Source organism: Haliotis asinina, chromosome 1, assembly GCF_037392515.1.
Source record: "Haliotis asinina isolate JCU_RB_2024 chromosome 1, JCU_Hal_asi_v2, whole genome shotgun sequence".
Lineage (NCBI taxonomy): Eukaryota > Metazoa > Mollusca > Gastropoda > Lepetellida > Haliotidae > Haliotis > Haliotis asinina.
In genome coordinates, this window is record NC_090280.1 from 73,751,226 (window position 1) to 73,893,747 (window position 142,522).

General features: G+C 39.8%; 6 protein-coding genes across 6 annotated transcripts; 1 reads left to right on the plus strand and 5 right to left on the minus strand.

Moving 5' to 3' along the window:
• The first annotated feature begins 6,185 nt into the window (after positions 1-6,185).
• Positions 6,186-46,585, plus strand: LOC137296984 (Fanconi anemia group J protein homolog). Its single transcript, XM_067828920.1, has 32 exons — positions 6,186-6,325; positions 6,898-7,017; positions 7,542-7,653; positions 8,306-8,350; positions 9,042-9,185; positions 10,004-10,092; positions 12,782-12,981; positions 16,793-16,882; positions 17,330-17,423; positions 18,232-18,354; positions 19,032-19,127; positions 19,863-19,998; positions 20,166-20,212; positions 20,795-20,944; positions 21,707-21,867; positions 22,627-22,672; positions 23,276-23,312; positions 23,558-23,619; positions 24,177-24,314; positions 25,702-25,821; positions 26,277-26,348; positions 28,021-28,144; positions 28,894-28,991; positions 29,394-29,429; positions 30,110-30,237; positions 30,710-30,777; positions 32,106-32,217; positions 32,771-33,986; positions 34,614-34,677; positions 35,390-35,521; positions 42,542-42,690; positions 43,683-46,585. Exons 2-32 carry the CDS (start codon positions 6,916-6,918, stop codon positions 43,716-43,718), a joined length of 4,227 nt encoding a protein of 1,408 aa, XP_067685021.1. The 5' UTR covers positions 6,186-6,325; positions 6,898-6,915; the 3' UTR covers positions 43,719-46,585.
• Positions 46,586-50,727: 4,142 nt separating this feature from the next.
• On the minus strand, positions 50,728-53,254 carry LOC137282335 (uncharacterized). The gene is made up of 3 exons (XM_067814085.1): positions 53,236-53,254; positions 51,186-51,244; positions 50,728-50,955 (listed from the first exon to the last, which is right to left on the minus strand). The coding sequence occupies exons 1-3, from the start codon at positions 53,252-53,254 to the stop codon at positions 50,728-50,730; spliced, it is 306 nt and encodes a 101-aa protein (XP_067670186.1).
• Positions 53,255-58,344: 5,090 nt separating this feature from the next.
• On the minus strand, positions 58,345-60,767 carry LOC137282346 (uncharacterized). The gene is made up of 3 exons (XM_067814094.1): positions 60,749-60,767; positions 58,854-58,912; positions 58,345-58,572 (listed from the first exon to the last, which is right to left on the minus strand). The coding sequence occupies exons 1-3, from the start codon at positions 60,765-60,767 to the stop codon at positions 58,345-58,347; spliced, it is 306 nt and encodes a 101-aa protein (XP_067670195.1).
• A 6,922-nt stretch (positions 60,768-67,689) lies between these two features.
• LOC137282357 (uncharacterized) lies at positions 67,690-71,428 on the minus strand. Its single transcript, XM_067814104.1, has 3 exons — positions 71,410-71,428; positions 68,198-68,256; positions 67,690-67,917 (listed from the first exon to the last, which is right to left on the minus strand). The coding sequence occupies exons 1-3, from the start codon at positions 71,426-71,428 to the stop codon at positions 67,690-67,692; spliced, it is 306 nt and encodes a 101-aa protein (XP_067670205.1).
• A 6,921-nt stretch (positions 71,429-78,349) lies between these two features.
• Positions 78,350-82,091, minus strand: LOC137282368 (uncharacterized). The gene is made up of 3 exons (XM_067814114.1): positions 82,073-82,091; positions 78,858-78,916; positions 78,350-78,577 (listed from the first exon to the last, which is right to left on the minus strand). The coding sequence occupies exons 1-3, from the start codon at positions 82,089-82,091 to the stop codon at positions 78,350-78,352; spliced, it is 306 nt and encodes a 101-aa protein (XP_067670215.1).
• Positions 82,092-122,966: 40,875 nt separating this feature from the next.
• Positions 122,967-125,186, minus strand: LOC137282378 (uncharacterized). The gene is made up of 3 exons (XM_067814125.1): positions 125,168-125,186; positions 123,485-123,543; positions 122,967-123,203 (listed from the first exon to the last, which is right to left on the minus strand). Exons 1-3 carry the CDS (start codon positions 125,184-125,186, stop codon positions 122,967-122,969), a joined length of 315 nt encoding a protein of 104 aa, XP_067670226.1.
• Positions 125,187-142,522: the final 17,336 nt, after the last annotated feature.

A 142,522-nucleotide genomic window follows, 5' to 3' on the forward strand; every position in this document is an offset into this window, starting at 1 on the left:
CGTAGTCAGATACACATAAGAAATATGTCGACATGTCATTTAAGGAGTGTAGGTGGCTTTGTAAATTTGGACAATAGGATAAAAGTACTGGGATGAAGCTGTCAAAAGTGTGATAGCCAACATTGGCGTTCTCCAGGGTGACATCATATGACCATTTCTTTTGACGGAATTGCATTACTTTTTACATTTTACATCCTATTTTCAAGGCACAATGTATCATATCACTATGTGATTTACAGTTTTACATCCTCTAATGCAAACCCAGCTAAATTCTATGTTTTGGGGTCATGGTGATGATGATGATGATGATGATGGTGGTGATGATGATGGTGGTGATGGTGGTGGTGGTGGTGGTGGTGTTTGTATGATGATAATGTTCATGATGCTTGTATGATGATGATGATGATTTTCTGTACAAAGAAATATGACAAAACGTATGTACATTTGGGGCATAAAAATGCATAAAAATATTGTTGTCGAGTCAGTGTCCAATTTTAGACAATTTCCACTGAATTACCTTTCAGTACTGACTCCACCTAGACCACATGTTCGTTCTTCACGACCGGGGCCCTTCAGTATGCCATTATAATCTGTGACCCCCGTCAATCAAATTAACGCTGTCCATTTCTACTTATCGCTACCATCACGAATAGTGGCGAATGTGCCAGTGGAATCTGTGAAGACTGTACCTATGTGTACATGAAAACGTCACCCTGCGTCTGCCGTCGGCACCAGAGAGGGATGAAGGGGGAACGAAGAGTGCTTGAGGAACGCTCACGAGCTCCTCTACCCCTCTTTGTCCTTAAGTAGAGGGGCTTGGACGAGCGGCGTTCTGAGTGTAGACTACTCTGTTATAAACGAGAAAATTGTCTGACAAGATACTTGAAAATTGCAGCCAAAATTTACAACCGCTAAGGACACTTCGCTTGTAAAAACTACCAAATACCGATGGCTGTTTATGCGGGACATGTTTTTGTTGGGGGTGGCGAAGACATTGTCACCGTCACTGTAAACGTTAGGTATAAATTGCATATGTCCAAAAGTCTTTTCTTTCTAAATCAAGAGTGTCACACATTGGAAAAGAAACCAGGTCATTATTTTCTAAGATAGAATATTTGCTTTTGACTTTTAGGACTCGTATTATGTTGTAACACGATATGCCCTTTACAAATCAAGGGAGGCCATGCTCTACTTTTGAATCTCTCACTTGTCCAAACATTATATCACATATTGCAAATGATCGCAAGAAACATCGATACCAACATAATCATTGCCGGACATTTTCCTTGTTTTCTTCAAGCGTTAGGGTGGCGTGTGGTCATGTACATAGTACAGGTCGCTGACAAATCAGATGGAGTTAGCCAACGATGGGCGCGGAGAGTCTTTGAATGGGTCACCATGTGTGACGTCTTGACTCCTGAGAGTTTCTAAGTCTTCAGTCATGTGATACATGTGGTCTCACTTGAGGCAAGTGAATCTGTACACAATTGTCTCTGTTCACCTTGAAGAAAATGGCTGCCGGGTGAAATAAGTCGTGAGACTATTAGCCCTCCAGCGCCTGACAGGCAGCTTGGGTTGTCTGTGGTAACAGTGATCAGATTGTGCACTATGAGCAGGATATCTACCCTGGGAAAGGCGCGTTATACATATTCTCATTATTATTAGGGGTTATTACGAAAGTCCCATTCGGCGGTCGGTGGGTTGTAGCAATCGTACTTCGACGCGTGAATCGATGGGCGACGTGACATGACAGATATATTACATCTTTAACAACAGAATTCAAAGGCACACATGCACGCGAGCACACGCAACGGACTATCTTCTCGTTTCCTACTCAAACAGCGTCCTGCACATTCCGCCATCACTTTTTCAAGTCGTTTGTTTCGGAACGGGTAGGAGTGCGGGTCTCGCTTTTGTGACCAAAGGAACATCTCGGCATGTTTACAATGTATTTATTTTGTGGGGAAAAAACACACTTGAGGTGAAATGGGGAGGTGGCAACGACTGGCGTCTCTCTGGGGGAGTGTTTCCCCACCCAGACAGATATCGTCGTGGGGTGTTGAGATTTGCATTTTCCGAAGTGCTCAGGGTCTGCCGTCGGCTGGTGCTGTGTCGCTACGTGGAGATAGAACGTGGTTTAGAGCAAAGGTTCGGACATATGCGAGGATGTGCCTGTCATCCTAAACACGTGGCTCTTGTAAGGTGTTGAGGTCTAAATTCACTGTAGTGTTTAAAACCAAGCAACACTTATCTGTCTTGTGTGGGTGTTCTGGGTATTTCTGAGGAGGTCTTCGCTCCTATATTTCGGATGCACTCGTGCCGTTCCGGTATATGAAAAAGCGTTTACGGAAAGGAGCGAATGCAGACGACTGATTCTGTGCGAAATGGCGTGTGAGTGCATCGATGTATTTTACAACACATGCAGCCAAACGCAATGGCGCAGATCGATGTTCATGATGCCGATCACTGGATTCTCTGGTCTAGACTCAATTACTTACAGACCGCCATGATACAGCTGGAATATTGGTGATGACGGCATTAAACAAGAATGGAGCGTTGCAGAATGGAGCTCAAAGCTACGTTTAAAATGCGAAAACAACGCGCAGAGCTACCTTCATGACTCAAAGGTGATGAACACAAACCCAAAACTCCCCAGGTTCTCATTTAAAATATTAAACAACATGCAGCTAACTGACAAACAAATCTACATGTAAATTTACCGCAGGCCATTAAACACCCACACCAGTTTGTAACTACGGGCCCGGAGGGGTAGCTCGGGAGTTCGTATGGAGACAATATATTGTCCAATTAATAATTTGATAATAATAATTCAATTAAATAGCGCCTGATATCCATCTGAATAGTTGCTCACTGGACGCTGTAAACAGTATCTGGTTATTTTTACCCCTGATAACCCAAGTCATAGCAACTCACGGGGTTTAGACTGCCAAACACGTCCATCTATTCAAGAACTCTCCGAGCTCTGTGCTCCTTATCTCCAGCTGATCCGTGACCAGAGCTCTACGCACAAGACCACACACACAGCCACAGTTACAGATATACGTCTCATGTTTTAAAAATTTAGGCTATGAACCTTACGAAAACAACTTGCGACATCTTGCACTGTTTTTTTTCCATTCCATGGACACAGGCAAAGCACGAATTTCATTTGGAATGCATTCTCGTGTGAAGTGCATGTTTAAACTGTTGTAGTGTCGTGCTCTATTGTAGAGGCGGCAGGGAATCAAGTAAACAAATTGTTTTGTAAAGACGGGCATTACCAGTGGCTAGTGAAAATCCAGTCGGGCCAGTAAATCACTAGAGTCACTGATCCGACTGGCTAGTGAATGTTCTTGGGGTCGTTTAGTAAATGTATCTCTCCTGCTTTTAAATGATGCAAGATGATGGCCTGATAAATATGACATCTTAATGTTAGCTTAATGACGATATCCATGTCATGCCAACAACGTGTTATTCTCGTCTATTTTTGTAATCCTTTGCTTAGTTTCCATATTCAGATTTCGGGCTAGTGAATTATCTTATAACTATGGGCTAGTAAGTTTCAAAATACATTTTGTTGTTTCACGTGTATGTGTTTCTTCAAAAAAACCAAAAACAAAAAAAACGCACCGTTCAGTCCGCTCAGCTATACAATGTTTTCTTGGGGTGAACGGCGGTATTTATTTATGACCCAAAACATTACTTTTATTATGATTTTATATGATAATATCCAGAATCCGCTCTTTCATTTGAGACAAACTTGTCCCATACACGTCAATTCCGGTAATCCCCTGTCAGTCATCACCATTCCAACTTTTTGTAGAAACCATGTATCATTTTAACGGAAACGCGTCTCGAGTTCTTTGATGACGGCGATACTGATGACATGTGTCGAGTGCGAAGAAATTCATTATCTCTTTGTATTTCCTTCTTTATGAATCGTGCTAATTAATCCCATGTACCACGTGGCCTTCGGTCAAACCAGCCATAAAATGTCAGTTGCTGCGTTTACGAGAAAAAGCAACAGATTAAATATGAACTTAAGTGAATTATTTCCGTTGACCATACCCAAATACCCCGTCTTGGTCATGGTGATCATGAAAAATTTTCAGTTATCGAGTCTGTACAGTGAAAGGCAGACATTTTATCCACCCAATCTCCCCATAGTCTTTACTGTAGAGCTTGAAGCGTGGAGCTTTCTTCTGTTTCGGAATCCACTGGAAGTTCCCACATCTCATATTTTAATTTTATTGTTAGTTTGTTGTTTGTATTGTCTTTGTGGTTGTTTTGTCATTTTCATGCTAATTTGGTTGGTTTTCTTTTTTATTTTATTTTAATTAGTCAGTCAATCAGTCAGTCAGTCAGTCAGTCAGTTAGTTAGTTTAGTTAGTTAGTTTAGTTAGTTAGTTAGTTAGTTAGTTAGTTAGTTAGTTTTTAGGGGTGGGGGAGTTAGTTATATGACCCTAAACATGTTACATCATGGTAAATATTCAAATATTTGGTTTGTGACATTACATCGACTGGTGCAGCTGATTCTGTTCTTTTCTTAAAATCGCTGCTCTCCTACAAGTTGGGTTCCATATTTTTCTACTCTTTTTGATATTGCTTGAATATGTAGAATTATTTACATGTTAGACAATGTCTGTCACATAATGAACATTAGAACATTTTCTAACCACATCGTTACATTTACTTAAATAAATAAACTACATATATGTGAAAAAATATTGTTTGGATTTTATAAGTCAGGGACTTTTTTTACCTTTGAATGTGATATTTCACTTTGGTTTTAGATACTATCAAAATCTCCTCCACTCTGTTCAGCGCTTTAAAAACACAGTTTTAAGCAATACTCACTTTCCTCTTTCATCTGGCCTACGTCGCAATCAGGGTACCCGGTAGGTTTCATAAAAAAATACTCACTTTCTTCTTTCATCTGGCCTGCATCGCATTCAGGGTACCCGGAAGGTTTCATTCGTCTCTCAGCAGCCAGGATCCGCTTGTCGTGGTTCAAACGGTACGAGAACTGACAGACTGTTTGAAAGGTCAAACGAGTCGTGAAGATTCGGGTTAGAACTGGACTCCAGCAGCTCATGCCTGTCGTAAGAGGTGGCCAACAGGATAGGGTGGTCAGGCTCGCTCAATCGGTTATCTCAGCTGCGTAGATAGATACGCGTTGTTGGTCACTGGACTGACTGGCCAAGTTTCGATTATTTACAGACGGCCGCTGTATTCACAAACAAACAAACGGAACTGACTTATTTACCTTCATCCTCTCACATCTAACATAGTCCATGTTCACTGACTGTCATCACAACACCCACCACTTTTACCCAACGCATACAGTGTGGTGATACCCTTGAAATATTAATCGTAACGCCAGAGATAGACTCCAATTTAACATTCTTATATGTTACACATGGTCACTTTGTAAATGACACTGTGTATTCTCGGCTTGATCACACAAGCTCATGTATGAAATGAAACAATTTTGATGTGGGGAAAAATAACACTTTAAATAAACACTTTAGCCTCGTTTTTCATACAAAATGTAACATATTGAACATTGTTTCTAAACGAATTACTTTTATTAAATTATTTTTGTAAGTAACACAGTATACATACATGACATTTACAAAACGCCGGCGTTCTAAATGTGTGAATCAGTGCGGCATATTTGATAGCGTTTATGTATGCTGCCATATTTACTGCCGTAAATTTCAAGGCCTTTCAGTATTTTCGCGCAGTACAATCAGTCTGTGCGGTCTAAGGGAGGTAATTCTCGAGCGGTTATAATGGTCTGTCTTTATGTCAGAAACGTGAGTTCGATTCCATGTTCGCACACTTTCAACGAATTGCGGTTGATTGTGTGTATAAACATTCTGTTGTTGTTTAGACCGAATCAGTTAAAACTAGAACTAATCTCTTGCACACGGTGGTGTTGTATATGAAATTATTACGTACGAGCCTTTACTCATGTTTATTATTTATTTTGAAATTGCCGATATATTTGTTTACGGCCCCCACAGAAACGGTGGTTTTGTAATATATTAAATCACGGTATGTAATTTAGTTGGAAGAATCTTTGTTTCGATCTTTGAGCCTCCGCTTTTCATTCTTGCCAAAATGCTTATCTACCTTGTTTCGTTTTAACCGAAATTCATTTTGTATCGACCGGACCCGGAAGTTACATTTGAGTAAATGGCGCTAAATGTATCTGATCGGGCATCTGAACTGTCACACGGAAATATTGCTGTAAATGTACGCCTGATCATGGCATTTTGAAACAAAACGATGCAGCAAAGCTATACGTTCATAACGTGATGTAAGTCATTAAATCTAAATTTGTTGCTGATGCAACATGTCAGTGTGATATTCTTGCTATGCATATATATATATATATATATATATATATATATATATATATATATATATACGTCATTCGTATCTTAATCTTAAAATAAACAGATCTTACTTAAAGCGTAAGTTACACGGACACGCCATTGGTATGTATAACTTATATCTGTTTATCAGTAACCTTTTACAGCATTATTATATTTTCTCCTAACAGTTTTATTTGCATTATACTGTAGTATTTATCTGAAGTATTCCTGTGTTGACGTTTGAGTAATGCCATGTCAGCATTATCTGGGGCCTCCATTATTTGCATAATGTACCCTTGTGGTGAATCTAAGGGCAATTCCACATATTGTTTTGATAATGTTGACCTCAGTGGATGTTGAAGACACAAGTTAACACTTGCAAGATCTACATCATGAAATAGTTGTTCACTTGTAGTGATGATTTGTACTCCAAATTTTGTTTATTAAGAACAAGTTGTTACAACATATACACATATCAATCATCAATGCCAGAACAATGTCATCATGGTTTCAGTTATAGCATTCCAGCACAATGGCTGCTCTAGCACCAGGCCATCAGCAGTACAAGATTGGGGGCGTGTCTGTACAGTTCCCCTGCAAGCCTTACCCCTCCCAGTTCAGTATGATGGACAAGGTAACTACTTCACTGCCTAATGTAATTACAATGCAAGGAAAGTACTAGAATCTGTATTTTACTAAGAAAGTGTAATCCCAAATATAATATATATCATGTTTAACCACTTTATAAATGGCATTCCATAATCATAGCTTTCGGCTGTGGGAGCCATGCCAATTTTCACTTATAAGATGGGTACATAAAGTCCACAGCGTAGACTACAAGTTGTCCAGTTTCCAGTAGCTGAGTGACTGACTTTGTGTGCAGGCGATTAGGTGCCAGACTCTGAGGGTGCAGGTTCAGATCACAGATGGGATAGTACTAGAATCTGTACTAAGAAGGTGTAAATTTTAACTGTAATCCCAAATATGACATATTACATCTGACCGCTTTCTACATGGCATTGTGTCATCGTGGTATCATTACAATCGAAATAAAACTGTAGTTTCTCATGGGCCTATGCATTCACCATTTTAACATGGTTAAACCACTGCCTCCATTTTTGTGTGAGGGTCACATTCTCTCTGTGTTCGTGTCATCAGATAATCAAGGGTCTTGAGAGGCAACAAAACTGCTTGCTGGAAAGTCCAACTGGAAGTGGGAAGAGTCTTGCCTTGCTGTGTTCAGCTCTAGCCTGGCAGAGGGCTGAGATGGGTGAGTAGACAGAGAAGTAGACAACTGATGAGTAGTGAAGGAGAATAGTTTAACACCTCTTTTAGCAATGTTCACACAAAATCAATACAGGGACACCAGAAACCTTCTATCCATGTGTGTAGTCATACCTGTGATTTCAGTGTAACAAGCAAACACTTTAACCTCTGGTTACCAGACTATCCTTCTGTCACTGACTGATAAGTAGACAGTAAGATTCTGGTCTCTTGTCTCAGAGAGAGCAGATGCGTCAGGTGATAGACTTGTTTGACGGGTGAGCTTGTTTCTTTGAAATTGTGAATTACGCAATAATATTTCAAGAAAATAAATAAAACTTTTCAGTGTTTTTATATGAGCCTTCGCATGGAACCATCAGTAATCAAGTGAAAGTTCATTCAGTGTCACCGTGAAGATCCGGGTTAGAAATTATCTTCAGTAACCCATGTTGGTCTTAAGAGGTGACAAACAGGATCGGATGGTCAGTCTTTCTGACTTGGTTGACATGTCATCGTATCCCAATTGTGCGGAATGATGTTCATGTTATTGATCACTGGCTTGTCGGGTCCAGATTTGATTATTTACAGCCACTGTCATATAGCTGGAATATTTCTCAATGCATTGTGAACTTAAACTATGTCATGTCCATATTTTACAGCGAAGAAAGACCAGGAAGAAGCAAGAAAGCAGAAAATTCTAGAAGGTGAGTAGACTAGAGGCTCAGTCTCTGAATATATGTTATTTTGATACTAACAAATAGACCCATTTGAATAGAAAAGGTGCCCAAGTCAGATTGGAAATTCAGAACCTGAAGGAATCTACACTTGCTTCATGTAAATCATTAGCACTGCAAGGAGGTCTAGGCAGTCGGTAAAATACTGTGGTTCAAGGACTGTGAGACGAACTAGAAAGTAAGGTGTCCTCTTCTGTTGCAAATACCGAAAACAATGCAGATTTTGTGGGTCCAGCATCTGAAAGTGGTATTCGTATTTATTAGTTATGTAGGCCTTTAGATGTAATAATTTTGGTCATTCACTCTATGGCCTGTCAAGATCTGTGATAGAATATGTCTTTAGTAACCCATGCTTGTCATAAGAGGTAACTAATTGGATCAGGTGGTCAGACTTGCTGACTTGGTTTCCACATGTCATTGTATCCCAATTATGCAGATCAGTGCTCATACTGTTGATCACTGGAATGTCTGGTGCAGACTCAAATATTTACAGACAGCGGCCATATAACTGGAAGTGGAATATTGCTGGATGCAGTGTGAAACTAAACTCAGTCGCTCATTCACTGTACATGGGTGTGAAATTCAATTGGATTTATCTGAGAGGAAATGTATTGTACCTTTTCTCGTCATATTTCTTCATTTGAATATTTGTACTTTGTAGATGCAGAAAATGGAGTGTGTGGATGTTTGTGCAACTGTCATACAGATGCTGCCAAACAAAAGGCCTCTGAAGAGGAGTCGACGTCTGCCTACTTTCCCCCACCAGGAGGGGCCACAGCAACGCCTTGTTCTAAGGGGAACTATGGTAATACATGGAACCTTCACAGTATATTTCCAACAATATAGATTACATAGAATAGTAATTTCTTGTTACAATTTCTTCTTTGACAATCTCTCGTCACACTCATTCTGTTTTTCGCCATCACAGTAAGACCAATGCCGACTTGGAAATTTAAATATATTGTACAAATGAAACATGGAGTAACTGACTGTAAATGTTTACCCTCTTTTTGAAGTAGGCTGGTACTCTGTGGCTTGATCAGGAGTTTTGTCCCTTTGATGACTCCATTTCTGATCTGGCAGATTCCACCTCTCCAATCACTTGTATTCGCTTCACTGCCTTCAGACAAAAACTCCCAGCTAAGTCAGTCTGACAAATAATTGTGATCTTTTTTGTGATAAGTCAAGTCTTACCTTTTGAAGTGCATCAGATCACTTCAGCACCTGAAGTAAATACCTGAGAAGATGTTGGGGAAATACCTGTCAACACCTTTTTGACAATACACACATTCTGCAAAGTCTACTGTAATGTTTAGTACATTTGCTGTGTTCTTATGAAGCAGATTGTTAATTTCAGTACATGATTTTGACTGGACCATAAAAAGACTACAACATATTACACTAGGTAGTAGGTATACAAGCTTAGGTCTGCAAAGGCAAAAACTTAAATGGTCAGTTTATTCGCTTGACTTGAATAGAGTTAAATAATGTGTTTATATACAAATAAGGAACTGTACTGATTTTATAACATCTTATTTTTTCAAAGAGTTTTAAATCAGTTGCCTTTTTTTTTCTTCTTTAAACATATATATTTTATATGTGTTTGTTGACTTATGTTTTCAGAGAAACATGTTGCTTGTGTTGATGATGATGGTGATGATGATGATTTCAAAGCAGACTCCAAGACTTTCAGGACTCCTGGCACCCACCAGGTTTGGTCTTAACAACTCTCTTTTCTGTCAGAAATATGAATAACCCTTTGGTCTTATGTGTTTTTCACCTGTGTAGAGTTGTTTCCCTTCACATTGACAGGATCTCTTACTTGTCAAATCTCACATCATGTTTGGACACCTGGTGCATCAACAAAATACTGTGTATTTTTAAACTTAACTTATCTCACGGTATGCACTTTTTTCTCTTGATTTGACACTGAGTTGAACAATATAAAATTTATCTCTCTAGGCCTCTCTTGTCCATCCGCCCAAACACTCTGCATCCTACCCTCATTATAAGACAGCATCCCAACTCACACAAAGCATGCAACAAGCTTCACCAACTACCCACATGTCTATCTTCGAATCATCATTGTATTTCTTGTCACACACAAGCGTTGATGTGTGTCTACTCTCCACAAAATGGGGAAGGTCGATCAGATTAAGGGGAAGAAATGTACTAACTGTAACAAAGTCTTTTCAGCTAATGATTCTCATTTGTTGTGTGTGGATTGTGTTGGTCAATGCAAGTGAGATTCTCAGTGCAAAAAACATCTCACCTTTGAAGAGTTTGGCAAATATACCAAGGCTTGTTCAGGTCGGTTTGATGATAGGGCTGGTCATACTGTGATGCTTGAAGGACAAAGTCCTTCAGAAAAAGGAAAATTTACACTTTCATATGCTCGGTGGTCTCAGTTACCTCAATCAAATGACGATGATTTTATGCATTGTCTGATTCCTATCTTTCTGAATATTTGCGGAATTTACTTGGTTCATAGTCCGAGTCTGTCGTCTTCAACTACTTTCTGGGTGATGATGGCTTCAAATCCTCCATTACCTTGGAATGTTTCTGTTCAACAGGCCTTCAGCAACCCATGCTTGCCATAAAAGGCGACTAAGCTTGTCGTAAGAGGCGACTAATGGGATCGGGTTGTCAGACTCGCTGACTTGGTTGACGTATGTCATCGGTTCCCAATTGCGCAGATCAATGCTCATTTTGTTGATCACTGGATTGTTTGGTCCAGACTCGATTATTTACAGAGCGCCGCCATATAGCTGGAATATTGCTGAGTGCGGCGTAAAACTAAACTAAACTCACTCACTCACTCACTCTGTTGAACAAGATCTTTATTCTTCACTCACAGTTTCTCACTGACCGGATGTTATGTTGGACAACTCAGAGTGCATGCATCGTAGTCAGTCTCGTTCTCGTTATTCAGTCAGCGGTGACATCAATCTGTCTCCCTCGTCTGGCGCCATGTAACTGCTACTTCACCAGCTGGTTCTTCAACGCATTCAGTCATACCTTTGGTGAATCTTAGTTTTGCTGGAGCACGATTCTTCTGCCCATACCTCTCCACATCATGAGTCGCCAAATTGACACCATTCATCGAACCAACACCATTCATTGAACCGACACCATTTTGCCAAATCGACCCCTTTCACTAAATCAAAACCATTAACCTTATTGAGACCATTTGCTGAACTGGACCCATTCACCGAATCAGAAACTGAAACGACACCCTTCATTGAATCAACATGGGATGAACTGCCATTCACCTAAACAAGTGTCTGCTAAGCAACATTCAGTGGAATATTTTTCTTCTGGTTCTTTCCTTAGTTCCTTCGGATCTTACAGTCATGTTTCTCCAGTACAGACACTTTCTGAACCAAGTCGTGTGAAGCAGCCTCCAATTATTTTGCAGATTTGCTCACTGGGTAGGTCTGCTGGATCTGCTTCAACACTGAGATGACCATGATGACAATCACATTCTACTAAGCATGTTTCTTCATTCAAGTCAGTTGGTTTTTCAAAGTCCCCTACTTGTGCTTCATCTTCACGTCAGCATGGGACGTCATATTCAGCTCACTCAACCCATCAACCTAGATCTCAGTTGTCTGCTGCTGATCGCTCTAGATCCAAGGATCAGCACTCACGTGTCGATACTTCTCCTCCACACCAGGTTTCCTTTGGTAAATCTTCCGATTCATCCCCATCCAGACATCGTTCTACTGATAGAACATCTGACCAATGGACTTCTGATTAAAGAGCTCAGCGTTCTTCGAGTTCTAAGCAGATTTGTTGATGAACCTCAAGTTTTAGCCAGAATTGTGGAGAAGCTCCACCTTCCAATGTCAAAGGGTAGTACGGAGTGTTTGGGCAGATTGACAAGAGAAACCTAGAGAGAAAAAGTTTACATCGTTTCACTCAGTGTTGAATCAAGAGATAGAAGTGCTGTGAGATAGGATAAGTATATAAATGTACAATTTTGTATTAAAATTTTCAATTTCGTCAGTCTCCTTGATGGTGGCAGTAAATCTTTCTGATATCCTTGAAAAGCTCTGCCACTAAAATATACTCTGAGATTTAATCTATCAAGATTTCAGGCTTTGCCAGATATATTAGGATAAATAGACCATTTCTCTGTATTTCCTACAGATATTGATTTAGTAAATCCATATGAAAGTATGAATTTATTTAAACATTATAAACCAATTTATTAACTTGGAAATAAATATTACTACTGATCTTGAACAAAATTCAATGTATTTCTCTTTATAAATTTATGCAATCTGTTACCAATATATAATAAATTCATAACTCAAATTCTTAATTTACTTAGTTAGTGGTAGTTTCTTTAGTTTCAGAAGAAAGGATACATCAATGTCTAGATTCTTTCTCTTTCAGCCAAGTTTATCGAAAAAGCTCCGAAGACATGTGACAATTGAATATGACAACTCGCCATCGAAACCAAACAGCATGGACACACCAAAGGTTGAGAGCGTGGAAGTCAGCAAGAAGATAGAGACAGTCAATATGGTATCTCCCCCCAGTGAAGACTGCCTGGAATGTGACTGTGCCAGTCTCAGCGCCAGCAAGAAAAAGAAGTAAGACTGAATGTTTTCTTATGGTGTTTACTGGCATGTGTAACATGTCGTGTTTAACCAGTGTCAGGCATTTACTGTCTGTAGTGAATAAGTTTTCCAAGACTTTTGCACCAATGAAGGTAAACCTTTCACATGGTTGTTCCTCCCTGGATGACTCCCTAATTAATTCAAGGGTTTTGAATCTGATTTTCTTCGTCAGTGATTCGTCTGTCCATCTGTCCGTCCGTCAGTCCATCTGTAATCATTTTGTTTTCAGAGCACAACTTGAAAACGGTTCAATAATTTTCAGCTAAAATGGGTAATTATATCCTACCAAGCAGTATCTTTGGATACATCCCAAAGTGGTGCCTTCTGCTGTTGGCAGATTTTGGCATTTTCATATTTCCCGGCTTATGAGGAAACGATTCACAAAAGGGAGGGGTGGTTCCGTTTCAAATCAAAGACCTTTCAATATCTTGACTTTGATCAAACCGATCTTAAAGGGGTGTCTTTTGATATTTACAGATTGTGGCCATATGTGTTTTTCATGAGTTCCATGGAAACAGTTTGGACTTAGTCTAAAATAATTACTTTTTTCCTTATCCTGACTCCTGATATTGTTTTCGTATGCTGACTCATGCTTTTTATGCTTATCTCCTCCCTCTACGAGAAGATAGTGGAACACTTGAAATCCCATAAAGTTCCCTTCTATTTGAAGCTGACAAACAATACACTCACCCACTGGAAACCTCCCTTTCCCGCCAATATAGTCACATGACAAGCCATGCATGTCAATCTCTCCTTTATCGCCCGACGAGGATGGTTAGAGGCACTTTGTGTCCCGATGTGGCGGATAAGTTTTCCTTATTTTTCGGTCCTTTAAACTAAATTGTGTTTTATTCAGTTTTTGGATTGTATTTATCATCATGATCATTGTCATGATATGTAATTATTGTTTAAAAATATATATTTTGCATGTGGTTTGAGCATGTTTTCTTCAACTCAGACTTGATTTTAGTTGATGAAATCGTGCTCCCAATGTAAGTTACATCTGTCGGCGGTTGATCTGCATATATTATGTGCTTTATGCAAATGTATTTGTTCTCTGTGAACTTTGAAAGAATTTACCTGATACAGATTTTGCTTTATATTGATATACTGTTCAGAGGCATGCCAACGACACACAGCGAAGGCTGTCTCAAGTCATGTCTAATAAATCTGTTGATTCTGCATCTAGTAACCGTGTGTTGGCCACTGATGACAATCATGTTTTTAGTGACCTGCCAGATGGGCATGGTCGTGACACCAATGAGACTTTGTCTAGATCTCAGAAGAGGATGTCGTCAGAATCGGAACCATCTCAACCTGGGAAGTTGAAGCCATCGTTGTTGTCTAAGACCATGTCTTCAACTACAAGATCGTCGCTGAAACAACATCATCTGTGAAGTCCTTCAGCGATAGTATCTTCTCACTTGACAAACGTCACATCAACGACAAAACTACACTACTAGTCCCTGAGGTACAGGTTGTCAGCACTCCTGATCAACATTCAGCATCTACTAGTTCTTCATCAATTAGGTCTGCAACATTGCAGCAACCTTCAGAGAGTCTACTTTCTATGTAGATGTCTACAACATCTACACTCAACAAGTCATTACCGTAGGCTGTATCGTCTTGATGCAGTTTAGATGAATCCCCTTCCATTGACTTGCCAAGTGCCCACACTCTTGATCCCGCTAAAGCCACATGCATTCGTTGTCTGCATCCCCTGTTCATCGGCGACGCCGTCATCGTCCTTTCTCTTCATTGGGTGCAGATACACGTCGGATGTATCTTCTGCAAATCTACAGTTGTCTTGTGTTCCGGTTCAGTGGCTACTATGGTTCTATTGGACGAAGAGAATGCATTGTGTGAGCGTTCTCGTTTATGAAGATCATCACCATCAGCTGTATCATTGCAGCGCATTTTGAACAATGGAACTTGCATTGACTCGTTGGGTGCATGCATGCATGTATCCTGCTACATCAGCAAGGATTCATCTGACATTTGGATCACTGCAAATAGACCTTTTGCCACCCAGTTCAACAAATACCAACATTTGTATCTCCACTATGTGATCCATTTGCATAGACCACAGTCATTCTCAGCATAGCATGGGAAGGAATGACTGCTTACATGCTCACACCTCCAGTCATACTATCAAAGGTCTTCAGTAATATGAAATAGACAATGATGCTGCAACTGACTTTCGTCACGGCTACTGGCCAGGGAGAGAATGGTCTCCAGTACTCATCAAGGAAGTAGGATAACCGTCACTGAGACTCCCAGAATGGAAGAACCTATTCGTCCATCACCAAACAAGCGTTCAGACAGTGTTCCAACTACATGTATGGATCGTATCAAAGCCTGCGTGAAGCATCGAGGACAATTCCACTAGCGCGAAGAAGGCAGTCACCTTGTCTCTATGTAGATCTACTCACTACTTATACCAGACATACACTGAGCAGAAGGGCTTCACTGCAACAAAAGCCACACATCCTCAAGTAGCGAGTGACTTATGTCACGCTAGAGGACTTTAAGTTTCTACACAATTGACCCACTTAGTAGTACTCAATCCTGCAGCACTATCTCAGCATGGATGAGAACCGTTATACTTGGGGCCAAAAAGGCAGCAAGACTTGAACCTCCACGAGCTTCTAATCCCCACGAAGTAAGAGCCTTGCCGTCAAAACTTGCTGTACATGGAAACTGCTCGCTAACATCTATAATGGAGGGCTGTTTTTGGAAATCAAATACAGTATTTGCCAACCACTACCTACTGGACATTGCACGGAGGACATCACTGGTGTTCACCAATTTGGGCCACTTGTCACACAACAACTAATGGTTCCACAAAGGCACCGAGTTTCACACACCCTTTTATCACATGACTTATTGAGAACAAGACTAATAAGTGGTCTTGATGGAAATCCTGACGTACAGTTGCATTAGACACTAGCAGGACACCAGCTGGTCTATATGTATCATCACATTCCAGTCAACAAATGCATTAAGTTCAACTGGATGTGATTCCCCCATCTCGCAGATGAACAGTGGAAGAACAGGACCAAACTATGTCAGTCAACAGAATCCAGCCTGACCCACTGCTGTTTCTGTTGGATTCTGTAAGCATAATAAGCATGAGTCTGGATAAGGAAAAATATGTATTTTTCTGAATAGGATTAATATTTCATACTTATCCAGACTCATGGTGTCAAGCCCTCTCAATGGCCACTCTCAGGCACTCAGAATTCACAGTAATTCTCATGTCAGGCTTATGAGATTTCAGAGAGAGTTACAAGCATGGCTGCTTATGTTTCCATACTGGTGGGAAAGGGAGGCTTCTGGTGGATGAGTGTGTTGTACGTCTGCTTCAAAAACAAGGGAACTTCAAGGGATTTCAAGTGTTCCACTATTTTCGCATAGAGGGAGGAGATAAGAATAATAAGCTTGAATCAGCATACAAAAACAATATCAATTTTATTCAGAAATTTACATGTTGGACTTATGTAACTGTCAGAAATATAGGGGGCTGGGAGATTTGTCATCTTCTGATGACTCTTGTTCTACATGACTGTCAAAACAATTAATGTTAAAGTACCTCTAAATTTGTTATGGATGGAATAAGAATATGCCTGCCACCAGCTTCTTAAAGTTAAACATATCCCATGACAGGTGTATGTGTCACATTTTACTGTTCATATATTCATATAAAAATCAATATAAATCTTTTCAGACTCACCTCATTCCACATCACCAACACTGTTTTTCAGGATGTACATCTTTTTTCCAGAATTCCTCGAATCTACTTTGGCACACGCACCCACAAGCAGGTGGCACAGATAGTTAGGGAACTGAAGAGAACAGCCTACCATGATGTCAAGTAATGAGGTTTTCTTAATGCTCACAGTTTCCCAGACGATCCTTCACAAATGTTAGAAGTTAAGACATAGGTGATGATCCATCATAGGAGACGTCAAGCTCCTTAAGATCTCTAGGATTCCCATAAACACTGAACTTTCAATGGAAGAGTGACATGAATGCATTGAAGATGACAAAAGAAGAATTACTTCTAAGTGACACCTTTGACAATCTAACCTGTTCTTATCATGTTTGTCTAAGTATGTCTTGGCTTTAGCATAGTCCATCATGAACAGTTGTGTAGTAAATCCGTTGCAAGTGCAAAACTGTTCTTATAAATACCCAAAACCTGACAGTGTTTCTGAAACCCAATATGAGTCTTGCAGTAGCCCAGGCCATGTTCCTTATACAAATTAAATCATGTGATCTGCAGTGGTCTCTAGTCTAAACTTGGTGTTTGTGTGGACAGTATGACGATACTTGGGAGCAGGGAGCACACCTGTGTACATCCAGTGGTCTCCAAGATGGCCAACAAGAATGACGGCTGTAAGGAACTATTGAAGGTGTGTCTTTGCCAAGTGTTGTTATAGAAAATATAAAAGTTCATTTTCTCACTGGTCATGTAAATGGAGCATGCTGTTTATTTTAATGATACCCTTATTTTTGGTGTTTGTACAGGAAGTATGTGGGTCTAGTTGAGGTCCTCACATTCCCCCTGCTGTTCCTTCTGCTGTTCCTATAACTCTTCCTCCAGCTTTCCCCGTAACTGTTCCTCCAGCTCTACCTATAGATGTTGCTGTAACTATTCCTGCAGCTCTTTCTGTAACCATTCCTGCAGCTGTTGCTGTATCTGTTTCTCCAGCTCTTCTTGTAGCTGTTCCTATAACTTTTCTTGTAACCATTCCTCCAGCTGTTGCTGTCACTGTTCCTGTAACTCTTCCTTCAGCTCTTCCTGTAACTGTTCCTGCAGCTGTTGCTGGATCTGTTCCTTCAGCTTTTCCTGGCGCTGTTCCTGCATCTCTTCCTGTAACCGTTCCTCCAGTTGTTGCTGTGGCTGTTCCTGTAACTGTTCCGGCAGCTACTCCTGTAACTTTCCCTCCAGCTCTTCCTGTAACTGGTCTTCCTGCTCTTCCTGTAACTGTGCCTCCAGCTCCTCCTCTAACAGCTCCTTCTGGTCTTCCTGTAACTGTTCCTTCAGCTATTCCTGTAGCTGTTAGTCTTGCTGTTCCTGTAATTGTTAGTCCAGCTGTTCCTGTAACTGTTTCTCCTGTTACTGTCGCTGTTCCTCCATCCCTTCCTGTACCTGTTTTTCTATATTTTCCTTTATCTTCCCCCTGGTGCTCTTGTTCCTCTAACTGTGTCTCTGTGCAGGGTCCTGGTTGCCGGATGAAGGACCGTGCCAAGTCCATCTCCAGCCAGGAAGGGATCCACCGCATGGGGCTGACAACAGCCTGGGACCTCGAGGACATGGTGAACATGTGCAAGAAACAAAAGGTAGAACTCATGACCAGTCTGTTCCAACTCCAGTCCTTAACCTTTGATTTATGATCATACTGCAGAGATTGCTCTCATAAATTGTTGAATCAATTCGTTTACTTTCTGACCCGTGAACACCCAGGGTAGGTCTCCAGCAAACCCATGCTTGCCACAAAAGGTGACTTTGGTTGTTGCGAGAAGTGGTTAAGGGGATCAGGTGGCCAGACTCACTTACTTGGTTCACACATGTTATTGTTTCCCATTGGGGCAGATCAAAGCTCATGCTAATAATCACTGGATTGTCTGGTCCAGACTCCATTATTTACAGAATGTGACTATATAACTGGAATATTGCTGATTGCAGTGTAACAACTAAACTCACTCACATTCTCACTTGCTGGCTCATTAACTTTTTTTTTTCATAATTATTTACTTTCTTCACACTTCCTGTATTCAGTTCCAATTCACATAAATTTTTATTTGTCATTCAGTTACTTACTCAATATACCTACCTATCCGGCACATGAACTCAACAAAACCAACTCCCTGACAACTTAGTCAATACCTCTATAGGTGACTCCCTAGCCTGACAAGCCCAAGGGTCTGGTCAACCTGTTTCTGTCACTTCCGTGATCCTGTCACAGACCTGTTTTTCACATTTGGTGTTTGACAACGTTGACTTCATTTTCCTGTAGGCATGTCCTTACTTCCTGACGAGAGCTCTGAAGGAGCAAAGTGAGATCATCATCTGCCCCTACAACTACCTAGTGGACCCTATCATCAGAGATACCGTAAGTACATCGTCTTCATAGAGAGACTAAGTACATCATCATCACAGAGAGCCAAAGTACTATCTCATCATAGAGAGCCCAAGCACATTGTCATCATAGAGAGCCTAAGTACTTTCTCATCATAGAGATACATTGTCATCATAGAGAGCCTAAGTACTTTCTCATCATAGAGATACATTGTCATCATAGAGAGCCTAAGTACTTTCTCATCATAAAGATACATTGTCATCATAGAGAGCGTAAGTACTTTCTCATCATAAAGATACATTGTCATCATAGAGAGCGTAAGTACATTGTCATCATAGAGAGCGTAAGTACTTCATCATCATAGAGAAAGTACATTGTCATCATAGAGAGCCTAAGTACATTGTCATCATAGAGAACATAAGTACATCGTCATCACAGAGAACATAAGTACAGCAGTAATGCAGAAATTTTCATGAGAATGAAAACCCGAAGAGGCAAACTTTTATAGGTCATTAACAAATTACCCTCCAAGGGAGGTGACTGAAGATTTATCAGTGAGCTGAGCTCCTCATTGTCAAGCTGCATGGATCATGCTGCAGCCCCTTTGTTACAGCATTGTTCACATGTTAACATGTAGTTGCAAGTGAGATTACCAACAAACTGATTGAGGACATTGGAATATCCAGTAAATGGACTGTCAGCACCAGAAACACTACTTGTATTGTTTTAAGAATTCTAGTATCTTTGAATTTCTCCCATTATTTCCAGATGGAGATAAACTTGAAGGACCAGATTATCATTCTAGATGAGGCTCATAACATTGAGGATTCCTCCCGGGAAGCAGGCAGTCAGAGCTTGAAACAGGAGCTGATACAGAAGGCCATCACAGAACTGAGAGCTATGGGTAGGTGAAGTAGGGGCGTTGTACATCCCATGCATGCTCCGAGATGTATTATTGACTAGTAATTGTTGTTTAATGCTGCGCTATTAGAATATTGCTAAAAGCGATATAAAACCAACCTCTCACTGCTTTGAGTACTCTCCACTTAACATTGGTCTTTCTTCCTTCAGCGAATGCAGGGGTAGACACGGCGGATTCATTGTTGCTGGAAAAGGTGGTAAGTTGGATTGAAAACAATCTTCAATTACCCAGAAATAATGGCACCTTATTTCTCTCTGTGTTGTAGAAAGCTACTATGTGCTAAGAATACTGCAGTGAATAGGTGCATGATACGTAAACAACAAAGGCTGTTGATCATAATATTGAGTAAAGAGGTAGGTTTTCAGTTTTGATGTAAAAGAGTCTGGAAATTCACAGTGTTTGAGGTCAAAGGGGATAGAGCTCCACAAGATGGGGGAAGTGTAGGAGAAAGTTCTGCATCCAAAGCTTTTAAGCTTGTAGTTTTGCACTCTCAGTTTGGCACTGTCAGAAGGTTTTCCTGTTGTGAGCGAAGTTTGCAAGATGGACTGTTGGGGTTCAGATCTGCAATGTAGGATGGAGACTGGCTCGTGAAGAGACTTTAATGTGATGCAGTGTCTTGAATTGAATCTTGGATGTCACAGGTAACTTGGGCAGCTGCTTTAGAACTGGGGTAATGTGACTGTTTGGAACTGGAGAGTACAGCTGACAATGGTTGGAACATAGCTGGATGTATGCCCATACAAAATCTTTGTATTGTATTGTCTTGGTATTATTTCAGATGTCTGGATTGGACCAGTTTATACACCTACATTCTGACAAACTGGAACAGAAGGACTTTGATCAGTCGTACAAAATCTGGTCAGGCTTCGACATTGTGGCACAATTAGATTGCATTGGTCTTGGACCAGTCAAGTATACCGAGGCCATGGTGAGTCTTAGAAGTCAGAAATCGGAGGAATATTTATGCTCTTCATAGACTTGTAAAAAGACAAATCATTGAAAATTCCATCAACGTATGCGCAACAATCCCCACCACAAGTAATTGCATTATCATAAGTGCAAGTTTTTCTCTGTTGAAATTGGTTGAAAACTTTGAAGAATATGGTTTCTTTGTATACAGTTGTCATTATTACCAATGATGGTAACAGTGTGCAAATTAGCCACAAGCCCAATAGTCTGTGGCTAGTAAAAATCGAAACGGGACAGTAAATCTCCATAGTAACATTTCATTGGCTCACTTTGTAAATATAACACTCTCCCCAACTTAAGTTAAAATACACTTTGAAATCATGCAAGATTATGGCCTTAAAAAATATTCATCAAGTGAACAACTAATTTTTGTGCAATCTTTTGCATAGTTTCTGCATTCAAAATTTGGGCTGGTGAATTATTCTGTGGGCGAACAACTTTCAGGCATAGCTAGACCAACTGGAAAGCCGAATTTGGATGCTATTATGCACAATTGCCAACAAGTCATTTTTTCTAAGTGTTTAAGCGTACTAAGTTTGTGTATAAGGATGGATCTACATGTATAGTGTCTGTTAGGTCAAGTATGATGTAATTTTAGCCAGTTGCCTTATCGAATCTGTTTTGTGACATCAGGCTTGCTATATATCAATTAAAACCTTATAAGACCCCAAAATGACCTATACCGAAAATCAATATGAAAGGTGCATATTTTGTGGTACAGAAATCGATAGGGGTGGTTTGTCAAGAGAAAGACGAGATGGTTCGGAACGCCCAAGGCGAGGAAGTCAAACTGAGTCCACCTGTGATGACTGTGCTTGAGCAACTTGCATCGGCCATGGGCTACCTTTACAGGGATGACATGAAGTTTGTGGAGGATTACAGGTAAGGGAGGCCTTCTGACCCACTCCAGAGGGGCCAGTAAATATGTCAGGCCAGCAAAACAATTGGAAGAATCATCCTTGACAGGCAATGCTACATACACAACCAATTACCTTTGTCAGTACCAGATTAGAAGGTGCTGTGTCATTGAAGACATAGTCTACATGGATTCCTCAGCTTGTCTGCTTTCAGTTGACATTGCTGAAAAAAAACACATTGAAATTCATGTTTACGCTCTTGATTAGAATCATTTTCTAATCATTAAATAAATATGCACTTATTTCACTTCTGATGATCTACAGATTATTATAAGAATTACAAAACAGTGTGAAAAGGTGTAAATAAATTATTATCATCATTGGGGAGTAATAGTTTCAGAAAATTACAAATTACAAACCTATTACGTCCCTGATGTTCTATACTCTTCAGTTTAGTATTGACTTCTCGGAATCAAGCTGCCATGCAATTAGCAATTACTCCCCTGTGTACAGCAATTTGCTGTATAAGGTCAATTCTTGTTCATGTGTTGTTGCAGTGTGTGAGTGTTCTCCCGATAACATTGATAACATTGTTGCTTACTACAGCTTCACACATTCTAACCTAACTGACTGCAAAAATAGCCCATATTTTGTTTGTTTGTTCTCCCTGTCTGTTACGGATTTCTGTACTGTCGACTTTTGCAGATTTGTGAAGTTGAAAAAGATTTCAGTTCATAAAATTATTGAATATATCTATGTTTAATAGGCATTCACTCTCTTGCAGGGTCTCCATAGTCAAGACAACAGCGTTTGTTTCTAATCAGCCAACGGTTTGTATTGCTGATATAACATCAACAGATGGGTTAAAGGATATTGTCGTGTTATTTCTAAACAAGTAATAGTAAACAGAGGTCAAATTTAGCTTCTGCTTCCAGACGTAAGATGACTTTGAAAATACTAGAATTTGCACGTTACTAAGAAAGTGAATTCCCAAATATGACATATGTTACATTTGATCACTTTCAGAATGGCATTGTGTAATCATTACACTGAATTAATTCTGATAAGGCGTTTTTCATGAGCACCATATTGTTGTTTAATGACAGAAATGCTTGTATTCAAGCAATATTTTTCATATGTATCATTGTGAACAAATAGGGTGATTTGAGTCATAGCGTTTTGTTGGTTAAATCAAAACTGCATTCCATGACCTTTTCTTTGGGTCACAGCATGTGGATCTGCAAAAATGAATTATTCTAGTCCTGTTAATTTGTTTACCAGTCTAGATTTGAAAATGGTAACTTGAGCATAGTAAGTAGAAAACATTTACCTTTACAACCTACTCTTACTATAACTTAAACATAAATTTGATTCTGTCAGCTGTCATTAAACGACATTCAGCCTTTCACTCATACTAAAATAAATTCTTTCAGAATGGTGCATGGTTGAATCCAAGGCAAAGACATGGAGGTAAGATCCTGGGTAATTTGGAAACATGCTACATGTGAACGTGATTTTGAAAAATTTGGGAATGGTGTCAGTTTGGCCAGGAGATTACGTTTTGAAGGGGGCTGGACCATAGGGATCTTTACACTTCATGCTGTTATATGATCTTTTGATCAGTGTTTTGTTCACATTGTACTACCAAGGCAAATGTGCTAATCAAAGAAGTGTGTGACTTCATAACTTGAATTAAGTCCAGGTATTTGTTTCAGGACAGAGGAGAGTTCCTGTGGTGACTTGTACACTCAACTTCTGGTGCATGAACCCTGCTGTGGTAGGTTGCTGGTCCCCTTCTTCTGCATCAGAAGCCAATGATCTGGTGTCTTCCGCTTTGTTTTTGCTGGAATATTGCTTAAAGTCGCATAAAGCCACTCACTCACTCACTCACTCACTCACTCACTCACTCACTCACTCACTCACTCACTCACTCACTCACTCACTCACTCACTCACTCACTCACTCACTCACTCACTCAGTACAACAGAATTCATAGTGACGCCTGGATGGATAAGGCTTGAAACAAATGAGGCAGTGTTTCCATTCAGTGATGTAAAGAATACAAAAAATGCTGAGAGATGATATCATTTATCAGTGTACAAGACAAAATTTTTCAATCTTTGATGGGAATGTGTGTTAAATAAGTTATGAAATTTTCAAAGATGGACAAACATTGAATATTTTGTTCAAATGACCTTCTAAATCTTATGCCTTAAGACAGGCTTTAGTCAAGTTCTTTACAGAAAGTACCACTGAATGTACACTCATAGGATCTTTTGAGAACAGTCTTTGCTGAATGACAGCCAAGTAGCAATACCTCTTTCTGTATCACAGGCTTTCTCAGACCTCCAGAACTGTCGCAGTATCGTGTTGAGCAGCGGCACGCTGTCACCAATGTCGTCTTTTTCCTCAGAGCTTGGAATGAACTTTAGCATACAGCTGGAAGCCAACCACGTGATCAAGGATGATCAGGTAGGGAGCAGTCCAAGTAAACCTAGTCTCAGGACTATTTGTTACACTCCTCTACTGAGTCCAACAAACCTTATATAGGAGGTCGCATCAGGTAACCTCTGAGATTGACCAAATGGTTTGTACCCAAATGATTCCGATGCTCCGAATACAATCACCTCCAGGTAATTGTGCGTAGAGAACGCTGCAACACTGTCAGCACTGCAGGTCAAATATCTGTGTTTTATGTAGATTTTCTTTTATTGAGGGGTCAGTGTCAATGACTGAGGAATTTTGTCCCACCAAACCTTAAACATTAAATTGTCTGATTGGTTAAATCTGTTGGGCCTTTTCACGTCTGACTGGACTGAAAATCGTATGATTTGCTTGCTTAAGTTGACATCATGTTAATAAGTTTCCTTTGTTCCGGAGGAATGGACTGCCATTCTGTGATGTTAGTTGTGAGTGTTTTAGACCTTTAGTATGGTAAATTGTAACCTGACTCACTTAAGGAGTTGTCAAGAAGTGGTGGATGGCTGATGTAAGGGAGATAACTCCTGTGTTTAGGCACAGACATTCTGAATTGTTGGGAATCAACCTCTAAAACCATAATTGATTATCGAGGTCATCTCATCAATTTTTTATAAATGATTGATTACAAGTATGGATTTATGAACACAAAACCAGTTGGATCGCTAGTAGTAAAGATTTCATAAGTAACTTTATAATGCTCCAAGCCACTAGCTGCAGCAGAAGAAAATGACCACTTGCTCAGGAAGTTATAAATCTACTTGACTTCCTGTATTACGGTAGTTTAAGGATGCTGCGATTGCGAGCCTACCTGGAGGAAAAAGTCTTGCATATACAACAATTGTTTATGTTATTTTTAAGCTAGTATAAAGCATTTTAAATTGGGATTTTCTGAAAATTGATTATTTATCAATAAACTGATTATTGGATGGATAGATGCACCTGTAGTTATATCTGTCCTTTGACGTCATGTGAATCATGTTCAAATCTGAACTGTTGTTTAAACAGCTGTGAGCACACTGGTGTGGAATTACAGAATTCAGATTAAAGAAGTTATTTGTAAACCTGCTGGTACTGGTGCAGTGTTTTCCCAGCAGCTGTAGTTAATGGAGGTCACCAAATTATTGTTTCCAGCATCTGTTGTTACTACAATGTTGAAAGTTGTTGCGTAAATTTTATCAAGGTGATGCCATGATTGTCCTGTTGTAGACCCTGCTGAAATATGTCCCAAGGAGCATGCTTGCAGAATTCCAGTAGTTACAGTTATGTTGACCAGAGATAAGCATCTGTTGTCTTATGTCATAAGGACCATGCTTGCAGAATTCCAGTAGTTAAGAGTTGGTGTTGACCAGAGATAAGCATCTGTTGTCTTTTATTCCAGGTATGGGTTGGTGCTGTTGGTCAAGGTCCTAATGGGACGTCTCTCCAGGCAGTGTACAGGAATGTAGAGACCTATAATTTCCAGGATGAGCTTGGACAGTTGGTGTTCCGAGTCTGTAAGGTAAGTACAGCTTTTTCCTGTTTCAAAATCTCAAAAACAGTTCCTCAAATGTATGACTAGTGCTATTTATATACACAACAGCATATCTTTTGGAATCTGCTAAATCATAAAATCATGTTATTATGATTACATAAGCAAGTGTACATATTTCCTGAAACAGTATTGTGTTGTACTTGTGTTCCAGGACCAGTTAAGATAGAATAGGTCTACAACACCCCAAGTTTGCAATAAAAGGCGACTATGCGTGTCATATGAAATGACTAATGGGATCAGGTGGTCAGGATATTGCTGACTAGGTTGACACGTCATCGGTTCCGAATTTTGCAGGTCGATGCTCATGCTGTTGATCATTGGATTGTCAGGCCAGACTCCATTATTTATGGACGGACACCATATAGCTGGAATATTACTGAATGTGGCATAAAACTAAACTCACTCGTCCACTTTTGTTTCAGACTGTGCCTCATGGTGTTCTGTGTTTCTTCCCCTCCTATAAGTGCCTGGAAAAACTCACCAACAGATGGAAGGTAATATGGACAGGGTTTAATAGTATAGTTTAATAGTTCTTCAGTGTCTGGGCAGTGAGGTAGCCCTGCAGTTAAAGTGTTCACTCATCATGCTGAAGACCCAGGTTCGATTCCCATGTGGTTGTATGAGTGAAGCTCATTTTTGGTGTCCTGCCAGGATATTGTTGGAAATATTGCTAAAAGCGCTGTAAACAATACTCTCTCGCTCTTCCCCTTGATGGCCTGATGCTATGGCATAGTGTTGACAGCTCCAGACATTTATCACATGTGGTCTCATGATTCACCAGGGCTGGCAGTAAAATAAAACCAATTACATGATAACTGTAACAAGGCTGGAGAGATGTGATCAGAATATATCCTCAACAAGCTCACGTGATGGATTTCCAAGGTTCTGGCAGTTTTGTGCTATGCTTAAATTTTAATCATGATTTCCAAGGTTCTGGCAGTTTTGGGCTATGCTTAAAATTTTAATCATGATTCCAAGGTTCTGGCAGTTTTGGGCTATGCTTAAATTTTGATCATGATTTCCAAGGTTCTGGCAGTTTTGTGCTATGCTTAAATTTTAATTATGATTTCCATGGTCCTGAAAAGGTTTCTGAGATGATGCCCTTTGATTAGACATGTTCCGTTGGTCATGAGTTTATACTCCATGTTTCATGCCGATTCTAATGCTTGGCCTCATCGCCATCGGTACATACACATAGGAGTCCTTCCCACTGGCTTCACTTAGCAACAGAGGAGGAATTAACCATTGCCCAATGTCCGAGTCTTGTGTTTTCTTCTGAAGGGCTGGCAGATTTGTATATCATGCTGTACCAGTGTCCAGTTGATTTCTAGTCTTAATTATCTTGTTCATTTAAAAATCAACAAGAAAATCAACCGTTTATTGGAAAAATTATCAGGGCAACTAATTTTACATGTGCCACTGTCCCAGAGTACACTAGCAATTTTAAAATTTATTTCCACCCCTGTTGATGTTAACATTTTGTGATGTGTTGAATTTGATTTGATGCTACTAATTTCTCTCTCACCCACCCACCATGCTTTCTCTATGGTTTACCAGCTTGATTCTATTCCTTTGTCTGTCTCTCACTGTCAGGTCGATGGGGTAAGTTAGTAGTTAAAATCAGCTTAATTTGAAATCTTGCTCTTGGAAAAAAGCTTCCTACAACTATGTGACACAGTTTGTCATCACTGTTGTCAAAAGTCTCATATTTATCATACAGTCAAATGCCAGTGAATTGAATCGCTGGGCATCAGGTGATAAATTCAACTTATCGATGAGATAGAGATAGATATGTCCATGGTGCTAGGAAAAATAGTCAGGACTGACAGGTACTTCGAGTTATGCATAATATTTGAGACACCAGCTTTTGATGCATCAGGATTTGACTGTATTTTCTTAATATATCAATGCAAACCTTTCCTAATCCTATGTCTTGGAAAAGTAGTGGGGTAGCCTTGTGGTTAAAGCATTCACTCGTCACTCTGAAGGCCCGGGTTCGATTCCCCACATGGGTACCATGTGTGAAGCCCATTTCTGGTGTCCCTAGCAGTGAGATTGCTGGAATGCTAGACTCATTCATTGACTCTCTCTCAATCTCTGTTTCTCTGACCTAATAGCCTCCATGTCTGACATTTGTCATTGACTAATCCCATGTTGTGATTTCAGACAACTGGTCTGTGGGACAAGATGTTTGAGCAAAAGAAGATTGTTGCAGAACCTCGGGGATCTGACAAGATGAACTTTGAGGAGCTGATGAATCTCTTCTATGAGGCTGTGGAAACCAGGGGAGGTAATCCCCAGAATCTGCTCAGTGTACAGAAATCTTTGTGTTTGTTGATGAATATTCTTGAAACATATCAAAATGTAGGTTTCAAGCAAACATTAGTTTTGGAGGGGTATTGAGATTTTCCAGAGCAGGACTTTATAAACCATACAATATTTCTTCACCAAACTTAGCATATAGATAGATCTGGTGGTGTACTGGTTCCTTTTGATGGTTTTGGATTTCTGAATAAACTATTCTTTTGCGTTTCCATGACAACAAGTTCGACTTCAACTGAAAATGGTGGTAGTGCTCTTTTCCAGAGTAGAACTATAAATGTTCGCTGTTACCAAACATGGCATAAAGATAGGTTTTGCGGTGCACTCGTGCCTTTTGGAAGCTTTGGATTTCTGAAGAAAAAACATGTTTTTTGCTTCCATGGCAACAGGTTTGAGTTCAACTGAAACTGGTGGTTGTGCTCTTTTCTGCTGCAGATCTTAAAAACCTTTCAATACTCTCTTTCCGCTTTGCTGTATACACTCCAAAACATTTAATATACAGTAATCATGTCCAGCAGACATATTCAGAGTATTTTGCCACTGTATTTTGAAGACTCCACTTCTTGTTGAATATTTATCTGTAACAATATGTATTATAATCACATTTCAGTTTAATCTACAGTAGGTATGCTCATCAAACAACAGGACCTTGCCATCATAATGATGATCAGGGTGATAATGGGTACCTGTAGTGTAATGTTCAGATCTCTATGTCAGATGAAGACAAAGATGGAGCCCTGTTTCTGGCAGTGTGTCGAGGAAAAGTTAGTGAAGGTCTTGACTTTGCTGACAACTTTGCTCGAGCAGTGATAACCGTGAGTAGATTACACTTTGCCATATGTTCTGTCTCTCAGGATCTGTCATGTGAAAAGCTTGAAAAGGTTGCAACAGGATTATTTATGAGCTGATGTAAATTTAAGATATTCCTTTTGTAAAAAAAAACTGATTTCATTACCTTAACTGGGCACCAAATGTTTTAGAATGTTTTAGAATAGTTATAGTGTATTAAATGAAGTAAACTGAAAGTGAAACAGGTAATCAGTTTAGAAGTTGGTTTCATAAAGTCAGTCTATAAACAGATATGGCAGAGGCGAAACAAGTCGATCATTCTGTTTATTGTAAGCTAACATTTTGTGGTTTTTTGTTAACAATTCCAACAGTCCAAACAATGTCCAAAGTAGTAAGCTTTCACTAAATTGTTTGACATTGTTTTGCAGGTGGGCATACCTTACCCAAACTTCAAAGACATACAGGTAAATCTGATCATTAAACCACTAGACATTTTTAGACAGGCATATAGGTCTCCTACACTGGCCTGGCATGGCATGGCTGACAATCTGATCAGATGTGAAAAAAATGTTGGCAGCTTAAAGTATATTTTTAATCAGCTATCAGCAGATAATTAATGTTTTGTTGGTTTCATTGTAATTACTGCACTTGCTGAACTGGTCACAAAATTTCTGGTAGCCTAGTGGTTAAAGCATTTGCTTGTCTTGCCGGAGACCTGGGTTTGATTCCACACATTGGTACAATGTCTGAATCCCATTTTTGGTGTCCCTCGTCATGATATTCCAGGAATATTACTATGAAAGACGCTTCACTCACCTAACCATCTGGAATGTTTGTGATTCATGTAATTGTCTTTGGTCATATTATTGTTTTTGTTGTCATATATAATTATCAGTGTCAACTCTATGTATTTATTGGTATGAATAAAAACAATTATGTGCTAACTGCACACATTTTTAATAGGTTATGAGCTTGTTGACTGGAGGAAGTAATGAAACTGTTGCCTGTTATTTTTCCTTTTGTATATTTTTGTGCATATCTATAGTGAGCATGTAATAATTCTTTGTAAAGATCTAATAATCTCTACACCAGATTGAAAATTTTGTAGTTGCCTTGTTTGATGTTGTGTTTTACAATGTGTCAGGTGGAACTGAAGCGGAAGTATAATGACATGCATAAAGCAGCTCGAGGTCTTCTGTCTGGGAGTGACTGGTACGAGATCCAGGCCTTCCGGGCACTCAACCAGGCACTTGGCAGGTGTATCAGACACAGGTTGGTACTGATGGGTGTATCAGACACATGCAGACACTGGCAGGTATATCAGACACAGGTAGATACTGACAGGTTTATCAGACACAGGTTGGTACTGATGGGTGTATCAGACACAGGTAAATACTGACAGGTGTATCATACACAGGTTGGTACTGACGGGTGTATCAGACACAGGTAAACACTGACAGGTGTATCAGACACCAGTAGGTACTGATGGGAGTATCAGACACAGGTAGACACTGGTAGGTGTATCAGACACAGGAGTCACTGACAGGTGCATCGGACACACAGGTAGTTACTGGCGTGTGTATCGGACACAGATGCTGACAGGTGTATCGGACACAGGTAGACACTGACAGGTATATCAGACATGGGTAGACACTGGCAGGTGTATCAGACACAGGTATGCAATATTTATGAATTTATCTTTGTGTGCATCTGAAAAATCTCCAGTGTCTGTTTATTATTCCAGACGAGATTGGGGAGCTCTGATTATTGTTGATGAGAGATTTGTGAAGAACCCACAGAAATACCTTAAAGGTTGGTTTACAGAGTCTTCTGGTAATTTGTCATCAGTTTGTACACAGGTAATGCCACAGATATACCACACAGGTACTTTACAAAATCTTCTGGTAATATAGCATCAATATTCAGAAAATTTCAGAATAAACACATGTAATGCCTCAGTATGTTTACTATATTCTTCATATTGTTCATGGGAGTTAAAATTGTTAGTAACTCAAGCATGCCACAAGAGGTGAATGGGTGGTCAGGTTCACCGACTTGATTGATACATGTCATAGTACCCCCAACTGCATAGATCAAAGCTCATGATGTTGATCACTGCATTGTCTAGTCCAGCCTTGATTGTTTACAGACCGCTACTGCATAACTTGAACATTACTGGTTGCGGTGTAAAACTAAACTTACTCACTCACCCACAATTCATGGGAGAGCACAATGATGTAAAATTCCACTACCTTCACACAGCGACAGTGGAAGTGCTATGATCACTGCTATGGTCACTATGGAAGTGCTAATTTTCAGCGTCTTTTCCTTTTGTATGTCTTGACACAGTTGTGAACAAACGTTTCCTTTTACCTTGTTGCGGTTAAGAATTTACCGTGACAAACGATGTAAGAAATCCCCCTGTGAACCAGCAAAACAGAACAACGACAAGTCATAAATGTTCAAATTGTATTATTATGCAACGAGAGCAAGGTATACAAAGTCACAAGTCAATAGTCACAATGCAGATTACAAATACAATTCAAGAGAGACAAAATCTAAGGCAATGGGTCACAAGATATGATATAGCAAACTCACCAAAGTCTTGGTGTGAGAGAGAACAGCCATGCAGAATGTAAACACAGCAATCAGTGTGACAGCAGATAATGTAGATTCCGGCGTTGTCGGATGCAGATGATATAATTATAAACTCCAGAAATGTCCATGTCGCAACACGGCAACTAGCCTATATATATATTTAGCCATTTCCCAAAAGTTCGGGCATAAACGAACATCGTCAACACTGTAGAATGCCCTAGAATAAGTCTCCCGGAAGTAAGCACATCGAAAACTAGGAGCAGATAAATTCCAGAAAATCAGAATCCTAAAAGTGTTGACCATCTATCAAAACGAAATGTGACCCATCATAATTATAATTCAAAACACTAAATGTTGTGAGCCTGACCCAATAATAATTATTACTGAATTAATAACAAAAATATACAGAAAATACACACTCGTATTACATGTTTGATTAGCTTTTGTCACTGTTTGGAATATGGGGAGATTAATGTTTGTGTGACAGCAGCAATATGTCAGATGAGGTTTAGTATCTGTGACATTTTGTGTGTTTTGTCCAGGTTTGTCAAAGTGGGTGAGGAACAAGGCTGTGTCTTATAACACATTCAGCTCTGCCATGGACTCTCTGTCTCGTTTCACCAAACACAGGATTGAGAGCATGGAGGTCGAAGAGTAAGTCACATTTTAATATCATTGATGCCCAGTGCTACCGCTTATTAGACTGTGTTCATACTGCAGAAATAGCCGTCCTAACTACAACGTAAAAACATTTGAACATAAGTAAAGTACATTTAAATGATTTTGTACAGAGGTGATGAAGGAAAATAGTATGTGGTTTGTTTATGGTTGACAGATGTCATCTTGTGAAATGGAGATTTTGGATGAGAATAAAGGGGGCCAGTAGCTTGTGTTTCAGATTAAAGTGGATTGAGACTCAGTGGATTGAGAATCCTTCTTAGGTGACCTCATAGATAGCAGATCATTGTAACCCAAAGGAGTTGATCGTTGCGCGTTATATTAATCACTAGATCTGGCCCAGACTTGTTTACAGGTTGCTGTCACAGGGGAGGAATCCTGTTCTGTGTTCAACAACACCCAACCAAACAAGCATTCTAAATCTAAAAGTTTTAGACAAATTATTTAACATATTTGTGTTTATTTTAAGATATTGCACTAATTGTGTGATATCCATCAGAAGTTATTGTAATCAATTATTCTGTTTCAGAGCTGAAGCATCCTTTATTTCAAGCACACCTTGTACCCAACCATTCAATGAGTCAATGATCCGTACCCCACTTCAAGACAAGGCCAACATTACATGTCATTCTATGTCTGTGCACAAGGGAGACAACTCTGTATATGATTCTATGACTTCTCACTCACCATTACATCTCACCCCTGACCTTGGCTTCAAAACTGGAGGCAGAATGTCCTTAACCGAAGCAGACATAAACATTTTCGGACATTCTGGGAAAATGTTTGTGGAGGAGAATGTTAGTGTGACTTCACAGAAGGGGAATCAATGTGTTGACAGCAATGTTTCTCGTCAGGAGGTTGTGACATTGAATGAAACGACAAACTATGAGTCGTCTTCGAAAAATGGTGGCTATGTTCAGTCAGTGGCTGAGAGCCCTAGTAACCCTAAATTAGTTAAAACTGAGGGAAAGGCACAATCTGTTTTGAAAAATGGAGATCATCTAGGGCCTCAACTGCGTGATCATGGGAAAAATATGATAGCGTCCTCACCTAACCCAAAGTCCGGACAGAAAAACAAACAAACAAAACTTGTCTTCAAGTTTGAATACAATGATATGGATGGCCAAATTAACAAAAGAAATGATAAAACTTTGAACAAGAATGTTTCAGAAAGTGATTCAACTGAATCAGGAAACATTATTGAAAAACAGAGCTTGGTGACTGGTTTGAGAACAAACATGCTTAAACCAGATCTGGAGGAAGAAGTGAAATCGAACCGCTTCTTCAAATTCTGTCGTGTTCCAAGGAGAGACAGTCTAGGTTGTGAACGTCTTAACCAGTCAGTAGATGATGTTCGCGAGAGTCGCAACAACCCACCTACAACTGAACCTATGGACAGTGACACTGCTAGAAGCACAAGTCCTCTTTTGTTTGATGGAAGTTCCGACCCACCCAGCATTTTAGAACATCAGACTGCAACCAAGAAACCACTTTTTAAACAAAAGAGTCGATCAGATAGTGTAGAACAGAGCACAGTTGACTCTAAAGAGACTCACGAGGACCATGTTCAGGAGGAACATGGCAGTAAGGGAGATGCTTGTGATATTGATGAACTTGAAGGGTTGATGGTCAAGCGACGGAGTAGCAGACAGAAGAAACGTAAATCTGATAGTACTGCCAAGGCAGGGTCAAAACGGCCAAGGGGAATAGACTTTCTAGATGATGTTCAGGAAGATCAGGATCAGGTATATTTCCATGTAACTGTGATAAGAGTATCATTATTGTTGTTCTATAAGGTATAAGACAGCGGATAGTACACTGTATGTGTTTGGGGTGTTACAGGCTAGGTTAACTTAACTGAAGACACAGCCTTCAAGAAATGGTCAAGAATTGGTTTAGTTCATGTGTTTTCAGCAGGATTCCCTGAACATGGAAAGTACATATATCCATGGTATATCATGCATCCAGCCCTCCTAGATGATTTCACCTGATTATACACAAAATTGCACACTTTTCATAAAATAAAAATAATAATATGTGCATTTGAATGCTGATGGTGCTAACAGTCAAAGTGGGCATGTTGTTACCCAAGCTACCTGTTAAGCGCTAGAAGGTTATGGTCACATGACTTATCCCACCAGGTACCCATTTTCCGCTGTGTGAACAGAGGCAATATTGCACAAACTCACTTGCTTAAGGTGAGACCACGTGTCATGTGTGCTTCATTGTGAGGCAGGACTGAAGTCCTTGAAACTCTCAGGAGTCAAGCTGACAAACACTGTCACCCATCCAAGAACTGTCCAAGCTCAACGTTGCTTCACTTCAACTGATTTGTGACCTGAGCTCATGGTGTATATACCTTTTTGTTGCAGAAAGCAGATTTTAAACAGATAACTTGCAGTATGTGTGGCCATGTTCTTCTCAATGGGGTCAAAAGTAAGTATCTGTGTTACACTAACTGACACACTCACATTGGTGAGAGAGTGTGTTTAGGTTTTTCCCTGCTTTTACAATATGCCAGCAATATCACTGGGGGCGACACCAGAAATGGGCTTTACACACTGATTTATAAATAGTCTTTATAGTCACTGGTACTTAAGTATGTTCAGGGTCAATTTTTAATTGGTCAAGATATCATATAGGATTTGTTTTATTTGATTGAGTAAACTTTAATGCTTATGTTCAGAATTCATGCACTGACACACTTATTTACAGCAACTTTGACCTAATGCTTACTAACAGTTAGTTACACCCAGTAAATGCAATAAGCACTGGGCCTCTAAGAAGGGCCCAAACTGGAAGTTTCTTGAAAAAAATAATCGCCTGGGTGGTTATTACAGGAAATACAGTATGTTAATCTCTAGGATCTAAAGATGGGTGAGCACTGTAGAACCAGCTCACTCTCTCACACTTTCTCTCTCTCACACACTTAATGTACCTTGAACCTCATTTTACAAGAGCATATGTTGACACAACCATCTACGGTCACCATCGTTCATTCTGTAACATAAATTTAAGGTACTGCAAGCTCCCCATTGACTGCTGTTGGATGTGTCTTCAGGCCAATACACGACATGGTGCTACAGTCTGAAAATATTCCAAGAAATGTGTCATTAGTACCAGTATTTTAAATTTGGTCTTGTTCCAGATTTTGAAAAGCGGAAAAGGTTGCCCTTCTTCGTGAAGTTGCCAGGGGTGACAGGTGTCCCTGATATAGTGTACCTATCGAATCAGCCTCTTGGGAATTCGCTGCAGGGGTTTTCCACTGTGCTTGGAAATGGTGAGGAGGATAACTCTTTTCAGATAACTCTGGATATGGAGAAGTTCTAGGAATGTAGTTGGTGATGCATAAAACAAGTTTCACTTTAGAAAGTTAGCTTTTTTTGTATTGAGATTAGTTACATTCCTGTAACCTAAACCCTCAACTTATTGAGGAATTCATCCCCATCTGTCCTGTTCTGAAGGGTTTGTGATTGTGTTCACGGGCGTTGTGGTTTGATGGCATAAACGCAGCCGTTTCGGAGCATGTCATGGACTTTTTCGTGCTGCACGGGATTTTGTGCACCGTTCATCTGGGCATCTTGAACATGTGGCAGATTTTGAGTGTTGAGCGCTGGAGACAGAATAGACGAGTAGCTCTCCAGTAGTTTGTGACACAAAACAGTAAAATAGAAATAGGAGAGATAGATAGATAGATAGAGTAGGATTAACTAAATAGATAGGTTTGCATATTTAGTTTAATTTTTCATTGCATATATTTTACATTTCATTACATTACAAGGGAATTTCACTTTTAGTTGATTACAAGGGGATTTCACGTTTAGTTGTTTAAAGGGGAGTTCATGTTTAGTTAGTTAAAAGATTTGGTTTGAAAGGTAAGTCGAAATTTATATTTTAGTTTAATTTCCACTGCGTTACATTGGTAGCAGAGCGTGGTTGCTCTGACTCTGCACTAGCTACACTTAGGGATAGTAATAGTTTTTTTATAGGTTTCATAGACACATGCTTTTATTTTGGTAGTTGTTTCATTACATTGGTTGATAAATCAACAAACATGTCTGATATAGACAAATCAGAAGATAAAGTGAAGAAGTCTGTAAAGGTTACTTGTGATGTTAACAAGCTGGAGTTAAGAATTGCCCAGCTTAAAAAACAAAAGACAGCAGCTAAGTCTGCACTGACAAAAGCTCAGAACACGATGCTGAGTTTAATTGATGGAGAGCATCTTCCCACAAAGAAAGCAGTTAGGGATGAGATAGATAAGGTGAGTTCACTGCAGGATAAGGTTGTTAGCTTATTGTATGAACTCTCCAAGGCATACGACCAAGGTAATGATTGTGATCAAGCTAAGAAAACCAGTAAAGAAATAGATGATGTACTGGAAGTTAGTGATGAGACTATACAAACCGCAAGAATTCATTTGAGCGGCAGGTCAGATGAAAGTTCATCTACTAGTTTAAGATCAGGGATGTCAAGACTGTTTCGCACAAATGACACAAAGAAACACATCACTGTTACACATGAAGCTACAGGTGTTAATGAACCTAATAAACAAGGTGTTCCATATGTATATCAGAGAGATGATGCTTGGAAGGGAATTAATACAGCATCACAAGATGACAGAATAGGTGATGATATGCGGACTAAACTCAAACGCGTTTCAATTCCTGTGTTTCATGGCAACATCAAAGAATATGAAAGCTGGAAGGCTGCCTTCATTGCATGTGTGGACAAAGCCAATGCTACTAATGAATACAAGTTGTTACAGCTAAAACAATACTTAGCTGGAGAGGCTTCTGAGGTCATTTCAAGGTTAGGGCACACTGCAGCAGCTTATGATGTAGCTTTAGAACGACTGGAGAGAAAATATGGAGGTAAGAGAAGGCAAATCTCTTTGAAAATGGAAGAAGTTTATAACTTCAGACCAATTCGTCCAGGTAACGCCAAAGATCTAGAGAACTTCGCAGACCTTTTAGACATCACTGTTGTCAGTCTCAGAGAAGCTGATAAAATAGAAGAACTGGGTGACGGTTGTCTGTATTCCCAGCTGATGCGAAAAATGACAGGATCAATGATAACAAATTATCAAAGATGGTTGTTTGAAATCCAACGTCAGGAATCAGTGGAATGTTTAAGAGAATGGGTGCTTAAAGAATCTGAATTTCAAACAGTTGCATCTGAGGTAAAACTAGGCATCACTGAAAAGCCTAAAGAGAAGGAACATAGGTACAGTCAAAAGTCAGGGTCATTCTTTGGCAGGCCACAGGTACAGTTCTGTAACTTCTGTCATGAGAAGGGTCATCAAATAGGAATTTGTAAACGTTTCAGAGAGTTAGATATCCAAAACCGATGGACTAAAGCTAAAGAACTGAAACTGTGCTTTCGGTGTTTAGGTACGCGTCATGTTGGGAAATTATGTCGCACAAACATCCCATGTGGTATTGAAGGATGTCGGTCGACACATAATAGATTACTACATGACAGTAACTGGGTAAAATCACAGACAAGGAACTATGGAAACAGTAGCAACAACTCTGAAAATTGTAAAACAGAAAATAAACAAACAACCACAATGTCATCAACAACAAATGGATATTATGTATCTTCCCTCAGAACAGTTCCAGTTATTCTAAAGAATGGCTCGCGAAGAATAAAGGTCAATGCTCTTCTTGATGATGCTAGCACTCAGACATACATTAATGAAGACGTAGTATCAGAGTTGAGGGTACATGGTCAAAGACAGACAGTATCTGTTAATGTTCTGAACAGCAAGCAGGAAACCTTTAATAGCATGACTGTTGAAGTAGGTTTAGAAAGTCTTGATGGTTCGGTGGACATAAACATATCTGCGCTAACTACAACAAAGGTCACAGGAATGATGAAGGTTATTGACTGGCAAAAACATGCACGTGATTGGAAACACTTACATGACATTGAGTTTCCAAAATTGAGTTCCAGACCAATTGTGGACATATTGATCGGCATGGACTATTTGGAACTCCATTGTTCTCAAACAGATGTTTGCGGCCAGCCTGGTGAACCAATAGCAAGGTTAACACCATTGGGTTGGACGTGCATTGGTAAAGTGCATGACCCAGGGACAGATAACAGACAATTGACAGATTCATTCTTTATTCATGGTGGTAAAACAACAAGTGATGATAAAGAACTTGAGGCATTGGTAGATAGGTTCTGGGAGGTTGAATCCATTTCGGTATACAAACCTGTGCTGACAAGAGATGAGGAAATGGCTGTGAATGCTGTAAAAGAATCACTTACCCATGATTCACAGAGGTACACAGTTGGTGTTCCATGGAAGGAAGGTTCAAAACTTCCTGAAAGTAATTATGATATTGCTTTCAATCGCCTGAAACAAATTGAGAAAAAGTTAACAAAAGATGTGACAATTCAAACAGCATATGAGGATGTGATAACACAGTATGAGAAAAAGGGATACATAAGAAAAGTACCTGAAAAAGAAATTAAAACAAAAAAATCCTGGTACTTACCACACTTTCCTGTTGTCCGGCCGGAAAGAAATACAACTAAGGTTAGGATGGTTTTTGATGCCTCAGCGAAATGTGACAGCGTGTCCTTAAATGATGTTGTGCAACAAGGACCAAAGCTGCAGAACAATTTGGTTGAAATACTTCTAAGATTTAGAAAACATCCTATTGCAATCATATGCGACATTGCAGAAATGTACTTACAAATTCAGATTCCTAAACATGATCAGCCTTTCTTCAGATTTCTTTGGAGGTCAATGAATATGGAGAAAGAACCAGATGTGTATGAATTTTCACGGGTAGTCTTTGGAATGAATTGTTCGCCCTTTCTTGCACAGTATGTTACACAGGAACATGCTAAGTCATGTGAGAGTCATCTTCCTTTAGCAGCAGAAACAGTAGCGAAATCAACATACATGGATGACACAATGGATTCTGTGGAGACAGAAGACAAAGCACTACAGCTTTATGATCAAATAAATGAACTGTGGACAACAGCTGGTATGCATGCCAGGAAGTGGGTCTCCAATTCTGTGAAGGTGCTTGAATGCATTCCAGTTGCAGACAGACTATCTGAAATTAATATTCAGATGTCCGAGCTGCCATCTGTGAAAGCTCTAGGATTACTTTGGAATGCAGAGAATGATAAATTTCAGTTCTGCTACAAACTTACTAATGGCCACTTCAATGTGTCAAAAAGAGCTTTCTTGAGAGAAATTGCAAAGATATTTGACCCTCTAGGGCTTCTAGCTCCATTTACAATTAGGGCAAAGATTATTTTGCAACAGGTGTGGTTGTCTGGTGTAGGATGGGATGACAAGATGAGTCCTGACTTAGAGGAAAAGGTCTTACAGTGGTATATGGAACTGGCAGATTTGAAGTCATTACGTTTTCCAAGGTGGATAGAATTTAGCTCAGAGATTGCCATTCCATGTCTGCATGTGTTTGTTGATGCATCGCAAGATGCTTTTGGTGCTGTGATATACTTGGTGAGTGGTCATGGAGAGAGAATAGTTAGTCAGCTTGTTGCTTCAAAAAGCCATGTTGCTCCAATTAAAGCTGTAAGTGTTCCACGGCTTGAATTGATGGCTGCTGTTCTTGGAGTGAAACTCCTTCTGATTGTTGCAAAAGGTCTGGAAATGTCAGTTCATGATGCAAAGCTGTGGTCTGATAGCATGAATGTTTTATGGTGGATTAAGAACCACAGCAGAAGTTTTAAGCCATTTGTGGCTAATCGTGTGGGTTACATTCAGGAGATGACAAAACCTTGTCAGTGGATGCACGTACCAACAAAGCTGAATGCAGCTGACATACTTACCAAAGGAAGTAAACCTGAAACTCTGGGCACAACAGCATGGCACCATGGTCCTGAGTTCTTAGCGCACGATGAAAGTCAATGGCCAGAGCAGAAAAATGATTTCGAGAAGGTAGATCTGGAAAAGAAAACTAGATCAAACTTCAAAGTCACTATGAATGTTCAACATGATGATACGCCATGGCGTTTAGATCCATGTAGGTTTTCTGACTGGAATAGACTTTGTAGGATCTTTGCATGGGTCTACAGGTTTCTAAACAACTGTCGGACAGCAAAAAATGTCAGACAGAAAAACAGTCTTGTTCCAGAAGAACTTGAGGAGGCTGAAAGAAAAATAATAGCAAATGAACAAAAGGAAGCATTTCCAACTGAGTATATGGCACTGAAACAGAGCAAGAGAGTAGCATCCAAGAGTAAACTCATTGGATTGCAGCCTTTTCTGGATGAAACGGGAGTGATGAGGTTAAATGGCAGATTGAGATTTGCAGATGTGCTCTCTTGGGAGGCTAGGTTTCCAATAATCATTCCCAGGAAAAGCTGGGTGACGAAACTCATAGTGAAACACCACCATGAAAAGTGTCTTCATATGGGAACCAACACCACACTGGCCTCATTGTCGTCAAAGTTCTGGATTGTATCCTCAAGAGAGGAGATCCGTGAATGGGAGAATGAATGTGCTTGGTGCAAAAAACAAAAGGCAAAACCAGCAGAACAGCTCATGGGAAGTCTTCCAAAAAGTAGAGTAGTAAGTTCAATGAGAGCATTTGTTCAAACTGGAGTGGACTTTGCTGGTCCGTTTCTTACGGTACAGGGCCGAGGAAAAAGCCGTCATAAGAGGTATTTGTGTCTCTTCACGTGTCTAGCTACTCGAGCTGTACACCTAGAGATTGCTTACGGACTAGACACAAACTCATTCTTAAATGCTCTTTTCCGTATGGCACATAGACGAGGATGGCCCAAGGAGATGGTATCTGACAACGGCACAAATTTCGTTGGAGCCGTAAAAGAGCTTAAACAGTTGGTGAAATCTTTAGATTCAGACACCATGAAATCAAAGTTGTCAAACAGAGGCATAGTTTGGAGGTTTAATCCGCCAAATGCTCCTCACTTTGGAGGAATTTTTGAATCCATGATCAAGTCAGCTAAGCGTGCGATTTATGTGATACTTGGGTCAAGTGATGTCACTGATGAAGAATTGATGACAGCCTTTACGGGTGTTGAAGCTCTGTTAAATTCTAGACCACTCACATATCAGAGTGCACACGTTCAAGATGATGTTCCTCTTACTCCAAACCATTTTCTTCATGGACAACTAGGGGGAGACTTTGCTCCAGAAATAGACTCCACTTCTTATGCCCCTCAAAAGCGTTGGCGACGGATACAGGAACTCATCAGGCATGTATGGAGGAGATGGATGAGAGAGTGGCTTCCAACTTTGAATGTCAGAAAAAAGTGGGTCACACCCTCAAGAGATTTCAAAGTTGATGATGTTGTTATTCTCGTGTCACAAGATAACCCACGAGGAACTTGGCCTCTGGGAAGGGTAGTAAAAACATACCCAGGAAAGGATGGCCACGTCAGGGTGGTTGAAGTACAAGTTGGACAATCGAGGTTCACTAGGCCAGTGACTAAGGTTTGTCCTCTGGAATATAGCAATTGAACCAGAAAGAACAAGTTACCAGTGTAAATAAAGTAGAATGTTCAAGTTTAGAACAGTGTTTGTTGTAAATAGGTTGAATATTTTAGCATTTATTTCGTTGGTTTGAGATTGCATTGCTGTTGATAGATGATGATAGACAGGAGTCTATCATGGAAGGGGGCATGTTCTGAAGGGTTTGTGATTGTGTTCACGGGCGTTGTGGTTTGATGGCATAAACGCAGCCGTTTCGGAGCATGTCATGGACTTTTTCGTGCTGCACGGGATTTTGTGCACCGTTCATCTGGGCATCTTGAACATGTGGCAGATTTTGAGTGTTGAGCGCTGGAGACAGAATAGACGAGTAGCTCTCCAGTAGTTTGTGACACAAAACAGTAAAATAGAAATAGGAGAGATAGATAGATAGATAGAGTAGGATTAACTAAATAGATAGGTTTGCATATTTAGTTTAATTTTTCATTGCATATATTTTACATTTCATTACATTACAAGGGAATTTCACTTTTAGTTGATTACAAGGGGATTTCACGTTTAGTTGTTTAAAGGGGAGTTCATGTTTAGTTAGTTAAAAGATTTGGTTTGAAAGGTAAGTCGAAATTTATATTTTAGTTTAATTTCCACTGCGTTACATGTCCAGTGTAATAATAAAGGTATATGAATCAGGTATGTTAATGTTCAAAAGTAAGAACCAATTTACCTTTGTGATTTCAACTCTTATCTCTTTGAAAGAAAGAATGATTAGAGAAAGAAAGTAGAGTGTATTCATCTTACCTCTGTATTACATTTGGAACATCATCACCATCCTACTGTCCTCTATTCCAGGCTTACCATTAGACAGCCACTGTGATACTGATGCCGGAGTGGCTGTCCAGTTTCTCCATTGTAACAAATGTGGAGATCAGCAGGACTGTGTGGACGTCTTGGGGTGTCGAATCCTACTGTCAACAGACTCACAGTACCAGAAGGGACAGGTTGGTGCATTAGTGTGCAATGGTTATGAGTTGTTAACGGTAATTTGGTTGAAGCATGTCTTGCCAAGAAACAAGTATTGGAGTGAATTTGTTAACATTCTACAGTGGTCCTGGCCTAATGGTTAAAAACCTGCTCCCAGATTCATTTCCCGACAAAGTTACAATGGGTGAAGCTCATTTCTGTTGTGCTCCGTTCATGGTCCTGTGCACAGAAGTAAAGCCCTGATTTCTCAAAAAAAAAAATTAGTTTCAAACTGAGTTTGACAATTTGAAACATTTGATTTTTTAAACTCAACGTTTTCTTAAAATAAAAAAGTCCAGTCAACTTAAGTAATCTGTCCGTGAAACTCAAATTGTCTACTATGTTTGAGTTTGATATTGATTTCAGTTCATTCTGGGAAATGCATTTACCTGCAATTTCTGAAATCTGAGTAAAATCTGTAACCTAATTCAAAACTCAGACTTTTGTTTTAAAAAAACCGAATTTAGTCACAAATTATTTGAAGTTAAGCACATCAAGTATGGAGAATCCTTGGGTGGGTGACCATGTTTGGCAGCTTGACTCCTAAGAGTAGACAATCCTACCACACTACAAAGTACATGTGATACATATGGTCTCACTTCATACATGTGAGTTCAAACATGTCAGCTTGACTCCTGAGAGTTTCAAGGACTTCAGTCCTGCCTCACAATGAAGCACACATGACACATGTGGTCTCACCTTAGGCAAGTGAGTTTGTGCAATATTGCCTCTGTTCACCCAGCAGAAAATGGGCACCCGGTGGGATAAGTCATGTGGCTATAACCTTCTAGCACCTCACAGCTTGGGTTATACAGGGTAAAAATGAACAGTCTGTATGCGCTTCCACCATTCACTTGGTGTATGGAATTTAGCGCTATATAAATACACATTGTTATAATATTGCTGGAATATTGCTAACAGGTGTAAAACTACTCAGTTAATCACTATTAATGTCCTGCCTGCATTTCAGATGTGGCTGAATCTACAGAAGGTGAAGATGAGCTAGATCCAGGATCGTAGGTGTGCAATACAGACACTTTGCATCCTCAATAGTAACCTGGTCTTGAGTATGATATTGAGAGGAACATGGAATGGAAAACTTCCAGTTTGAAGCAGCAATACAAACACTATTTTCATACTTGCAATATATCTTTCTGAAACTCCAGTTGGTTTGATGTATTCTTCATGGATCCCAGTTGCCTTGAGGTGAAGTTGACAAGGCAGGTATATTCATGCAGTGAAATGTCACTCGAAGTGTCATGAAGTTCTTCCCCTCACAGGGCAGTGGGGTATCCTAGAGCTTAAAGCATTTGTTCATCATGCCGAAGATTTGGATGCGATTCTCCAGTTCTTCACATGGGTACAATGTGTGAAGCTCATTTCTGGAGTCCATTGCTTGATATTGCTGGAATATTGTTTACAACTCTAGACATTATCTCATATTGTTGCATGATTCAGCACCAGACCTGGAAGTACATGCCCATTAGCTATATAGTGAAGCGACAAGCAATGAAATATGTTGATCACATAATTCATTTGTATGTAAAAATTGTTTGTGCTGGCCTGTACATATTTGTACTGCTTGCTGTGATATTGTTGTTGCATGCTTAACTTGTCAATTAATAGGTACACAGTAGGGTGTACTTAAGTATAGTGCAGTTTCCTTACAGTTACAGTAAGGAGGCTGTGGGGTGACCTTGTGGTTGACGTGGTCTCGTGTCATGCTGAAAACCTGGAAATGTTCCCCACATGGGTACCGGGGCTGTGAGGCAGCCTAGTGGCTGAAGCTTACAGTCGTCATGCTGAAAACCTGGGAATGTTCCCCATATTGGTACCGGGGCTGTGAGGTAGCCTAGTGGCTGAAGCTTTCACTCGTCATGCTGAAAACCTGGGAATGTTCCCCACATGGGTACCGAGGCTGTGAGGCAGCCTAGTGGCTGAAACTTACAGTCGTCATGCTGAAAACCTGGGAATGTTCCCCATATTGGTACCAGGGCTGTGAGGTAGCCTAGTGGCTGAAGCTTTCACTCGTCATGCTGAAAACCTGGGAATGTTCCCCACATGGGTACCGGGGCTGTGAGGTAGCCTAGTGGATGAAGCTTACAGTCGTCATGCTGAAAACCTGGGAATGTTCCCCACATGGGTACCGGGGCTGTGAGGCAGCCTAGTGGCTGAAGCTTACAGTCGTCATGCTGAAAACCTGGGAATATTCCCCATATTGGTACCGGGGCTGTGAGGTAGCCTAGTGGCTGAAGCTTACAGTCGTCATGCTGAAAACCTGGGAATGTTCCCCACATGGGTACCGGGGCTGTGAGATAACCTAGTGGCTGAAGCTTACAGTCGTCTTGCTGAAAACCTGGGAATGTTCCCCATATGGGTAGCGGGGCTGTGAGGTAGCCTAGTGGCTGAAGCTTTCACTCGCATGCTGAAAACCTGGGAATGTTCCCCACATGGGTACCGGGGCTGTGAGGTAGCCTAGTGGCTGAAGCTTACAGCTGTCATGCTGAAAACCTGGGAATGTTCCCCATATGGGTACCGGGGCTGTGAGGTAGCCTAGTGGCTGAAGCTTACAGTCGTCATGCTGAAAACCTGGGAATGTTCCCCACATGGGTACCGGGGCTGTGAGGTAGCCTAGTGGCTGAAGCTTTCACTCGTCATGCTGAAAACCTGGGAATGTTCCCCACATGGGTACCGGGGCTGTGAGGCAGCCTAGTGGCTGAAGCTTACAGTCGTCTTGTTGAAAACCTGGGAATGTTCCCCACATGGGTAGCGGGGCTGTGAGGTAGCCTAGTGGCTGAAGCTTTCACTCGTCATGCTGAAAACCTGGGAATGTTCCCCACATGGGTACCGGGGCTGTGAGGTAGCCTAGTGGATGAAGCTTACAGTCGTCATGCTGAAAACCTGGGAATGTTCCCCACATGGGTACCGGGGCTGTGAGGCAGCCTAGTGGCTGAAGCTTACAGTCGTCATGCTGAAAACCTGGGAATGTTCCCCACATGGGTACCGGGGCTGTGAGGTAGCCTAGTGGATGAAGCTTTCACTCGTCATGCTGAAAACCTGGGAATGTTCCCCACATGGGTACCGGGGCTGTGAGGCAGCCTAGTGGCTGAAGCTTACAGTCGTCATGCTGAAAACCTGGGAATGTTCCCCATATGGGTAGCGGGGCTGTGAGGTAGCCTAGTGGCTGAAGCTTTCACTCGCATGCTGAAAACCTGGGAATGTTCCCCACATAGGTACCGGGGCTGTGAGGTAGCCTAGTGGCTGAAGCTTACAGCTGTCATGCTGAAAACCTGGGAATGTTCCCCATATGGGTAGCGGGGCTGTGAGGCAGCCTAGTGGCTGAAGCTTACAGTCGTCATGCTGAAAACCTGGGAATGTTCCCCACATGGGTACCGGGGCTGTGAGGTAGCCTAGTGGCTGAAGCTTTCACTCGTCATGCTGAAAACCTGGGAATGTTCCCCATATGGGTACCAGGGCTGTGAGGTAGCCTAGTGGCTGAAGCTTACAGTTGTCACTGTGAAAACCCAGAAATGTTCCTCACATGGGTACAGTGTTTGAAGCCCATTTTTTGTTGCCTCAGTGATTATATTGCTAGAATATTGCTACAAATGGCATTAAACCTGCCACTCACTGTAACAGTTGGCTGCTAGAAAGGTTGTGCTCCTTGTTCATATTTCTGGATCTGCACTTCTCACTTGTCAGTCTAAGAAAAAGAATTGTAAGTTTATATCTGTAGGCTGCCATATTTATTACTTGTGAGACAGTTAGTGGATACAATTGCTGTTTAAGACAAACATGGATTGTCATGGTTAGATCTTCTGTTCTTGTCAAACTGTGAACCAAAATCTACTCAGAATAAATCATTGAGTTTTATTGTTCTCCGTCTTATGTATTCATGTGTTGTGGTGTTCCCAGTATGACTGCTGCTGCCACTGCTCTTCATCCTCTGCCAAACAAGTAATCTTAATAGGGAGTCTACAATGGCATCCATATCAAAAAACGTTCTTGCCATAAATGGGTGCTTTGTCTGAAATTGTGTGAAATTTTGGTACATTGTATGTGTAGTTAAACACTGAATTTATATTTTTAGCACCAACGGAGATCTCAGTTACAACTGACCTTCAGCAACCCATGCTTGTTATAGAACAACTAACAGGATTGGATGGTCAAGCTTGCTGACTTGGTTGACATGTCATCATTTCCCAGTTGCATGGATCAATACTCATGCTGTTGATCTCTGGACTGTCTGGTCCAGACTTGATGATTTACAGACCGCTACTATATAGCTGGAATATTGCTGAGTGTTGCTTAAACAAAGAAACAAATAAACATGGTGACATCTGATCACAAATGCACAACAAATGTTGAGACTGGCACTGGCACTGTAGTGAGCAAATTCATACTGGTTCTTGTAACATTGAGTACCTAACTGTTTGACGACGGGTTTGATCAAATAATACAAAATTGTACAAACAACTAACATTACCAACACCAAACGGAAAAGCGATGGTCTCATCAGCCTGAAAAAAAGGTCATGTCATCCTAACTCTAGCAAGTCAAATGGGTGTCTCCCCCAAACCCAGTCAATAAATGGAAAACTGAATCTGTTCATCCAGAAGAAAATGAGCCCCCAGTGGGATAAGTCACATGACTATTAACCTTTCTCCCCGCAGACTGTTTGGGTAATCCGGGGTAAAAATGTCCATTATGTTGTATGCGCTTAGAGCATGCTCTTGTGATGTGGTGCTTTGATTTGTGCTGTCAAGAGCACTGTATGAACAGTCCGAGACTGCATATACGGGAGACATCCTATCGTCTCTTGTTTGCGAGACTGGGCGCTCCACGGTACTAACGCTTCACCCTAAATAATGATTCATGATTAAGTAATAATGAAACTAAGAATCACCCCAATACGGTGCGGAATTATGTTTGCTGTTTAATGCCGCACTCAGCAATATTCCAGCTATGTGGTGGCAGTCTGTAAATAACTGAATATGGATCAGACAATCCAGTGACGAACAGCATGAGCATTGGTCTATGCAGTTGGGATACTAAGATTGTCAACATGGATCATCATGGGTAACTGATTTTAGTAAATCAATTACACATATTCATAAGAGCTACAAAGAAGCACACAACACATCAGAGGAAGATTTGATACATTCCACTGATACGTGTTGGTATCAGGTGCGTTACATGTTGCAAGGGGGCTTGGTGGGCGGACCGTCTAATGTGCTAGTCTAGTGATCCAGCAAGCTTGAGGTGCCAGGATCGGGCTTACTGTAAGACTGAGTTGAGATTGACATCATATAATCAAGGGGAAAAACAAAGCACCCATTGGCAGCCTAGCTGGAAGTCGGCGCTATATAAATACGATTAAATAGATTATGATAATAATAACACACGTCAAATGGAGAGTGCTGCTCAATGGCACTTCCAGCTAGTGGAGAGTTGGGCTCAGATCTTCCTTTTGAATCATATAAACTGATATTAGTAGATAGTATATATACTCTTCAAAAAACGTAGGGGAACTGTGCTTTCAATGTATGATTGTCGAAACTGGGAGATATATGGGATTGACTCAATGTTGATACAATAACAATGGATGTTTTGAGAATGCATCACCACATGGATTTCATTCAAAGCAAAGCTGTTTGTTCTGTTATCCCCCTTGTTAAGTGACTGGAGTATGACATGAAAATTTCAGGTTTGCAATTTTCAGTCAGTGGTGTGTGATTTGACCCTGAAAACTCTGACTATGCACAAATACAAGAAAAGTATTGGAAAAATGGTCTACAGTGATTTATCAACCTGCCTGAAAAACGTTTACATTCATAATGACACCCCATGCACAGGTAGGAGACTCCCACATGCACATGCTTCCCATGCTTTTTCTTTGCGTGTGGTGATAACGTGAAATGATGCTGCATACACAAGATGAATGTCATTGTAATGTTCCTCATTCTGTTTTCTTTCTATCAGACTTCAAAGTTCAGGTTGCCCTACTTTTTTTGAAGAGTACATAACGATCCCTTCAGCTTTCTCAGGTGTTGCGAACTACTAACAGAATGTTGACTTGATTGTAGAGCCTATAAGTTAGTCTAATGTGAGGTGAGGTGAAATGGGGTTTAACATCATACGTAAAAATGTTTCAATCATATGATGATGTGCATGTGTGTGTGTGTGTGTGTGTGTGTGCATGCATGTGTGTGCATGCATGTGTGTGTGTGTGTGTGTGTGTGTGTGTGTGTGTGTGTGTGTGTGTGTGTGTGTGTGTGTGTGTGTGTGGCTGCTTCCTAGCTGGACATATAGTGCTTGGTCACTGAGATACCATGCTGCAGTTAAGCATGAATACCCCACGCAGACACATTATACCAACTCCGAGCTGACCAGTCCTTGTTGTACCCATTAATGCTGAGCGCCAGACAGGGATCAATAAGTACCATACTTTAAAGTCTTTTGATATGACTCGGCTGGGTATCAAACCTGCAACCTTACTCTCTTGGGCGGACGCTCTAACCACTACACCACACAGGTAGCTCTAATGCCATAAAGTGCTTGACATCAGACGTGTAATTCCATATACAATTACTGGTGTGATACTCATGCATATGAGTATTCATATCATATTTAAATGCAAAATTGAATGTTATGACTTTGAATAAGTGTGGAGATCATTCAAACGGAATGACGTAGATAAAAAATGAACCTGGGTTCAAAACTGACTTTGATTTGGTTTGGTTTGGTTCTTGTTAAATACTGCAATCGACAATATTCCAGCTATATCTGCAATCTGCAATTAATCGAGTCTCTACCAGACATTCAAGTGATCAACATCATGAGCACCAATCTACGCAATGGGGATCCAAAGATGTGTCAACTAAGTCAGCAAGCCTTACGACAAGAATGACCAGATAACAGATCGAATCTAGAATTCCCCTTGGATTTATTTTGGTGCTCCAAAGCGGTGTTCTCACTTTTCATGCAACATGAAAAGGAGGCTCCCTAAGGGTGGTCTCTATAGCATGTTTGTTATTTCTGTACGCAGTTAATCAAATTATATTTCATCAGTACATCAACAGAACTATCTGGAATTCAGTTACACAACAAAAGAAAAGACAAATCAGTTAGAAAGTAAATGCAATATTTAATAGTTGTAAGTGATAAGTGCAGAACAAATATATATTTAAAAGAATGTCAAATCTTGTCCACAAAAAGCCAAAATGCTCAAGGGAACTGTTATCTATGAATAATCTAAAACCATTAAATGTCCAAAATATCTGAAATGTCCGAAAGGTCCTAAAATGTAAACAGTCACTAAACATATTATATTTATGATTCAATGCTATTAATTATTATATTACATTGCTTCAAATGCAGCAAGATGTCACTCTATGCATCCAACTTTAACACACTCAAGAATTCAAACAGTTTGAAGACGCCGCTCTGAGCGTCCATCTCAAACGTACTCCTCACAGATCCAAATAACTGCAAGATGTCACTGTAGGCATCCATCATAAACACACTCAAGAGTCCAAACAATTGCAAGATGTCACTCTAAGCATCCATCTTAATCACACTCCACAAGAATCCAAACAATTGCTTGATGTCACTCTCAGCATCCATCTTAAACACTCTCCTCAATAATCCAAACAATTGCAAGATGTCACTCTCAGCATCCATCTTTAACACACTCCACAAGAATCCAAGCAGTTGCAAGATGTCACTCTAAGCATCCATCTTAAACACACTCTTCAAGAATCCAAACAATTGCAAGATGTCACTCTAGGCATCCATCTTAAACACACTCCACATGTATCTAAACAATTACAAGATGTCACTTTCAGCATTCATCTTAAACACACTCCTCAAGAATCCAAACAATTGAATGATGTCACTCTCAGTGTCCATCTTAAACACACTCCTCAATACTCCAAACAATGTTGCAAGATGTCACTTTCAGCGTCCATCTTAAACATCTCTCTCAAGAATCTAAATAATTGCAAGATGTCACTCTAAGCGTCCATCTTGGCACGGAACACTCTCCTCAAGAATCCAGACATGCGTGACAGAAAGACTCGAACTGGGGACTGGGTCGGGGTGTCATCATCATCAAGGTTGACGTCAACGAAGTGGGGGACATCACGGAGGACGGGGGTAGAGAGTGGGGCAGGGAGAGAGGTGGAAGGGGTGGGCAGCTCAGACAGGGGTTCAAGGATGGTCATGTATCTCCCAGTAGGATGCTGACAGGGGGTGGGGGGAAGAAAAGGACAGGTAGAGAGTCACAGAGGGTGAAAGTGGAGAAAAAAGGTAGATGTTACAAATGGACTGATAGTCATACTCATATTATGAAAGCAATGTGATTTACGTGTATATACAGCATACACACATATATAGTGTCCAAATCAACAGTGCTAATAAATGATACAATAAAATAAACTCTATGAAATAACTGATTCCCTAAGACACCCACTTGGCGAGGAGGGGCCCAGATGTCAAAGTTCAGAGGGAACCTGATCACGAGGTCAAGGGCTGTGGGAAAAGAACGAATGAGAGTCTGAGAAATAACCAAACATCAAACAGAATCTGACAGTATCAAACCTTCAACATCAAATGGCTTCATTTAATTCTAACTGATCATTAGTGAACATCAAAATGACTAACTCCCAATATGTAGTTATGACATTTTAACTCTTCATCTGGTTTTAGCAATATTTATTTTTCTCTGATTACATATCTGTATATTCTGACATAGGACGGGGTTTATGGGGATTGGCAAAAGGGCAAAATTGTATATGTTACTGTCAAATGCTATCCCCTCATAAAATAGCACAGACATACTGAGATGTCACATGCTAACTAAAGAAAACAAAACACATCCACGACGTTGATGATGGGTACCAAGTGATGTTTGGTGGACTTAAACTGACAATAATGGAACAGTTTTTATGTTAAATATCGTTGTTAGATTATATATTTTTAGTGAATCAGTTTGTTTCTTGAATATATCTGTGGACTGATGTTGCTAGATTATTACATTTAATATAATTAAATCAGCTATCCCTGTACAGAACAATTTTGACATCAAATCCTTTGACATAGAAGTATTTGTTTTGTCTCAAATGATTACAACGAGGACACACAAGAAAAGTAACGGAATGGAATGGCCATAAGGACAGGCGGGTTTTCGGCTAAATGCCCATCAATAAAGTGAGAGTTCAGACCGCTACAACCAAGACAGATTTGGAAAATATTTTCCGACATTGGCATGATCTGAAGTTAGCATACTTTTTTAAGTTTTTGGACTCATTTTGGTATAACCCTTTAATTTACATATATACCCTTATTTAGCTTCTGTATGAAAGTGTTTAGTTTATTTGATTCCACTTTTAACAAACTATGTAAAACTGCATATACGAAGGCAAGTTTGGTGAATGTTAAGATAAGATTACCCCAAACTTTAAATGAGTTAATGATGAGGGGGATGTGTATTGACTGTTTGTATAAAACCAAACCATGCCCACATAACTGCATGGGCCACCAATGCCACTGTATACAACATTTCGCAATAAATTGTGTTGAAGCATGTCGACATTATTGAAGCGTTCCAGATATGAAGATTGGCCATTATGACTGAGTAACCCATTCTATGTGGTTTTAGAAGCACTCGTAAAAGCATCATAACAGGCGCCACTGTTCACATACTGCTGACTGATAACTAGACTTGCAGAATTCTCAGAGAGTATAATTAGTTTAAATGGTTAGTTTACATCTAAATAATGTAAGAAACTGGCAATAGGCATACACATTTGCACTGGAACTCCCATGTTGATGTCATTATGCCTAACATGGGCAGTCCTGTCAAGAATATACATTTTGGGACTGCATGTTTTGCAAATATTTTATTTTTTATTTTTTTGGTTATTTGTTTCATCTCATTAAGAACAAATTTTGAATACCACAGTGATCGCCTATGAAAAACGTTACCTAATAACTATCTGCATTTTTGCATGATTACTTTGATCAAGCCAAGCCTTGGTTTATGGATATAATGACACCTGGTTCAGTGATTGTGATTTACACAGGGTAACACAAAAACAGCCACTGCAACTGGAGGGCATTTTTATCCTGTAAAAGCATATCTTTACAAGGTTTGCTCACTAGTGGACCTATTCAGGTCAAATCCTTGGCAATTTGGGTCATGTAAGGTTAACACGTCAAAATTCAGGCCTGTTCAGGTCAGTGCGAACCCTGCAAAATATTTGCACGGGTATCCATAAAGTGAAACCTCAACAACCACCAGTCATGAGCGTAAACTGTTTAAGTATTGTATAGCTGTGTGAAGTGGATGTTGTATTCCTATTGTCTGTAAATACTCTGAAAGCGGAAAGACCTCAATTAATGTGAAACAGGACAAGTCAATTTTTTATGGTAACTGACAGAATATTCTGGAAGTTTCTTCATTTTCCTAGATGAGGATGAATAAAGTAAAGAAGTCATTAACGAATGAAAAATGACAACACCTTGCGTGTAGGAGTTCATGGTTACAATATCTGGTGATGAGCAGATCGTGAGGCAAATGTCAACAGAAATTCAGCAATATCACAGGGTTATGATAGCGTCAAAATGGCGGCATCAGAAGTGAAACTGTCGTCATAGCGACGTCATAAATCTCGCGAGATCGTCACAGCATTATGTGAAGTTAACAACTGGTTTCATCCGTACCTTGCGTTAGTCAGGATCCGCGTCTCGTTTCTGCTTGTATTGGGTTACACAAATGAATCTAATACACAACACATGTAGAGAGACGTTCCTCAAAAATAATAAAACTATGCATGAGTGTCATCATAATGTTTAACCTGTTGACAAACGTGCCATATCGTGACATACAGACAAAAAGCAACAAGCAGCCATCGGTTGTATAGACCAACCCCTGAAAATGAACTGACAAACACAAAGTACTCGGTCATTCAGTTTCTTGTGAAGTTATGTGCCCTTCTGGCGCGTCCAAGACACAGGTGCACCCTGTTCTCACGCTCCATGTCAAGTTCATTAAGAGAGCTTGCGGAATTCCATTCCTCTACTAGAGCTCTGTGAGGTCCTGAGAGATTCACTGGGTAACGTGTGTACACACGTGGAACGAGTTCCCCACAAGCATTGTCAATTGGGTCGAGGTCTGGAGAACATGCCGGCCATTCCATCCCCCGTACACCCTGCTTCCTGAGGAATTCCGCGACAATCCTGACCTTATATGAGCCCTAGCGCTGTTGTCTCAAATTACAGTTGTGGCGCCATTGTACATTGTCTGCTCGCTCCATTATTTTCAGGAATGGACCGATGTGTACCGGTTTCAATTTTAAGACCTTGATAGTTCGTACTCTATTTGGATAATATAATTACCAATACTTTTAATTGAATTTAAGTTGGGTAATATCCTCCAAACTCTACATTCCTTAAAAATAATGTGTCTCGGTTCCTCCGGGCCTCGGCTTTATTATTTTTCACGAATGGAGGGTGACTTGGGGCATTACTCTCTACGTAAGCGGTTCGACCATAAAAGCCATGCATAGGTTGCAGGTACGGTACTGCCATAGGAGCCAGAATCACGGAGGATTACCGTCGACCACATGCAGTGGAGTACGTTCATCAGGACTTATCCCTGCCCAAACCATGGCCGTTCCCTCGCTTGGTTCCCTTTTATGCGTGACCACAACTGCATCTGTGATTCGCTCTCCATTGCGACGATAAATTCTCCCCCGACCATAATGGAAAGACAAATTGAATCTGCTATCAACTATGAAGAGCACACGAGACAATGGACGTTGATTCCAGCGGCCATGATGTCTACTCCATCTCAGACGCACCTGCCTGTGACGAAGTGTTAGTGGTAGACGAACTGCCTATATACCGAAGTCCGACTGCCTGTAAACGTCAACGAACGGTGTTCCTTGACATCCTTACATTGAACACTGTAGTGTTCAGTCTGAAGATCTGCTCTGTTAAAGAATCGGTTATGCAACACAGTTTTAATCATGCATCTTTTATCTCGGACTGTTGTGACTCTGGGGCGACCTGGTCGACGTGCATATTCCACAGAGCCATTGCCTTGAAATCTCTGCCACAATCTACCAATAGCACTCTGACTCGGAGCACTCTGACTAAAGCTGACAGCAACCTGCCGGTGAGTTGGACCAGATTCCAAAAGTCCATAGCATGTCACCTTTCAGCAAGAGTAAGAAAACGTACAGTTTATACTGCGATTTCAAACAGGGACCTGAACAGTGAACGAAAGTACAAAAGTATCAATGCATATTCACTGACCTCTACTTTACCTGGATTTAGCTACTTGAACGTGCAAATCACTGACATTAAGTGACAGGTGGATTTTCATACTGACAATTTGAATGAAAAATGTGTTATTTGTAACAGAAGAACGCAATACTGGCATTTCAGAGGGGGATACGTTTTTCATACTGTAAGGAAATAGTGTTACCAATAGCTTTTCCCTTCATAAATGACACAGAGTATACACCAGTTTATACAAGAGATATTTAGCATGTTTCAAACACAACGAACGAATTAAATGCAGACCCATTCACTTTGGTTGACTGTAAGTTACAAACACTGGACCTGTGCATAAGATGCTATCAGTGAGTGAGTGAGTTTAGTTTTATTATCCATATTCCAGCTATATGGCGGCGGTCTGTAAGTAGTCATTTCTGGACCAGACAATCCAGTGATCAAGAGCATGAGCATCGATCTGTGTAATTAACATTAGAGTCCACCAAGTCAGCGAGACTGATCATCCGCTCCCGTTTTTCATACCTGACGACAATCACAGTCGCCTTTTATGGCAAACATATGGGTTTTTGCCCACGCATTTATGGGTTGCTGAAGACCTATTCTACACCGGACCTTCACGGGTCTGCTATCAGTGAAACGTGAGTGGTAATGTTATATACAAACTATTTTACATGCAGTAATGTTCAGAATGTCAAACCAGACAAATATAAATGTATTGCACGATGGCTTAGTGGTTACCACACTAGCCTTGTGGTCTAAAAAAGTGCTAGGGTTCTAAATCCAGTGGAATGCTATAAACGTTTGTAAATTTAATCAATAAATACATAGACTCACTTCCAATGTTTATGATCACATGACCTAACCCGTGCACAAAAACATCATGCAAAGGCTGATTCACAGTGCTATCACTGATTGTTACTTTACCTCCCTACACGGAAGGGGTGACAGTACAATACCTGTACGTGTCAATGACTGACGCTTTATCTCCCCACATTTAAGGGGTGACAGTACCATACCCGTACGTGCCAGTGACTGCATCACTTCAGGATTTCCTACCAGACGATACCAACAGACCGACACACAGACAAAAGTGGGTTTGACCAAATATTCACTCACTCACACAAGTGCTAGCTACATCGAGACATTCTATACTGAGCTGTACAGGATCACACCAGTTACAGTTCGACACATTTTATTACATTTCACTGATACATGTTCTGGACAAACGCGATGCACATCAAGTGGGAAAGTCCGCTTTGACGATGGCTGATGTCTCGGGTGACTGCCTATCTTCAACCTGTGAACAGAAACTTCACTCATAAATGTTTCTGATCAAAGCAAGGTCAATACATGTTCCCGACTGTATCATAAGTGTCTATGTGTCACTGTCATTCGAAATATATCATTTCTAGAGACCTGTTTTATTCAGTATGTGTAATGTACTATGAACACTGTCCCTTCAATGTTCTCTCTCAGGAAACTGTGGACATATTTTGAAATGATCACCTAAATTATTACGATTATAAGTTAATGCACACCTTTAACCAGGTATTACTATTACAGGATATTTATGTAGCGCACACGTCCATGCAACTAGCTCTTCTACGTACATTCACACACTGTTCCATCAACATTTCAACAATCGTAACAATACCAATTCCTCAAGGCACTGGTATTGTTACGATTGTTGACATGTTGGTGGAACAGTGCGTAAGGGTACATATCTCAACTGACTTCTACTATTGGTATTCCTCCTGATGTTTGGGGGTATTCGCGTGTGGGATATTGACCAATGTGGTCGCCACAACTCTCCAGTAGCACTACTACCTTAACAAAATGGAATTGTGGAGAAATATAACTCAAGAACTCCAGTGACAAAATGTATAAAACTGCTGTGACGTCATGGCCATGATGGGCCTTTGCTCAGACAGGCAAATCATGTTGTCACTGCTCGAGGCATTACTGCAAAATATTTACTCCCCACACCTCACAGACGTGTAATATTCAGGGGAGACTACAGCATCGGCTACCGACAGTATTGCATTCGCATACCAAGTCCTAGCATGGTACCATTAGCCCTTAAATCTTCATATACCACACTCACTCACTAACACGTAGGCAGAACGACGATGGCGTGTCAAGATGTTTGTCGCAGTTACAGAGGACGTCTAGGGCAGCAAGTGCATCTAGGACATAGCACCAGCTACTCAAATTCTAGCATTGCACTTCTATCATGTTATAGGTGAAAAGGTGACCGCGGGTTTTATCGGAGTAGTGCAATGGCATTACTTAATCTATATAGTTTCGGACGGTGGCGTGGTCTAGTCTATAAGTAGTGTTCGCTAGTCACACTGAAGACTCGTGGTCAGCGTGTGACACCCATTTCCCCTAATGTTGGTGGAATATATAACAATACGACCAACAAAAACAAGAAATCAGCTAGAAAGTAAAAGCAATATTTAACAGTTATAGCTGGTAAGTGTAGAATATAATTTATGTTCTAAATTCTTGGTTGAAAAAAAAGCCAAAATTTGCAAGGGAAAACAGAATAATCCCAAACCACTAAAATCCAGAACATCCAAAAAAAATGGAAGGTCCGGAAGGTAAAGAAAAAGTACGAAGTCGCATACCATGTTGTATTTAGGCATCAATGCAATTACATATTACATGACACAGCCTCCAAAGTGGCAAGATGTCACTCTCAGCATCCATCTTTAATACACTCCACAAGAATCCGAAACAGTTGCAAGTAGTCACTCTCAGCGTCCATCTTAAACACACTCCTCAAGAATCCAAACAACTGCAAGATGTCACTCTAAGCGTCCATCTTAAACACTCTCCTAAAAAATCCAAGCAACTGCAAGATGTCACTCTAAGAGTCCATCATAAACACTCTCCTCAAAAATCCAAACAGTTGCAAGTAGTCACTCTAAGCGTCCATCTTAAACACTCTCCTCAAGAATCCAAACAGTTGCAAGATGTCAGACACTCTCAGCATCCATCTTAAACACACTCCTCAAGAATCCAAACAATCGCAAGCTGTCACTCTAGGCATCCATCCTAACCACACTGCACAATAATCCAAGTAATTGCAAGATGTCACTCTCAGCCTTTGTCTTAAACACACTCCTCAATAATCCAAGTAATTGCAAGATGTCACTCTAAGCGTCCATCTTAAACACATTTCTCAATAATCCAAGTAATTGCAAGATGTCACGCTAAGCATCCATCTTAAACACACTCCACAAGATTCTAAATAATTGCATGTCACTCTAGGCATCCATCTTAAACACACTCCACAAGAATCCAAACAATTTCAAGATGTCACTCTAGGCATCCATCTTGGCACGGAACACTCTCCTCAAGAATCCAGACACACGTGACAGGAAGACTCGAACTGGGGACTGGGTCGGGGTGTCGTCATCATCAAGGTTGATGTCAACGAAATGGGGGGCATCACGGAGGACGGGGGTGAAGAGAGGGGCAGGGAGAGAGGTGGGAGGGGTGGGCAGCTCAGACAGGGGTTCAAGGATGGTCATGTATCTCCCAGTAGGACGCTGACAGGGAGGGAGAAAAGGACAAGTAGACAGTGACAGATGGTGAAAGTACAGAAAAAGGGCATAGAGTCTTAATCACCATGTAAGGAAAACGTGATTTAGATATGGGATACATACTCAAAAATAACATTGTGAATAGTGTTCAAATGAATGGCAATGTGTTGGTGTGGCTTTGTGCTAGTAACTGATACAATGGCTAGGCCCATACACAAAATAAAAGACACACACTAATTCAGTTTTACAATACGAAATACTAGTAACTTATTCCCTAGAACACCCACTTGGCGAGGAGGGGCCCAGATGTCAAAGTTCAAAGGAAACCTGATCACAAGGTCAAGAGCTGTGGGAAAAAAAAGGAAAGAAAATCTGTTAAATAATCGAACGGCAAACAGAACTTGACTGTATCAAATCGTCAACAAGTGACTTTCCCCAGCATGATGTATACCACTGTTTATCATTTTATTCATATAGTTGTGCATTTAACTTATTTTTATTTTAACAAGCATTTTCAGTGGAAATCTGACCTTTATTAATTACATTATATCAGTGTATCATTGCATAAAAGAACATGTTTAATTGATGTTAGGTTTAGCTAACTCCTATCCCTCAATAAGCTCATGATGCAATGAGACCTATTCTATTAATTATGAACTTCGGTATATATACGTTTGGCACAACCGGGTCTAGATCAGAAAGCACATGTTCGAAGCCTTTTAACCCACACTGTTGATTTGATTACATGCCACAGTTTATGGATAACAATCTTTCATTACGTTTTTTCTGCCTTTTATTACCTTTCAGAGGTAATTCTTGGTCCATCATCAGAAGAATGGTGAATCAGCATTCACCCGATGAAGGAGCAAGAACTAGCTCTGACACGTGGTTTAGAAAATGAAAAGAAACTGTTATCCATAAAACGTGTCATGTATTCATGTTTGTTCAACTTCTAAATGCCTTTCAAAAACCTATTGATTCACTCTCTGACTATGAGTGATATTTGTATCTTTTTGTGTTATAAATAATTGAATTAATAACTATTTTTTGTTGCAGCAACAAATACTGAAGATATCTGAAGATCTTTGAGAACAGACGGAAAGAGTGGAAGAGAAATGTGAGACCTGATGGTGTTGTTTGATTTTTGTTTTGTTTATAGTTACACTCAGCAATTTTTAGGTCGGTTTGGGGGTTAGTGTTTTGATGAATAGTGACTTCCGTCTGTGAGTACCAGTGACTCTATTCTATGCAATAGTGAATATTTATCATAATATGACTTGGTGAGGCTTATTGTCATCAGGAATGTTTTCTTGATACATAGATTTGTAGCCTTTACAATCCTCACCAAATAAGCGGACGGGAAATCAGAGATGCTTATATCGTATTGCTTTGTTCACTTCACGACCCGTCCCTATACTTAACTATGACGTACTGTTGTACACATGTATTATACCGACTCCTTCGGTTGCGTGTCTTAACATTCGTATTTTCCACAGACTGTTCAGCCGGGTCAACCTAGTTATCGAAGCACCCGTACAATCCCCATGCTACTTATTCAAGTGGCTGTTGCCGAACTTTTGGCAGACAGTGGACAAAAGGAACACTTCTGTTTTTAGTAAGACCTTGAACATTATAGCTGGTAGCAATTTCACAACGAGGCACAAAAAGAATGACAACCCCAATCATCATCAGTATTAGTTTGATGTGTACAAACTGCATATTCTGATGTATACTGCGGGAACAAGAACTGGTTTATGGGTCGGTTGAAACTCATTTAGTTTGAACTATAAGTTAGTACATTTGGCTACAGGTCTGTGGCTCCTGCATAAATACCAGTCACGCACTTATACTGGAAACAGTTTAGTATTTACTATTGCGGGAAACACAGTTGATAATGGGACGGGCACAACTGTATATGCATAAACACTAGTTATGAGCGAAAACTGCTTATTTATTATGCAGTTGTGTGAAGAAGGTGTCATTCCTCTTGCTCACAAACATACTGAAAGGTTAAAATGCCATAAGCAACAAAAATTATAAACAAATTAATAACCGCACTGGTCAGTCTTCCATAGTAGTCGGCAGGCTGTTCTGTTTCCCTACATCAGGATGAAATAAGTAAATAAGTCATAAAAGAAAGCAAAGATGGCAAAAATTAACTATTGTAGAAATAAAGAAATACCTTGGGTGTAGGAGTTCATAGTGAAAACAACTGGTGATGAGCAGATCGTGAGGCAAATGTCAACAGAAATTCAGCAATATCACAGAGGTATGATAGCGTCAAAATGGCGGTATCAGAAGTGAAACTGTCGTCATAGCGACGTCATAAATCTCGCGAGATCGTCACAGCATTACGAGACGTTGCTTACCTGATTCGGTGTCGGAGCGTTGCAACCAGGGAACCAGGGCCTAGCTTTTCGAAGCTCTCTTAGCGCTAAGATAGTCGTAACTTAATGTTAATATATGACACTTACGATTATCTTAACGCTAAGAGAGCTTCATCAGTGCATAGAAAGAACCACTCAAACAAGTGCCCGATATCGCACAACCTATAGGATTCACACATTGTACCGATGGAGGAATCGAACCCGGTCTGACGTACGAACGCTTTAACAACTTGCCTACGACCACCTTATGAACTATTGTCAGCAATATTCCAGTTATATGGCAGCGGTCTGTATATAATCGAGCCTAGACCAGACAATCCAGTGATCTACATCTTGGGCATCGATCTACACAGTTGGAATACGATGACATCTAACAACCAAGTCAGTGACCTGTGAAGATTCTGATAAGAAGTGATCACTGGATTGTCTGGTCCAGATCGCCGGCACACACCTGGAATATTGCCGAGGGCGGCGATAAAGAACAAACACGAATTCTATTCAAACAACTACATTACTATTTCGTGAACGTTTCCTTCAACGTTGGCTGTGTTGATGAAAATTTTGTATTGTCATTGTTATAAGCCTTCGCCATTCCGAATAACAGTACAAACTGTGCAGCACCACATTATATGGACATCGGCTTGTGTTAATACGTAGGCCGCAGTGAATGTTACCGACTAGTTCGCAGACATCAATCACCTCTTTGGTATGTATTCATGTGCATAGAACGATAACCCTTTCACTGTTTACACAAAATAAACACACTGACGATGTGAGTGCAGCTATTTTGTATATAATCTGGGGAGTGACTGGCTCTATGTACTCATATCACGTCCTGTATTTGCCCTTAACGTTTCCCCCGAGAAGCCCCAGGCCTTAAAGACCCAGAACGGTAAAATGTTGTAGCCCTGATCAGACCCTTTATTTTAGCTACAATATCAGTAATTCCCACCAAACACTAAATGTGATTACAAAGTTAAAGAGTTTAATTTAACCCTTGTGACTGACCAGTCTCCATTTTTACAACAATATCAACATTTATGTCAAGATCCACATTTCTGAAAGTTTGTAATCTAAATTGCCCTCTCGAAAATGATACTATTAGTCTTTTCACTTGCATGTAGACAACAGCTACTGATCGAGATAAAATCTAGAAATTACTGAAGGATATTTTAAAATAATAATAATAATAATAATCTTAGTTATTGGGGATGTCAAAGCTGTCGTCCATATGGACCTGCAGGAAACAAAAGTTGTGTGTCCGAGTGGTTTTCAGTCGGCTTCAAGCCTCAGGATCCACGTTAATTTTAAATGGCACTAATGCGGAGCAATTTCCGTGGACTGGTGTAAACTTTTGTTATTGTTTTTCTCCCGTGAGTACCCGGATGATATCCCAGAATTCGTGACTGGTTCGTGACATCTGCTGCGCAGTCCGTAGGCGCAACTGATAGTTTAATTATAGACAGATCAACTGAGGTGAAGTCATTTTTTACTTCATTACAAATGTATTATGAAAACAAATGAAACACTTTGAAGGTTAATCATCTGCCAGTGATGGAAATGGTAAAAAAATATTAGGACGGAAAAATAACGAAGCCAATATACGTCTCTATATTTTGCCTCATAACCCTAATTAGTTTATTGTCATATTTGTATGATTCTGAAAATTACTAGAAGAACACACGATCTGCTTATACTCATAGTAAATTTCTAACATAACAGCAACATTTATACATTGTATAGATTGCCAATGTGGATCCTATTTCACACACATACGCGATCTAGTGTCTGTTTTCTGTCATACAGATTCTGCTGAATGCTACAACAAATAAATTAAAACAAAATGCAAATAATGAATGTAAAACAGACTAATTTTATAGCAACAATGTCAGGCTACTACCTTGTTCAGGAGTGTATCCATCAATATCCACGTAAAAGAAATCGTATTCCATTCATCTGCCGCTGGTAAATAATCCTGCTCTGTGTCGCGTGTCTTACAACTGTCTCATTTGCGAAAAAGTAATACATCGTTTCACGTCTTTCGTTGGTGAAAACCAGATAAACCTCTCATTGGTCTCCCAAGATAGCACACCTGGCAACTAATTGTATGATGTCCACTATTCTAAGTAATTTAGTTAACCAATAATGAGCAATCAATCAATCAACGCTAGGGTGGTTAATTCTTTGAAGGGAGGATGTTGTTTTTGCACTCACACTTTACGACAGGGTGTTGTCATCTACACACACTGCATTTTGACAAATCCGCTAGAAGATAAAAGTAATTAATCAATCAGTGTGTTATCGGTTAATCCTTTGATCGATGTTTGCTTTTGTAACTCAGCTGATAAAACCTCTTGCATCACTTACATGCACATATTACATAACACACCATTCATTTGCCATTACAGACCTTAATTAATAATGTTGAGTATTTACTCCAGACAGGTGAAATGCCAAATGGGAGCCTTTGTTGAGTAACCGAAGTGGTGTTACTACTAATTATACCTGTTAAAAAATCATTAATTGACCATCCAGGGAATGATGACAAATAACACGTGTAGGTTTACACCATCAAGCGCGAGTTACAGCAAGGAAGATGTAATCTCTGTGTCGCATGCAGCCTGAAAACACTTATGGGCCGAAACTGTTTGAGGATACCAACGGAATTTCGTTACATAAGGAATACACACTGGCATTTGCTGTGTACTTTGGTAAATAGGTGAAATAAGGGTTTTTTTACGTAAGACAATTTTCAGATTTCTCTACCAAAGGCAAAGTCATCGTTTTTTGTTTACGAATTCAAATAAATCAACTGTGTGTTTTTATTATCATAAATAAGAAACCATTGTAGCTACCACAGCTACCAATATTTACGTATGCTATTTGCTATCACAGCTCAACCAACACTCACAACTACCTAAATATACAGCTTTGCAATCTTCCGTACTGAAACAAATGGCTTGCTACGTGCCTGTAGACATCATATTTTCATGTATCATGATTAAATATCGATGTGAAAAACGCAGAAATAGGATCAAATTGGATCAGTAACTATACCATCCAAGCATCCGAAAAGTACTACCCTGCTGGGATATTTGGTTACGATCGGACAAGGAATATCATGGATATTTTTAAACAAATGGCATATGATGGGCATCCGGCTTCCTGACTGTTTAGGTGAAGAAATTCTGCTAATATGGACAGGAACCCAGTTCCTTTGTCCGTCACGGTCGAAGGAGCGGGCGCTGACCAAATTGCGGTTTGGTCTCGTAATTAGACCGTTGGCGAGAAACATTATTCGCTCCGCATCAGTGCCCCTTTAAATGTACTGATCACGGATCACATGTGGAAATGGCTGAGTGAGTGAGTGAGTGACTTTTTTGTTTCTTTTGGTGTATTGTTTAAAGTCAGCGGTCTGTAAAGAACAAAGTCTGGACCAGACATTCAAGTGATCAACATCATGACCATCGAACACTCCTGATCACAGGATCCAGTTAGTTGCCTCGGTGAGTAGGTAGGCAGTGAATGAGTGGATGAAGCAGCGAGCTGGAGAGTTGTGTCCCTTGTCATGGCCATGGAAGGGAAACAACCAGTGAATTGCAGCATACACGAGTCTTCACCCAACAGTGGCATGATCACATGTAATCGTTATGTCACTTTCACACAGACATTGTGGTCCTAAAATCCTCACTGAGCTGGGGAGGATCAAATCTGGGAATACCCAGTGTTTCTAGGACAGTTTCAGGAAGTGAACGCCGTGTCTTCTCACATAGGAGTGACAGTACCATACCCGTACGTGTCAATGACTGCAGGTTTTCCTCCCAAAAGAATGCTGACAAACCGACACACAGACAACTCACTCACTCACTCACACAAGTGGTTGTCCAAACATTTTATACTTAGCTATACAGAAACACAACAGTTCCCTTTCGACACATTTTATTACATCACATTGATACATGTTCATGACAGGCACGATACACATTGACTGCAGATTTAGAAGTCGGCTTTGACGATGGTTGATACCGGTAAGTCTCAGGTGAGTGGAGGGCTACCTATTTTCCACCTATGGACTGAGAAGGAAAAAAACAAACAATAAATCTTTCTGTCAAAGCAAAGTCACTTACATGTTTCCGACTATATCATGAGTGACTATGATTTCTTTTTTCTTTTGTCCCAGCAGTGAGTGAGTGAGGTTTGTTTAACGTCGCACTCAGCAACATTCCAGCTACTTGGCTGGGGTCTTTAAATAAGCGTGTCTGGACCAGACAATCCAGTGATCTGCACAATTAGGATGGATAACAAGTCCTCGAGCTTGACCATCCGATTGGTTGTCCAAACATTTTATACTTAGCTATACAGAAACACATCAGTTCCCTTTCGACCCATTTTATTACATCACATTGATAGATGTTCATGACAGGCGCGATACACATCGACTGGAGATTTAGAAGTTGGCTTTGACGATGGCTGATACCGGTAAGTCTCTGGTGAGTGGAGGGCTAAAAACACCAAACAATAAATCTTTCTGTCAAAGCAAAGTCACTTGCATGTTTCCGACTATCTCATGAGTGACTATGATTTCTTTTTTCTTTTGTCCCAGCAGTGAGTGAGTGAGGTTTGTTTAACGTCGCACTCAGCAACATTCCAGCTACTTGGCGGGGGTCTGTAATATACAGCTGTATGGTGGCGGTCTGTAAGTAATCGAGTCTGGATAAGACAATCCAGAGACCAACAGCATGAGTATCGATCGGCTGATTTGGGAACCGATAACATGTGTCAACTAAGTCAGCGAGTCTGACCATCCGATCCCGTTAGTCACTTCTTAAAACAATAATGACCAAATGATAGCTCGAATCTTGCATTCATACTGCCTCAATTGTTGTGCACCTAAGTGGTGCTCTAACGTTTCATGTAACATGAAAAGGAGGTTCCCAAATCATGTTTGATCAGTACATCAACAGAACTCATCTGGAATTCAGTTACACAACAGATGAAAAGACAAATCAGCTAGAAAGTAAACGCTATATTTAATAGTTACAACTGAAAAGTGCAGAATAAATATATATTTAAAGAATCTCAAATCTTGTCAAAAAAAAAGAAGAAAAAAAACCAATATGAGCTAGGAAATATAGACTTTTATCTATGAATAATCCAAAACCACGAAATGTCCAAAATATCCGAAAAATGTAGAAAGTCACCAAACATATATTTATGATTCAATGCTATTAATTATTATATCACACCGCTTACAACGTGGAAAAATGTCACTCTCAGCATCCATCTTAAACACACTCCACAAACATTCAAACAGTTGCAAGTAGTCATTCTAAGCATCCATCTTAAACACACTCCACAAGGATCCAAATAATTGCATGATGTCACTCTAAGCGTCCATCTTAAACACACTGCTCAAGAATCCAAACAACTGCATGATGTCACTCTCAGCATCCACCTTAAACATACTCCACAAGATTCCAAATAATTGCAAGATGTCACTCTGAGCGCTAATCTTGGCACGGGGCATCACGGAGGAAGGGGGGTGAAGAGAGGGACAGGGAGAGAGGTGGGAGAGGTGGGAGAGGTGGGCAGCTCAGACAGGGGTTCAAGGATGGTCATGTATCTCCCAGTAGGACGCTGACAGGGAGGGAGGGAAGGACAAGTAGAGAGTGACAGATGGTGAAAGTAGAGAAAAAAGGTAGATGTTACAAATGGATTGATAGAGTCTTACTCATATTATGACAGCAATGTGATTTACGTGTCTATACAGCACACACACATTCAGAATAGCGTCTAAATCAACAGTGTTAGTAAATGATACAATAAAATAACTTTATGAAATAACTGATTTCCTGAGACACCCACTTGGCGAGGAGGGGCCCAGATATCAAACTTCAAAGGGAACCTGATCACGAGGTCAATATTTAACAGTTATAGCTGGTAAGTGTAGAATATAATTTATGTTCTAAATTCTTGGTTGAAAAAAAGCCAAAATTTGCAAGGGAAAACAGAATAATCCCAAACCACTAAAATCCAGAACATCCAAAAAAAATGGAAGGTCCGGAAGGTAAAGAAAAAACACGAAGTCGTATACCATGTTGTATTTAGGCACCAATGCAATTACATATTACATGACACAGCCTCCAAAGTGGCAAGATGTCACTCTCAGCATCCATGTTTAATACACTCCACAAGAATCCGAAACAGTTGGAAGTAGTCACTTTCAGCATCCATCTTAAATACACTTAACAAAAATTCAAACAGTTGCAAGTAGTCACTCTCAGCGTCCATCTTAAACACACTCCTCAAGAATCCAAACAACTGCAAGATGTCACTCTAAGCGTCCATCTTAAACACTCTCCTAAAAAATCCAAGCAACTGCAAGATGTCACTCTAAACGTCCATCATAAACACTCTCCTCAAAAATCCAAACAGTCGCAAGTAGTCACTCTAAGCGTCCATCTTAAACACTCTCCTCAAGAATCCAAACAGTTGCAAGATGTCAGACACTCTCAGCATCCATCTTAAACACACTCCTCAAGAATCCAAACAATCGCAAGCTGTCACTCTAGGCATCCATCCTAACCATACTGCACAATAATCCAAGTGATTGCAAGATGTCACCCTCAGCCTTTGCCTTAAACACATTTCTCAATAATCCAAGTATTTGCAAGATGTCACTCTAAGCATCCATCTTAAACACACTCCTCAAGAATCTAAATAATTGCATGTCACTCTAGGCATCCATCTTGGCACGGAACACTCTCCTCAAGAATCCAGACACACGTGACAGGAAGACTCGAACTGGGGACTGGGTCGGGGTGTCGTCATCATCAAGGTTGATGTCAACGAAATGGGGGACATCACGGAGGACGGGGGTGAAGAGAGGGGCAGGGAGAGAGGTGGGAGGGGTGGGCAGCTCAGACAGGGGTTCAAGGATGGTCATGTATCTCCCAGTAGGACGCTGACAGGGAGGGAGAAAAGGACAAGTAGACAGTGACAGATGGTGAAAGTAGAGAAAAAGGGCATAGAGTCTTAATCACTATGTAAGGAAAACGTGATTTAGATATGGGATACATACTCAAAAATAACATTGTGAATAGTGTTCAAATGAATGGCAATGTGTTGGTGTGGCTTTGTGCAGTAACTGATATAATGGATAGGCCGATACACAAAATAAAAGACACACACAAATTCAGTTTTACAATACGAAATACTAGTAACTTATTCCCTAGAACACCCACTTGGCGAGGAGGGGCCCAGATGTCAAAGTTCAAAGGAAACCTGATCACAAGGTCAAGAGCTGTGGGGAAAAAAAGGAAAGAAAATCTGTTAAATAATCGAACGGCAAACAGAACTTGACTGTATCAAATCGTCAACAAGTGACTTTCCCCAGCATGATATATACCACTGTTTGTCATTTTATTCATATAGTTGTGCATTTAACTTATTTTTATTTTAACAAGCATTTTCAGTGGAAATCTGACCTTTATTAATTACATTATATCAGTGTATCATTGCATAAAAGAACATGTTTATTTGATGTTAGGTTTAGCTAACTCCTATCCCTCAATAAGCTCATGATGCAATGAGACCTATTCTATTAATTATGAACTTCGGTCACAGAAAACGTATATATACAGTGTTCCCAGAAATTATTGAGAAAATCTTTGTTTTTTTTCTAATGATGCTAAGATTGGAAAAAGGGCTTTCACTATGCACTAAGCATACTAAATAAGGGAGACAACTCTTGAAGGCTTAGAAGGCAGCTCATTACGTCAAGAGTTATCTCCCTTGTCTGAGCAGACGGCTTCCTGTCTTGACATGGCAGAATTTACAGCAAGAGAGAAAAGAAAGCTCATTCTAGATGATTTTGAAAGGTTTGAGGCTGATGCTAAAGTGTTAGCTTGTAGACATGGTATTCCTCTGTCTACAGTATACAGAACTTTGAAGAATATTCAAACAGGAACCGGGATAGAGCACAACGCAGGGGCAGGTCGGCCTAGGAAATTCAGTGTTGTGGATCGCCGAAGACCTGGGCAGATTGTGAGTAGGGGCAAATTGAAAAGTGTTGAGAACATCAGAAATGAAATGATTAGCAGAGGAAGTCCTCAGGTATGCAATGAAACAGTTAGGCAGGAATTACAGAGACTTAATTGGGTGAAAAAACGTGGAATTCCCTCGCCGTTGATGAAAGATGCACAAAAGGAAAAACGTTTAAACTGGTGTCGGGCTCATGAAAATCAAGATTGGGATAATGTTTTCTTTTCGGATGAAAGTTCTGTTTGGCTTTTCCCTAATTGTGTGAAAATTTGGACCAAAGATACTGTCAAACCTATCTACCAGCGACCAAAACATAGCCCGAAGTTTCACATGTGGGGTGGCATATCGGCTCGCGGAGTGACGCCATTGTGTGTTTTCACGGGAAACTTGACAAAAGAAAGATACGTTGACATTCTAAATGGTCACCTTCTTCCGACAGCACAAACATTGTATGAAGATGATTGGATTTTCCAGCATGATAATGACCCAAAACACACTGCGCGCTACTCAAAACAGTGGTTGTCGAGCGAAAATGTTCAAGTTTTAGACTGGCCCAGTTACAGCCCAGACCTAAACCCAATTGAGAATGTATGGGGAGTCATGAAGGACAGAATAAACCAAAAGGGACTGAGAAATATTGAAGATATGAAGGCCGAGGTGGTCCAATATTGGGACACCCTGTCACACGATTATCTACAAACTTTGATGGGTAGTGTGCCTAGGCATATTCAGGCATGCATTGCTGAGCGAGGAGGTCTAACAAAGTACTAAAACAAGACTGAGACTGTAAAAGGATGATGTTTTAACATGTTTATGTAAGTAAAACGCCAGAAGTTAAAAAACGTAATGAGTTACATGACGCAACATGATTCTCAATAATTTCTGGGAATACTATACGTTTGGCACAAGCGGGTCTAGATCAGAAAGCACATGTTCGAAATAGCCTTTCAACCTACACTGTTGATTTGATTACACGACACAGTTTATGGATAACAATCTTTCATTACGTTTTTTCTGCCTTTTATTACCTTTCAGAGGTAATTCTTGGTCCATCATCAGAAGAATGGTGAATCAGCATTCACCCGATGAAGGAGCAAGAACTAGCTCTGACACGTGGTTTAGAAAATGAAAAGAAGCTGTTATCCATAAAACGTGTCATGTATTCATGTTTGTTCAACTTCTAAATGCCTTTCAAAAACCTATTGATTCACTCTCTGACTATGAGTGATATTTGTATCTTTTTGTGTTATAAATAATTGAATTAATAACTATTTTTTGTTGCAGCAACAAATACTAAAGATATCTTCAGAAGATCTTTGAGAACAGACGGAAAGAGTGGAAGAGAAATGTGAGACCTGATGGTGTTGTTTGATTTTTGTTTTGTTTATAGTTACACTCAGCAATTTTTAGGTCGGTTTGGGGGTTAGTGTTTTGATGAATAGTGACTTCCGTCTGTGAGTACCAGTGACTCTATTCTATGCAATAGTGAATATTTATCATAATATGACTTGGCGAGGCTTATTGTCATCAGGAATGTTTTCTTGATACATAGATTTGTAGCCTTTACAATCCTCACCAAATAAGCGGACGGGAAATCAGAGATGCTTATATCGTATTGCTTTCTTCACTTCACGACCCGTCCCTATACCTAACTATGACGTACTGTTGTACACATGTATTATACCGACTCCTTCGGTTGCGTGTCTTAACATTCGTATTTTCCACAGACTGTTCAGCCGGGTCAACCTAGTTATCGAAGCACCCGTACAATCCCCATGCTACTTATTCAAGTGGCTGTTGCCGAACTTTTGGCAGACAGTGGACAAAAGGAACACTTCTGTTTTTAGTAAGACCTTGAACATTATAGCTGGTAGCAATTTCACAACGAGGCACAAAAAGAATGACAACCCCAATCATCATCAGTATTAGTTTGATGTGTACAAACTGCATATTCTGATGTATACTGCGGGAACAAGAACTGGTTTATGGGTCGGTTGAAACTCATTTAGTTTGAACTATAAGTTAGTACATTTGGCTACAGGTCTGTGGCTCCTGCATAAATACCAGTCACGCACTTATACTGGAAACAGTTTAGTATTTACTATTGCGGGAAACACAGTTGATAATGGGACGGGCACAACTGTATCTGCATAAACACTAGTTATGAGCGAAAACTGCTTATTTATTATGCAGTTGTGTGAAGAAGGTGTCATTCCTCTTGCTCACAAACATACTGAAAGGTTAAAATGCCATAAGCAACAAAAATTATAAACAAATTAATAACCGCACTGGTCAGTCTTCCATAGTAGTCGGCAGGCTGTTCTGTTTCCCTACATCAGGATGAAATAAGTAAATAAGTCATAAAAGAAAGCAAAGATGGCAAAAATTAACTATTGTAGAAATAAAGAAATACCTTGGGTGTAGGAGTTCATAGTGAAAACAACTGGTGATGAGCAGATCGTGAGGCAAATGTCAACAGAAATTCAGCAATATCACAGGGGTATGATAGCGTCAAAATGGCGGTATCAGAAGTGAAACTGTCGTCATAGCGACGTCATAAATCTCGCGAGATCGTCACAGCATTACGAGACGTTGCTTACCTGATTCGGTGTCGGAGCGTTGCAACCAGGGAACCAGGGCCTAGCTTTTCGAAGCTCTCTTAGCGCTAAGATAGTCGTAACTTAATGTTAATATATGACACTTACGATTATCTTAACGCTAAGAGAGCTTCATCAGTGCATAGAAAGAACCACTCAAACAAGTGCCCGATATCGCACAACCTATAGGATTCACACATTGTACCGATGGAGGAATCGAACCCGGTCTGACGTACGAACGCTTTAACAACTTGCCTACGACCACCTTATGAACTATTGTCAGCAATATTCCAGTTATATGGCAGCGGTCTGTATATAATCGAGCCTAGACCAGACAATCCAGTGATCTACATCTTGGGCATCGATCTACACAGTTGGAATACGATGACATCTAACAACCAAGTCAGTGACCTGTGAAGATTCTGATAAGAAGTGATCACTGGATTGTCTGGTCCAGATCGCCGGCACACACCTGGAATATTGCCGAGGGCGGCGATAAAGAACAAACACGAATTCTATTCAAACAACTACATTACTATTTCGTGAACGTTTCCTTCAACGTTGGCTGTGTTGATGAAAATTTTGTATTGTCATTGTTATAAGCCTTCGCCATTCCGAATAACAGTACAAACTGTGCAGCACCACATTATATGGACATCGGCTTGTGTTAATACGTAGGCCGCAGTGAATGTTACCGACTAGTTCGCAGACATCAATCACCTCTTTGGTATGTATTCATGTGCATAGAACGATAACCCTTTCACTGTTTACACAAAATAAACACACTGACGATGTGAGTGCAGCTATTTTGTATATAATCTGGGGAGTGACTGGCTCTATGTACTCATATCACGTCCTGTATTTGCCCTTAACGTTTCCCCCGAGAAGCCCCAGGCCTTAAAGACCCAGAACGGTAAAATGTTGTAGCCCTGATCAGACCCTTTATTTTAGCTACAATATAAGTAATTCCCACCAAACACTAAATGTGATTACAAAGTTAAAGAGTTTAATTTAACCCTTGTGACTGACCAGTCTCCATTTTTACAACAATATCAACATTTATGTCAAGATCCACATTTCTGAAAGTTTGTAATCTAAATTGCCCTCTCGAAAATGATACTATTAGTCTTTTCACTTGCATGTAGACAACAGCTACTGATCGAGATAAAATCTAGAAATTACTGAAGGATATTTTAAAATAATAATAATAATAATAATCTTAGTTATTGGGGATGTCAAAGCTGTCGTCCATATGGACCTGCAGGAAACAAAAGTTGTGTGTCCGAGTGGTTTTCAGTCGGCTTCAAGCCTCAGGATCCACGTTAATTTTAAATGGCACTAATGCGGAGCAATTTCCGTGGACTGGTGTAAACTTTTGTTATTGTTTTTCTCCCGTGAGTACCCGGATGATATCCCAGAATTCGTGACTGGTTCGTGACATCTGCTGCGCAGTCCGTAGGCGCAACTGATAGTTTAATTATAGACAGATCAACTGAGGTGAAGTCATTTTTTACTTCATTACAAATGTATTATGAAAACAAATGAAACACTTTGAAGGTTAATCATCTGCCAGTGATGGAAATGGTAAAAAACTATTAGGACGGAAAAATAACGAAGCCAATATACGTCTCTATATTTTGCTTCATAACCCTAATTAGTTTATTGTCATATTTGTATGATTCTGAAAATTACTAGAAGAACACACGATCTGCTTATACTCATAGTAAATTTCTAACATAACAGCAACATTTATACATTGTATAGATTGCCAATGTGGATCCTATTTCACACACATACGCGATCTAGTGTCTGTTTTCTGTCATACAGATTCTGCTGAATGCTACAACAAATAAATTAAAACAAAATGCAAATAATGAATGTAAAACAGACTAATTTTATAGCAACAATGTCAGGCTACTACCTTGTTCAGGAGTGTATCCATCAATATCCACGTAAAAGAAATCGTATTCCATTCATCTGCCGCTGGTAAATAATCCTGCTCTGTGTCGCGTGTCTTACAACTGTCTCATTTGCGAAAAAGTAATACATCGTTTCACGTCTTTCGTTGGTGAAAACCAGATAAACCTCTCATTGGTCTCCCAAGATAGCACACCTGGCAACTAATTGTATGATGTCCACTATTCTAAGTAATTTAGTTAACCAATAATGAGCAATCAATCAATCAACGCTAGGGTGGTTAATTCTTTGAAGGGAGGATGTTGTTTTTGCACTCACACTTTACGACAGGGTGTTGTCATCTACACACACTGCATTTTGACAAATCCGCTAGAAGATAAAAGTAATTAATCAATCAGTGTGTTATCGGTTAATCCTTTGATCGATGTTTGCTTTTGTAACTCAGCTGATAAAACCTCTTGCATCACTTACATGCACATATTACATAACACACCATTCATTTGCCATTACAGACCTTAATTAATAATGTTGAGTATTTACTCCAGACAGGTGAAATGCCAAATGGGAGCCTTTGTTGAGTAACCGAAGTGGTGTTACTACTAATTATACCTGTTAAAAAATCATTAATTGACCATCCAGGGAATGATGACAAATAACACGTGTAGGTTTACACCATCAAGCGCGAGTTACAGCAAGGAAGATGTAATCTCTGTGTCGCATGCAGCCTGAAAACACTTATGGGCCGAAACTGTTTGAGGATACCAACGGAATTTCGTTACATAAGGAATACACACTGGCATTTGCTGTGTACTTTGGTAAATAGGTGAAATAAGGGTTTTTTTACGTAAGACAATTTTCAGATTTCTCTACCAAAGGCAAAGTCATCGTTTTTTGTTTACGAATTCAAATAAATCAACTGTGTGTTTTTATTATCATAAATAAGAAACCATTGTAGCTACCACAGCTACCAATATTTACGTATGCTATTTGCTATCACAGCTCAACCAACACTCACAACTACCTAAATATACAGCTTTGCAATCTTCCGTACTGAAACAAATGGCTTGCTACGTGCCTGTAGACATCATATTTTCATGTATCATGATTAAATATCGATGTGAAAAACGCAGAAATAGGATCAAATTGGATCAGTAACTATACCATCCAAGCATCCGAAAAGTACTACCCTGCTGGGATATTTGGTTACGATCGGACAAGGAATATCATGGATATTTTTAAACAAATGGCATATGATGGGCATCCGGCTTCCTGACTGTTTAGGTGAAGAAATTCTGCTAATATGGACAGGAACCCAGTTCCTTTGTCCGTCACGGTCGAAGGAGCGGGCGCTGACCAAATTGCGGTTTGGTCTCGTAATTAGACCGTTGGCGAGAAACATTATTCGCTCCGCATCAGTGCCCCTTTAAATGTACTGATCACGGATCACATGTGGAAATGGCTGAGTGAGTGAGTGAGTGACTTTTTTGTTTCTTTTGGTGTATTGTTTAAAGTCAGCGGTCTGTAAAGAACAAAGTCTGGACCAGACATTCAAGTGATCAACATCATGACCATCGAACTCTCCTGATCACAGGATCCAGTTAGTTGCCTCGGTGAGTAGGTAGGCAGTGAATGAGTGGATGAAGCAGCGAGCTGGAGAGTTGTGTCCCTTGTCATGGCCATGGAAGGGAAACAACCAGTGAATTGCAGCATACACGAGTCTTCACCCAACAGTGGCATGATCACATGTAATCGTTATGTCACTTTCACACAGACATTGTGGTCCTAAAATCCTCACTGAGCTGGGGAGGATCAAATCTGGGAATACCCAGTGTTTCTAGGACAGTTTCAGGAAGTGAACGCCGTGTCTTCTCACATAGGAGTGACAGTACCATACCCGTACGTGTCAATGACTGCAGGTTTTCCTCCCAAAAGGATGCTGACAAACCGACACACAGACAACTCACTCACTCACTCACACAAGTGGTTGTCCAAACATTTTATACTTAGCTATACAGAAACACAACAGTTCCCTTTCGACACATTTTATTACATCACATTGATACATGTTCATGACAGGCACGATACACATTGACTGCAGATTTAGAAGTCGGCTTTGACGATGGCTGATACCGGTAAGTCTCAGGTGAGTGGAGGGCTACCTATTTTCCACCTATGGACTGAGAAGGAAAAAAACAAACAATAAATCTTTCTGTCAAAGCAAAGTCACTTACATGTTTCCGACTATATCATGAGTGACTATGATTTCTTTTTTCTTTTGTCCCAGCAGTGAGTGAGTGAGGTTTGTTTAACGTCGCACTCAGCAACATTCCAGCTACTTGGCTGGGGTCTTTAAATAAGCGTGTCTGGACCAGACAATCCAGTGATCTGCACAATTAGGATGGATAACAAGTCCTCGAGCTTGACCATCCGATTGGTTGTCCAAACATTTTATACTTAGCTATACAGAAACACATCAGTTCCCTTTCGACCCATTTTATTACATCACATTGATAGATGTTCATGACAGGCGCGATACACATCGACTGGAGATTTAGAAGTTGGCTTTGACGATGGCTGATACCGGCAAGTCTCTGGTGAGTGGAGGGCTAAAAACACCAAACAATAAATCTTTCTGTCAAAGCAAAGTCACTTGCATGTTTCCGACTATCTCATGAGTGACTATGATTTCTTTTTTCTTTTGTCCCAGCAGTGAGTGAGTGAGGTTTGTTTAACGTCGCACTCAGCAACATTCCAGCTACTTGGCGGGGGTCTGTAATATACAGCTGTATGGTGGCGGTCTGTAAGTAATCGAGTCTGGATAAGACAATCCAGAGACCAACAGCATGAGTATCGATCGGCTGATTTGGGAACCGATAACATGTGTCAACTAAGTCAGCGAGTCTGACCATCCGATCCCGTTAGTCACTTCTTAAAACAATAATGACCAAATGATAGCTCGAATCTTGCATTCATACTGCCTCAATTGTTGTGCACCTAAGTGGTGCTCTAACGTTTCATGTAACATGAAAAGGAGGTTCCCAAATCATGTTTGATCAGTACATCAACAGAACTCATCTGGAATTCAGTTACACAACAGATGAAAAGACAAATCAGCTAGAAAGTAAACGCTATATTTAATAGTTACAACTGAAAAGTGCAGAACAAATATATATTTAAAGAATCTCAAATCTTGTCAAAAAAAAGAAGAAAAAAACCCAATATGAGCTAGGAAATATAGACTTTTATCTATGAATAATCCAAAACCACGAAATGTCCAAAATATCCGAAAAATGTAGAAAGTCACCAAACATATATTTATGATTCAATGCTATTAATTATTATATCACACCGCTTACAACGTGGAAAAATGTCACTCTCAGCATCCATCTTAAACACACTCCACAAACATTCAAACAGTTGCAAGTAGTCATTCTAAGCATCCATCTTAAACACACTCCACAAGGATCCAAATAATTGCAAGATGTCACTCTAAGCGTCCATCTTAAACACACTGCTCAAGAATCCAAACAACTGCATGATGTCACTCTCAGCATCCACCTTGAACATACTCCACAAGATTCCAAATAATTGCAAGATGTCACTCTGAGCGCTAATCTTGGCACGGGGCATCACGGAGGAAGGGGGGTGAAGAGAGGGACAGGGAGAGAGGTGGGAGAGGTGGGAGAGGTGGGCAGCTCAGACAGGGGTTCAAGGATGGTCATGTATCTCCCAGTAGGACGCTGACAGGGAGGGAGGGAAGGACAAGTAGAGAGTGACAGATGGTGAAAGTAGAGAAAAAAGGTAGATGTTACAAATGGATTGATAGAGTCTTACTCATATTATGACAGCAATGTGATTTACGAGTCTATACAGCACACACACATTCAGAATAGCGTCTAAATCAACAGTGTTAGTAAATGATACAATAAAATAACTTTATGAAATAACTGATTTCCTGAGACACCCACTTGGCGAGGAGGGGCCCAGATGTCAAACTTCAAAGGGAACCTGATCACGAGGTCAATATTTAACAGTTATAGCTGGTAAGTGTAGAATATAATTTATGTTCTAAATTCTTGGTTGAAAAAAAGCCAAAATTTGCAAGGGAAAACAGAATAATCCCAAACCACTAAAATCCAGAACATCCAAAAAAAATGGAAGGTCCGGAAGGTAAAGAAAAAGCACGAAGTCGTATACCATGTTGTATTTAGGCACCAATGCAATTACATATTACATGACACAGCCTCCAAAGTGGCAAGATGTCACTCTCAGCATCCATGTTTAATACACTTCACAAGAATCCGAAACAGTTGGAAGTAGTCACTTTCAGCATCCATCTTAAATACACTTAACAAAAATTCAAACAGTTGCAAGTAGTCACTCTCAGCGTCCATCTTAAACACACTCCTCAAGAATCCAAACAACTGCAAGATGTCACTCTAAGCGTCCATCTTAAACACTCTCCTAAAAAATCCAAGCAACTGCAAGATGTCACTCTAAACGTCCATCATAAACACTCTCCTCAAAAATCCAAACAGTCGCAAGTAGTCACTCTAAGCGTCCATCTTAAACACTCTCCTCAAGAATCCAAACAGTTGCAAGATGTCAGACACTCTCAGCATCCATCTTAAACACACTCCTCAAGAATCCAAACAATCGCAAGCTGTCACTCTAGGCATCCATCCTAACCATACTGCACAATAATCCAAGTGATTGCAAGATGTCACCCTCAGCCTTTGCCTTAAACACATTCCTCAATAATCCAAGTATTTGCAAGATGTCACTCTAAGCATCCATCTTAAACACACTCCTCAAGAATCTAAATAATTGCATGTCACTCTAGGCATCCATCTTGGCACGGAACACTCTCCTCAAGAATCCAGACACACGTGACAGGAAGACTCGAACTGGGGACTGGGTCGGGGTGTCGTCATCATCAAGGTTGATGTCAACGAAATGGGGGACATCACGGAGGACGGGGGTGAAGAGAGGGGCAGGGAGAGAGGTGGGAGGGGTGGGCAGCTCAGACAGGGGTTCAAGGATGGTCATGTATCTCCCAGTAGGACGCTGACAGGGAGGGAGAAAAGGACAAGTAGACAGTGACAGATGGTGAAAGTACAGAAAAAGGGCATAGAGTCTTAATCACTATGTAAGGAAAACGTGATTTAGATATGGGATACATACTCAAAAATAACATTGTGAATAGTGTTCAAATGAATGGCAATGTGTTGGTGTGGCTTTGTGCAGTAACTGATATAATGGATAGGCCGATACACAAAATAAAAGACACACACAAATTCAGTTTTACAATACGAAATACTAGTAACTTATTCCCTAGAACACCCACTTGGCGAGGAGGGGCCCAGATGTCAAAGTTCAAAGGAAACCTGATCACAAGGTCAAGAGCTGTGGGGAAAAAAAGGAAAGAAAATCTGTTAAATAATCGAACGGCAAACAGAACTTGACTGTATCAAATCGTCAACAAGTGACTTTCCCCAGCATGATATATACCACTGTTTATCATTTTATTCATATAGTTGTGCATTTAACTTATTTTTATTTTAACAAGCATTTTCAGTGGAAATCTGACCTTTATTAATTACATTATATCAGTGTATCATTGCATAAAAGAACATGTTTATTTGATGTTAGGTTTAGCTAACTCCTATCCCTCAATAAGCTCATGATGCAATGAGACCTATTCTATTAATTATGAACTTCGGTCACAGAAAACGTATATATACAGTGTTCCCAGAAATTATTGAGAAAATCTTTGTTTTTTTTCTAATGATGCTAAGATTGGAAAAAGGGCTTTCACTATGCACTAAGCATACTAAATAAGGAAGACAACTCTTGAAGGCTTAGAAGGCAGCTCATTACGTCAAGAGTTATCTCCCTTGTCTGAGCAGACGGCTTCCTGTGTTGACATGGCAGAATTTACAGCAAGAGAGAAAAGAAAGCTCATTCTAGATGATTTTGAAAGGTTTGAGGCTGATGCTAAAGTGTTAGCTTGTAGACATGGTATTCCTCTGTCTACAGTATACAGAACTTTGAAGAATATTCAAACAGGAACCGGGATAGAGCACAACGCAGGGGCAGGTCGGCCTAGGAAATTCAGTGTTGTGGATCGCCGAAGACCTGGGCAGATTGTGAGTAGGGGCAAATTGAAAAGTGTTGAGAACATCAGAAATGAAATGATTAGCAGAGGAAGTCCTCAGGTATGCAATGAAACAGTTAGGCAGGAATTACAGAGACTTAATTGGGTGAAAAAACGTGGAATTCCCTCGCCGTTGATGAAAGATGCACAAAAGGAAAAACGTTTAAACTGGTGTCGGGCTCATGAAAATCAAGATTGGGATAATGTTTTCTTTTCGGATGAAAGTTCTGTTTGGCTTTTCCCTAATTGTGTGAAAATTTGGACCAAAGATACTGTCAAACCTATCTACCAGCGACCAAAACATAGCCCGAAGTTTCACATGTGGGGTGGCATAGCGGCTCGCGGAGTGACGCCATTGTGTGTTTTCACGGGAAACTTGACAAAAGAAAGATACGTTGACATTCTAAATGGTCACCTTCTTCCGACAGCACAAACATTGTATGAAGATGATTGGATTTTCCAGCATGATAATGACCCAAAACACACTGCGCGCTACTCAAAACAGTGGTTGTCGAGCGAAAATGTTCAAGTTTTAGACTGGCCCAGTTACAGCCCAGACCTAAACCCAATTGAGAATGTATGGGGAGTCATGAAGGACAGAATAAACCAAAAGGGACTGAGAAATATTGAAGATATGAAGGCCGAGGTGGTCCAATATTGGGACACCCTGTCACACGATTATCTACAAACTTTGATGGGTAGTGTGCCTAGGCATATTCAGGCATGCATTGCTGAGCGAGGAGGTCTAACAAAGTACTAAAACAAGACTGAGACTGTAAAAGGATGATGTTTTAACATGTTTGTGTAAGTAAACCGCCAGAAGTTAAAAAACGTAATGAGTTACATGACGCAACATGATTCTCAATAATTTCTGGGAATACTATACGTTTGGCACAACCGGGTCTAGATCAGAAAGCACATGTTCGAAATAGCCTTTCAACCTACACTGTTGATTTGATTACACGACACAGTTTATGGATAACAATCTTTCATTACGTTTTTTCTGCCTTTTATTACCTTTCAGAGGTAATTCTTGGTCCATCATCAGAAGAATGGTGAATCAGCATTCACCTGATGAAGGAGCAAGAACTAGCTCTGACACGTGGTTTAGAAAATGAAAAGAAGCTGTTATCCATAAAACGTGTCATGTATTCATGTTTGTTCAACTTCTAAATGCCTTTCAAGGACTTGTTGATTCACCCTCTGAATATGAACAATTCAGCATATCTGTATCTTTTTGTGCTATAAATAATTGAATTAATAACGATTTTTGTTGCAGCAACAAATACTGAAGATATCTGAAGATCTTTGAGAACAGACGGAAAGAGTGGAAGAGAAATGTGAGACCTGATGGTGTTGTTTGATTTTTGTTTTGTTTATAGTTACACTCAGCAATTTTTAGGTCGGTTTGGGGGTTAGTGTTTTGATGAATAGTGACTTCCGTCTGTGAGTACCAGTGACTCTATTCTATGCAATAGTGAATATATATCATAATATGACTTGGTGAGGCTTATTGTCATCAGGAATGTTTTCTTGATACATAGATTTGTAGCCTTTACAATCCTCACCAAATAAGCGGACGGGAAATCAGAGATGCTTATATCGTATTGCTTTGTTCACTTCACGACCCGTCCCTATACCTAACTATGACGTACTGTTGTACACATGTATTATACCGACTCCTTCGGTTGCGTGTCTTAACATTCGTATTTTCCACAGACTGTTCAGCCGGGTCAACCTAGTTATCGAAGCACCCGTACAATCCCCATGCTACTTATTCAAGTGGCTGTTGCCGAACTTTTGGCAGACAGTGGACAAAAGGAACACTTCTGTTTTTAGTAAGACCTTGAACATTATAGCTGGTAGCAATTTCACAACGAGGCACAAAAAGAATGACAACCCCAATCATCATCAGTATTAGTTTGATGTGTACAAACTGCATATTCTGATGTATACTGCGGGAACAAGAACTGGTTTATGGGTCGGTTGAAACTCATTTAGTTTGAACTATAAGTTAATACATTTGGCTACAGGTCTGTGGCTCCTGCATAAATACCAGTCACGCACTTATACTGGAAACAGTTTAGTATTTACTATTGCGGGAAACACAGTTGATAATGGGACGGGCACAACTGTATCTGCATAAACACTAGTTATGAGCGAAAACTGCTTATTTATTATGCAGTTGTGTGAAGAAGGTGTCATTCCTCTTGCTCACAAACATACTGAAAGGTTAAAATGCCATAAGTAACAAAAATCATAAACAAATAAATAACCGCACTGGTCAGTCTTCCATAGTAGTCGGCAGGCTGTTCTGTTTCCCTACATCAGGATGAAATAAGTAAATAAGTCATAAAAGAAAGCAAAGATGGCAAAAATTAACTATTGTAGAAATAAAGAAATACCTTGGGTGTAGGAGTTCATAGTGAAAACAACTGGTGATGAGCAGATCGTGAGGCAAATGTCAACAGAATTTCAGCAATATCACAGAGGTATGATAGCGTCAAAATGGCGGTATCAGAAGTGAAACTGTCGTCATAGCGACGTCATAAATCTCGCGAGATCGTCACAGCATTACGAGACGTTGCTTACCTGATTCAGTGTCGGAGCGTTGCACCCAGGGAACCAGGGCCTAGCTTTTCGAAGCTCTCTTAGCGCTAAGATAGTCGTAACTTAATGTTAATATATGACACTTACGATTATCTTAACGCTAAGAGAGCTTCATCAGTGCATAGAAAGAACCACTCAAACAAGTGCCCGCTATCGCACATCCTATAGGATTCACACATTGTACCGATGGAGGAATCGAACCCGGTCTGACGTACGAACGCTTTAACAACTTGCCTACGACCACCTTTATAAGTAATGAACTATTGTCAGCAATATTCCAGTTATATGGCAGCGGTCTGTGTATAATCGAGCCTAGACCAGACAATCCAGTGATCTACATCTTGGGCATCGATCTACACAGTTGGAATACGATGACATCTAACAACCAAGTCAGTGACCTGTGAAGATTCTGATAAGAAGTGATCACTGGATTGTCTGGTCCAGATCGCCGGCATACACCTGGAATATTGCCGAGGGCGGCGATAAAGAACAAACACGAATTCTATTCAAACAACTACATTACTATTTCGTAAACGTTTCCTTCAACGTTGGCTGTGTTGATGAAAATTTTGTATTGTCATTGTTATAAGCCTTCGCCATTCCGAATAACAGTACAAACTGTGCAGCACCACATTATATGGACATCGGCTTGTGTTAATACGTAGGCCGCAGTGAATGTTACCGACTAGTTCGCAGACATCAGTCACCTCTTTGGTATGTATTCATGTGCATAGAACGATAACCCTTTCACTGTTTACACAAAATAAACACACTGACGATGTGAGTGCAGCTATTTTGTATATAATCTGGGGAGTGACTGGCTCTATGTACTCATATCACGTCCTGTATTTGCCCTTAACGTTTCCCCCGAGAAGCCCCAGGCCTTAAAGACCCAGAACGGTAAAATGTTGTAGCCCTGATCAGACCCTTTATTTTAGCTACAATATAAGTAATTCCCACCAAACACTAAATGTGATTACAAAGTTAAAGAGTTTAATTTAACCCTTGTGACTGACCAGTCTCCATTTTTACAACAATATCAACATATATGTCAAGATCCACATTTCTGAAAGTTTGTAATCTAAATTGCCCTCTCGAAAATGATACTATTAGTCTTTTCACTTGCATGTAGACAACAGCTACTGATCGAGATAAAATCTAGAAATTACTGAAGGATATTTTAAAATAATAATAATAATAATAATCTTAGTTATTGGGGATGTCAAAGCTGTCGTCCATATGGACCTGCAGGAAACAAAAGTTGTGTGTCCGAGTGGTTTTCAGTTGGCTTCAAGCCTCAGGATCCACGTTAATTTTAAATGTACTGATCACGGATCACATGTGGAAATGGCTGAGTGAGTGAGTGACTTTTTTGTTTCTGTTGGTGTATTGTTTAAAGTCAGCGGTCTGTAAAGAACAAAGTCTGGACCAGACATTCAAGTGATCAACATCATGACCATCGAACTCTCCTGATCACAGGATCCAGTTAGTTGCCTCGGTGAGTAGGTAGGCAGTGAATGAGTGGATGAGGCAGCGAGCTGGAGAGTTGTGTCCCTTGTCATGACCAAGGAAGGGAAACAACAACCAGTGAATTACAGCATACACAAGTCTTCACCCAACAGTGGCATGATCACATGTAATCGTTATGTCACTTTCACACAGACATTGTGGTCCTAAAATCCTCACTGAGCTGGGGAGGATCAAATCTGGGAATACCCAGTGTTTCTAGGACAGTTTCAGGAAGTGAACGCCGTGTCTTCTCACACAAGAGTGACAGTACCATACTCGTACGTGTCAATGACTGCAGGTTTTCCTCCCAAAAGGATGCTGACAAACCGACACACAGACAACTCACTCACTCACTCACACAAGTGGTTGTCCGAACATTTTATACTTAGCTATACAGAAACATATCAGTTCCCTTTCGACACATTTTATTACATCACATTGATACATGTTCATGACAGGCGCGATACACATCGACTGTAGATTTAGGCTTTGACGACGGCTGATACCGGTAAGTCTCTGGTGAATGGAGGGCTAGCTATTTTCCACCTATGGACTGAGAAGAAAAAAAACAAACAATAAATCTTTCTGTCAAAGCAAAGTCACTTCCATGTTTCCGACTATATCATGAGTGACTATGATTTCTTTTTCCTTTAGTCCCAGCAGTGAGTGAGTGAGGTTCGTTTAACGTCGCACTCAGCAACATTCCAGCTACTTGGCGGAGGTCTGTAATATACAACTGTATGGTGGCGGTCTGTAAGTAATCGAGTCTGGATCAGACAATCCAGAGACCAACAGCATGAGTATCGATCGGCTGATTTGGGAACCGATAACATGTGTCAACTAAGTCAGCGAGTCTGACCATCCGATCCCGTTAGTCACTTCTTACAACAATAATGACCAAATAATAGCTCGAATCTTGCATTCATACTGCCTCAATTGTTGTGCACCTAAGTGGTGCTCTAACGTTTCATGTAACATGAAAAGGAGGTTCCCAAATCATGTTTGATCAGTACATCAACAGAACTCATCTGGAATTCAGTTACACAACAGATGAAAAGACAAATCAGCTAGAAAGTAAACGCTATATTTAATAGTTACAACTGAAAAGTGCAGAATAAATATATATTTAAAGAATCTCAAATCTTGTAAAAAAAAACAAGAAAAGAAACAATATGAGCTAGGAAATATAGACTTTTATCTATGAATAATCCAAAACCACTAAATGTCCAAAATATCCGAAAAATGTAGAAAGTCACCAAACATATATTTATGATTCAATGCTATTAATTATTATATCACACCGCTTACAACGTGGAAAAATGTCACTCTCAGCATCCATCTTAAACACACTCCACAAACATTCAAACAGTTGCAAGTAGTCATTCTAAGCATCCATCTTAAACACACTCCACAAGGATCCAAATAATTGCAAGATGTCACTCTAAGCGTCCATTGATAGAGTCTTACTCATATTATGAATGCAATGTGATTTACGTGTCTATACAGCACACACACATTGAGAATAGCGTCTAAATCAACAGTGTTAGTAAATGATACAATAAAATAGCTTTATGAAATAACTGATTTCCTGAGACACCCACTTGGCGAGGAGGGGCCCAGATGTCAAAGTTCAAAGGGAACCTGATCACGAGGTCAAGGGCTGTGGGAAAAGAACGACTGAGAGTCTGAGAAATAACCAAACATCAAACAGAACCTGACTGTATCAAACCTTCAACATCAAATTATCGTCATTCAATTCTAACTGATCATTTGTGAGCATCAAAATGACTAACGCCCAATATGTAGTTATGACATTTTAACTCTTCATCTGGTTTTAACAAAATTTATTTTCCTCTGATAACATATATGTATATTTTGACATAGGACAGGGTTTATGGGGATTGGCAAAGAGGCAAAATTGAGTATGTTAATGCCTTTCCCCACATAACATAGAACACACACACACACACAGACACACAGACATACACACACATACACACTGAGATGTCACATGTTAACTAAAGAAAACAAAACACCTCCGCACTGTTGATGATGGGTACCAAGTCATGTTTCGTGGACTTAAACTGACAATAATGGTACAGTCTTTAAGGAGTTGTTAAATATCATTGTAAGATTTTATATTTTTAGTGAATCAATTTGTTTCTTGAAAATAACCATGGACTGATGTTGCTAGATTATTACATTCAATGTAATTAACTCAGCTATCACTGTACAAAACAATTTTGATATCAAATCCTCTGATGTAGAAATATTTGTTTCATCTCCAATGCTTAAAACTAGGACACCCATAAAAAGTAACGTAATGGATCCTCTGTGGAATGGCCACAAGGGTTTTTGGCTAAATGCCTATTGACAAAGTGAGAGTTCAAATTGCTACAACCAAGACAGAGTGTGCATAGTATTATCTGACAATGGCAATATCTGAAATTCACATACTTTTTGAGATTTTTGGACTCATTTTGGTATACCCCTAAAATTTGCATACATAAACTTATTTAGCTTATGTATAAAATTGTGCAGTTTATTTAATTCCATTTTAACAAACTATGTAAAACTATACAAAAAGACACGTTTGATTGATGTCAAGATAAGATTACCCCAAATTCTAAATGAGTTAATGGCGAGGGGATGTGTACTGACTGGGTATAGAGTACTAGTATGTGTACCTGAAGTGGTGCTGTCATTGTGCAAAACCAAGTCATGCCCACATAACTGCACGGGCTATTTTTGTACAACATTATAAACAGTTACAGGAAACTGGCCACAGGTATACAGATTTGCACTGGGACACCCATGTTAATATCATTATCATATAACTTTTGGGACTGCACTTTTTTGCAAAAAAAGATTTTTTTTGTTATTCTTTTCATCTTATTGTTTCTCCGTAACTTACCAGGAACCTATTTTGAATATCGCACTGATTGCCTCTTACTCCCTGGATGCCATAGGGACATATATGTCCTTCCTCTGCATCCCTATACTTTGAAGTCCAATAAAATTCTAAATATACCACCCATATATAAATACTTCACAGTTTTCAATTCTGTGGAAAATCACTGTTTCTTGATACCATCCACTATTATCTCAGACTATGCTAATGTGCTTGAAATCGCCTTTCAAAATAGGTTTCATCGTAAATGTCGTCAATTTTCAAACTGTACAAAATCGAGATTCACAGCCCTATGTGCAGTATGTTTTGAAATGTGAAAATCGGATAATTACTGAGAGTAATGAATTTAAAAAATAACATATTAATGATCACTGATGCCAGGTTTTCATGTAACCAGTAATGATAATTCTGAAACGTCGCCGATGAACACAAAATCGATTGGGCTGTTTTCGAAAATACACTTACACGAACGCCGAAGTGCGCTTTCCGCCATATTGGTTAGTGTTTACAAAATCAAGTTTCGAGAAGGCTTGTATTGGGACGCCTATACCATCACGTATATTTCATAGTCAGCTGCGACAAATGCATCATTCCACCATGACTCATACTGGAGTCTGACTGTTTGTTCAGAAAAATCAGACGGCATCAATTCTGGATTGATGGCGCCTAAGTATTACAACGAAGGCTGTGCTCGAAAGCCAGCCCTCGTTTGAAATGTAAACAAAAAACAATCCCAATTATACACTGCGTAGCATTTTCAGAAATTTTCAAACGTCCAGACGTCTAATCATTGCTTACAATGGCTCAATACGCTTAGAATATTCAGGGGAATAGTATCGTAGCAAGAAATAGCAAATTAAAAATAGATACAATGAAATCATTTGGTAATTCATAATTCCATAAGTCTAGCATGTCACCTTTCAGCAAGAGTAAGAAAACGTACAGTTTATACTGCGATTTCAAACAGGAACCTGAACAGTGAACAACAGTACAAAAGTATCAATGCATATTTACTGACCTCTACTTTCCCTGGATTTAGCTACTTGCACGTGCAAATCACTGACATTAAGTGACAGGTGGATTTTCATACTGACAATTTGAATAAATCTATGTTATTTGTAACAGAATGTATCGGACGTTAAAGAACGCAATACTGGCATTTCAGAGGGGATATACGTTTTCCATACTGTTATAAAATAGTGTTACCAATAACTATTTTACATGCAGTAATGATCAGAATGTTAAACCAGACAAGTATAAATGTATTGCACGATGGCCTAATGCCATAAACGTTTTCAAATTGAACCAAAAAATACATAGCCTCACTTTCAATATTTATGATCACATGACCTAACCCTTGCAGAAAAACTTCATGCAAAGGCTGATTCACGGTGCTATCCACGTGGTCACTTGGCTGTCTGCAACATACATTTTCTTAAACCTCATCGATGGAGTGGCCATATCAACGATAATTGTCAACGACTACCGAAAATCGTTATTTCAATAAATCCCTGTCTATGCGAGTTATCGACTTGTGTTCTTGCATCTACAGTGAGGGTTCAAAGCATAAGAGATATAATTATCTGCATGTACTCAAGTCGGTTAAGCTTGAACATAGATGAAAGAAATTCGACACTCGGACGAACATATGAATGGCTGTCATTATCAGCATTAAATCAGTTCACTCACTGCACATGTGTGGACACAGGGGGGCATCAGGCACTGGCACGTACGGGTATCACTGACTGATGCCTTAGCTCACCACTCTTAGGTGGTGACAGTACCATACCCGTACGTATCACTGACTGATGCCTTAGCTCACCACTCTGAAGGTGGTGACAGTACCATACCCGTACGTGTCAGTGACTGATGCCTTAGCTCCCCACTCTGAAGGTGGTGACAGTACCATACCCGTACGTACCAGTGACTGCATCACCTCAGGATTTCCTACCAGACGATACCAACAGACCGACACACGGGCAAAAGGAGGTTCGACCAAATATTCACTCACACAAGTGCTAGGTACATCGAGACATTCTATACTGAGCTGTACAGGATCACACCAGTTACAGTTCGACACATTTTATTACATTTCACTGATACATGTTCTTGACAAGCGCGATACACATCAAGTGGAAAAATTCGCTTTGACGATGGCTGATCAGTCTCGGGTGGCTGCCTATCTTCAACCTGTGAACAGAAACGCCACTCATAAATATTTCTGATCAAGCAAGGTCCATACATGTTCCCGACTATCATTCACTGTCATTCGAAATATATCATTTCTAGGGACCTGTTTTATTCAATATGTGTTATGTACTACGAGCACTGTCCCTTCAATGTTGTCTCTCGGAAAACTAAATTATTACGATTATATGTTAATGCACACTTTTAACCAGGTATAATCCAATATTATTATTACAGGATATTTATATAGCGCTCACATCCATGCAACTAGTTCTTCCCCAAGGCGCTGGTATTGTTACGATTGTTGACATGTTGGTGGAACAATGCGTGAATGTACATATCTTCACTGACTTCGACTATTGGTATTCCTCCTGATGTTTGGGGGTATTCGCGTGTGGGATATTGACCAATGTGGTCGCCCCAACTCTCCAGTAGCACTACTACCTTAACAAAATGGAATTGTGGAGAAATATAACTCAAGAACTCCAGTGACAAAATGTATAAAACTGCTGTGACGTCATGGCCATGATGGGCCGTTGCTGATGCAGGCAAATCATGTTTTCAATGGTCGAGGCATTACTGCAACATATTTACTCACCCACAACTCTCAGACGTGTAATATTCAGGGGAGACTACAGCATCGGCCACCGACAGTATACCACGTCCTAGCATGGCACCATTAGCTCTTAAAGCCTCATAAACCACACTCACTCACTAACACGCAGGCAGAACGATGGCGTGTCAAGTTACAGTTACAGAGGACGTCTAGGGCAGCAAGTGCATCTAGGATACAGCACCAGCTACTCAAACTGTAGCATTACAGTTCGATCATGTGGTAGGTGAAAGGGCGACCGCTGCTTTTATTGGAGTAGTGCAGTGGTATTGTTTAATCTATATTGTTTGGGACGGTGGGGTGGTCTAGTCTATAGATAGTGTTCGCGCGTCACACTGAAGACTCGTGCTCAGCGTGTGACATCCATTTCCCCTAATGTTGGTGGAATGTATAACAATACGACCAATAAAAACAAGAAATCAGCTAGAAAGTAAAAGCAAGATTTAATAGTTATAGCTGATAAGTGTCGAATATATGTTCTAAAATCTTGGTCGAGAAAAGCCAAAATCAGCAAGAGAAAACCACCAATAATCCCAAACCACTAAAATCCAAAACATCAAAAAAAATGCCCGAAAGGTAAAATATAGCAGAAAGTAGCAAAACATGTTGTATTTAAGCTTCAATGCAATTACATATTACATGACACAGCCTCCAAAGTGGCAAGATGTCACTCTCAGCATCCATCTTTAATACACTCCACAAGAATCCGAACAGTTTCAAGTAGCCACTCTCAGCATCCGTCTTTAATACACTCCTCAAGAATCCGAACAGTTGCAAGTAGCCACTCTCAGCATCCATCTTTAATACACTCCTCAAGAATCCGAACAGTTGCAAGATGTCACTCTAAACGTCCATCTTTAATACACTGCACAAGAATCCGAACAGTTGCATGTAGCCACTCTCAGCATCCGTCTTTAATACACTCCTCAAGAATCCGAACAGTTGCAAGTAGTCACTCTCAGCATCCATCTTAAACACACTTAACAAAAATTCAAACAGTTGCAAGTAGTCATTCTAAGCATTCATCTTTAACACACTCCTCAAGAATCCAAACAATTGCAAGATGTCACTCTCAGCGTCCATCTTTAATACACTCCTCAAGAATCCGAACAGTTGCAAGTAGTCACTCTCAGCATCCATCTTAAACACACTTAACAAAAATTCAAACAGTTGCAAGTAGTCATTCTAAGCATTCATCTTTAACACACTCCTCAAGAATCCAAACAATTGCAAGATATCACTCTCAGCATCCATCTTAAACACACTCCTCAAGAATCCAAACAATCACAAGATGTCACTCTCAGCATCCATCTTAAACACACTCCTCAAGAATCCAAACAATCACAAGATGTCACTCTCAGCGTCCATCTTAAACACACTGCTCAAGAATCTAAATATTTGCAAGATGTCACTCTCAGCGTCCATCTTAAACACACTCCACAAGAATCCAAACAATCACAAGATGTCACTCTCAGCGTCCATCTTAAACACACTGCTCAAGAATCTAAATAATTGCAAGATGTCACTCTAAGCGTCCATCTTAAACACACTCCACAAGAATCCAAACAATCACAAGATGTCACTCTCAGCGTCCATCTTAAACACACTTAACAAAAATTCAAACAGTTGCAAGATGCCACTCTCAGCATCCGTCTTTAATACACTCCTCAAGAATCCGAACAGTTGCAAGTAGTCACTCTCAGCATCCATCTTAAACACACTTAACAAAAATTCAAACAGTTGCAAGTAGTCATTCTAAGCATTCATCTTTAACACACTCCTCAAGAATCCAAACAATTGCAAGATGTCACTCTCAGCGTCCATCTTAAACACACTTCTCAAGAATCCAAACAATCACAAGATGTCACTCTAAGCGTCCATCTTAAACACACTCCTCAAGAATCCAAATAATTGCAAGATGTCACTCTCAGCGTCCATCTTAAACACACTTCACAAGTATCTAAACAATTACAAGATGTCACTCTAAGCGTCCATCTTGGTACGGAACGCTCTCCTCAAGAATCCAGACACACGTGACAGGAAGACTCGGACTGGGGACTGGGTGGGGGTGTCGTCATCATCAAGGTTGATGTCAACGAAGTGGGGGACATCACGGAGGGCGGGGGTAGAGAGTGTGGCAGGGAGAGAGGTGGGAGAGGTGGGAGAAGTGGGCAGCTCAGACAGGGGTTCAAGGATGGTCATGTATCTCCCAGTAGGACGCTGACAGGGAGGGACAGAAGGATAAGTAGAAAGTGACAGATGGTGAAAGTAGAGAAAAAGGGCATAGAGTCATATTCACCATGTAAGGAAAATGTGATTTAGATATGGGATATATACTCCAAAATAACATTGTGAATAGTGTTCAAATGAATAGCAATATGTTGGTGTGGCTTTATGCTAGTAACTGATACAATGGATAGGTCCATACACAAAATAAAAGACACACACAAATTCAGTTTTACAATATGAAGTACTGGTAACTGATTCCCTAGGACACCCACTTGATGAGGAGGTGCCCAGATGTCAAAGTTCAGAGGGAACCTGATCACAAGGTCAAGAGCTGTGGAAGAGAAGGAATGAAAGTCTGTTATATCTATAATCAGACAACAAACAGAACCTGACTGTATCAAAGCGTCAACAACAAATGACTTCGTTAAAACCTAAATGGTCATTAGTGAACAAGGAAATTGAAACAAGTAATAATTTACTATGACACATTATGTCCAACATGTTTATTAAACTGTCACTGAAGTTTCCTCAGCATGATATATACCAAAGTTTATTTCAGATATATAGTTACACATTTAACTTATTTTCGTTTTGACAAGCATATTCAGTGTAAATCTGACCTTTATTAATTGTTATATCAATGAATCATTGCATAAAAAAGGCTTCTTTGGTTGATGCTAGGTTTAGCTAACCTTTATCCATCAATAAGCTCATGATCGCACATGATACAATGAGGTGTCATTACACTCCTGTTACTTATTAACAGCTGTCACAGAAACATTTAACTACACCATCTACATATATACGTTTGGCACAAGCGGGTCTAAATCAGTAACCTGGTATGTTTTCATTGTTTGAAGTCTATTTTTTCTGTATATTCTAGTGTCTACCATAAGTGTAATGTTTACATTATCTGAGTTGTGATGTAAATAATGTAGTATAATGGTACTAACCATATAACCATATCAGAAGTTGTCATGGTAATGTATTTATGTTTAGCGATGTATGCGCATGCGTGTGTTTACATTAAGTATTTGTGAATATGTAGTAAATATGTAGTAATGACATTTGATTTACCATGTTTCAGACTATTTCATCTTTATTACGTATATGTAATTATGTAATAAAATATCCATATCCTCATACCCCAGTGGCTTAGTGGTTTTATCCGCATCCTACTACAGTTGCACAAACATTTTACAGCGACTCCTTCGGTTGTTTGCTTAACACAGATTTGTAACTTTCACGGACTGTTCAGTAGGTTAAACCTAGTTATGGAAGCACTCGTACAATCCCTATGCTACTGACACCACTTTCTGTTGCCGAACTTTTGGTAGAAAGTGGACAGAGGGAACATTCTGATTCGTAAGATCTTACACATTGTAGCTGGTAGCAACTTCACAACCTGGCTCAAGAAGAATGAGAACCTGTCATCATCAAACTACACATTCTGTAGACAATTTCTGATCTATACTGTGGCAACAAGAACTGGTGTATGGATCGGTGGGAAGTCGGTTAGTTTGAACTGTATCTTAGTTTATTTGGATTCAGTAATGTGGATTCTGAATAAATTCCAGTTATGCTGAAGACAATTTAGAAGAAAGAGAGTATGGGGGGCTCGTAAAGTGCAGTTTACCCGAAAGAAACAAAACTGATAGGGTTGGGGAGGGAGAGCGATAACTTACATGCATACCCACAAGAAAGAACGTAAACTACTTATTCGTTGTATATTTGTGTGAAACGGGTGATGCATTCTTCTTGTTTGTAGTGAAAGGTTAAAAGGCCATAAGTAACCAAAAACAACTACACTGGTCAATCTTCCATAGCAGTCGGCAGGCTCTTTTGGAACTTCAGTGGAAGTTTCTTCGTTTCCCCACTCAGCTTGAAAAATGTAAATAAGTCACAAAAGAAAGCAAAAATGGCAACAGTTAACTATTATAGAAATAAAGAAATACCTTGCGTGTAGGAGTTCATGATGACAATATCTGGTGATGTGCAGATCGTGATGCAAATGTCAACAGAAATTCAGCAATATCACAGAGGTAAGATAGCGTCAAAATGGTGGTATCAGAAGTGAAACTGTCGTCATAGCGACGTCATAAATCTCGCGAGATCGTCATAGACTTCACGAGACGTTGGCAGTAACTGGCTTCATCACAGCCTGGTTCGCTGACTGTTGAAACGTTGCACCCAGGCAGGCTTCATCAGTACATTGCGTAAACTTAACAAACTCACTCACTTAAAATGTGACAGAAAGAACCACTCAAACAAGTGCACGATAACGCACAAACTATAGGATTCACACATTGTACCGACGGGGGAATCGAAACCGGTCTGACGTACGAACGCTTTAACAACTACGACCACCTTTACAAGTAATGAACTATTGTCAGCAATATTCCAGTTATATGGCAGCGGTCTGTGTATAATCGAGCCTAGACCAGACAATCCAGTGATCTACATCTTGGGCATCGATCTACACAGTTGGAATACGATGACATGTAACAACCAAGTCAGTGACCCAGACCTGTGAAGATACTGGTAAGAAGTGATCACTGGATTGTCCGGTCCAGATCGCCGGCATACACCTGGAATATTGCCGAGGGCGGCGATAAACAACAAACAAACACGAATTCTATTCAGTCAACTACATTACTGTTTCGTGAACGTTTCCTTCAATTTTAACGTTGCCTGTGTTGATGAACATTTTGCATTGTCATTGTTATAAGCCTTCGCCATTCCGAATAACAGTACAGACTGTGCAGCACCACATTATATGGACACCGGCTTGCGTTAATACGTAGGCCGCAGTGAATGTTACATACATGAATCACCTCTTTGGAATTTATTGGTGTGACGGTGTGAGAGCAGCTATTTTGTATAATCTGGGGAGTGACTGCCTCAATGTACTCATATCACGTCCTGTATTTGCCCTTAACGTTTTCTCCGACAAGCTCCGGGCCCTAAGGACGCAGAACGATAAAATGTTGTAGCCCTGATCAGACGCTATATTTTAGCTACAGTATAAGTAATTCCTAACAAACAAATGAGACAAGTAAGATAAAGAGTGTAATTTAACCCTAGTGACTGACAAAATCAACATTGATGCCAAGATCCACGTTTTCGGAAACGTTTGTGATCTAAATTGCTTCCTCCTGGACAACAGCTACTGATCGAGATACAATTAGAAACTACTGGAGGATATTTTTTAAAATAATAATAATGTTAGTTATGGGAGATGTAAAAAGCTGTCGAGCATACGGACCTGTCGAGCATACGGACCTGCAGAAAACAAAAGCTGTGGGTCCGAGTGGTTTTCAGTCGGCTTCGAGCCTGAGGACCGACGTTAATTTTAAACCTACTGATGGTTGAGTGAGTGAGTGAATGTGTCTCTTTTGGTGTGTTTCTTAGCGCCAGCGGTCTGTGAAGAAAAATGTTTGGACCCGTTCAATGTCTGGAGAGTTGTGTCCCTTGTCATGGCCATGGGAGGGAAACAACAAGTAGTTAATTACAGCATACACGAGTCTTCACCCAACACTGATGATCACATGTAATCGTTATGTCACTTTCACACAGACATTGTGGTCCTAAAATCCTCACTGAGCTGGGGAGGATCAAATCTGGGAGTACTCAGTGTTTCTAGGACAGTTTCAGGAAGTGAATGCCGTGTCTTCTCACACAAGAGTGACAGTACCATACCCGTATGTGCCAATGACTGCAGGTTTTCCTCCCAGAAGGATGCTGACAAACCGACACACAGACAAAAGGGGGTTCGACCACATTCACTCACTCACACAAGCAGTTGTCCAAACATACTTAGCTATACAGAAACACATCAGTTCCGTTTCGACACATTTTATTACATTTCAGCGATGCATGTTCATGACAGGCGCGATACACATTGACTGGAGATGTAGAAGTTAGCTTTGACGATGTATGATACCGGTAAATGTCTCTGGTGAGTGGAGGGCTACCTATTTTCCACCTATGGACAGAGAAGATAAAAACAAACAATAAATCTTTCTGTCAAAGCAAAGTCACATGCATGTTTCCGACTATATCATGAGTGACTATGATTTCTTTTTTCTTTTGTCCCCGCGGTGAGTGAGTGAGGTTTGTTTAACGTCGCACTCAGCAACATTCCAGCTACTTGGCGGGGATCTGTAAATAAGCGAGTCTGGACCAGACAATCCAGTGATCTGCACAATTAGGATGGATAACAAGTCCTCGATCTTGACCATCCGATCCCGTTAGGCGCCTCTTACCACAAGCATGGGCTCCTGAAGATCAGTTCTAACCCGTATCTTCAGGGATCCTTTGACTCAGGGCACCAGTTTCATCCTATGAAAATACAAATATTGACATGCGACTACCTCAGAAAAACAGAATAGTGCAGAAATAAAACTTTGGAACCCAAGTGACAAAATCTAAAAACTAGTTGGGTAGACTTCACCTGCCACACGCCACCCTGCTCTGACGTCATGGCCAGGTGAGGCATTGGTGAGGCAGGTTTGTTTTCACTTTCATCACTGCAAAATATTTCCTCATAACGTTCGAGGGTCACACTGACAACCCCAGTAGAAGGTGTTGGGTGAAGGTGAAGGTGCCCATATTTCTCAATGTGACAATGCTGCAACATATGTAACTATACTCACACACATTCAACTTTGTTGTTTTACGCCGCACTCAGAATATACAGCTGTATGGTATCGATCTGTAAGTAAGCGCGTCTGGATCAGACAATCGGCTTATTAGGGAACCGATAACATGTGCCAACTAAGTCAGCGAGTCTGACCATCCGATCCCGTTAGTCACTTATTACAACAATAATGACCAAATAATAGTTCGAATCTTGCATTCATACTGCCTCAATTGTTGTGCACCTAAGTGGTGCTCTAACTTTTCATGTAACATGAAAAGGAGGCTCCCAAATCATGTTTGCCAAATTCTGTATGCATTTCATCAAATTCTATTTCATCAGTACATCAACAGAACTCATCTGGAATTCAGATACACAACAAAAGAATAGACAAATCAGCTAGAAAGTAAATGCAATATTTAATAGTTATAACTGATAAGTGCAGAATAAATATATATTTAAAGAATCTCAAATCTTGTCCCCCCACAAAAAAGAGCTAGGAAATATAGACTTTTATCTATGAATAATTCAAAACCACTAAAGGTACAAAATATCCGAACAATGTGGAAAGTCACCAAACATATATCTATGATTCAATGCTATTAATTATTATATCACATCGCTTACAACGTGGCAAAATGTCACTCTCAGCATCCATCTTAAACACACTCCTCAAGAATCCGAACAGTTGCAAGTAATCACCTTCAGCATCCATCTTAAACACACTCCACAAGAATCCTAATAACTGCAAGATGTCACTCTCAGCATCCATCTTAAACACACTCCTCAAGAATCCAAGTAATTGCAAGATGTCACTCTCAGCATCCATCTCAAACACACTCCACAAGAATCGAAATAATTGCAAGATGCCACTCTAGGCATCCATCTTGACACTGAACACTCTCCCCAAGAATCCAGACACACGTGACAGGAAGACTCGAACTGGGGACTGGGTCGGGGTGTCGTCATCATCAAGGTTGATGTCAACGAAGTGAGGGGCGTCAGGGAGGACGGGGGTGAAGAGAGGGGCGGGGAGAGAGGTGGAAGAGGTGGGCAGCTCAGACAGGGGTTCAGGGATGGTCATGTATCTCGCAGTAGGACGCTGACAGGGAGGGAAAGAAGGACAAGTAGAGAGTGACAGATGGTGAACGTAGAGAAAAAAGGAAGATGTTACAAATGGATTGATAGAGTCTTACTCATATTATGAAAGCAATGTGATTTACGTGTCTATACAGCACACACACATTGAGAATAGCGTCTAAATCAACAGTGTTAGTAAACGATACATAACATACAATAACTTTATGAAATAACTGATTCCCTAAGACACCCACTTGGCGAGGAGGGGCCCATATGTGAAAGTTCAAAGGGAACTTGATCACGAGGTCAAAGGCTGTGGGAAACGAACGACTGAGAGTCTGAGAAATAACCAAACATCAAACAGAACCTGACCGTATCAAACCTTCAACATCAAATTATCGTCATTCAATTCTAACTGATCATTTGTGAGCATCAAAATGACTAACGCCCAATATGTAGTTAATTCTTCATCTGGTTTTAACAAAATTTATTTTCCTCTGATAACATATATGTATATTTTGACATAGGACAGGGTTTATGGGGATTGGCAAAGAGGCAAAATTGAGTATGTTAATGCCTTTCCCCACATAACATAGAACACACACACACACTGAGATGTCACATGTTAACTAAGGAAAACAAAACACCTCCGCACTGTTGATGATGGGTACCAAGTCATGTTTCGTGGACTTAAACTGACAATAATGGTACAGTCTTTAAGGAGTTGTTAAATATCATTGTAAGATTTTATATTTTTAGTGAATCAATTTGTTTCTTGAAAATAACTGTGGACTGATATTGCTAGATTATTACATTCAATGTAATTAAATCAGCTACGCTGTTCAAAAACATTTTGATATCAAATCCTCTGATGTAGAAATATTTGTTTCATCTCCAATGCTTAAAACTAAAAAGTAACGTAATGGACCTTCTGTGGAATGGCCACATGGGTATTTGGCTAAATGCCTATTGACAAAGTGAGAGTTCAAATTGCTACAACCAAGACAGAGTGTGCATAGTATTATCTGACAATGGTAAGATCTGAAATTCACATACTTTTTGAGATTTTTGGACTCATTTTGGTATACTACTAAAATTTGCATACATAAACTTATTTGGCTTATGTATAAAATTGTGCAGTTTATTTACAGTGTTCCCAGAAATTATTGAGAAAATCTTTGTTTTTTTTCTAATGATGCTAAGATTGGAAAAAGGGCTTTCACTATGCGCTAAGCATACTAAATAAGGGAGACAACTCTTGAAGGCTTAGAAGGCAGCTCATTACGTCAAGAGTTATCTCCCTTGTCTGAGCAGACGGCTTCCTGTGTTGACATGGCAGAATTTACAGCAAGAGAGAAAAGAAAGCTCATTCTAGATGATTTTGAAAGGGGTGAGGCTGATGCTATAGTGTTAGCTTGTAGACATGGTATTCCTCTGTCTACAGTATACAGAACTTTGAAGAATATTCAAACAGGAACCGGGATAGAGCACAAAGCAGGGGCAGGTCGGCCTAGGAAATTCAGTGTTGTGGATCGCCGAAGACTTGGGCAGATTGTGAGTAGGGGCAAATTGAAAAGTGTTGAGAACATCAGAAATGAAATGATTAGCAGAGGAAGTCCTCAGGTATGCAATGAAACAGTAGGAATTACAGAGACTTAATTGGGTGAAAAAACGTGATGAAAGATGCACAAAAGGAAAAACGTTTAAACTGGTGTCGGGCTCATGAAAATCAAGATTGAGATAATGTTTTCTTTTCGGATGAAAGTTCTGTTTGGCTTTTCCCTAATTGTGTGAAAATTTGGACCAAAGATACTGTCAAACCTATCTACCAGCGACCAAAACATAGCCCGAAGTTTCACATGTGGGGTGGCATATCGACTCGCGGAGTGACGCCATTGTGTGTTTTCACGGGAAACTTGACAAAAGAAAGATACGTTGACATTCGAAATGGTCACCTTCTTCCGACAGCACAAACATTGTATGAAGATGATTGGATTTTCCAGCATGATAATGACCCAAAACACACTGCGCGCTACACAAAACGGTGGTTGTCGGGCGAAAATGTTCAAGTTTTAGATTGGCCCAGTTACAGCCCAGACCTAAACCCAATTGAGAATGTGTGGGGAGTCATGAAGGACAGAATAAACCAAAAGGCACTGAGAAATATTGAAGATATGAAGGCCGAGGTGGTCCAATATTGGGATACCCTGTCACACGATTACCTACAAACTTTGATGGGTAGTGTGCCTAGGCGTATTCAGGCATGCATTGCTGAGCGAGGAGGTCTAACAAAGTACTAAAACAAGACTGAGACTGTAAAAGGATGATGTTTTAACATGTTTATGTAAGTAAAACGCCAGAAGTTAATAAACGTGATGAGTTACATGACGCAACATGATTCTCAATAATTTCTGGGAATACTATAATTCCATTTTAACAAACTATGTAAAACTATACAAAAAGGCACGTTTGATTGATGTCAAGATAAGATTACCCCAAATTTTAAATGAGTTCATGGCGAGGGGATGTGTACTGACTGGGTATAGAGTACTAGTATGTGTACCTGAAGTGGTGCTGTCATTGTGCAAAACCAAGTCATGCCCACATAACTGCACGGGCTATTTTTGTACAACATTATAAACAGTTGCAGGAAACTGGCCACAGGTATACAGATTTGCACTGGGACACCCATGTTAATATCATTATCATATAACTTTTGGGACTGCACTTTTTTGCAAAAAGATTTTTTTTTGTTATTCTTTTCATCTTATTGTTTCTCCGTAACTTACCAGGAACCTATTTTGAATATCGCACTGATTGCCTCTTACTCCCTGGATGCCATAGGGACATATATGTCCTTCCTCTACATCCCTATACTTTGAAGTCCAATAAAATTCTAAATATATCATGCACATGAATATACTTCACAGTTTGCAATTCTGTGGAAAATTCCCTGTTTCTTGATACCATCCACTATTATCTCAGACTATGCTAATGTGCTTAAAATCGCCTTTCAAAATAGGCTTCTTCGTAAATGTCGTCAATTTTCAAACTGTACAAAATCGAGATTCACAGCCCTATGTGCAGTATGTTTTGAAATGTGAAAATCGGATAATTACTGAGAGTAATGAATTTAAAAAATAACATATTAATGATCACTGATGCCAGGTTTTCATGTAACCAGTAATGATTATTCTGAAACGTCGCCGATGAACACAAAATCGATTGGGCTGTTTTCGAAAATACAGTTACACGAACGCCGAAGTGCGCTTTCCGCCATATTGGTTAGTGTTTACAAAATCAAGTTTCGAGAAGGCTTGTATTGGGACGCCTATACCATCACGTATATTTCATAGTCAGCTGCGACAAATGCATCATTCTACCATGACTCATACTGGAGTCTGACTGTTTGTTCAGAAAAATCAGACGGCATCAATTCTGGATTGATGGCGCCTAAATATTACAACGAAGGCTGTGCTCGAAAGCCAGCCCTCGTTTGAAATGTAAACAAAAAACAATCCCAATTATACACTGCGTAGCATTTTCAGAAATTTTCAAACGTCCAGACGTCTAATCATTGCTTACAATGGCTCAATACGCTTAGTATATTCAGGGGAATAGTAGCGTAGCAAGAAATAGCAAATTAAAAATAGATACAATGAAATCATTTGGTAATTCATAATTCCATAAGTCCACAGCATGACCTGTTCAGCAAGAGTAAGAAAACGTACAGTTTATACTGCGATTTCAAACAGGAACCTGAACAGTGAACAACAGTACAAAAGTATCAATGCATATTTACTGACCTCTACTTTCCCTGGATTTAGCTACTTGCACGTGCAAATCACTGACATTAAGTGACAGGTGGATTTTCATACTGACCATTTGAATAAATCTATGTTATTTGTAACAGAATGTATCGGACGTTAAAGAACGCAATACTGGCATTTCAGAGGGGATATACGTTTTCCATATTGTTAGAAAATAGTGTTACCAATAGCTTTTCCCTTCATTAATGACGCAGAGTATACACATGCGTATCTACATGAGTATTTAGCATGTTTTAAACACAGCGAATTAAATGTAAATAGAACCATTCATTTTGGTTGACTGCAAGTTACAAACACTGGACTTGTGCATAAGGTGCTATCAGTGAGTGAGTGAGTTAAGTTTTATTATCCATATTCCAGCTATATGTTGGCGGTCTGTAAGTAGTCGTGTCTGGACCAGACAATCCAGTGATCAGCAGCATGAGCATCGATCTGCACAATTAACACGAGTCAACCAAGTAAGCGAGTCTGACCCCGTTATTCATACTTTACGATCACATTCGCCTTTTATGGCAAGCATATGGGGTTTTACCCATTTATGGGTTGCTGAAGACCTATTCTACCCCGGATCTTCACGAGTCTGTTATCAGTGAAACGTGAGTGTTAATGCTAAATACAAACTATTTTTTGATGCAGTAATGATCAGAATGTTAAACCAGACAAGTATAAATGTATTGCACGATGGCCTAATGCCATAAACGTTTTCAAATTGAACCAAAAAATACATACCCTCACTTTCAATATTTATGATCACATGACCTAACCCTTGCAGAAAAACTTCATGCAAAGGCTGATTCACGGTGCTATCCACGTGGGCACTTGGCTGTCTGCAACATATATTTTCTTAAACCTCATCGATGGAGTGGCCATATCAACGATAATTGTCAACGACTACCGAAAATCGTTATTTCAATAAATCCCTGTCTATGCGAGTTTTCGACTTGTGTTCTTGCATCTACAGTGAGGGTTCAAAGCATAAGAGATATAATTATCTGCATGTACTCAAGTCGGTTAAGCTTGAACATAGATGAAAGAAATTCGACACTCGGACGAACATATGAATGGCTGTCATTGTCAGCATTAAATCAGTTCACTCACTGCACATGTGTGGACACAAGGGGGCATTCAGGCCTGACCTTAATGCATCAGGCACTGGTACGTACGGGTATCAAAGACTGATACTTTAGCTCCCCATTCTGAAGGTGGTGACAGTACCATACCCGTACGTATCACTGACTGATGCCTTAGCTCCCCATTCTGAAGGTGGTGACAGTACCATACCCGTACGTATCACTGACTGATGCCTTAGCTCACCACTCTGAAGGTGGTGACAGTACCATACCCGTACGTGTCAGTGACTGATACTTTAGCTCCCAACTCTGAAGGTGGTGACAGTACCATACCCGTACGTGTCAGTGACTGATGCCTTAGCTCACCACTCTGAAGGTGGTGACAGTACCATACCCATACGTGTCAATGATTGATACTTTAGCTCCCCACACTTAAGGGGTGACAGTACCATACCCGTACGTACCAGTGACTGCATCACCTCAGGATTTCCTACCAGACGATACCAACAGACCGACACACGGGCAAAAGCAGGTTCGACCAAATATTCACTCACTCACACAAGTGCTAGCTACATCGAGACATTCTATACTGAGCTATACAGGATCACACCAGTTACAGTTCGACACATTTTATTACATTTCACCGATACATGTTCTCGACACGCGCGATACACATCAAGTGGAAAAATTCGCTTTGACGATGGCTGATCAGTCTCGGGTGGCTGCCTATCTTCAACCTGTGAACAGAAAAGTCACTCACAAATATTTCTGATCAAGCAAGGCCCATACATGTTCCCGACTATATCATAAGTGTCTACGAATCACTGTCATTCGAAATATATCATTTCCAGAGACCTGTTTTATTCAATATGTGTTATGTACTACGAGCACTGTCCCTTCAATGTTCCCTCTCAGAAAACTAAATTATTACGATTATATGTTAATGCACACTTTTAACCAGGTATAATCCAATATTATTATTACAGGATATTTATATAGCGCTCACATCCATGCAACTAGTTCTTCCTCAAGGCGCTGGTATTGTTACGATTGTTGACATGTTGGTGGAACAATGCGTGAATGTACATATCTCAACTGACTTCGACTATTGGTATTCCTCCTGATGTTTGGGGGTATTCGCGTGTGGGATATTGACCAATGTGGTCGCCACGACTCTCCAGTAGCACTACTACCTTTACAAAATGGAATTGTGGAGAAATATAACTCAAGAACTCCAGTGACAAAATGTATAAAACTGCTGTGACGTCATGACCATGATGGGCCGTTGCTGATGCAGACAAATAATGTTTTCAATGGTCGAGGCATTACTGCAAAATATTTACTCACCCACAACTCTCAGACGTGTAATATTCAAGGGGGACTACAGCATCGGCCACCGACAGTATACCACGTCCTAGCATGGCACCATTAGCTCTTAAAGCCTCATAAACCACACTCACTCACTAACACGTAGGCAGAACGACGATGGCGTGTCAAGGTATTTGTTTGTCGCAGTTACAGAGGACGTCTAGGGCGACAAGTGCATCTAGGATACAGCACCAGCTACTCAAACTGTAGCATTACAGTTCGATCACGTGGTAGGTGAAAGGGCGACCGCTGCTTTTATTGGAGTAGTGCAGTGGTATTGTTTAATCTATATTGTTTGGGACGGTGGGGTGGTCTAGTCTATAGATTGTGTTCGCGCGTCACACTGAAGACTCGTGCTCAGCGTGTGACATCCATTTCCCCTAATGTTGGTGGAATGTATAACAATACGACCAATAAAAACAAGAAATCAGCTAGCAAGTAAAAGCAAGATTTAATAGTTATAGCTGATAAGTGTCGAATATATGTTCTAAAATCTTGGTCGAGAAAAGCCAAAATCAGCAAGAGAAAACAGAATAATCCCAAACCACTAAAATCCAAAACATCCAAAAAAATGTCCGAAAGGTAAAATATAGCAGAAAGTAGCAAAACATGTTGTATTTAAGCTTCAATGCAATTACATATTACATGGCACAGCCTCCAAAGTGGCAAGATGTCACTCTCAGCATCCATCGTTAATCCTCTCAATGCTGCCGTCGAACCCATTCGACAGGAGTGCAGGATAATGACATCTCCAAATAAAACTTGCAATAATTATTCAACGAGTCGGATTTACGTGTCATATGAATTATGTATGGAATGTGCTAATTCTCACCTTTTTAAATATGTAATGTTCAATACGTTTATATACCTTAAAACGAAACGCCCGCGAATTAAAAATGAGATCGCCGAATTTCTCGGCACGCAGTCGAAAATAACGGCCATTGTTGACTTCCAGCGCACCACGCCGTGTGGTACCCAGTCTAATATTTTCTTCATAATGAAATATTTTTTGATAGTTTAGTCGATATTTTTTGTTCCTTGACGAAGAGAAAGCTCATAAGTTTCCCATTTTCTAAAAATTAGTAACTTTCGGCTCAAATAAATATAAACAAAACCAATCTCAATGTTATATCATCGATTGGACGAATAGAAACGATCATGGCAACGGCGGTAAACATGTATCGTGATGCCGAAGAAAATGTGCCATCCTTTTGACATATCCAATTATTTTATCTGGAATTAATTACACGGTGTGAATAGGTAAATGTTATTGCCTCTGCACAGAAATTACCAGATTTAGCGATTTTATTTTGATTTGGTTTGATAAACCTTCCAACATTCACAAAGTTGACAGCCGTTGGTGACCCGAAAGGGCGTGGCCAAACTCGCGGTCTTTCTAAGTGACAAGATACGAAGGATGTTTGAAAATATGCGTTCATAAGCAGAATCTGAACACATATACATTGAAAGAAAACGACTCAATACCTATATAATGCAGATCATGAAACGGTATCACAATATTTGTAATTGTACCCACCCTTGATGAAACCGGAAGCACGTACACGGCATGGCACTCGTGGAAGTAAAATGTGAACGAGTTGGAAAACGACCATTGATACATTTTCTAAACTGATTCAAATTCCCGTAAGATCCATACTATACACCAAAATTACCTTTCAGTCATCCTCAGTCATTTACTGTTAGTTGTGTTCAATAGCAGTTGTCATTTGTTGCTTGTGTTGTAGTATTTCTCCTGAAGTTAGCCGTCGATGTGTTGATCTTTAGTTTAGCAAATCCGAAGTCGATGATTTTCGCGGTCTATTTTTTTCAAAGAATGTTCTGACACGGGGAGACATATAAATTGTCAGTGTGTCGTAACAATAACAGAATATTCTTCTGTGTATATCGTTACAAGAAGTACAATTTTGATGATTGAAGATGTCATGAAAAAAAATCATTTTTCCTTTTGCAGAAACGAACGAAACCAGAGCTAGTGGGAGAATGTAACGTACAGTAAATGTATTTCATAAAAAATAATTACTGCTTAGAAAACAACTGTCATCGTCTTTGTGAATCAGTATTTATTTTAGACATTAAAACAGCTAAACATCACATCTTTTGTTCACGAATTTGGAGCAAAATTGAAATTATTTTGTTACTCCTAACAGCAGAGCTTTCGCAGTTAATTCTGCCTAGTATAATGCAGGTAATGTTTCAGATCAAATTGTTTGACGTGTGTGCATATTTGTATAAAAAAATCATGTCATGTGGCTCAGTCCGTGGTTCCATACAGCTTTTAGATATTGCACTAGTGCAATCTGAACTGCAAAATGTACCTCATGTTTATGGCCATACTTTTTACCTACTTGCACACTGTCTATGTTCATATTTCACTGTTAAAACAGACTTCATCTGGGAAACAGACTGATGATCCAAACTCTTGGAGCAATGATTACACTGACAGTGATCGAAAGACAGACTCATTTTTTTCTTGTGATGAAATTTCATGAAGTAATATGAAATTATCATACCAGACCTAGAATAATTTTGTTGTAGTGATATTTTGAATATGGAATATCAAAACTACAAGTGACAGATAATTAAGTGTTGAGTAGGAGGTGCAACCTATGTTAGTCTTTGGCATGAAGGTAATCATGTGGTGGCAAGTAAATTTCTTTTTTCCTAATACTGAGCTCTGCAGTGAGTGGTTTTTGTTGTCCAGTTTGGAGTTATTCTTTAAGATTTCAATTTGGATTTTTTTCATTGCCATGTGTATATGGCAAAGACATATATATCAAATGCTTCCAGATCTTTAACCTTTAACGGAAGACTGCCCAGTCCTTGGCATTTTGTTATTCAAGGAAGTCCGTTCTTCATGTTTCTTGTTTCATGATGGTTTAGGCTATTGAACACTAAATAATTGGAGTATATCACCATCAGACACTTCAGCAAACAGAAACAATCCTTGAAAGTTCATTAGACCCATTTCATATTGTGACATTGCTCCTAAACCCAGGAAAAGACAATAAGGTAGAATAATATATATTTACAGAATATGAAGCCTGTTTACTTTCACCAGAGACAATATAACTTCTTATATGTATATGGTTTCTTTTTTATCAAATGATAACATTTTCTGATAAATTTACATGTACTGTTACTTCAACAACATAATTGACATTATTTGTCACGTGCGATTCAAAATAATTCAGCAAACAAAGTGGTACTGTTGAAAACAAAAATAACTCCTCACCCATTTGTATTTGATATACATTTTGGCACGATTTTATGAAGAAATAAAATACACAAAATAATTTGTAACATCTATCCATATATTTCATGGCATACATGTAGTTGTAATAAAAAATTGTGCAAAACTGTCAGCTTTCCACATTACTGAAAGACATTAATTAAAATTTGGTTATTTACACGTTGCTAATGCATTGACAGATTTTAAGTGTCTTTGCCCTTGTCTATTTGAGAGAGAAAAAAATAATTGTCATATTATTAATATCATTTAACATATTAAAGTATATGAAAAGATTTAAAGTTGTAACCAGTTATGAAACATAAAGCACTGACAAATCTATCGTAATTATTCATCAAGAACGTTAATTCATTGCATAAAATTATGAATGTAATTCAACTTGTTCTAAAGTGAGACATATAATTTTCCCAATCATGTAATATGAAAGCAATTTTTATCAAATCATCTCCGATTTCATGTGAAACTATAACTGAAAATATATTTTTGTTTATAAAACATGTATACTGCAGTTCATACTACACTACATCGTCATAAAAAGAAAAGCATGAATGTTATTTTGAAACACAAATGCCACGCCCATATCCGCGCACCTGTTGTTGAGAATGATGTTTGTACACGTTTCTGTGTTGGACCATGTGAAAAAAAGAATAAGCTGGGATCAACATGCATCACAATTATATCTTTGCTATCTTTATATTCAGTGGACAATAAAGTAATGTGCCTAATATGAACAAAAATTCAAATAAAAGATACTGAAAAACTTGCATCTGCAGTGTTGATCGACTACTGTTTCCGGGTCACGGGAGCATACAAGGTCAAACTGGTTCGGCTATGTGCGAATTATATAGTCAAAAATACACCAAGAAAATTCTATGAGCTCTGATTAATCACTTTAAACAGTTATTTGTGCTAAATTCAGACGAAATATCTCCAACTTTTCTGTTCATATTCAATAGCGAATGAATTTCATCAGGCAATCCCCGTCTGTGACATCACATCCGGTGACCTTTGCACTTACTAGAAAACAAGTTAGATTTCACGATCTTAATTTTCGTCCGTCTTTCGTCATGCTAAACGGAAAATGATACATGGAACACTTGTAGGATGAGAAATTCTCCCTCTTTCACCAGGTCTTACACAGAAGAGTTCTGTAATCTTTCTTCTGACCAAAAAAGCTATATTTTATGTAGGAGTTCGACGAAGCGCGCCATGTTTGTTTTTTAGTATGCGTAACACGATTTAACACCGTCTTTTTGTGGGTTTGTGCAAAAATTAATGAACCATAAAACTTGATATTTGCACTCGTGAATGCTTATGAATCATGTATTTTATTCTGCTATTTTCATGACATGACACGTTTAAATAAACGTAATAGTGCCATTTCAGTATGACCTGTCATGACATCGAAAATGTTATTTGTTTACGACGAACGTTTTCGATTATTTTTTTTTCAGAATTATTTTATAATTTGTCGTCGCGCGGATATTTGCCGATACAAATATACGAAATTAAAGTCAGATACATATGAAATATCAGTAGTAAGAATATTGAAATCGGTTTGCGATAATTGGACAATTTATACGGTTCCTAGTATAAAACGCATCCGGCTACCAATCGAGTAATTCAGGTAAATTCAGGAAAATTTACTATATTTATGTTTGTCTTGTAATTAATATCTGTACGTTTGAAATTATCTGGATATTTTTTGATAATAATGTTTATTTTTGTATGTAGTATTAATGAGCTGAATATTTTTTCAGTTGTCCCTTATTTAGTGACGCACTGAGTGTTTGAAATCACCCACCCTCTTATTAACGCCTTATGCTGAAATTAATTCAGCAGGCTGAAGGTTAATACACTCCTCAAGAATCCGAACAGTTGCAAGATGTCACTCTAAACGTCCATCTTTAATACACTGCACAAGAATCCGAACAGTTGCAAGATGCCACTCTAAACGTCCATCTTTAATACACTGCACAAGAATCCAAACAATTGCAAGATGTCACTCTCAGCGTCCATCTTAAACACACTCCTCAAGAATCCAAACAATCACAAGATGTCACTCTCAGCATCCATCTTAAACACACTCCTCAAGAATCCAAACAATCACAACATGTCACTCTCAGCGTCCATCTTAAACACAGTCCACAAAAAATCGAAACAATCACAAGATGTCATTCTCAGCGTCCATCTTAAACACTCTCCTCAAGAATCCAAACAATCACAAGATGTCACTCTCAGCGTCCATCTTAAACACACTCCTGAAGAATCTAAATAATTGCAAGATGTCACTTTAAGCGTCCATCTTAAACACACTTCTCAAGAATCCAAACAATCACAAGATGTCACTCTAAGCGTCCATCTTAAACACACTCCTCAAGAATCTAAACAATTGCAAGATGTCACTTTAAGCGTCCATCTTAAACACTCTCCTCAAGAATCCAAACAATCACAAGATGTCACTCTCAGCGTCCATCTTAAACACACTCCTCAAGAATCTAAATAATTGCATGATGTCACTTTAAGCGTCCATCTTAAACACACTTCTCAAGAATCGAAACAATCACAAGATGTCATTCTCAGCGTCCATCTTAAACACACTTCTCAAGAATCCAAACAATCACAAGATGTCACTCTCAGCGTCCATCTTAAACACACTCCTCAAGAATCCAAATAATTGCAAGATGCCACTCTCAGCGTCCATCTTAAACATATTCCACAAGAATCTAAATAATTGCAAGATGTCACTCTAGGCATCCATCTTAGTACGGAACACTCTCCTCAAGAATCCAGACACACGTGACAGGAAGACTCGGACTGGGGACTGGGTGGGGGTGTCGTCATCATCAAGGTTGATGTCAACGAAGTGGGGGACATCACGGAGGACGGGGGTAGAGAGTGGGGCGGGGAGAGAGGTGGAAGGGGTGGGCAGCTCAGACAGGGGTTCAAGGATGGTCATGTATCTCCCAGTAGGACGCTGACAGGGAGGAAGAAAAGGGGAAGTAGACAGTGACAGATGGTGAAAGTAGAGAAAAAGGGCATAGAGTCATAATCACCATGTAAGGAAAATGTGATTTAGATATGGGATATATACTCCAAAATAACATTGTGAATAGTGTTCAAATGAATAGCAATATGTTGGTGTGGCTTTATGCTAGTAACTGATACAATGGATAGGTCCATACACAAAATAAAAGACACACACAAATTCAGTTTTACAATATGAAGTACTGGTAACTGATTCCCTAGGACACCCACTTGATGAGGAGGTGCCCAGATGTCAAAGTTCAGAGGGAACCTGATCACAAGGTCAAGAGCTGTGGAAGAGAAGGAATGAAAGTCTGTTATATCTATAATCAGACAACAAACAGAACCTGACTGTATCAAAGCGTCAACAACAAATGACTTCGTTAAACCCTAAGTGGTCATTAGTGAACAAGGAAATTGAAACAAGTAATAATTAATTATGACACATTACGTCCAACATGTTTATAAAACTGTCACTGAAGTTTCCCCAGCATGATATATACCAAAGTTTATTTCAGATATATAGTTACACATTTAACTTATTTTCGTTTTGACAAGCATATTCAGTGTAAATCTGACCTTTATTAATTGTTATATCAATGAATCATTGCATAAAAAAGGTTTCTTTGGTTGATGCTAGGTTTAGCTAACCTTTATCCATCAATAAGCTCATGGTCGCACATGATACAGTGAGGTGTCATTACACTCCTGTTACTTATTAACAGCTGTCACAGAAACATTTAACTACACCATCTACATATATACGTTTGGCACAACCGGGTCTAAATCAGTAACCTGGTATGTTTTCATTGTTTGAAGTACATTCTTTCTGTATATTCTAGTGTCTACCATAAGTGTAATGTTTACATTATCTGAGTTGTGATGTAAATAATGTAGTATAATGGTACTAACCATATAAATATCAGAAGTTGTCATGGTAATGTATTTATGTTTAGCGATGTATGCGCATGCGTGTGTTCACATTAAGTATTTGTGAATATGTAGTAAATATGTAGTAATGAGATTTGATTTACCATGTTTCAGACTATTTCTTCTTTATTACGTATATGTAATTATGTAATAAAATATTCATATCCTCATACCCCAGTGGCTTAGTGGTTTTATCCGCATCCTACTACAGTTGCACAAACATTTTACACCGACTCCTTCGGTTGTTTGCTTAACACAGATTTGTAACTTTCACGGACTGTTCAGTAGGTTAAACCTAGTTATGGAAGCACTCGTACAATCCCCATGCTACTGACACCACTTTCTGTTGCCGAACTTATGGTAGAAAGTGGACAGAGGGAACATTCTGATTCGTAAGATCTTACACATTGTAGCTGGTAGCAACTTCACAACCTGGCTCAAGAAGAATGAGAACCTGTCATCATCAAACTACACATTCTGTAGACAATTTCTGATCTATACTGTGGCAACAAGAACTGGTGTATGGATCGGTTGGAAGTCGGTTAGTTTGAACTGTATCTTAGTTTATTTGGATTCAGTAATGTGGATTCTGAATAAATTCCAGTTATGCTGAAGACAATTTAGAAGAAAGAGAGTATGGGGGGCTCGTAAAGTGCAGTTTACCCGAAAGAAACAAAACTGATAGGGTTGGGGAGGGAGAGCGATAACTTACATGCATACCCACAAGAAAGAACGTAAACTACTTATTCGTTGTATATTTGTGTGAAACGGATGATGCATTCTTCTTTTTTGTAGTGAAAGGTTAAAAGGCCATAAGTAACCAGAAACAACTACACTGGTCAATCTTCCATAGCAGTCGGCAGGCTCTTTTGGAACTTCAGTGGAAGTTTCTTCGTTTCCCCACTCAGCTTGAAAAATGTAAATAAGTCACAAAAGAAAGCAAAAATGGCAACAATTAACTATTATAGAAATAAAGAAATACCTTGCGTGTAGGAGTTTATGATGACAATATCTGGTGATGTGCAGATCGTGATGCAAATGTCAACAGAAATTCAGCAATATCACAGAGGTAAGATAGCGTCAAAATGGCGGTATCAGAAGTGAAACTGTCGTCATAGCGACGTCATAAATCTCGCGAGATCGTCATAGACGTCACGAGACGTTGGCAGTAACTGGCTTCATCACAGCCTGGTTCGCTGACTCAGTGTTGAAACGTTGCACCCAGGCAGGCTTCATCAGTACATTGCGTAAAATTAACAAACTCACTCACTTAAAATGTGACAGAAAGAACCACTCAAACAAGTGCACGATAACGCACAAACTATAGGATTCACACATTGTACCGACGGAGGAATCGAAACCGGTCTGACGTACGAACGCTTTAACAAATACGACCACCTTTACAAGTAATGAACTATTGTCAGCAATATTCCAGTTATATGGCAGCGGTCTGTGTATAATCGAGCCTAGACCAGCCAATCCAGTGATCTACATCTTGGGCATCGATCTACACAGTTGGAATACGATGACATGTAACAACTAAGTCAGTGACCCAGACCTGTGAAGATTCTGATAAGAAGTGATCACTGGATTGTCCGGTCCAGATCGCCGGCATACACCTGGAATATTGCCGAGGGCGGCGATAAACAACAAACAAACACGAATTCTATTCAATCAACTACATTACTGTTTCGTGAACGTTTCCTTCAATTTTAACGTTGCCTGTGTTGATGAACATTTTGCATTGTCATTGTTATAAGCCTTCGCCATTCCTACTAACAGTACAGACTGTGCAGCACCACATTATATGGACATCGGCTTGTGTTAATACGTAGGCCGCAGTGAATGTTACATACATGAATCACCTCTTTGGAATTTATTGGTGTGACGGTGTGAGAGCAGCTATTTTGTATAATCTGGGGAGTGACTGCCTCAATGTACTCATATCACGTCCTGTATTTGCCCTTAACGTTTTCTCCGACAAGCTCCGGGCCCTAAGGACGCAGAACGATAAAATGTTGTAGCCCTGATCAGACGCTATATTTTAGCTACAGTATAAGTAATTCCTAACAAACAAATGAGACAAGTAAGATAAAGAGTGTAATTTAACCCTAGTGACCGACTAGTCTTCGTTTTTACGACAAAATCAACATTCATGCCAAGATCCACGTTTTCGGAAAAGTTTGTGATCTAAATTGCTTCCTCCTGGACAACAGCTACTGATCGAGATACAATTAGAAATTACTGGAGGATATTTTTTTAAAATAATAATAATGTTAGTTATGGGAGATGTAAAAAGCTGTCGAGCATATGGACCTGCAGAAAACAAAAGCTGTGGGTCCGAGTGGTTTTCAGTCGGCTTCGAGCCTGAGGACCGACGTTAATTTTAAGCCTACTGATGGTTGAGTGAGTGAGTGAATGTGTCTCTTTTGGTGTGTTTCTTAGCGCCAGCGGTCTGTGAAGAAAAATGTTTGGACCCGTTCAATGTCTGCAGAGTTGTGTCCCTTGTCATGGCCATGGGAGGGAAACAACAAGTAGTTAATTACAGCATACACGAGTCTTCACCCAACACTGATGATCACATGTAATCGTTATGTCACTTTCACACAGACATTGTGGTCCTAAAATCCTCACTGAGCTGGGAAGGATCAAATCTGGGAATACTCAGCGTTTCTAGGAAAGTTTCATGAAGTGAATGCCGTGTCTTCTCACACAAGAGTGACAGTACCATACCCGTGTGTGCCAATGACTGCAGGTTTTCCTCCCAGAAGGATGCTGACAAACCGACACACAGACAAAAGGGGGTTCGACCACATTCACTCACTCGCACAAGCGGTTGTCCAAACATACTTAGCTATACAGAAACACATCAGTTCCGTTTCGACACATTTTATTACATTTCAGCGATACATGTTCATGACAGGCGCGATACACATTGACTGGAGGTGTAGAAGTTAGCTTTGACGATGTATGATACCGGTAAATGTTTCTGGTGAGTGGAGGGCTACCTATTTTCCACCTATGGACGGAGAAGATAAAAACAAACAATAAATCTTTCTGTCAAAGCAAAGTCACATGCATGTTTCCGACTATATCATGAGTGACTATGATTTCTTTTTTCTTTTGTCCCCGCGGTGAGTGAGTGAGGTTTGTTTAACGTCGCACTCAGCAACATTCCAGCTACTTGGCGGGGGTCTGTAAATAAGCGAGTCTGGACCAGACAATCCAGTGATCTGCACAATTAGGATGGATAACAAGTCCTCGATCTTGACCATCCGATCCCGTTAGGCGCCTCTTACCACAAGCATGGGCTCCTGAAGATCAGTTCTAACCCGTATCTTCAGGGATCCTTTGACTCAGGGCACCAGTTTCATCCTATAAAAATACAAATATTGACATGCGACTACCTCAGAAAAACAGAATAGTGCAGAAATAAAACTTTGGAACCCATGTGACAAAATCTAAAAACTAGTTGGGTAGACTTCACCTGCCACACGCCACCCTGCTCTGACGTCATGGCCAGGTGAGGCATTGGTGAGGCAGGTAAATACTGTTTTCACTTTCATCACTGCAAAAATATTTCCTCATAACGTTCGAGGGTCACACTGACAACCCCAGTAGAAGGTGTTGGGTGAAGGTGAAGGTGCCCATATTTCTCAATGTGACAATGCTGCAACATATGTAGCTATGCTCACACACATTCAACTTTGTTGTTGTATGTTGTTTTACGCCGGACTTAGAATATACAGCTGTGTGGTATCGATCTGTAAGTAAGCGCGTCTGGATCAGACAATCCAGTGACCAACAGCATGAATATCGATCGGCTTATTAGGGAACCGATCACATGTGCCAACTAAGTCAGCGAGTCTGACCATCCGACCATTCTTACAACAATAATGACCAAATAATAGTTCGAATCTTGCATTCATACTGCCTCAATTGTTGTGCACCTAAGTGGTGCTCTAACGTTTCATGTAACATGAAAAGGAGGCTCCCAAATCATGTTTGCCAAATTCTGTATGCATTTCATCAAATTCTATTTCATCAGTACATCAACAGAACTCATCTGGAATTCAGTTACACAACAAAAGAATAGACAAATCAGCTAGAAACTAAATGCAATATTTAATAGTTATAACTGATAAGTGCAGAATAAATATATATTTAAAGAATCTCAAATCTTGTCCCCCCCAAAATATGAGCTAGGAAATATAGACTTTTATCTATGAATAATTCAAAACCACTAAAGGTACAAAATATCCGAACAATGTGGAAAGTCACCAAACATATATCTATGATTCAATGCTATTAATTATTATATCACATCGCTTACAACGTGGCAAAATGTCACTCTCAGCATCCATCTTAAACACACTCCTCAAGAATCCGAACAGTTGCAAGTAATCACCTTCAGCATCCATCTTAAACACACTCCACAAGAATCCAAATAACTGCAAGATGTCACTCTCAGCATCCATCTTAAACACACTCCTCAAGAATCCAAGTAATTGCAAGATGTCACTCTCAGCATCCATCTCAAACACACTCCACAAGAATCGAAATAATTGCAAGATGTCACTCTAGGCATCCATCTTGACACTGAACACTCTCCCCAAGAATCCAGACACACGTGACAGGAAGACTCGAACTGGGGACTGGGTCGGGGTGTCGTCATCATCAAGGTTGATGTCAACGAAGTGCGGGGCGTCAGGGAGGACGGGGGTGAAGAGAGGGGCGGGGAGAGAGGTGGAAGAGGTGGGCAGCTCAGACAGGGGTTCAGGGATGGTCATGTATCTCGCAGTAGGACGCTGACAGGGAGGGAAAGAAGGACAAGTAGAGAGTGACAGATGGTGAAAGTAGAGAAAAAAGGAAGATGTTACAAATGGATTGATAGAGTCTTACTCATATTATGAAAGCAATGTGATTTACGTGTCTATACAGCACACACACATTGAGAATAGCGTCTAAATCAACAGTGTTAGTAAACGATACATAACATACAATAACTTTATGAACTAACTGATTCCCTAAGACACCCACTTGGCGAGGAGGGGCCCATATGTGAAAGTTCAAAGGGAACTTGATCACGAGGTCAAGGGCTGTGGGAAACGAACGACTGAGAGTTAAACTGACAATAATGGTACAGTCTTTAAGGAGTTGTTAAATATCATTGTAAGATTTTATATTTTTAGTGAATCAATTTGTTTCTTGAAAATAACTGTGGACTGATGTTGCTAGATTATTACATTCAATGTAATTAAATCAGCTACGCTGTTCAAAAACATTTTGATATCAAATCCTCTGAAGTAGAAATATTTGTTTCATCTCCAATGCTTAAAACTAAAAAGTAACGTAATGGATCCTCTGTGGAATGGCCACATGGGTTTTTGGCTAAATGCCTATTGACAAAGTGAGAGTTCAAATTGCTACAACCAAGACAGAGTGTGCATAGTATTATCTGACAATGGTAAGATCTGAAATTCACATACTTTTTGAGATTTTTGGACTCATTTTAGTATACCACTAAAATTTGCATACATAAACTTATTTGGCTTATGTATAAATTTGTGCAGTTTATTTACAGTGTTCCCAGAAATTATTGAGAAAATCTTTGTTTTTTTTCTAATGATGCTAAGATTGGAAAAAGGGCTTTCACTATGCACTAAGCATACTAAATAAGGGAGACAACTCTTGAAGGCTTAGAAGGCAGCTCATTACGTCAAGAGTTATCTCCCTTGTCTGAGCAGACGGCTTCCTGTGTTGACATGGCAGAATTTACAGCAAGAGAGAAAAGAAAGCTCATTCTAGATGATTTTGAAAGGGGTGAGGCTGATGCTATAGTGTTAGCTTGTAGACATGGTATTCCTCTGTCTACAGTATACAGAACTTTGAAGAATATTCAAACAGGAACCGGGATAGAGCACAAAGCAGGGGCAGGCCGGCCTTGGAAATTCAGTGTTGTGGATCGCCGAAGACTTGGGCAGATTGTGAGTAGGGGCAAATTGAAAAGTGTTGAGAACATCAGAAATGAAATGATTAGCAGAGGAAGTCCTCAGGTATGCAATGAAACAGTTAGGCAGGAATTACAGAGACTTAATTGGGTGAAATTACGTGGAATTCCCTCGCCGTTGATGAAAGATGCACAAAAGGAAAAATGTTTAAACTGGTGTCGGGCTCATGAAAATCAAGATTGGGATAATGTTTTCTTTTCGGATGAAAGTTCTGTTTGGCTTTTCCCTAATTGTGTGAAAATTTGGACCAAAGATACTGTCAAACCTATCTACCAGCGACCAAAACATAGCCCGAAGTTTCACATGTGGGGTGGTATATCGACTCGCGGAGTGACGCCATTGTGTGTTTTCACGGGAAACTTGACAAAAGAAAGATACGTTGACATTCGAAATGGTCACCTTCTTCCGACAGCACAAACATTGTATGAAGATGATTGGATTTTCCAGCATAATAATGACCCAAAACACACTGCGCGCTACACAAAACGGTGGTTGTCGGGCAAAAATGTTCAAGTTTTAGACTGGCCCAGTTACAGCCCAGACCTAAACCCAATTGAGAATGTGTGGGGAGTCATGAAGGACAGAATAACCCAAAAGGGACTGAGAAATATTGAAGATATGAAGGCCGAGGTGGTCCAATATTGGGATACCCTGTCACACGATTACCTACAAACTTTGATGGGTAGTGTGCCTAGGCGTATTCAGGCATGCATTGCTGAGCGAGGAGGTCTAACAAAGTACTAAAACAAGACTGAGACTGTAAAAGGATGATGTTTTAACATGTTCATGTAAGTAAAACGCCAGAAGTTAATAAACGTGATGAGTTACATGACGCAACATGATTCTCAATAATTTCTGGGAATACTATAATTCCATTTTAACAAACTATGTAAAACTATACAAAAAGGCACGTTTGATTGATGTCAAGATAAGATTACCCCAAATTTTAAATGAGTTCATGGCGAGGGGATGTGTACTGACTGGGTATAGAGTACTAGTATGTGTACCTGAAGTGGTGCTGTCATTGTGCAAAACCAAGTCATGCCCACATAACTGCACGGGCTATTTTTGTACAACATTATAAACAGTTACAGGAAACTGGCCACAGGTATACAGATTTGCACTGGGACACCCATGTTAATATCATTATAATCTAACTTTTGGGACTGCACTTTTTTGCAAAAAAATTTTTTTTTTTTGTTATTCTTTTCATCTTATTGTTTCTCCATAACTTACCAGGAACCTATTTTGAATATCGCACTGATTGCCTCTTACTCCCTGGATGCCATAGGGACATATATGTCCCTCCTCTACATCCCTATACTTTGAAGTCCAATAAAATTCTAAACATACCACCCATATATAAATACTTCACAGTTTTCAATTCTGTGGAAAATTCCCTGTTTCTTGATACCATCCACTATTATCTCAGACTATGCTAATGTGCTTAAAATCGCCTTTCAAAATAGGTTTCATCGTAAATGTCGTCAATTTTCAAACTGTACAAAATCGAGATTCACAGCCCTATGTGCAGTATGTTTTGAAATGTGAAAATCGGATAATTACTGAGAGTAATGAATTTAAAAAATAACATATTAATGATCACTGATGCCAGGTTTTCATGTAACCAGTAATGATAATTCTGAAACGTCGCCGATGAACACAAAATCGATTGGGCTGTTTTCGAAAATACAGTTACACGAACGCCGAAGTGCGCTTTCCGCCATATTGGTTAGTGTTTACAAAATCAAGTTTCGAGAAGGCTTGTATTGGGACGCCTATACCATCACGTATATTTCATGGTCAGCTGCGACAAATGCATCATTCTACCATGACTCATACTGGAGTCTGACTGTTTGTTCAGAAAAATCAGACGGCATCAATTCTGGATTGATGGCGCCTAAGTATTACAACGAAGGCTGTGCTCGAAAGCCAGCCCTCGTTTGAAATGTAAACAAAAAACAATCCCAATTATACACTGCGTAGCATTTTCAGAAATTTTCAAACGTCCAGACGTCTAATCATTGCTTACAATGGCTCAATACGCTTAGAATATTCAGGGGAATAGTATCGTAGCAAGAAATAGCAAATTAAAAATAGATACAATGAAATCATTTGGTAATTCATAATTCCATAAGTCTAGCATGTCACCTTTCAGCAAGAGTAAGAAAACGTACAGTTTATACTGCGATTTCAAACAGGAACCTGAACAGTGAACAACAGTACAAAAGTATCAATGCATATTTACTGACCTCTACTTTCCCTGGATTTAGCTACTTGCACGTGCAAATCACTGACATTAAGTGACAGGTGGATTTTCATACTGACAATTTGAATAAATCTATGTTATTTGTAACAGAATGTATCGGACGTTAAAGAACGCAATACTGGCATTTCAGAGGGGATATACGTTTTCCATACTGTTATAAAATAGTGTTACCAATAACTATTTTACATGCAGTAATGATCAGAATGTTAAACCAGACAAGTATAAATGTATTGCACGATGGCCTAATGCCATAAACGTTTTCAAATTGAACCAAAAAATACATAGCCTCACTTTCAATATTTATGATCACATGACCTAACCCTTGCAGAAAAACTTCATGCAAAGGCTGATTCACGGTGCTATCCACGTGGTCACTTGGCTGTCTGCAACATACATTTTCTTAAACCTCATCGATGGAGTGGCCATATCAACGATAATTGTCAACGACTACCGAAATTCGTTATTTCAATAAATCCCTGTCTATGCGAGTTATCGACTTGTGTTCTTGCATCTACAGTGAGGGTTCAAAGCATAAGAGATATAATTATCTGCATGTACTCAAGTCGGTTAAGCTTGAACATAGATGAAAGAAATTCGACACTCGGACGAACATATGAATGGCTGTCATTATCAGCATTAAATCAGTTCACTCACTGCACATGTGTGGACACAGGGGGGCATCAGGCACTGGCACGTACGGGTATCACTGACTGATGCCTTAGCTCACCACTCTTAGGTGGTGACAGTACCATACCCGTACGTATCACTGACTGATGCCTTAGCTCACCACTCTGAAGGTGGTGACAGTACCATACCCGTACGTGTCAGTGACTGATGCCTTAGCTCCCCACTCTGAAGGTGGTGACAGTACCATACCCGTACGTACCAGTGACTGCATCACCTCAGGATTTCCTACCAGACGATACCAACAGACCGACACACGGGCAAAAGGAGGTTCGACCAAATATTCACTCACACAAGTGCTAGGTACATCGAGACATTCTATACTGAGCTGTACAGGATCACACCAGTTACAGTTCGACACATTTTATTACATTTCACTGATACATGTTCTTGACAAGCGCGATACACATCAAGTGGAAAAATTCGCTTTGACGATGGCTGATCAGTCTCGGGTGGCTGCCTATCTTCAACCTGTGAACAGAAACGCCACTCATAAATATTTCTGATCAAGCAAGGTCCATACATGTTCCCGACTATCATTCACTGTCATTCGAAATATATCATTTCTAGGGACCTGTTTTATTCAATATGTGTTATGTACTACGAGCACTGTCCCTTCAATGTTGTCTCTCGGAAAACTAAATTATTACGATTATATGTTAATGCACACTTTTAACCAGGTATAATCCAATATTATTATTACAGGATATTTATATAGCGCTCACATCCATGCAACTAGTTCTTCCCCAAGGCGCTGGTATTGTTACGATTGTTGACATGTTGGTGGAACAATGCGTGAATGTACATATCTTCACTGACTTCGACTATTGGTATTCCTCCTGATGTTTGGGGGTATTCGCGTGTGGGATATTGACCAATGTGGTCGCCCCAACTCTCCAGTAGCACTACTACCTTAACAAAATGGAATTGTGGAGAAATATAACTCAAGAACTCCAGTGACAAAATGTATAAAACTGCTGTGACGTCATGGCCATGATGGGCCGTTGCTGATGCAGGCAAATCATGTTTTCAATGGTCGAGGCATTACTGCAACATATTTACTCACCCACAACTCTCAGACGTGTAATATTCAGGGGAGACTACAGCATCGGCCACCGACAGTATACCACGTCCTAGCATGGCACCATTAGCTCTTAAAGCCTCATAAACCACACTCACTCACTAACACGCAGGCAGAACGATGGCGTGTCAAGTTACAGTTACAGAGGACGTCTAGGGCAGCAAGTGCATCTAGGATACAGCACCAGCTACTCAAACTGTAGCATTACAGTTCGATCATGTGGTAGGTGAAAGGGCGACCGCTGCTTTTATTGGAGTAGTGCAGTGGTATTGTTTAATCTATATTGTTTGGGACGGTGGGGTGGTCTAGTCTATAGATAGTGTTCGCGCGTCACACTGAAGACTCGTGCTCAGCGTGTGACATCCATTTCCCCTAATGTTGGTGGAATGTATAACAATACGACCAATAAAAACAAGAAATCAGCTAGAAAGTAAAAGCAAGATTTAATAGTTATAGCTGATAAGTGTCGAATATATGTTCTAAAATCTTGGTCGAGAAAAGCCAAAATCAGCAAGAGAAAACCACCAATAATCCCAAACCACTAAAATCCAAAACATCCAAAAAAATGTCCGAAAGGTAAAATATAGCAGAAAGTAGCAAAACATGTTGTATTTAAGCTTCAATGCAATTACATATTACATGACACAGCCTCCAAAGTGGCAAGATGTCACTCTCAGCATCCATCTTTAATACACTCCACAAGAATCCGAACAGTTTCAAGTAGCCACTCTCAGCATCCGTCTTTAACACACTCCTCAAGAATCCGAACAGTTGCAAGTAGCCACTCTCAGCATCCATCTTTAATACACTCCTCAAGAATCCGAACAGTTGCAAGATGTCACTCTAAACGTCCATCTTTAATACACTGCACAAGAATCCGAACAGTTGCATGTAGCCACTCTCAGCATCCGTCTTTAATACACTCCTCAAGAATCCGAACAGTTGCAAGTAGTCACTCTCAGCATCCATCTTAAACACACTTAACAAAAATTCAAACAGTTGCAAGTAGTCATTCTAAGCATTCATCTTTAACACACTCCTCAAGAATCCAAACAATTGCAAGATGTCACTCTCAGCGTCCATCTTTAATACACTCCTCAAGAATCCGAACAGTTGCAAGCAGTCACTCTCAGCATCCATCTTAAACACACTTAACAAAAATTCAAACAGTTGCAAGTAGTCATTCTAAGCATTCATCTTTAACACACTCCTCAAGAATCCAAAGAATTGCAAGATATCACTCTCAGCATCCATCTTAAACACACTCCTCAAGAATCCAAACAATCACAAGATGTCACTCTCAGCGTCCATCTTAAACACACTCCTCAAGAATCCAAACAATCACAAGATGTCACTCTCAGCGTCCATCTTAAACACACTGCTCAAGAATCTAAATATTTGCAAGATGTCACTCTCAGCGTCCATCTTAAACACACTCCACAAGAATCCAAACAATCACAAGATGTCACTCTCAGCGTCCATCTTAAACACACTTCTCAAGAATCTAAATAATTGCAAGATGTCACTCTAAGCGTCCATCTTAAACACACTCCACAAGAATCCAAACAATCACAAGATGTCACTCTCAGCGTCCATCTTAAACACACTTAACAAAAATTCAAACAGTTGCAAGATGCCACTCTCAGCATCCGTCTTTAATACACTCCTCAAGAATCCGAACAGTTGCAAGTAGTCACTCTCAGCATCCATCTTAAACACACTTAACAAAAATTCAAACAGTTGCAAGTAGTCATTCTAAGCATTCATCTTTAACACACTCCTCAAGAATCCAAACAATTGCAAGATGTCACTCTCAGCGTCCATCTTAAACACACTTCTCAAGAATCCAAACAATCACAAGATGTCACTCTAAGCGTCCATCTTAAACACACTCCTCAAGAATCCAAATAATTGCAAGATGCCACTCTCAGCGTCCATCTTAAACACACTTCACAAGTATCTAAACAATTACAAGATGTCACTCTAAGCGTCCATCTTGGTACGGAACACTCTCCTCAAGAATCCAGACACACGTGACAGGAAGACTCGGACTGGGGACTGGGTGGGGGTGTCGTCATCATCAAGGTTGATGTCAACGAAGTGGGGGACATCACGGAGGGCGGGGGTAGAGAGTGTGGCAGGGAGAGAGGTGGGAGAGGTGGGAGAAGTGGGCAGCTCAGACAGGGGTTCAAGGATGGTCATGTATCTCCCAGTAGGACGCTGACAGGGAGGGACAGAAGGATAAGTAGAAAGTGACAGATGGTGAAAGTAGAGAAAAAGGGCATAGAGTCATATTCACCATGTAAGGAAAATGTGATTTAGATATGGGATATATACTCCAAAATAACATTGTGAATAGTGTTCAAATGAATAGCAATATGTTGGTGTGGCTTTATGCTAGTAACTGATACAATGGATAGGTCCATACACAAAATAAAAGACACACACAAATTCAGTTTTACAATATGAAGTACTGGTAACTGATTCCCTAGGACACCCACTTGGCGAGGAGGGGCCCAGATGTCAAAGTTCAGAGGGAACCTGATCACAAGGTCAAGAGCTGTGGAAAAGAAGGAATGAAAGTCTGTTATATCTATAATCAAACAACAAACAGAACCTGACTGTATCAAAGCGTCAACAACAAATGACTTCGTTAAAACCTAAATGGTCATTAGTGAACAAGGAAATTGAAACAAGTAATAATTTACTATGACACATTACGTCCAACATGTTTATTAAACTGTCACTGAAGTTTCCCCAGCATGATATATACCAAAGTTTATTTCAGATATATAGTTACACATTTAACTTATTTTCGTTTTGACAAGCATATTCAGTGTAAATCTGACCTTTATTAATTGTTATATCAATGAATCATTGCATAAAAAAGGTTTCTTTGGTTGATGCTAGGTTTAGCTAACCTTTGTCCATCAATAAGCTCATGATCGCACATGATACAATGAGGTGTCATTACACTCCTGTTACTTATTAACAGCTGTCACAGAAACATTTAACTACACCATCTACATATATACGTTTGGCACAAGCGGGTCTAAATCAGTAACCTGGTATGTTTTCATTGTTTGAAGTCTATTTTTTCTGTATATTCTAGTGTCTACCATAAGTGTAATGTTTACATTATCTGAGTTGTGATGTAAATAATGTAGTATAATGGTACTAACCATATAACTATATCAGAAGTTGTCATGGTAATGTATTTATGTTTAGCGATGTATGCGCATGCGTGTGTTCACATTAAGTATTTGTGAATATGTAGTAAATATGTAGTAATGACATTTGATTTACCATGTTTCAGACTATTTCATCTTTATTACGTATATGTAATTATGTAATAAAATATCCATATCCTCATACCCCAGTGGCTTAGTGGTTTTATCCGCATCCTACTACAGTTGCACAAACATTTTACAGCGACTCCTTCGGTTGTTTGCTTAACACAGATTTGTAACTTTCACGGACTGTTCAGTAGGTTAAACCTAGTTATGGAAGCACTCGTACAATCCCTATGCTACTGACACCACTTTCTGTTGCCGAACTTTTGGTAGAAAGTGGACAGAGGGAACATTCTGATTCGTAAGATCTTACACATTGTAGCTGGTAGCAACTTCACAACCTGGCTCAAGAAGAATGAGAACCTGTCATCATCAAACTACACATTCTGTAGACAATTTCTGATCTATACTGTGGCAACAAGAACTGGTGTATGGATCGGTTGGAAGTCGGTTAGTTTGAACTGTATCTTAGTTTATTTGGATTCAGTAATGTGGATTGTGAATAAATTCCAGTTATGCTGAAGACAATTTAGAAGAAAGAGAGTATGGGGGGCTCGTAAAGTGCAGTTTACCCGAAAGAAACAAAACTGATAGGGTTGGGGAGGGAGAGCGATAACTTACATGCATACCCACAAGAAAGAACGTAAACTACTTATTCGTTGTATATTTGTGTGAAACGGGTGATGCATTCTTCTTGTTTGTAGTGAAAGGTTAAAAGGCCATAAGTAACCAAAAACAACTACACTGGTCAATCTTCCATAGCAGTCGGCAGGCTCTTTTGGAACTTCAGTGGAAGTTTCTTCGTTTCCCCACTCAGCTTGAAAAATGTAAATAAGTCACAAAAGAAAGCAAAAATGGCAACAGTTAACTATTATAGAAATAAAGAAATACGTTGCGTGTAGGAGTTCATGATGACAATATCTGGTGATGTGCAGATCGTGATGCAAATGTCAACAGAAATTCAGCAATATCACAGAGGTAAGATAGCGTCAAAATGGCGGTATCAGAAGTGAAACTGTCGTCATAGCGACGTCATAAATCTCGCGAGATCGTCATAGACGTCACGAGACGTTGGCAGTAACTGGCTTCATCACAGCCTGGTTCGCTGACTGTTGAAACGTTGCACCCAGGCAGGCTTCATCAGTACATTGCGTAAAATTAACAAACTCACTCACTTAAAATGTGACAGAAAGAACCACTCAAACAAGTGCACGATAACGCACAAACTATAGGATTCACACATTGTACCGACGGGGGAATCGAAACCGGTCTGACGTACGAACGCTTTAACAACTACGACCACCTTTACAAGTAATGAACTATTGTCAGCAATATTCCAGTTATATGGCAGCGGTCTGTGTATAATCGAGCCTAGACCAGCCAATCCAGTGATCTACATCTTGGGCATCGATCTACACAGTTGGAATACGATGACATGTAACAACCAAGTCAGTGACCCAGACCTGTGAAGATACTGGTAAGAAGTGATCACTGGATTGTCCGGTCCAGATCGCCGGCATACACCTAGAATATTGCCGAGGGCGGCGATAAACAACAAACAAACACGAATTCTATTCAGTCAACTACATTACTGTTTCGTGAACGTTTCCTTCAATTTTAACGTTGCCTGTGTTGATGAACATTTTGTATTGTCATTGTTATAAGCCTTCGCCATTCCGAATAACAGTACAGACTGTGCAGCACCACATTATATGGACACCGGCTTGCGTTAATACGTAGGCCGCAGTGAATGTTACATACATGAATCACCTCTTTGGAATTTATTGGTGTGACGGTGTGAGAGCAGCTATTTTGTATAATCTGGGGAGTGACTGCCTCAATGTACTCATATCACGTCCTGTATTTGCCCTTAACGTTTTCTCCGACAAGCTCCGGGCCCTAAGGACGCAGAACGATAAAATGTTGTAGCCCTGATCAGACGCTATATTTTAGCTACAGTATAAGTAATTCCTAACAAACAAATGAGACAAGTAAGATAAAGAGTGTAATTTAACCCTAGTGACTGACAAAATCAACATTGATGCCAAGATCCACGTTTTCGGAAACGTTTGTGATCTAAATTGCTTCCTCCTGGACAACAGCTACTGATCGAGATACAATTAGAAATTACTGGAGGATATTTTTTAAAATAATAATAATGTTAGTTATGGGAGATGTAAAAAGCTGTCGAGCATACGGACCTGTCGAGCATACGGACCTGCAGAAAACAAAAGCTGTGGGTCCGAGTGGTTTTCAGTCGGCTTCGAGCCTGAGGACCGACGTTAATTTTAAACCTACTGATGGTTGAGTGAGTGAGTGAATGTGTCTCTTTTGGTGTGTTTCTTAACGCCAGCGGTCTGTGAAGAAAAATGTTTGGACCCGTTCAATGTCTGGAGAGTTGTGTCCCTTGTCATGGCCATGGGAGGGAAACAACAAGTAGTTAATTACAGCATACACGAGTCTTCACCCAACACTGATGATCACATGTAATCGTTATGTCACTTTCACACAGACATTGTGGTCCTAAAATCCTCACTGAGCTGGGGAGGATCAAATCTGGGAATACTCAGCGTTTCTAGGAAGGTTTCATGAAGTGAATGCCGTGTCTTCTCACACAAGAGTGACAGTACCATACCCGTATGTGCCAATGACTGCAGGTTTTCCTCCCAGAAGGATGCTGACAAACCGACACACAGACAAAAGGGGGTTCGACCACATTCACTCACTCACACAAGCAGTTGTCCAAACATACTTAGCTATACAGAAACACATCAGTTCCGTTTCGACACATTTTATTACATTTCAGCGATGCATGTTCATGACAGGCGCGATACACATTGACTGGAGATGTAGAAGTTAGCTTTGACGATGTATGATACCGGTAAATGTCTCTGGTGAGTGGAGGGCTACCTATTTTCCACCTATGGACTGAGAAGATAAAAACAAACAATAAATCTTTCTGTCAAAGCAAAGTCACATGCATGTTTCCGACTATATCATGAGTGACTATGATTTCTTTTTTCTTTTGTCCCCGCGGTGAGTGAGTGAGGTTTGTTTAACGTCGCACTCAGCAACATTCCAGCTACTTGGCGGGGATCTGTAAATAAGCGAGTCTGGACCAGACAATCCAGTGATCTGCACAATTAGGATGGATAACAAGTCCTCGAGCTTGACCATCCGATCCCGTTAGGCGCCTCTTACCACAAGCATGGGCTCCTGAAGATCAGTTCTAACCCGTATCTTCAGGGATCCTTTGACTCAGGGCACCAGTTTCATCCTATGAAAATACAAATATTGACATGCGACTACCTCAGAAAAACAGAATAGTGCAGAAATAAAACTTTGGAACCCAAGTGACAAAATCTAAAAACTAGTTGGGTAGACTTCACCTGCCACACGCCACCCTGCTCTGACGTCATGGCCAGGTGAGGCATTGGTGAGGCAGGTTTGTTTTCACTTTCATCACTGCAAAATATTTCCTCATAACGTTCGAGGGTCACACTGACAACCCCAGTAGAAGGTGTTGGGTGAAGGTGAAGGTGCCCATATTTCTCAATGTGACAATGCTGCAACATATGTAACTATACTCACACACATTCAACTTTGTTGTTTTACGCCGCACTCAGAATATACAGCTGTATGGTATCGATCTGTAAGTAAGCGCGTCTGGATCAGACAATCGGCTTATTAGGGAACCGATAACATGTGCCAACTAAGTCAGCGAGTCTGACCATCCGATCCCGTTAGTCACTTATTACAACAATAATGACCAAATAATAGTTCGAATCTTGCATTCATACTGCCTCAATTGTTGTGCACCTAAGTGGTGCTCTAACTTTTCATGTAACATGAAAAGGAGGCTCCCAAATCATGTTTGCCAAATTCTGTATGCATTTCATCAAATTCTATTTCATCAGTACATCAACAGAACTCATCTGGAATTCAGATACACAACAAAAGAATAGACAAATCAGCTAGAAAGTAAATGCAATATTTAATAGTTATAACTGATAAGTGCAGAATAAATATATATTTAAAGAATCTCAAATCTTGTCCCCCCACAAAAAAGAGCTAGGAAATATAGACTTTTATCTATGAATAATTCAAAACCACTAAAGGTACAAAATATCCGAACAATGTGGAAAGTCACCAAACATATATCTATGATTCAATGCTATTAATTATTATATCACATCGCTTACAACGTGGCAAAATGTCACTCTCAGCATCCATCTTAAACACACTCCTCAAGAATCCGAACAGTTGCAAGTAATCACCTTCAGCATCCATCTTAAACACACTCCTCAAGAATCCAAGTAATTGCAAGATGTCACTCTCAGCATCCATCTCAAACACACTCCACAAGAATCGAAATAATTGCAAGATGCCACTCTAGGCATCCATCTTGACACTGAACACTCTCCCCAAGAATCCAGACACACGTGACAGGAAGACTCGAACTGGGGACTGGGTCGGGGTGTCGTCATCATCAAGGTTGATGTCAACGAAGTGAGGGGCGTCAGGGAGGACGGGGGTGAAGAGAGGGGCGGGGAGAGAGGTGGAAGAGGTGGGCAGCTCAGACAGGGGTTCAGGGATGGTCATGTATCTCGCAGTAGGACGCTGACAGGGAGGGAAAGAAGGACAAGTAGAGAGTGACAGATGGTGAACGTAGAGAAAAAAGGAAGATGTTACAAATGGATTGATAGAGTATTACTCATATTATGAAAGCAATGTGATTTACGTGTCTATACAGCACACACACATTGAGAATAGCGTCTAAATCAACAGTGTTAGTAAACGATACATAACATACAATAACTTTATGAAATAACTGATTCCCTAAGACACCCACTTGGCGAGGAGGGGCCCATATGTGAAAGTTCAAAGGGAACTTGATCACGAGGTCAAAGGCTGTGGGAAACGAACGACTGAGAGTCTGAGAAATAACCAAACATCAAACAGAACCTGACCGTATCAAACCTTCAACATCAAATTATCGTCATTCAATTCTAACTGATCATTTGTGAGCATCAAAATGACTAACGCCCAATATGTAGTTAATTCTTCATCTGGTTTTAACAAAATTTATTTTCCTCTGATAACATATATGTATATTTTGACATAGGACAGGGTTTATGGGGATTGGCAAAGAGGCAAAATTGAGTATGTTAATGCCTTTCCCCACATAACATAGAACACACACACACACTGAGATGTCACATGTTAACTAAGGAAAACAAAACACCTCCGCACTGTTGATGATGGGTACCAAGTCATGTTTCGTGGACTTAAACTGACAATAATGGTACAGTCTTTAAGGAGTTGTTAAATATCATTGTAAGATTTTATATTTTTAGTGAATCAATTTGTTTCTTGAAAATAACTGTGGACTGATATTGCTAGATTATTACATTCAATGTAATTAAATCAGCTACGCTGTTCAAAAACATTTTGATATCAAATCCTCTGATGTAGAAATATTTGTTTCATCTCCAATGCTTAAAACTAAAAAGTAACGTAATGGACCTTCTGTGGAATGGCCACATGGGTATTTGGCTAAATGCCTATTGACAAAGTGAGAGTTCAAATTGCTACAACCAAGACAGAGTGTGCATAGTATTATCTGACAATGGTAAGATCTGAAATTCACATACTTTTTGAGATTTTTGGACTCATTTTGGTATACTACTAAAATTTGCATACATAAACTTATTTGGCTTATGTATAAAATTGTGCAGTTTATTTACAGTGTTCCCAGAAATTATTGAGAAAATCTTTGTTTTTTTTCTAATGATGCTAAGATTGGAAAAAGGGCTTTCACTATGCGCTAAGCATACTAAATAAGGGAGACAACTCTTGAAGGCTTAGAAGGCAGCTCATTACGTCAAGAGTTATCTCCCTTGTCTGAGCAGACGGCTTCCTGTGTTGACATGGCAGAATTTACAGCAAGAGAGAAAAGAAAGCTCATTCTAGATGATTTTGAAAGGGGTGAGGCTGATGCTATAGTGTTAGCTTGTAGACATGGTATTCCTCTGTCTACAGTATACAGAACTTTGAAGAATATTCAAACAGGAACCGGGATAGAGCACAACGCAGGGGCAGGTCGGCCTAGGAAATTCAGTGTTGTGGATCGCCGAAGACTTGGGCAGATTGTGAGTAGGGGCAAATTGAAAAGTGTTGAGAACATCAGAAATGAAATGATTAGCAGAGGAAGTCCTCAGGTATGCAATGAAACAGTAGGAATTACAGAGACTTAATTGGGTGAAAAAACGTGGAATTCCCTCGCCGTTGATGAAAGATGCACAAAAGGAAAAACGTTTAAACTGGTGTCGGGCTCATGAAAATCAAGATTGAGATAATGTTTTCTTTTCGGATGAAAGTTCTGTTTGGCTTTTCCCTAATTGTGTGAAAATTTGGACCAAAGATACTGTCAAACCTATCTACCAGCGACCAAAACATAGCCCGAAGTTTCACATGTGGGGTGGCATATCGACTCGCGGAGTGACGCCATTGTGTGTTTTCACGGGAAACTTGACAAAAGAAAGATACGTTGACATTCTAAATGGTCACCTTCTTCCGACAGCACAAACATTGTATGAAGATGATTGGATTTTCCAGCATAATAATGACCCAAAACACACTGCGCGCTACACAAAACGGTGGTTGTCGGGCGAAAATGTTCAAGTTTTAGATTGGCCCAGTTACAGCCCAGACCTAAACCCAATTGAGAATGTGTGGGGAGTCATGAAGGACAGAATAAACCAAAAGGCACTGAGAAATATTGAAGATATGAAGGCCGAGGTGGTCCAATATTGGGATACCCTGTCACACGATTACCTACAAACTTTGATGGGTAGTGTGCCTAGGCGTATTCAGGCATGCATTGCTGAGCGAGGAGGTCTAACAAAGTACTAAAACAAGACTGAGACTGTAAAAGGATGATGTTTTAACATGTTTATGTAAGTAAAACGCCAGAAGTTAATAAACGTGATGAGTTACATGACGCAACATGATTCTCAATAATTTCTGGGAATACTATAATTCCATTTTAACAAACTATGTAAAACTATACAAAAAGGCACGTTTGATTGATGTCAAGATAAGATTACCCCAAATTTTAAATGAGTTCATGGCGAGGGGATGTGTACTGACTGGGTATAGAGTACTAGTATGTGTACCTGAAGTGGTGCTGTCATTGTGCAAAACCAAGTCATGTCCACATAACTGCACGGGCTATTTTCGTACAACATTATAAACAGTTACAGGAAACTGGCCACAGGTATACAGATTTGCACTGGGACACCCATGTTAATATCATTATCATATAACTTTTGGGACTGCACTTTTTTGCAAAAAGATTTTTTTTTGTTATTCTTTTCATCTTATTGTTTCTCCGTAACTTACCAGGAACCTATTTTGAATATCGCACTGATTGCCTCTTACTCCCTGGATGCCATAGGGACATATATGTCCTTCCTCTACATCCCTATACTTTGAAGTCCAATAAAATTCTAAATATATCATGCACATGAATATACTTCACAGTTTGCAATTCTGTGGAAAATTCCCTGTTTCTTGATACCATCCACTATTATCTCAGACTATGCTAATGTGCTTAAAATCGCCTTTCAAAATAGGCTTCTTCGTAAATGTCGTCAATTTTCAAACTGTACAAAATCGAGATTCACAGCCCTATGTGCAGTATGTTTTGAAATGTGAAAATCGGATAATTACTGAGAGTAATGAATTTAAAAAATAACATATTAATGATCACTGATGCCAGGTTTTCATGTAACCAGTAATGATTATTCTGAAACGTCGCCGATGAACACAAAATCGATTGGGCTGTTTTCGAAAATAAAGTTACACGAACGCCGAAGTGCGCTTTCCGCCATATTGGTTAGTGTTTACAAAATCAAGTTTCGAGAAGGCTTGTATTGGGACGCCTATACCATCACGTATATTTCATAGTCAGCTGCGACAAATGCATCATTCTACCATGACTCATACTGGAGTCTGACTGTTTGTTCAGAAAAATCAGACGGCATCAATTCTGGATTGATGGCGCCTAAATATCACAACGAAGGCTGTGCTCGAAAGCCAGCCCTCGTTTGAAATGTAAACAAAAAACAATCCCAATTATACACTGCGTAGCATTTTCAGAAATTTTCAAACGTCCAGACGTCTAATCATTGCTTACAATCGCTCAATACGCTTAGTATATTCAGGGGAATAGTAGCGTAGCAAGAAATAGCAAATTAAAAATAGATACGATGAAATCGTTTGGTAATTCATAATTCCATAAGTCCACAGCATGACCTGTTCAGTAAGAGTAAGAAAACGTACAGTTTATACTGCGATTTCAAACAGGAACCTGAACAGTGAACAACAGTACAAAAGTATCAATGCATATTTACTGACCTCTACTTTCCCTGGATTTAGCTACTTGCACGTGCAAATCACTGACATTAAGTGACAGGTGGATTTTCATACTGACCATTTGAATAAATCTATGTTATTTGTAACAGAATGTATCGGACGTTAAAGAACGCAATACTGGCATTTCAGAGGGGATATACGTTTTCCATACTGTTAGAAAATAGTGTTACCAATAGCTTTTCCCTTCATTAATGACGCAGAGTATACACATGCGTATCTACATGAGTATTTAGCATGTTTTAAACACAGTGAATTACATGTAAATAGAACCATTCATTTTGGTTGACTGTAAGTTACAAACACTGGACTTGTGCATAAGGTGCTATCAGTGAGTGAGTGAGTTAAGTTTTATTATCCATATTCCAGCTATATGTTGGCGGTCTGTAAGTAGTCGTGTCTGGACCAGACAATCCAGTGATCAGCAGCATGAGCATCGATCTGCACAATTAACACGAGTCAACCAAGTAAGCGAGTCTGACCCCGTTATTCATACTTTACGATCACAGTCGCCTTTTATGGCAAGCATATGGGGTTTTACCCATTTATGGGTTGCTGAAGACCTATTCTACCCCGGATCTTCACGAGTCTGTTATCAGTGAAACGTGAGTGTTAATGCTAAATACAAACTATTTTTTGATGCAGTAATGATCAGAATGTTAAACCAGACAAGTATAAATGTATTACACGATGGCCTAATGCCATAAACGTTTTCAAATTGAACCAAAAAATACATACCCTCACTTTCAATATTTATGATCACATGACCTAACCCTTGCAGAAAAACTTCATGCAAAGGCTGATTCACGGTGCTATCCACGTGGGCACTTGGCTGTCTGCAACATACATTTTCTTAAACCTCATCGATGGAGTGGCCATATCAACGATAATTGTCAACGACTACCGAAAATCGTTATTTCAATAAATCCCTGTCTATGCGAGTTTTCGACTTGTGTTCTTGCATCTACAGTGAGGGTTCAAAGCATAAGAGATATAATTATCTGCATGTACTCAAGTCGGTTAAGCTTGAACATAGATGAAAGAAATTCGACACTCGGACGAACATATGAATGGCTGTCATTGTCAGCATTAAATCAGTTCACTCACTGCACATTTGTGGACACAAGGGGGCATTCAGGCCTGACCTTAATGCATCAGGCACTGGTACGTACGGGTATCAAAGACTGATACTTTAGCTCCCCATTCTGAAGGTGGTGACAGTACCATACCCGTACGTATCACTGACTGATGCCTTAGCTCACCACTCTGAAGGTGGTGACAGTACCATACCCGTACGTATCACTGACTGATGCCTTAGCTCACCACTCTGAAGGTGGTGACAGTACCATACCCGTACGTATCACTGACTGATGCCTTAGCTCACCACTCTGAAGGTGGTGACAGTACCATACCCGTACGTGTCAGTGACTGATACTTTAGCTCCCAACTCTGAAGGTGGTGACAGTACCATACCCGTACGTGTCAGTGACTGATACTTTAGCACCCAACTCTGAGGGTGGTGACAGTACCATACCCATACGTGTCAATGACTGATACTTTAGCTCCCCACACTTAAGGGGTGACAGTACCATACCCGTACGTACCAGTGACTGCATCACCTCAGGATTTCCTACCAGACGATACCAACAGACCGACACACGGGCAAAAGGAGGTTCGACCAAATATTCACTCACTCACACAAGTGCTAGCTACATCGAGACATTCTATACTGAGCTATACAGGATCACACCAGTTACAGTTCGACACATTTTATTACATTTCACCGATACATGTTCTCGACACGCGCGATACACATCAAGTGGAAAAATTCGCTTTGACGATGGCTGATCAGTCTCGGGTGGCTGCCTATCTTCAACCTGTGAACAGAAAAGTCACTCACAAATATTTCTGATCAAGCAAGGCCCATACATGTTCCCGACTATATCATAAGTGTCTACGAATCACTGTCATTCGAAAGATATCATTTCCAGAGACCTGTTTTATTCAATATGTGTTATGTACTACGAGCACTGTCCCTTCAATGTTCTCTCTCAGAAAACTAAATTATTACGATTATATGTTAATGCACACTTTTAACCAGGTATAATCCAATATTATTATTACAGGATATTTATATAGCGCTCACATCCATGCAACTAGTTCTTCCCCAAGGCGCTGGTATTGTTACGATTGTTGACATGTTGGTGGAACATCTCAACTGACTTCGACTATTGGTATTCCTCCTGATGTTTGGGGGTATTCGCGTGTGGGATATTGACCAATGTGGTCGCCACGACTCTCCAGTAGCACTACTACCTTTACAAAATGGAATTGTGGAGAAATATAACTCAAGAACTCCAGTGACAAAATGTATAAAACTGCTGTGACGTCATGACCATGATGGGCCGTTGCTGATGCAGGCAAATCATGTTTTCAATGGTCGAGGCATTACTGCAAAATATTTACTCTCTCAGACGTGTAATATTCAAGGGGGACTACAGCATCGACAGTATACCACGTCCTAGCATGGCACCATTAGCTCTTAAAGCCTCATAAACCACACTCACTCACTAACACGTAGGCAGAACGACGATGGCGTGTCAAGGTATTTTTTTGTCGCAGTTACAGAGGACGTCTAGGGCGGGAAGTGCATCTAGGATACAGCACCAGCTACTCAAACTGTAGCATTACAGTTCGATCACGGGGTGGGTGAAAGGGCGACCGCTGCTTTTATTGGAGTAGCGCAGTGGTATTGTTTAATCTATATTGTTTGGGACGGTGGGGTGGTCTAGTCTATAGATAGTGTTCGCGCGTCACACTGTTCAGCGTGTGACATCCATTTCTCCTTATGTTGGTGGAATGTATAACAATACGACCAATAAAAACAAGAAGTCAGCTAGAAAGTAAAAGCAAGATTTAATAGTTACAGCTGATAAGTGTCGAATATATGTTCTAAAATCTTGGTCGAGAAAAGCCAAAATCAGCAAGAGAAAACCACCAATAATCCCAAACCACTAAAATCCAAAACATCCAAAAAAAATGTCCGAAAGGTAAAATATAGCAGAAAGTAGCAAAACATGTTGTATTTAAGCTTCAATGCAATTACATATTACATGGCACAGCCTCCAAAGTGGCAAGATGTCACTCTCAGCATCCATCTTTAATACACTCCACAAGAATCCGAACAGTTGCAAGATGTCACTCTAAACGTCCATCTTTAATACACTGCACAAGAATCCGAACAGTTGCAAGTAGCCACTCTCAGTATCCGTCTTTAATACACTCCTCAAGAATCCGAACAGTTGCAAGTAGTCACTCTCAGCATCCATCTTAAACACACTTAACAAAAATTCAAACAGTTGCAAGTAGTCATTCTAAGCATTCATCTTTAACACACTCCTCAAGAATCTAAACAATTGCAAGATGTCACTCTCAGCATCCATCTTAAACACACTCCCCAAGAATCCAAATAATCACAAGATGTCACTCTCAGCGTCCATCTTAAACATACTGCTCAAGAATCTAAATATTTGCAAGATGTCACTCTCAGCGTCCATCTTAAACACACTCCCCAAGAATCCAAACAATCACAAGATGTCACTCTCAGCGTCCATCTTAAACACACTGCTCAAGAATCTAAATAATTGCAAGATGTCACTCTAAGCGTCCATCTTAAACACACTCCACAAGAATCCAAACAATTGCAAGATGTCACTCTCAGCGTCCATCTTAAACATACTGCTCAAGAATCTAAATATTTGCAAGATGTCACTCTCAGCGTCCATCTTAAACACACTCCACAAGAATCCAAACAATCACAAGATGTCACTCTCAGCGTCCATCTTAAACATACTGCTCAAGAATCTAAATAATTGCAAGATGTCACTCTAAGCGTCCATCTTAAACACACTCCCCAAGAATCCAAATAATCACAAGATGTCACTCTCAGCGTCCATCTTAAACATACTGCTCAAGAATCTAAATGTTTGCAAGATGTCACTCTCAGCGTCCATCTTAAACACACTCCACAAGAATCCAAATAATCACAAGATGTCACTCTCAGCGTCCATCTTAAACATACTGCTCAAGAATCTAAATATTTGCAAGATGTCACTCTCAGCGTCCATCTTAAACACACTGCTCAAGAATCCAAATAATCACAAGATGTCACTCTCAGCGTCCATCTTAAACACACTGCTCAAGAATCTAAATAATTGCAAGATGTCACTCTCAGCGTCCATCTTAAACACACTCCACAAGAATCCAAACAATCACAAGATGTCACTCTCAGCGTCCATCTTAAACGTACTGCTCAAGAATCCAAATAATCACAAGATGTCACTCTCAGCGTCCATCTTAAACACACTCCTCAAGAATCCAAATAATCACAAGATGTCACTCTCAGCGTCCATCTTAAACACAGTCCACAAAAAGTCGAAACAATCACAAGATGTCATTCTCAGCGTCCATCTTAAACACACTCCTCAAGAACCCAAACAATCACAAGATGTCACTCTCAGCGTCCATCTTAAACACACTTCTCAAGAATCCAAACAATCACAAGATGTCACTCTCAGCGTCCATCTTAAACACACTCCTCAAGAATCCAAATAATTGCAAGATGCCACTCTCAGCGTCCATCTTAAACACACTTCACAAGTATCTAAACAATTACAAGATGACACTCTAAGCGTCCATCTTGGTACGGAACACTCTCTTCAAGAATCCAGACACACGTGACAGGAAGACTCGGACTGGGGACTGGGTGGGGGTGTCGTCATCATCAAGGTTGATGTCAACGAAGTGGGGGACATCACGGAGGGCGGGGGTAGAGAGTGGGGCAGGGAGAGAGGTGGGAGAAGTGGGCAGCTCAGACAGGGGTTCAAGGATGGTCATGTATCTCCCAGTAGGACGCTGACAGGGAGGGACAGAAGGATAAGTAGAGAGTGACAGATGGTGAAAGTAGAGAAAAAGGGCATAGAGTCTTAATCACCATGTAAGGAAAACGTGATTTAGATATGGGATATATACTCCAAAATAACATTGTGAATAGTGTTCAAATGAATAGCAATGTGTTGGTGAGGCTTTATGCTAGTAACTGATACAATGGATAGGTCCATACACAAAATAAAAGACACACATAAATTCAGTTTTACAATATGAAGTACTGGTAACTGATTCCCTAGGACACCCACTTGGCGAGGAGGGGCCCAGATGTCAAAGTTCAGAGGGAACCTGATCACAAGGTCAAGAACTGTGGAAAAGAAGGAATAAAAGTCTGTTATATCTATAATCAAACAACAAACAGAACCTGACTGTATCAAAGCGTCAACAACAAATGACTTCGTTAAAACCTAAATGGTCATTAGTGAACAAGGAAGTTGAAACAAGTAATAATTAACTATGACACATTACGTCCAACATGTTTATTAAACTGTCACTGAAGTTTCCCCAGCATGATATATACCAAAGTTTATTTCAGATATATAGTTACACATTTAACTTATTTTCGTTTTGACAAGCATAATCAGTGTAAATCTGACCTTTATTAATTGTTATATCAATGAATCATTGCATAAAAAAGGCTTCTTTGGTTGATGCTAGGTTTAGCTAACCTTTATCCATCAATAAGCTCATGGTCGCACATGATACAATGAGGTGTCATTACACTTCTATTACTTATTAACAGCTGTCACAGAAACATTTAACTACACCATCTACATATATACGTTTGGCACAAGCGGGTCTAAATCAGTAACCTGGTATGTTTTCATTGTTTGAAGTACATTCTTTCTGTATATTCAAGTGGTACCATAAGTGTAATGTTTACATTATCTGAGTTGTGTGATGTAAATAATGTAGTATAATGGTACTAACCATATAAATATCAGAAGTTGTCATGGTAATGTATTTATGTTTAGCGATGTATGCACATGCGTGTGTTTACATTAAGTATTTGTGAATATGTAGTAAATATGTAGTAATGACATTTGATTTACCATGTTTCAGACTAAATCATCTTTATTACGTATATGTAATTATGTAATAAAATATCCATATCCTCATACCCCAGTGGCTTAGTGGTTTTATCCGCATCCTACTACAGTTGCACAAACATTTTACACCGACTCCTTCGGTTGCTTGCTTAACACAGATTCGTAACTTTCACGGACTGTTCAGTAGGTTGAACCTAGTTATCGAAGCACTCGTACAATCCCCATGCTACTGACACCACTTTCTGTTGCCGAACTTTTGGTAGAAAGTGGACAGAGGGAACATTCTGATCAGTAAGATTTTACACATTGTAGCTGGTAGCAACTTCACAACCTGGCTCAAGAAGAATGAGAACCTGTCATCATCAAACTACACATTCTGTAGACAATTTCTGATCTATGCTGTGGCAACAAGAACTGGTTTATGGATCGGTTGGAAGTCGGTTAGTTTGAACTGTATGTTAGTTTATTTGGATTCAGTAATGTGGATCCTGAATAAATTCCAGTTATGCTGAAGACAATTTAGAAGAAAGAGAGTACGGGGGGCCCTTAACCCCCTGGATGCCGAGTTTTTTTTCAAGCGCACATTTTCGTAAGGTTTGAAAAGTGAACGTTTTGCGAGATTTGCGCTCGCGTGGTACTGGATCTGCGTACGGCTATAAAATTGCACAGAAATGTAGAATATTTAATTTCCCATCAGTTGGTATAAATATATATGCGGCTACCTCAGGGGTCTGAGAAATAGACACTGCTAAAAGTTGTCCAAAACTTTTGTGTGTGTTGAAAAACAGTAAATTTCTCCGTTTTTTATCGTGCACCAATAAAAGCACTCTGCTACGGTTTTTTTAATTTGGCATCTTTGCGGAAAGTGTGAGCGAAGAAAATACTGCTTGACATCTGAACGACATAAGTGTATATGAAATGGATGTATGTACTAATGCATAACGTCATAATCACAAAATCAAAAATGACCCGCAATAAATGTAAAAAATCGATTTTCTACCATGACGTCAAACGTCGACACAGTATTCATGCACGTATAAAGATAAGGGGGCATAATTCAGCTATGGTTTACATTAGGTCAATGTAACTCCGATCACATGGAGAGAATTTGCTGTGGATACCGACAGTATATTTTCGTGATGTTTTGTTCACAGAGAACCAAACTATTCCAATACAAAGTTCCCCAATGTGAGAGGATACCTTTTGGTAGTTTCACAATTTGTAAGATAAGATGACAGTGTACTACATCAAAAAGCAGGTAATAGCGATTTGGATGTCCCTATCCGATACATATTTTAGTTCTTAGATTCCCATAGTCTCCTGTTTGTGTAGATGTATTTTTATTAATTTTGCATCATTATTAACGAAGTAACAGCCACAATTTCAAATGTAATGAAATAACTGAAAATACTGCGACATTTTAGTTGACGTCACGGCATGTTTCGTGCATTTTGTGACGTCGGAAAAAGACAACTCTGGTTGCTGATTAGTATATATCTAACCTAATTTCCACTCAATCTCGGCTTCTGTGTCAGAATTCAACACCTTTTAGACAAAATATAAAATGAATGGTTTTATCACTGAAATAGTGTCCTGAACATATCAACAATTACGGTTCTACTACATATCTTATTGTGAGCAACACGCACACCTGCCTAGCATCAATTTAGCATAAATGAAAATTCCACAATACCTGATCATTCATTGAATATTCATTTAGGAAATAGACTTTTCTTCTCATGATTATGAAATCAATTCCATCATAAGTATACAAAGATATCGCTTTTTCAGTACAGAAGTATTAGGATATGGACGTAAGGTTTGTCCAAAATTAAGACATGACCTGGTTTATATAGTTTTAACAATTTTCGTATAAATATTGTTTGAGTTAGATATTCTGCCATCAGATATATTTTAATCGAATTTGAATTGACATTATTATCGAGAAAAATGATAATGAATCATGAAATGTTTTTGACAAACTCGCACCTGGTCAATTAATATTCATAATTGTTTTGTCTATAAAAACGACACAAACCAATACAATGAACAAGACAATTCCTTTAAATAGTAGTATGTGCGCCCCTACATTTCATAAAATGTGCAAATCATTTTCCTTAATATTATCCATTTTACTTATAAGTTGGAAATAAATCGCTGTTTATTAACCTGTTCATATGAAACTGCAATATTTGTCCCAACGCATTGAATATTGCACATCACGGGAACTAAAGCACATGTTGCAGTAAAGGCTACGTGTGATCTTCCAACACTTGTGTAGAGGCTTAAAATGTGGTATAGTTCACTTACTGAGTCAATTTCCCATGTAAGTATTATTCAAACAATAAAAAGCTTTCAAAGAATAAAGACGCATACCTTATATCCACATATGATATGGTGTTGAACATGGATATATGTAGATAATGAAATCAGTTTCGTGAAAAAATATCTGAACGATATGCAAAATATACATCACAATACTGAAAATGCAATCGGAATGGTATGGGCATTGTGTTTACTCTTGTTCAACCGACCTTCACCTCAAGAAATTGCCTAATATGTGCAACAATGTTGACGTGTGACATCACTACCGATGACCGATTTCTTTCAAAATGGCGGCTTCGCTGAGAAGGGTACACAGGAATTTGCGAGGACTTTTTGCTTGATTCAGGGATCTTTTGTATATAAATGTGACATGTAAGTAATCAGAATTATTCTGACTATCTGTGTATTGTTATATGTTTTTGTCGTTTACATTGTAAATGACGGAAGAAGCCAGAAATGCAGATAAGTACCGTTGTCGTTCTGCGTGATTTTGCGTCAGTCATGGCGTCACGCTGCACTAAAAGTTTTACAGTTTCTCATGAATTACCAAATGCCTTCATTGCATCTGTTTTCAGTTTGCTTTTTCTTGCTACGATACTCTTCCCCCGAATATACTAAAAGTATTGAGCCATTGTAAGCAATGATTAGACATCTGGATGTTGGAAAATTTCCGAAAATGCTACGCAGTGTAAAATTGGAATTTTTCTTTGTTTACAGTTCAGTCAAGCGCTGTCTTTCGAGCACAGCGTTCGTTTTCTTACAAAGTATATTTCGTTTCGTTTTGTCTAGACAGTTGGTATTGGTGACAAAGACCTTTTGTAATTTGATTCTAAGATGCTTGTATAATTCAATGATGCATTTGTCGCAGCTAACTATGAAGAATACATGATGCAATAGGCGTCTCAATACCGGCCTTCTCGAAACGTGATTTTGTAAACACTATCCAATATGGCGGAAAGCGCACTTCGGCGTTCGTGTAAGTGTATTTTCGAAAACATCCCAACCGATTCTAGGTACATCGGTGACGTTTCAGAATTATCATTACTGGTTACATGAAAACTTAATATCAGTGATCATTAATATGCTAATTTTGAAATTCATCACTCCCAGTAATTATCCGATTTTCACATTTCAAAAGATACTGCAAATAACGCTGTGAATCTCGATTTTGTACAGTTTGAAAAATGGCGACATTTACGATGAAGCCTATTTTGAAAGACGATTTTAAGCACTTTAGCTTGGTCTGAGATAATAGTGGATGGTATCAAGAAACTGGGAATTCCCCGCAGAATTCAAAACTGTGAAGTATTTATATATGCGTGGTATATTTAGAATTTTATCGGACTTCCAAGTGAGGTATGTAGAGGAAGGACATATATGTCCCTGTGGCATCCAGGGGGTTAAAGTGCAGTTTACCCGAAAGAAGCAAAACTGATAGGGTTGGGGAGGGAGAGCGATAACTTACATGCATACCCACAAGAAAGAACGT

Excerpts from the sequence above, each read along its gene's own strand:
- LOC137282346 (XM_067814094.1), bottom strand. Across the intron at positions 58,573-58,853 it reads TCTGGGCCCCTCCTCGCCAA|CGTCCTACTGGGAGATACAT; the intron begins GTGGGTGTTCTA and ends CCTCCCTGTCAG.
- LOC137282368 (XM_067814114.1), bottom strand. Across the intron at positions 78,578-78,857 it reads TCTGGGCCCCTCCTCGCCAA|CGTCCTACTGGGAGATACAT; the intron begins GTGGGTGTTCTA and ends CCTCCCTGTCAG.
- LOC137296984 (XM_067828920.1), top strand. The coding sequence starts at position 6,916 with ATGGCTGCTCTAGCACCAGGCCATCAGCAGTACAAGATTGGGGGCGTG. Across the intron at positions 17,424-18,231 it reads GCTGTAAGGAACTATTGAAG|GGTCCTGGTTGCCGGATGAA; the intron begins GTGTGTCTTTGC and ends GTCTCTGTGCAG. Across the intron at positions 32,218-32,770 it reads GAGAGCATGGAGGTCGAAGA|AGCTGAAGCATCCTTTATTT; the intron begins GTAAGTCACATT and ends ATTCTGTTTCAG.
- LOC137282357 (XM_067814104.1), bottom strand. Across the intron at positions 67,918-68,197 it reads TCTGGGCCCCTCCTCGCCAA|CGTCCTACTGGGAGATACAT; the intron begins GTGGGTGTTCTA and ends CCTCCCTGTCAG.
- LOC137282335 (XM_067814085.1), bottom strand. Across the intron at positions 50,956-51,185 it reads TCTGGGCCCCTCCTCGCCAA|CATCCTACTGGGAGATACAT; the intron begins GTGGGTGTCTTA and ends ACCCCCTGTCAG.
- LOC137282378 (XM_067814125.1), bottom strand. Across the intron at positions 123,204-123,484 it reads TCTGGGCCCCTCCTCGCCAA|CGTCCTACTGGGAGATACAT; the intron begins GTGGGTGTCCTA and ends CCTCCCTGTCAG.